Source organism: Macaca mulatta, chromosome 14, assembly GCF_049350105.2.
Source record: "Macaca mulatta isolate MMU2019108-1 chromosome 14, T2T-MMU8v2.0, whole genome shotgun sequence".
Taxonomy (NCBI): Eukaryota; Metazoa; Chordata; class Mammalia; order Primates; family Cercopithecidae; genus Macaca; species Macaca mulatta.
Window position 1 is genome coordinate 102,758,628 of NC_133419.1, and position 144,179 is coordinate 102,902,806.

A 144,179-nucleotide genomic window follows, 5' to 3' on the forward strand; every position below is an offset into this window, starting at 1 on the left:
GAGTTCTAATTTGATTGTGTAAACTTTTTGAAATGTAATAACACTTAGCTTTAAACACAATTTAAACACAAATATATGATACAGGTGTACAGAAATACATCCTTTATATCCTTATTCCATAAGCCTTTTTAATTTTTTATGTATGTATTTATTTTTGAGATGGAGTCTCTCTCTGTCACCCAGGCTGGAGTGTGCCATGGAGTGATCTTGGCTCACTACAACCTCCACCTCCCGGGTTCAAACAACCCTCCCACCTCAGCCTCCCGAGTAGCTAGGATTGCAGGCATGCACCGCCACACCCAGCTAAACATTTTTTGTATTTTTAATAGAGACGGAGTTTCACCATGTTGGCCAGGCTGGCTTCAAACGCCTAACCTCAAGTGATCTGCCTGCCTTGGCCTCCCAAAGCACTAGGATTACAGGCATGAGCTGCCATGCCCAGCCTCATTCTTATTTTCATCTTTTACTTTTTAAGCTTTTTTGTTACAAACTAATACCCCAACACACACATTAGCCTAGCCCCACACACGGTAAGGATTATTAATAGCACTATCTTTTTTTCCTTCACATCTTGCCCCACTGGAAGATCTTCAGTGGGAATAATATACATGAAGCTGTCATCTCCTAGGATAACAATTTTGCCTTCTTCTAGAATATCTCCTGAGTGAGTCCCCGAAGCCTGTCTTACAGTTAACCTTTTTATATATAAGTAGAGGAAATACAATCTAAAATAGCAATAAAAAGTATAGTAGAGTAAATACCTAAACCAATAACAGTCATTTATTATCATTATCAAGTATTATGTACATTTTATAATTATATGTGCTAGACTTACATGACTGGCAGTACAGTAGGTTTGTTTGCATCAACGTCACCATAAACACGTGAATAAGGTACTCTGCCACCATGTTATGATGGCTATGACATTACTAGATGATAGGAAGTCTTCAGCACCATCATAATCTTATAAGACTACCACCATGTATTCAGTCTGTCTTTGACCGAAAGGTCATTATGCGGTGTATGACTATAGTTTAAAGTCACGATGACACAGTAAAGCTTTTGCCAACTAAGACACATTTCACAAATTAGCTCTATATTTGTTGGCCCCTGGTACCCGTGAAATGAAAATATCTTGGGCCCCCAAAATCACTAAGGAAAACTCAAGCTTGCTGCGTAGGGCAAACCTGCCCCCCATTCTATTCAAAGTCACTCCTCTGCTCACTGAGATAGACGCATATCTGATTTGCTTCCTTCTGAAAGGCTAATGGAAACTCAAAAGAGTGTAGCCGTTTGCGTATCACCTATCTGTGAGCTGGAAGCTTCCTCCCCACTTCAAGTCTTCCTGCTTTTGCTTCAGGTTGTCCCCTCTTTCCAGACTGAACAAATGTGCTTCTTACATATGTTGATTGATGTCGCATGTCTCCCTAAATGTATAAAACCAAGCTGTGCCCTAACCACCTTGGGCACATGTCGTCAGGACCTCCTGAGGCTGTGTCACGGGCATGTCGTCAACCTTGGCAAAATAAACCTTCTAAATTAACTGAGACCTGTCTCAAATTTTCAGGATTCACAGACCCTGAGAGGAAAATGTATCCTTACGGATACAGAGAGGACAGAGCTTGGTAACTATTAATTCTTTTGGTCTGCCTCCAAAAGAGCCTGGATATTTTTCAAACTCTATGTAATCCATGCTTATGTACATGATTACATTACATATGATTATATGTAATCTGCCCTGAGGCAGACCCACCCTCCTGAGGGACTTACAGACAGGACCATTATGTGGTTCATGTTTCTTCAAGAAGGAAGTTTATCTGGTACCAAGTTTTTCTAAACTGCCAGAGGTAATTGCAGTTGAGACCCCACACACTCCCTTAAAAAGGCGCTAAAGTTACTGACACATAAAAGAACATCTGGCAACAAGAAGGGGCTTCTCCTGGACCTCCATCATCTGTGTCAGTAGATATCTAATGAAGCTCCCACTGAATCCCATTCCCACGTCCTGCACCATGAATCACATCGTTTTCCTCTCGGATAGCCCATCCACCTCCTACCTTGGTCCAGAACAAGAACCTGAGCTTAGAAACTGAGCCTACCTATGCCTGCTCCCTTAACGTGCAAATCAAAAAAAAAAAAAAAACCGAAATAGTTGTGAATCTTTGAACATCAGTTATAACTGAATAATTCTTCAGACCAAAACTCAAATACAAAAAGACTAATAGCTAACATGCTGGTAATTAGCTAGTAGGACATTTTTAATTAAGTCTAGCCACTTAAAGAGGTTTGGGTGTAAGAGTACATCTGGTTATAGATTGCTAAAGGACATTTGGTTATTGATTGTAGAAGCATAATCATTAACCCTGTTAGGTGTCATTTTATGTACAGAAAAAGGCAAGGACTAGGATCATTTTAAGGAGTGTAGTGACTTAGGTAAGAGACTTGGAGCCTGTTCTTGTTTCCAAAGCATCTTTTTGGAGAACTGCAGGTCATCACACAGAGTCAGGGACTTTGTGAAATTATGCTGGCAAACAGAAATGAGCAACGTGGCTTCTTACATTTGCTTCTTTGTCTCATAAGCTCCCCCTTTTGGTCACAAATCAATCACCTGGTTGTATTTATAGACCAATGCTAATTGTCCCCCATAGTTAGGAAGGCTCTTTTCCAGGAAGGTTGATAGTCTTCAGTTGCAGTTGTAAGGAATGAACATTAGGCCCAGTGTGTATACTTGCCTATTTGTTGAAAAACATGCTTCACATCGCATCTCATCTTATTTAGCATGAGTCAGGTTTCCTGACATCGCCTTTTCTTGTACCCAACACAACACCTCAACAGGAATATTATGAAGATACTACAGATAATATATAGCAGTACATACTTAAGTCAGTTGAAGCATTAAAGTAAGTTAAAGATTGGGAGAAAAACATGATAATCATTTTTAAAAAACTGTAACATACACTTGTTCATTTGTTTATTTATTTATTTAGAGACAGGGTCTCACTTTGTTGCCCAGCCTGGAGTGCAGTGGCATGAACACGGCTCCCTGCAGCCTCGACCTTCCAGGCTCAAGCAATCCCCCCACCTCAGACTTAATTATTTATTTTTATTATAGATTCAGGGGGTACCCGTGGAGGTTTGTTACATGGATATATTGCATAATGATGAGGTTTGTCCTTCAAGTGTACTCATCACCCAAATAGCTAACACTGTACCAAAGGTGGAATTTTTCAACCCTCATCTCCTTTGGTAAATGCCGCCCATCTAGGGAGTTATTTGGCAGTATAGTTTCCATGTGTGTTATACATGCAGCCATTTCTTCCTAGTATCTTTCAACTAGGAAAATTTCCCTTCTGGAGCAACAAAATGTCTCAAGGAAGAACTTACCTCTTTGTCAAGGAGTCAAAACAACTAGATGAACAAAACTCAGGACCAGAAACCAAGTAGGAGATCTGACATTCAAGGGAGAGTCACCCAGTTGTCTCCAACCATGAAGAAGTTGGAGGGACTCAAAGGGCGGATGCTGGCCTCAAGGTACTGGATCCCCACAAGGTTCCAGACAACCCTAGGCAGTCCACTGTGAGTTCCTTTGTGGTTGTCATGATTGTTCACTAAACAAAAAAGAAATCAAGCTTTTAAAGCATTAAAGTTAGTTTTATTCAGAAGTCTTACTGAGGGCTACAGACCAAAGGTTACAGGCCAGGTGCAGTTCTATCACACTGCTATGATGCAGTATTTTAGTTCAAAGCTTATATACAGATGGTAAAGATTCAGTACATGCAAAATTACGTCAAAGTTTGGGAGTAAGAGTATATCTGGTTATAGTTTACTAAAGTACGTTTGGTTATAGATTGTACACATATAATCACTAATCCTGTTGGATGTTATGTGTAAGAAAAGCCAAGGACTAGAATCACGTATCTTTTAAGGGATGTAGTGATTCAGTCCATAGACATGGGCAGCTGCGTGCTCTCTCTTGTTTTGCCTTCCAAGCATGTTTAGAGAGAGCTGCATGTCATCACAGAGTCCTGGCTTTGTAAAATTATTCAAGCAGAAATGAGCACACGTGGCTTCTTACATTTGCTACTTTGTCTCCCAGGAGTCAGAGAGAACAGATCAAATGACTACCTCATAGATCTAGATGTTTAAGTGCTTCAAGGCTGATTCGGTAGTTCCATCATTGTGTTGAGAATGATTTTAATAATAACCCATCAGTGTAACCATCCATATAAGTTCAGTGGGCTGAGAACAGTGGAACCTCTCTGTTCACCATACCAAATATTAGTAGCAAAGAAAAAAAGCTACCTGAGAATGAACCAATACTAGAGCAGAAGGACTTTCACAAATAGTCCTTATCAATCCATGCAGCATGAGATTGGCTTGCTGCTATCACAATAGGTCTTCAAATCCTGGAAAAAGATATAAGGACACAAAGATAAGGACTGAAAAGAGCAACTAAAATCTACATGTGTGGTACTCAGGACAAGTGATGAACACCACCATCCAAATTCATTTGGTTCAACTCTTCTTTCCAGCTTTGCTGCCCATGAGCCCAAACATCATGCCACATTCCTCAAGTCTCCAAGGCTCATTGCTTTCTTTTCAGGAAAGGGAAGGAACAAGAATGAGTGGGTTACCTCCATCAGCAAGGCCATTTTTTCCAATAAGAAGAGTAAAGGCCAGCCATCTCCAGACTTTTTCCATCTAGGTCACTTCTGGTCAATGACGAAAGGCAAATATCATTCTTTGTGGAAGAGGAAAACTTGAGGTGAATATCTATATAAGGATCAAGAAAGACCATCAGTCATGAGCCATTTATAGGTAAAACCTAAGTGTCTGATCACTGAAACTTGTAGCTGAAGCCAAGAGGTTTCCAGGAGACTTCTCATGTAAAGGTCATCAAGAATCAGTAATAAAGAAGAAGAACCCTTACAGAGCTAACTTTGTTCTCTGGAATATAAGATTTGCCTGAAGACATTAATAAGTTAGGGAAGGGACTAGTCCCAAAAGAAGTCAAAACCGAGGAACTGCCAATCCAAGCAGAGTTCTGTTACCCCTCAGAACCAGTTCAGAGACACAGCAGCACAGCATTAGGGTGACCTACCTCCTCTCAACAGCCTGAGCACCTCAAGTTCAAAGCAGAACATAGTCAAGGGTTAGTATTCAATGAAATTCAGAGAAGCTCGTCCTTATTTGTACTTACAGAGATACAATATACTACCTACTTGAGGAAAGAATACTTGAAAATAGATGAATATGTTGAATTTTTGCAGAGACCCAAGAACTTGAGGCCAAATCTATTAGGGTTTGAAAAGAATTAGACATTTACAACATCCTAGTGAAATCATTTGCCATACTCTAGGAGCATCCTCTAGGGAACCAAGGGCAATTCCCTGGAATGATCCATTGCATCTTTGTTGGGGAAAAACCCTTCCCAAAGACACAGAAAGCTTTATCAACTAGTGTAACTGCTTCCTGATCCCTGAAAACAGTCCTGAATATTTGTTCTCTGCCAGAGAAAGCTAAAGATATTCCTACTGACTATTCATCAGGGAACAGAAGCCCACCGCCTGACCCCCACTTATTCTTATAGATAAAGAGAAGGATGGGGTTAGAGAAATTTTGGTATGGAGTAAGACACAGATTCTGGCCTGAGATTGGGAAGTCCCTTTAGTATAACCTAGTGTTCTCCATCAGGCACATATCTCTCCCTGTAAACTGATCATTGTTCTCCTCCAGAATAATGGGGCCTGAAAGCCCTAGTATATAGAAAGGGGCAGAATACCTATAAATAGGGGAATTTAATGGGACTGCAAACAGTCCTTATGAGGGTATGTTGGGAGGGAAAGCTGTAGAAGGGTAGTGACTCCCTAACTGGGAAGGTAGGCCTTTCCCCCAGATGCCCTGTTGATAAGTTCAGAAGCCTCCCAAAGAATTCCTTTCAGTTTTCCTCAAGGAATGTTGACCTATTCTGGGATAAAGGGTCATAAACAGCAGGTCTTTTTAGATTCCAGAGATTTTGAGGCTTTGTTTGGGTGCGCTTTACCCAGTCTGATACCTCTCTCAAGGAGATTGGAAACTTATGACCAGAAATTAAGCCTTGCCAGCACCAGTCCTGTAATCCGTATCCCCTTAGATGAGCCACATAGGCCACAGCACCAAGTACCTCTCTGGTTTCTTTTCTGCCCAGTGAGCTTGATCTCTCACAGATCCTCTTCCAATTTCCCATCTCGAATATAATCCAGGATTCAGCAAACTTTTTATGTAAAGGACAAGATAGTAAGTATGTTCACTTTTACAGACCGTACAGTCTCAGTGGGAACTTCTCAACTCTACCCTTACAGCATGAAAGAAGGCATAAACAATATTCAAACGAATGCATATATCTGTGTTCCATTAATACTTTATTGGACAAAAAAAAATCACAAATATGGGCCATATTTGGCTTGTGGGCCACACTTTACCAACTGCTGATTTTAAGCATTCTCACATCTGGACTCAAAAGTGTCTGGGGAAATAAACACTAAGTCTAGTGTGGGCAGGCCTGAATGCGCCCACATGGGAGAGTCTAGAAGCCTTTTAAGCCCAAGTTGTCAGGAAATGAAAAGAATGAAGGCAGATTATCAGAGAGTTATCAACTTCTCTAGCCCTGCCACAAGACTTAACTTCTAGCTAAGATGCTTGGGAATCTTAGGACAAGATTTTGTTCCCCCAGTCTCAGACATCCTGCTGCCCTGTATATGAGCTCATTTCTGAGACTATGCAGTGAAAACAACCATCTAACTCAGACCAATGGGTCGCCTAGTCAACCTGATAAGGTAACAATTCTTGAACTCTGATGTATGGATGTCAGACAACATAGTGAAAATGTCGTATTTGTTATCTCTCTTAGTTTGGGTTTATCTAAAAGTAAACCCCAAAACAAGAATTTGAGTCCAGGTGACTTACTTAGATGCAAAAAGATTGATAATCCTTAGAAATGAGCTCTTAAATCATGCCATTAACTTATAAGATTGTCTCCTGCAGAGAGAGACAATAGTCTAGCAAATAGCAAGACAATTTCTTGTACATCAAGAAAGAACCAACCCTTGCCATCAACTTAAAATGAACTCCCAGGCCGACCTATGCTAGTTGGCTAACTGCCTGGCCACCCAACTTTATTCATTAAAGGATTGACCACGTAGCTCAGTTTTCCTCTCCATGCTAAGACCTTCCTTCCCTCTAGGAGGTTTCAACACACAGACTGTGGTGCCTCAAGTATCTGGCCTCCTCACTTCCCAAGACTAAAAACTGTCCTGTATTTGTCACTCACTCTCATGGCCAAATTCTAGAGCTCACCACCTAGAGTCACATAGCTCTCTGAGTCCTGCGTTCAGACAGCACCCCAGCCCCAGCAGCCAGTCCTTCCCACTTGCTCAGGTGAAAGGAGAGGCCACCATGGACCACAAGAGCCTTAGGGCAGGGATTCCTTCTGGAGAATACTCAGAGACTACAAAAACCTCTTCTGATCCATGGATTCACGTTTCCTCTTTAAAATACCTTTGGATATTTCTTTGAAACCTGACAATACGGGGAAATAAATTTGTACAACTTGGGAGAAATCAAAGTTTTCATTATTCCATTTGTTTCACTTTCAGAAGACTAGCCTTGCTGGAATATAAAATGTCTCAGGCATTAGTGGAAAATGAAACATCTTGTTTTATTCCCAGCTGCTTAATGCTGTTAAGTTCTTAAGCACAATGTAACGAGTATCTGACCTTACACTCTGCTTTTATAGAAAACAAAAAGAATGAATACATTTGATTTATAATGCTCTGAACAATGAAATGAAAATAGCCTTTTATATGCTTTCATATTACCAACTTTTCTCATTTCTATTTCTCAAAGCTTTTCTAGTCTTGTTTATCTGAATTGAAAGCACATGTCCTGTGAGCCTCTTATATAATTCCTTGGATAGTGAGCAATAACGATGAGTCTGATGGCAAGCCTGGTTTAGGCTAATTTTAACAGACAATCAAGTTTTGGTTTTGTTTTCACAAAACCTGTCTCCTACTATTTATTACACATACCTAGACACCTAACTACCTATTTCCTGCTGTTACATCACCACACGACTTTGCAAACTCTTTCTTTATGACATCACTGAAAACCTATTTCAGAACTAACATAAGGATTCAGTTGTCCTTAACTTACAAGAACATTCACTGCATAAGAGCACAATAGGGACTAGTGGTTAGAAGCAGCCGGAGCAGGGCCAGCCGTATGGGGGCCGCCACACTGCCTCACACACCTGGCTGTGTCAGCACAGTAGATGGAGTCGAAAAGACCTGAGTTCAGACTCCAGTTCAGCTACACCTAAGTGGGATTGCTGTGGTTATAAATTGGATTCAGTTGTCTTCATCAGAAAAGTGAGAATAATACCTAACTTATAGGATTTTCTAAGGACTAAATGAGATCCATGCATAATATTTAGCACAGTGTCAGGCACAAAGTAAACACTAAATGTTAACTCTGATAGAATATTCATAATCAAGTGTATGTGGCTATGTTATATAAAATTGGGATAAGCTGTTTTCTCCTGACTATTCCTCAGACCTAGACAGTATCAAATGTACCCTTCAACAAGGTTGTATCAATTTACATGGCAATAAAACTATGAGTAAGCCCACTTATTGGCTTCTGTACAAACACTGAGTGTTACCTCATGTAAATGCTAACATTAGGTCTTAATTTTTATGATAACTCATGAGATAATTTTATGTATATTGACCATTTATATTATGGCAATTGCTTTTCATGTCATTTGCCTATTTTATAAGGATGTTCTTTTCTTATATTTTAGGATGCATCATATATAAGAAACAGAATCTGTCATTTGTTCAAATACTTTTTCTAGTTTCTCCCTTGTCTGTAATTTTCCTTACAATGTTTGGGGTATATGGAGCCTTCAAATATTCAAGTAATCAAATGAAATCTTTCTGCCTTTGAAATAAAAAGATTAACTCATATGTTTGCCTAACATTAATTTTGTTTTTTAGTGTATTTAATTGATCTGTAATCAATTTCTATGCAATACAGCATTCCTTTTTATTTTCAAGTTTTTAACCATTTTCCCAATTACCATTTATCCATTTTTCTCTTTTCCCACTAACATAAAACTCTACTTTTTCTGTATTCTACATAACATATTTCTATCAAGTTATAGACATAGTCAAGTATTTTACTGACCTTTCTGTTTTCCTCATTACACATATTTTAATTTTGTAGTTTTATTGTGGTAGGCAGAATTCTAAGATGGCCTCCAATATTTCTCGCACATGCACACACCTTCTCCCAGTTATTCAATTAAACACCAATCCATATACTGCCTTGGAGGAATATCCAAATGCAATTAAGTTTCCAAACCAGTTAACCTTAAGCTAGGATTATGCAGGTGGCTTGGCCTAACCACATGAGCCCTTTAAAAGCAGCTAGTTTTCTCTGGCTGGTCTGGCTGGCAGCAGAGGTAGTAGATAGAGAGATGTGCTCTGGTTGACCTGGAAGAAAGCAAATATTCATCCTGTAAACTGGAGGTCCCATGTTAAGGAACAACAGGCCACCTCTAGAAGCTGAGAGCAGTCCCACACACAGCTAGATAAACAACAAGGTCCTGAATCTTATAACCACAAGGAAATGAGTTCTGCCAACAAATGAGCAGGGAAGAGGACCCCGAACCCAGATGAGAACTCAACCTGGATGACGCCTTGATTTAGCCCCATCATTCTCTGAGCAGAGAACCCACACAGCCTTTGCCAGGCTTCTGAGCTTCAAAACTGTAAGCTAGTAGTTGAGAGTCCTTTTAAGCCACTAAATTTGTGGTAATCTGTCGCATAGCAATAAAAAACTTACGTGTTTATAGTATACTTTCACAACCGGTATATCAGAACACCATCAATTCCTATTCCATCATATTATTTGCTCTTGGTAATCACACTTACAGTGCTTTAAATTTTCTCAAAATTAAAAAAGAAAAAGTTCTATTGATCTTTCATGTTAAGTGTATGGATTACATTGGAGACAGATCTGAATGGTCCGGGAGGCTCATTATCCCTCTTCCGTGGTGGCTAGACAGAAAGAGCAGCCTGGTGCCAGCCACTGCACTTCAGTGAGTTCTTCTTTCAAACCAGGCCACCCCCTCAACCACAAAGCCCATACTGTTACAAAACTGCCTTCCCAGAGCATACTGCTCATTAAGATTAGTGGGCTCCGTCAATGATAGACTGGATAAAGAAAACATGGTACATATATCCCATGGAATACTATGCAGTCATAAAAAAGAATAAAATTGTGTCCTTTGCAGGGACAAGCATGGAGCTGGAGGCCATTATCCTTAGCAAACTAATGCAGGAACAGAAAACTGAATACTGCATGTTCTCACTAACAAGTGGGAGCTAACTGATGAGAACACACTGACACATAGAGGGGAACAACACACCCTGGGGCCTATTGGAGGGTGAAAAGTAGGAGGAGGAAGATAAGCAGGAAAAATAACTAATGGATATCAGGCTTAATACCTGGGTAGTTAAATAATCTGTACAACCAACCCTCATGATACACATTTACCTACGTAAAAACCTGGACATCCTGCACATGTACCCCCTGAACTTAAAATTTAAGTTAAAAAAGTAAAGTTTAGTGGACTCTCCTACCTGCAAGCCAGTCATTTACACACACACACACACACACACACACACACACACACACACACACAAATCTATTTCCTGTATACCTAGGATGTTGCTGGGGTGCATCAGCAAGCTCCTAAGTAATACCCAAATCGTCCTTACGCATTGTTCCTGCATCTCCAAACCACCCTTGGTTCTCACACCCACTGCTCAACTTCACACATTCGGGGCCCTTTGCATCAAGTCTTCCATTTGAAGACTATGATGTGTGTTGCTACTTCGAGTGGTTTATGTTTTTCTGCCATGTTTTAGAAATATTTTTAAATAGATCATTACTTGCCTTTAGCCTACCTCTGAGTATTATAGCTCTCAAAGCTATTATGAGTAAGTTAACTTTTTTGTTTATAATTAATCTATGCTGGCATAAAGAGAAGCTATTGGATCTATATATTTCTGGGGTTTTTTTTCCAACTGGACACAGAGTGTTTACTGACCATTGAAGCGTAAGTGGATGAAAGAATAAAGCATTCATATTTTTAAACAGGACCAGTTAGCCAGAGAAGTCGTCAGAATCTGAAAGAATGACTCTATAATGATGCTATTCAGACAATGAGCATGTGGCTGCTACCTATTATGCCTACTTCTGAGGCACATGTGCATGCTACTGGGGGAGTAGATACAAAAAGAAAGAAAAAGAAGAAAAAGAAAGAAAGAAAGAAAGAAAGAAAGAAAGAAAGAAAGAAAGAAAGAAAGAAAGAAAGAAAGAAAGAAAGAAAGAAAGAAAGAGAGAGAGAGAGAGAAAGGAAGGAAGGAAGGAAGGAAGGAAGGAAGGAAGGAAGGAAGGAAGGAAGGAAGGAGAGAGAGAGAGAAAGAAAGAAAGAAAGAAAGAGGGAGGGAGGGAGGGAGGGAGGGAGGGAGGGAGGAAAAGAAAGAAAGAAGAAAGTAAAGCGAGAAAGAAAGAAGAAGAGGAAGAAGAAGAAGGAGGAGGAGGAGGAGGGGGAGGAGGAGGAGGAGGAGAGAGAGAGAGAAGAAAGAAAGAAAGAAAGAAAGAAAGAAAGAAAGAAAGAAAGAGAGAGAGAGAGAGAGAAAGAAAGAAGGAAGGAAGGAAGGAAAGAAAGAAAGAAAGAAAGAAAGAAAGAAAGAAAGAAAGAAAGAAAGAAAGAAAGAAAGAAAGAAAGAAAGAAGGAAAGAAAGAAAGAAAAGAAAGTTGTCCTTATCCCTTAACATCTCCTAAGAGTCAGGCCTAAGTGTCTGAGGCTCAGGATTATGACCTGAAATACACCTCCTCATTTGCAATAGGGTTTGAGACCTCTTCATACTTTTATAGCTTCTCACCCAAGAATCAGGCCTAAGTGTCTGAGGCTCAGGATTATGACCTGAAATACACCTTCTCATTTGCAATAGGGTTTGAGACCTCTTAATACTTTTATAGCTTCTCACAAGGCATCCTGGAAGTAATGTTGTCCATGGTTAGTCAATTACAACTCAAATGTATCTTCCCACTCCAAAGCCCCCAAAATTAAAATTTCTCACTGCTCCCTGGGTCCATCTTTTCCTTTAATATTCCATTGATTCCCATTCTGCTTTCATCCTCAATTTTTCCATCATTTCCATAGCCTTTAGATGGGATAAAAATGTGAAGCCCCTATCTCTTGCAGTACCATAAGGGAGATTGCCTCAGTCCCAGCTCAGCAGAGATTTCAAGGCCCAGATCTGAAACAACAGATTGGCTTGCTAAGTAACAAAATTATTGCCTTGATTTGCAGGGGAATTTGCCTTGTGGTGCTCATATCATTACAGATGTAAAAGTCAGCTCTGTGCTTCTCCAGTCTGGCAGGCATCTTACTCCACTGCCAAGACACAACCTCAGTTGTGCCTCTGTGATATGCATTGGAGACCATGGGAATCCATGTGCACCCTCCTGCAATCTTATCTCATGTAATCCTGTTCATGATTTATTCACTGCTTTCAGAGGATATCAAAGTGAAAGCACTTTAATTGATGACCTTATTATCATTTTTGTCCATCCCTGAACCCAAATCAGATTCTGTGTTCTATTCTGGGCTTAGCTATGTCACCCTGACATCTATATCCTCAAACCTACTTTTAATTCAATCCTCTTCCCACTTAATTTTTCAGCCACTTTTCCCCTCCCTTGAGTATTATGTAACCCTAACTCTGGACAAAGTACTTCCTATTAAAAACTAATTCTTGATCATTTCCCTTGTCTCTCTTATCAGTAACTGATACTTGCCCCTGCATATTCCCTGCTGTCCTCCCCTATGGAATCCTTACCATTCAGTTCCCTCCACCTTAGTAGAAAAAGTAGAGAGGACCAGCTTATTCCTAGAGTATATCTGGAATTGATTCATCACTGTTTTATCCACCATCCTTCACATAAAGTTCATACCATTCCTGCTGGTTTAAAAAGAGTTCAGATAAAGACGTATTTTAGAATGCAACTGATCAGGATATAAAAGTACAGTATATTTATTACAAACATTAACAAAATAATTAACCATGATTAGATATGAAAACAAGAAAAATTATTTGGGCAGCAAACTCTTACTACTTTTAAAATGGTATGGCATCACCTAGAAATAGTAAAGTTTTAAAATCATGTGTAGTTTATATATTAATCTGCATAAAAGTTACTTATTGTAACTGTCTTCAGTAGAAATTATCTGTAGATTATATAATCATATAAAGTAAATATAAAAATAAGTAAAATACTCTCTTCAATTTTCCTAACAACATATTATGGTTTAGAAATGCTTCAAAGAAAAGGCAAAATCCTTTAAAAGCACTCTAAATTTTAGGAAGACAAGTTGTAATTCACTTGAAACAAATTTCATTGTATATTGTTAACATAGTCAGAAGTAAAAAAATACAATGAGGCATGTTTTCTTTTACAGAATACTACAAAATTGAAGTTTTCTAATTAAACTCATAATATCTAAATGCTATCTACAGTTAAATTTTGCCTAATATGTTTGAAAGACTAAGTAAAAAGATAAACTTTTAAAAATCTTTAATATATTATCACAAATCACTGTAGAACTTGCATTACAATGTTAAATGAGATTATTTAAAATATGGATTGTACATTCTTCTAATTTTCATTGAAACAGATTTAATCTTGACAGGTGAGTTGTTTTTGGTCCATGTGCCCCACTGAATTCCAGTTGCAAGCAATTTTCCAGGGAAGTGATGAATGCCATTTAGATTTGCTAGACCGCACTGGTTAAACCACCAGCCGGTCTTGTTATGGAGGTGACTGCAGCTCTTCACAGACTGACCATTGAGCAGGCATTCAGGGCGACACCCATCATTATCAACATCTGATGTGCTAAAAGGCATTGCATTTTGATTATCTTCTTTTTTGAGGCCTCGGAATGCATCACCTGGGAAAAAAAATTTAATGATTGAATTTAAAGGAAATTTCTATTATTTTAATTAATCATTACCAGCATATTAGGCAAGAGCATCATATCTGGAAATAAGGTTTAAATGATTTTTCTACTGTTTATCATGTTAAAATTCTCCTACTCGAAGATTCAACATGCCACAATCTGGTGATGAGTTCCTCAACATGACAGGCATCTTTAAATGAATATTTCATATACAAGTCACAGTCCAAAATGGAAGTTTTGCTGTGTAGACAAAACCAGATATTTAGGCCAAAAATTACAGCATACAGAGCTGTCATAATTTGGACAGACCAATATGATAATTGATAATTTAGGAAAAGAAAATAATTTACACAGGGTAGGTTTTCATACCACTACCATTGACATCACTTTAGCTAGAGAAACTTTTACCTTTAAGAAATGTAGATTTACAATTTAAAAAGTTGGGGGGTTTTCTGGGTTTCTTTTCTGTATATTATACAGAATACCAAATGCCCTCAAGAAAAATTCAGGTGTACTTTTGAGGTGTACCTTTTCTTCATGGCTCTTCACATGATTTATGGACCAATTGAATAGTAGTTAAGACAAAACCATTTTTAAAGGGCTTCTACTGAACATTGTTTTATTTTGTTTTGTTTTGTTTTTGAGACAGAGTTTTGCTCTTGTCCCCCAGTCTGGAGTGCAATTGCATGATCTTGGCTCACTGCAACCTTCACCTCCCGGGTTCAAGCGATTCTCCTGCCTCAGCCTACAGTGTAGCTGGGATTATAGGCACAAGCCACCACACCCAGCTAATTTTTTGTGTTTTTAGTAGAGACAGGGTTTCACCATGTTGGCCAGGTTGGTCTTGAACTCCTTTCCTCAAGTGATCCACCCGCCTCGGCCTCCCAAAGTGCTAGGATTACAGGTGCGAGCCACTGCTTCCGGCCTGAACATTGTGTGTATGGCATCTCTCGTATTTACAATATCCCTTCAATGATTAAGTATCCTGTCCAAGATGACCCAGTTAACTCAGTGGTAGAAGCAGGAGTCATATTTTGTTTCATAAAATTCCATAAAGTTAAAGATTCTAAGTAAACCCATAATACCTACATTTCACCTATATGTAAACTTTGGTTAATGTTTGAAACACTAATTAAAAAAGAAGTCATATAAAATCTGTGGAGAAACCAAGCTCTATGTTTGTTTCATTATTTCTGAATGTTTGGCATCTCTTGAGATAAATCTTTTGAAAGAGCCTGGAGAACTTCATTAGCAGTGCTGGTGATTCTGCTGATTATTAAAGTCTCTGACTCTGCACTTCATGGGAAACAAAACACACATATTGTAGGTATTTTCAGAGACGATATAATCTTCAACACCCACACAGTGTAATACCTTTCCAAATCCAGTGAGAGACAACACCCATGGAGCATTGCCTAAACAATGTGATCATTCCACGGATACTCTCCCTAGATAAAGTCCGACCACCAGAAGGACCATACAGCACATAAGCTCAATAGATTTTATTTAATTCATTTAAAATATATATGCATAAGTATATTTCCTTAAAAATAGCCTATTAAAATATACCCATCATGTTTTCTGCGAGAGTATGGTTGGAGAACATAACGCTTTTGTTTTCTGTAAGAATCTAGATAAATTTATCTCAAGTCTTATAATCAGGAATAGTTGTGATTCTCATGGAACAAGTCTACTGCTCAAATATTCAAATTCATATTTCTGTTTTTGCTCCAAGCTCAAAGCCAAATTTGTTATCTGCCTCTACCACACACCTGATTACATTTAACCCACTGGTTGTATCTGTATTTCTATCATTACATCCTGCTGACACCTTTTTCTTTTATTCTTCTGATTCCATTATGTGATCGACAGTTGAAAGTTACTTAACAACCTTGTTGGGAAAATGTAGAGTACATTATGGCAAAGTTTGAGAGTTTTGTAAGGAAAATACTTTTGTCATTATCAATGTTATCCTTTAATTAGATCCTAGTCATCTTTCAGAGAACCCCCACATAAACTTTTCCTAATGTAATATATTCCATCTTTAGATAGTTCTTTACACTTTTAGAGAGGAAGCATTGAAAATCATATATTGTAACTTTTTAAACTTTTCCCTATAGATCATGATTTGAATGTCGGACTTTCACCTAACATCCCAGTGTAAATCCCTCAGGTATCATAGATTCCAACCACGTCAGACAACTCTCTGTGTCCTATAATTTTCCTCCCTCTATGCCTTACCTCAAACTGCTCTGCTTATCAGCCTTCATTTGCCAAAAGCCTATCCATTCTTCCAAGACTAGATCAGTGGTTCTCAACGGCAAGTACGCCAACATATCCATCTGGCTTAAAATAACTGAATCAGATTCTACAGGAATATGTACTTTTAAAAAGCTTCCCAGGTTGAATCTAACATTAAAAGCTCGTTGAAAATTGCTTTTCCATGAATATTTTTGGGTGCAATCAACTGGAATAATTCTCACCCTCTTTCTGACCCCAAAAGTCCTATCAGTATTCTATATTTCCAGGGTTACTTATCTTCTCCTTTATACTGGGATCAGTTAAAGAGCTGGGGACATATATCATTCATTTTTTGATTTCTAACACTAAATATACATAATGAACAAGCACCACAAACAGCAACAAGGGAGTTGAATTTAGTACTTTTTAATTCAAATGCCTTTAAATTGTCAGCATTAAAATGCAAGTTTAACATCAAGTATTTTGAAGTTCTAACAAATTAAATTTATTTGGAAATGAGCAGATGCATCAAAGTATAATGAAAAGAACACTAAACTAGTTTTTCTGTCAGCCTGGATTCTTGCCTTGGCTCAGGTGACATGATCTGGGAATCTTGGGCAAGTCACTTTATCACTCAGGTTTTTTCACCTGTAAAGTGAGAAGACTAGAGATCGTCTTTAACAGTCTGTCACTTGTAAATGTCAGCCTCTCTGAACATGAAAATGAAAATACCTTCACAGCCTCCTCCACAGGCCCTCTATCCAAAGAATTAACTGAAATTACATAAGGCAAATTGTTTTAGAGACTATAAAGCACTTCAGAAGCATGAGGTGGTACAATGATCATAAGGTGGTACAATGATCATAACCAAGTTTCAAAACTCAAGACTTGGCCAGCTTTCTTATTCCTAATCTATTCTGTTATCAGTTAGGTGTAAAACAAATGCATTATTTTTATCTTTGCTTAATAATGAGTCAGTTATAATTTAGATTTGGATACTTTTAGGAATAAAAAAAAACTTACCAGCATTTCCTGAATACCGTCCTAAGTGCATTTTAAAAAATCTTGTTTCATCCTCTAGCCAAAAATTATCATATGATGCATAAGCAAGTGTGTCATCTTCAGATTCCAAAGACACATACAGCATAAAACTGGTATTTTTCTGATTTACTATATAAAAAATCTTTTTTAGTCCTAGCCAAAATTCTCCTGTAAAAAAAAATGCTTTGTTTTAATATATTTTAATACAAATTAGAATAATGCTTTATTCTTGAATGTTTGGTCTTGTTTAGCATTTCAAAAATTCTGAGATGGCTCACATAAGTAATTACAGGCACTGGATGGCCTAGCTCAAATTATCAGTGCTTACCTACTTTATAAAACAAACAAAATGCCTACTTCTACTTCACCAGACTTGAGAAAATCAGACCCTTTTTCTATCTCTCAACTTAAGTAAAATTTGGGGAGAGGAAACAATAATGATCTCCCCAAATTTTATCTCCCAAAATTAACTTAGTCTTCATTTAAAGACTAAAATAAAAAGTCAACTTTTACCTTAAGGCATTTCAACATAAAACCAATTGAAATATTATGGCAGGTAACACAATGTTATCAACCAGTAAATGTAGAAGGTTTAACCTCCAAATCAGCAGCTCCTAAAGAAACATTTCCTAAAAACGCTCAGTCGAAATTATTTTTTGCTGCCTTGTAATACTTTCTTAACAGACACTTCTTTGTTACAATGCATCTAGTTAATTTCCTATGCCTTGAACATCATGTAATAACATTGGAATATCCCCGGGTTTAGGATCAATATTTCCAAGACGATTCTAGATTCAGGATGAAATATAAACTCCCCAGCTCAGACTGCATACTTCTTGCATACATATCCTAGCCAATGGCTTTCTACCTCTGCCTACCCACGTGGCATAGCCCAAATGTGGATACCTCTACTCTGAGATATATGCCTCTACTTGAATCATAAAATTATTAAAGAAAATAAGGGTCCAGTCAAAACAAACTTCAGAGCCGGAGGATGATGTGACAGCATTCAAACTCTTAAAATTATAGCTAAGATATTAAGTCTTTCTTCAGAGCTCACGGGCATGGACATTTTAGCAACACACTTACAAATGAAAAGTAAGGAGAGAAATTGCGCCCAATAAGATAGCTCCATAGGGGTCCACTGAGTCTCACACAGTGTATAACACTTCAGTTTAAGTGCCCCTGCCATCTTTTCCCAGTAGCCCACCCTCAAATTTAAGACTTAAAAATGCATTTTCTGTAATCCCAAATTAATTAATTTATTTATTTTTGTTTCCTTTTTTTTTTTGAGAGAGTCTCACTTTGTCACCCAGGCTAGGGTGCAGTAGTGCAATCTGGGCTCACTGCAACTTCCGCCTCCCCCCAGTTCAACAGATTCTCATGCCTCAGCATCCCAAGTAGCTGGGATTACAGAGGTGTGCACCACCACCCCCAGCTAATTCTTGTATTTATTTTTTATTATACTTAAGTTCTGGGATACATGTGCAGAATGTGCATGTTTGTTACATAGATAGACTTGTGTTATGGTGATTTGCTGCACCCCTGAACTCATCATCTACATTAGGTATTTCTCACAATGCTATCCCTCCTCTAGCCCCCTACCGCCCAACAGGCCCCGGTGTGTGATGTTCCCCTCCCTGTGTCCATGTGTTCTCATTGTTCAACTCCCACTTATGAGTGAGAACATGTGTTTTGTTTTCTGTTCCTGTGTTAGTTTGCTGAGAATGATGGTTTCCAGCTTCATCCATGTCCCTGCAAAGGACATGAATTCATTCTTTTTATGGCTGTATAGTGTTCCATGGTGTATATATGTGCCACATTTTCCTTATCCATTTTATCATTGAAGGGCATTTGAGTTGGTGCCAAGCCTTTGCTGTTGTGAATGGTGCTGCAATACACATATGTGTGCATGTGTCTTTACAGTAGATTTATAATTCTTTGGGTATATACCCAGTAATGGGATTGCTAGGTCAAACGGTATTTCTAGTTCTAGATCCTTGAGGAATCCCCACACTGTCTTCAACAATGGTTGAACTAATTTACACTACCATCAACAGTGTAAAAGCATTCCTATTTCTCCATATCCTCTCCAGCATCTGTTGTTTCCTGACTTTTTACTTATCACCATTCTAACTGGCATGAGATGGTATCTGATTGTGTTTTTGATTTGCATTTCTCTAATGACCAGTGATGACAAGCTTTTCTTCGTATGTGGTTGGCCGTTTAAATGTTGTCTTTTGAAAAGTGTCTGTTCATATTCTTTGCCCACTTTTTGACGGGGTTATTTGTTTTTCCCTTGTAAATTTGTTTAAGTTATTTGTAGATTCTGGATATTAGCCCTTTGCCAGAAGCTTAGATTGCAAAAATTTTCTCCCATTCTGTAGGTTGCCTATTCACTTTGATGATAATTTCTTTTGCTGTCCAGCAGCTCTTTAGTTTAATTAGATCCTATTTGTCATTTTTGGCTTTTGTTGAAATTGCTTTTGGTGTTTCAGTCATGAAGTCTTTGCCCATGCCTATGTCATGAATGGTATTGCCTGGGTTTTCTTCTAGGGTTTTTATGATTTTAAGTCTTATATTTAAATCTTTAATGCATCTTGAATTAATTTTTGCATAAGGTAAAAGGAAGGGGTCCAGTTTCAGTTTTCTGCATATGGCTAGCCAGTTTTCCCAGCACCATTTATTAAATAGGGAATCCTTTCCCCATTGCTTGTTTTTGTAAGTTTTGTCAAAGACCAGATGGTTGTAGATTTGTGGTGTTATTTCTGAGGCCTCTGTTCTATTCCATTGGTCTATATATCTGTTTTGGTTCCAGTACCAAGCTGCTTTGGTTACTGTAGCCTTGTAGTATAGTTTGAAGTCAGGTAGCATGATGTCTCCAGCTTTGTTCTTTTTGCTTAGGATTGTCTTGGCTATACAGGCTCCTTTTTGGTTCCATATGAAATTTAAAGTAGTTTTTTCTAACTATGTGAAGAAAGTCAATGGTAGCTTGATGGGAAGAGCATCGAATCTATAAATTACTTTGGGCAGGCCAGGTACAGTGGCTCACGTCTGTAATCCCAGCACTTTGGGAGGCTGAGGTGGGTGGATCACTTGAGGTCAGAAGTTCAAGACCAGCCTGATCAACATGGTGAAATCCTGTCTCTATTAAATATACAAAAATTAGCCAGGTGTGGTGGCAGGCACCTGTAATCCCAGCTACTCAGGAGCCTGAGGCAGGAGAATCTCTTGAATCCAGGAGGCAGAGGTTGCAGTGAGCCGAGATCATACCATTGCGCTCCAGCCTGGGCAACAAGAGTGAAACTTCGTCTCAAAAAAAAATTACTCTGGGCAGTATGGCCATTTTCATGATATTGATTCCTCCTATCCATGAGCATGGCTTATTTTTCCATTTGTCTGTGTCCTCTCTTATTTCCTTGAGCAGTGGTTTGTAGTTCTTTTTTTCTTTTTTTTTTTTTTTTGGAGACGGAGTCTCGCTCTGTCGCCCAGGCTGGAGTGCAGTGGCCGGATCTCAGCTCACTGCAAGCTCCGCCTCCCTGGTTCACGCCATTCTCCTGCCTCAGCCTCCCGAGTAGCTGGGACTACAGGCGCCCGCCACCTCGCCTGGCTAGTTTTTTGTATTTTTTAGTAGAGACGGGGTTTCACTGTGTTAGCCAGGATGGTCTCGATCTCCTGACCTCGTGATCCGCCCGTCTCGGCCTCCCAAAGTGCTGGGATTACAGGCTTAAGCCACCGCGCCCGGCCTGGTTTGTAGTTCTTGAAGAGGTCCTTCACATCCCTTGTAAGTTGGATTCCTAGGTATTGTATTCTCTTTGTAGCAATTGTGAATGGGAGTTCACTCATGATTTGGCTCTCTGTTTGTCTATTATTGGTGTATAGGAATGCTTGTGATTTTTGCACATTGATGTTGTATCCTGAGACTTTGCTGAAGTTACTTATCAGTTTAAGGAGCTTTGGGACTGAGACGATGGGGTTTTCAAAATATACAATCATGTCATCTGCAAACAGAGACAATTTGACTTCCTCTTTTCCTAATTGAATATCCTTTATTTCTTTCTCCTGCCTGATTGCCCTGGCCAGAACTTCCAATGTTATGTTGAATAGGAGTGGTGAGAGGGCATCCTTGTCTTATGCTGGTTTCCAAAGGGAATGCTTCCAGCTTTTGCCCATTCAATATGATACTGGCTGTGGATTTGTCACAAATAGCTCTTATTATTTTGAGTTACATTCTATCAATACCTATTTTATTGAGAGTTTTTAACATGAAGGGGTGTTGAATTTTATCAAAGGGCTTTTCTGCATTTATTGAGATAATCATGTGGTTGTTGTCATCGATTCTGTTTATATGGTGGATTATGTTTATTGATTTGCATGTGTTGAACCAGCCTTGCATCCCAGGGATGAAGCCCACTTGATCATGGTGGATAAGCTTTTTAATGTGCTGCTGGATTCAGTTTGCCAGTATTTTATTTAGGATTTTCACATCGATATTCATCAGGGACATTGGCCTGAAATTTTCTTTTTTTGTTGTGTCTCTGCCAGGTTTTGGTGTCAGGATGATGCTGACCTCATAAAAACAGTTAGGGAGGATTCCCTCTTTTACTATTGCTTGGAACAGTTTCAGAAAGAATGGCACCAGCTCTTATTTGTACCTCTGGTAAAATTTGGCTGTGAATCCGTCTTTTGCAATTTTATAGAGACATGGTTTCAACATGTTGGCCAGCCTGGTTTTGAACTCCTGGCCTCAAGCAATCCACCTGTCTCGGCCTCCCAAAGTGCTGGGGCTACAGGCATGAGCCACCAGGCCCAGCCCCAAATTTGTTTTCAAAATACACCAGTACAAAGCTGTCTCCGTTTGCATGCACTATACCTGCCTGAAGACCTGGTCAGTCAAAACTCATATTCTTTCCCCATAGAAATAAACTTGAAGTAAGGAAGATGGCAATTCAAAGCCTGTATATGGATCTATAACTACCTAATTCAAGAAGAAGCATCAGCGGAAAAATCATAAGTAATGCTGCGGAAATGCAAGCATATTCACTATACTCCATAGCATGGCAGTTACCTGGGTATAAGCCAAATGGCTTCTAAAATCACTGGCATTCAGTAGCATTTTTAGCACTAGGACTAACACCATTACTTACCAAATCCTTGGATGACATTATTATGAGAGATTAAAGATTTAAAATTATAAAAACAGTAACTGTTAAAATAGCAGAAAAATTAGCAAACTCACTGGCAGAAGTTCCAACTAATGTAAAATTCTGCAAAGTTCAGAAATATTGGTGTTTCTGTTTACCAGCAAAAGTGATGCTGCCATGTGGCAATAATGTAAACAGATTTTTACATTCACCTGGGGTTATAATTTTCAAATTTTGAACATAAAGATGTTTACTGACATTTTAATAATATGATCAGTTTAAATAATTTGAATTTGCACAGACACCTCAATTGGCCATTTCACTGGCTTGTATCGATACTACACACATCTCAAGAATTTTAAGATCTAGGACAATGCTGCCATTCAGTTTTTCGTTCTGCAAACAGTTGGTGAGCACCTGCCAGAATCTGCTGGGTACACAGTAGGCACTTAATACATATCCAATCTAGAATTTTCACTCAAATCACATTTCACCAGATATCTACAAATAAAAATTTCCAGATCTCAACTGAAGACCTACTTATTTTAAATAATCTGGCATATGAAAAGAGGGTGATTTAACTCATATTTTGATATTTGCAAGCATTTGCTATTTTTACTGAAGATCTGACCAATAGAGATTCTATAGATATAATACCAAAAAGAGTAAAAAATGTAGAGTAGAAATACAAAAAATTAACCTAAAAGGTCTCCAAATCCATCCAGATAATCACACCACAACCTTTGGAAATCAATTATCCCATCAATCCTTTTCTGTATCACAGTCCATCCACCTCCTCTGTAATCCATGTCACACATTACCTAAAACAAGCACAGGGAAGCACAAAATAATACACTATTATTTTCATTATTTGATAATATAACACTCACGCTTCATCCTTAGGCCTAGAAAAAGAGACGATACTGCCACTGAGTTTTCAATGCAATCATATGCCATTAATTCATTCAGATTTTTTTATATCTCTAGAAATAATGCTGTTTATTATAAAACAAACCTGTAATTAACCTAAATAATTTTGTTTATTATAAAACAAATTTGTAATTAACTTAATCACGGTCCCCATAACAATCATTTTTTAAAATATGTATTTGCAGCATTTTTTTCTTTCTTTTTTTTTTACTTTTTTGAGACGGAGTCTCCTTCTGTCACCCAGGCTGGAGAGGAGTGGCGCGATCCGGCTCACTGCAAGCTCCGCCTCCCTGGTTCACGCAATTCTCCTGCCTCAGCCTCCTAAGTAGCTGGGACTACAGGCGCCCGCCAGCACACTGGGCTAATTTTTTGTATTTTTTAGTAGAAACGGGGTTTCAACTGTGTTAGCTGGGATGGTCCCGATCTCTTGACCTCGTGATTCGCCCGCCTCGGCCTCCTAGAGTGCTGAGATTACAGGCGTGAGCCACCGCGACTGGCCGTATTTGCAGCAGCATTTTAAGGTTATGCTGTTATTACTCAACTTTACAAATATTCTTCAGTTTGTATAACAGTATTGCTCTGATGTGGCAGAGCAATGTATTTCTCTATAAACTTTTGAATTAAAACACTGGGGTGTGTGTGTGTGTGTGTGTGTGTGTGTGTGTGTGTGTGTGTGTGAAATGTGTTCACGTGCTTGTCTTTGCTCTTTTCTCCCACAAGCCTGGAAGGCCTGTGTTCAGACTGCCATTTTCAGAGAAAGGCATGATCTGTGCCCACTCAGCAGGTGCTCATACACACATCTGTTGATGCTGTGTAAAAGCTCCTAAAAGAACCTCTGTAGGGGACGCATAGAAGCAATCTAGGGAAGAAATCAGAGCAAAATTCTCCCTCAGAAACTTCCCGCATAGAGACAGAGAAAAGGCAGTGTGGGGGAAGTTAAGGAACCAGCACTTTCCCACAGAAGAGGTGATTATGCATCCCACTCTTCACAAAATTAGAAGCCTTCCTTTTCCACGTCTGTTCAGATCTAGTTTTGAATCTGTAGGTGAAGTCACTTAGGTAATTTTAAAATTATTTCCCACCTAATTTCCAATTTTTTGACATCTTGTCAATAGATTTCAAATAAAATAATGGTAGTAACTCTAAGAAGAGAAACCAGTAGTACCTACTTAGAAAAAAAGTGACTTTATTATCCAATAAAGGTTATCAATAAGGTATAAGTATCATAAACTGTCTTCTGCACAAAGAAGTGCCCAGGAAAAAATATATATAATATATATAATTGTATATGTGTGTGTGTGTGTGTATATATATATACACACACAAATATATTCCATCAATATGCATAGTCTCTGGTAGAAATTTCTACTAGATATCCTTGCAGAGAACTACTAAGAATAGACATAAGAGTAATTTATCAATTTCAGAATGAATCAGCTTTTCAGTCTGCCTTGCACTCCACTGAAAGGTTTTTTAATTTTTAATTTCTCATACAATCACATAAAATCATCTATCATCAAAAGAAATTATAAACATATACAGGAAGAGAAGTCAAAAGTATTTTTAGTAAGCTCCAAGGCAAAGCACACCATTATTTTCCAATATCCACAGGCTAATTAAAGCAAGCAAGTATTATATTGCATAGTTCTGCCTGCTATAGTTCTGCCTATTATGAGGATAATATAAGCTTTCACATCAGATGGATTTACTTTAAAGAGTATAACCATGGAAACTCAAATAGAAAAGTGAAAGACAGACTCTAGCTCTTTTATTAATTCATGTTTTGGGCATTAGAATTCTAAAATACCAAAATTTTGAAACTAGAACTTTACCTAATTTATTTAAAATTTTTCAAGGAAAAATTAAATATTAAAACAATTTAAATTTTAACATAAATTAAATTGGTTGGATTTTATCTTAGCCCACGTAATATGGGAAAACTTTACCTCAAATGGGTAGCTAGATCCTTCTGGGTGAATTATGTATAAACCGCTCGGTGTTTTGGTGACAGAACCAATGGTATCCTTAATATCAGTGCAATCTAAACCTAGAAAAGCAAAATTATTTAATTGGGATATTTTCAAGTGTACATTTAAGGCAATCATTTTACTATAGAGAATTGATAGTGCTATTATTATCATAATTTTCATTAATAATATTATTTTAACTCCTGCAAAATGAAAAATGGTCACAATTTTAGAAATAAGAAGAAAATATAAAGGATTAAAGAATTTATGCTGCAAGAAGCCTTCACTTATAATATCACTGTTAGTGATTTGTTTCCTATACTGTTTAAAAGTTTCATTTGGGATCAACACTTATTAAACATATTTTATAATTACACATTCTCTTTCCCAATAAATAATGCCCTTTCAGAAATTTAAGTTTATCTTAGAGGATGTAATGTTTAAAGGAAGTCTACATAAACAGGGAGGAGAACACCGAAACGAATAAGCAAATTAACCACTATAGACACATCTTTCAGTATTCTGTTCCCAACTTCAGCGACTGAGGTGTTTGGGACCACTAATACCAGTAGCCAAAGGAAGAAAGGGGAAATCACTTTCTTAACCAAGAAATTATGCCTGATGTTAGAGCCTACTCTGTTTACAACAGTTAGAATTATAGCCCCCCATAATCACTTTCTCCAGAGCACTCATCTCTAAGGGATTGTAAACATGTGTATGTGGATATGGATATTACATTTTCTGGAAGATACTCTACTCTGTAGCATCTTTTATAAATGAAACAAATTCAACCCCTAGAGTGTCCATTATCCAAATGCCCGTCTTAACATCCTAGTTCTACCCCTAACACTTTACTTCATTGTGTTATCCTAACCATTTATATAGTAAGGTATTACACAAAGCCCTTACCATAGTGCCCAGCACATCCAAATAATGAAGAAAATGCCATCTACAAAAAAGTTAGCTATAAAAAGTCATTTGCTTTCCCCTTCATCTCTAGGAGACATAGATTTGTTGTTGCCTGTGTCCTTAATTGTTAAGAGATATTCTTATAATGACTCTATGCTCAGAGACATGATAGAAGTTCATGCTGAAGGACTGATCTGGGTTGGAGTATCTGCTTTATCATTACCTTTCAAATTAATGTGAACAGATTATTTCGATTTTTCTGGGCTAGATATTTCTTATCTGATGATGATGATCATAGCAAGCCCTTATATTGCTCTCCCTATGATTTGGGCAATTTTTTTTTTCCTTGTGATAAACATTTGATTCGGGCAATATTTTAAGAGACTTTCCTGTATTTATTCATTTAATCCTCACATCAACTATAAGAGGTAGGTACTATCAGTTTACTGATGAGAAAACATATCAAGAGAGCAGCAGGTCAGAAATTTGAAACCAAGGATTCCGACATCAGAGTCCATGCTCCTGACTACCACACCATACGTGCTTTGGGGCAGTTATGAGATATAATAAAATAATTTTACTAACAAAATAACATGAGAAAGTGCCTGTCTTCCTACCTATCACATAGAAGATTTTCAGGCACTGTTTATTCTCTTCTTTTTCGAAGAAGAACATAAAGATCATGTTCTAGGCACTCAATAATATTTATTTGTTTAAACATTTGGAGATAAATTCATATTTATAAGATTTATAGGGTATTTTTCCTAGAAATCCAAGCCTTTAGGAATTAATATGCTGTATTTTAGTATAAAAAGTGCTAACTTTCAGTTTATTCTTGTCTTACATTTCTTTTTCCTTTCAAATTTTATGCCCCAATTTTAAACATTTCAAACATGTCAGAAACATTTTTTACAGGTGGGAGGAACTTTGAAGCTTTCTTTTCTTCTATCTGAAGATGAATTATTAATAAGATGTAAACCAGGAGCCCAGAACAATGCTACAGAAAACAATGTTATTTTCAACAGCTTCAGGATATCTTTATACAGCCATGGCTTTCACATGGTTGAAAAAGTATCCCATTTTAAGAAAGTACCACATTGTCTGTGGTGAAATTTGCTTAATGGCAGGTATTAACCCTCCAGTCTGTTAGAGAACGGTGAGCTGCAGTTTTTAAACAAAACTTTTAAATGGATCGACCTGTCCAGGAAAATTTTAAGCAATAAAAGACAAACATGTAAAGGCTGAAATACCAAAGTTCTCACCATGTGACTGAACTGGTCTGTGAGGAAAAGGATCCAGTTGTTTTCTAAAAACTTCTGTAGTCAAAAGGAGAACTCTATTCATGAGCTCGTTAACCTAAACACATGCATACACATTTAAGTAAATTTATATTTGAAGAAATTGCCATCTTTAAGCCTCTCCTAAACCCAGCTCTGAAATACATAACAGTGCCCATTTCTCTAGATTGAGTTCTTACCACTTTAACAAACAATAAAGACAAAGCTAAATAGCAATCATTGAATTTCGTAGTATCTACCTCTTTAACATTGATTTTATCTGCCCCTATTTCTGCATTTGGCTGCTCTTGCACATCTGTCCTTCATACCTTGTCCAAACCATTGCTGTAGTTTCTTACCTCCTCCCTTGGCTCTTCCTCAAGTCACTGGCCACACAAGTTGATCAGATTGTGGCATTTCCTTGCTTAAACACTACAGTGGCTCTTTGGTGTGGTACGATTTCGTTCTTGCCTATTCCTATAGTCAGTTTTCCTTAAATACTCAGCCTCACCAGCCACTCCACCCTGCATCAACTCCAGGAAGTTTCCCCAGAATGGAATGTCCTCTTCGCCTTACCCAACCTGTATGATTTTTAAAACATTTATTCATCCTTTATGACTGTTCACAGACTTTCTCCTCTGGGAAACTTTTTTGTATCTGAGAGTTCTCTTTTGTGCCATTCTAACAACCACATTTTTGTCAATACATTTTAATGCTCCACTAGACTGTATACCCCTTGAATAATTCAATTGTTTTACTGCTTTTTGTTTGCCTAAAGTTTACTATGGTGCCTCTAACATAGTAGGCACTAAATAGATGTCTGAACATGAAAGCATTTTAAAAAAAGATTATATCTCCAGCTAATTATACATCAACGTGCACATGCAATAAAAACACAATGCTAAAACATCTATACCTGATTAGACAAATAATCCAAGGAAGTTTGTTGCTCATCCATCATATTCCTTAGTAGTTTTTTGGTACTTCTTGTGTAGGAAACAATAGAATTTTGCAAATTTCCTTAACCATAATAAAAAGTGGCTGTTAAGTATTATATTGTTATAGAAAACAATCACAGTGAAAAATAGTGAATTTTACCTGATTTTGGATGTGTATGTTAACTCAATACTATCTCAATTTATCTTAATACTCAGAATTACATATTTTAGTTAGTATATATTTTGTTTAACTCAGGATTAACCCCAGAAATGATTGTGTCAATACTTATTAATGAAACTATGCTTCCTACTAATATAGATTATCCAGAATAATTAATTTGTTATAATTAAGAGACAGTGTTCTGATTATAAATTCTCACTTTATAAGATGAGATATATAGAGGCAGGAGGTATAGGAGTCATCAATTCTTACTGTTTAAGAAAGTTAATGGTAACAATTTTATACCAGGCAAGTTAATTTTTAAAAGTACATCTTGGTTTTTTAATTTTTCTATTAATACTATATTTATATAATTAAATTGCTAGCACATACATATACATACACATAATAAATCTTAGTCAAAGGTTTTGGTTATTTGGTTTCTGACTAAACATTTACCATGCATTTTCCTTTTAAAAATATTTTTATCTTAGGAGAAAATTTCTTATAGTGAAGTTGTGATAACAGTACAAATAACTTTTTTACTAACGCCTTTGAGACCATGTTGCCATAATGTACCATCTTGCCATTTCAGTGTGTATTTCTTACACCAAAGACATTTCTAATAACACAACCATCAAAATTAGGAAATAAACATTGACTATCTATAGTTCTCAGACCCTATGTGAGTTTTACCCAAGATAGCAATAATGATGCCCCCTATAACAAAAGGGCCACACATTATTACATATGTTATTCTTTAAAAATTTATTTTCCAAGTTTCTTTCCACCAGCAGTAGGATCGCATTAATAAATCTTGATAGTTTTAATTCTACCTCACTCAGCTTCCTCTCTCTTTTTTATTTTCAGTCTCTCACTTTCTATTAGCTTTTTCCTGAATTTAGCCATCTGTCTTAATAGGCCTAAAGCTGCACTCATTGGTTTGAGAAGCCTGAGACCCTTTTGTTACACACAGAATTAGCTACATAGAAAAAGGATCCATTCATTTACCAAATATTTATTAAGCACCTATCATGGGCCAAACAATAAAGCTTCTAGCCTAGGATGATCAGGATGTGTAGAAAATGACCCAGACAAAAGCTAAAGTATACTTTTCAATGTCTAGCCTAAAAATAATGAATCATATACCCTTATTATTGTGTTTATTTTTAATACTTACTACACATGAAATGTTTTTCTTCTCGTGTAATTTTAGTTTTAACATCACATGATTCCTCACAGTCTTCCTTACAAACAGTATCATTACTTTTACTTTCATCTTTTGCATTAGATACATCTTCTACAATGTTAACTACTGAAGAGTCCTTTATATTAAAAAAATAGAAATAAGAAAAAATACATTAAACATGTTATATGACATAATACATAATAAGACTATAGGGAAAAGCTTAGGTTTCAGGAAAGACAAGGCTGATCATCAGAGAAAAATATAAGCTATTTAATTCAAACTTCCACAAACAAACCTGATGAGTAAATAAAATCTAATGGACCAATTTCTTAATATCCTAGGTAGTCACTCACAGGACAATATTTGAAATATGAAAGTTTGTGGAACAGCTTTTTTTAAGCAACGTGATTTTTTATTACCTATCAGATATTTCATTGAAAAGTTGTGGGCTAGTTTTTAATCTAGGCCTGAAATGTCTTTAAAATTTTTTCATAAGATATTTGTTGAGTCAATCTTCAGTTTATAGCTTCCTCAGTTTAAAAACAGTAACATTAAAGCAATTTTTCAACATTTCTAAATAAATGTTTTAATTGTTCCATAAATTATATTTGGTAGTTATGATTAATCTTTTCAAAATTCTAATCATGCTTTCCTAGCTAATATAATATTGCTAAAATTCTTACCGTAGAATGATGTACACAGTTACCTTGTACAGCTTCTCCACAAATAAAAATACATACATTTACGAATAAGAGTGAGGCTTGGAATGGAGACATCATATTTTTCTTGGATAGATGAACACTTCTTCAAATATCAGTCAGCTCTCTGTGGAAAGAACTACAGAGCATAGAGTCTTCAGTTTAAAACCTCTGGAAAGCGTACAACAAAAACAGAAGCCAATACTTACTAGTTTCCATGCCCTGGTTTGAAACAACACCCTTCATATGAAAAACAAAGTAGCCTCTAGAGATCCTGACATTTTAAGTTGTACAATTCCTTTTTTATCACTTCATGTCTGTACTATATATCCAAGTTTTTGCAATATAGGCAACAAATAGATAAATAAATAAATAAATAAATGACGGGGATAAATAAAGCATGAATTTATAAATTCATCTAATTTTTGTGAGTCAGCCTTTTCTTGCCTTGGAAAAAAAAATGCATTTGATAAGCTATACAGCAATACTTGCAAACTGCTTGCAAAAAAATAGGAAATAGAAATGACTGAGGGAGTGGTAAAAATATTACCTTGAAACTATTTCTATAAAATGCTAAGTAGAAATTTGATCAAGGTGGACATCCAGAGCAGATAATTCAGACTTAAAATACACTTTTAAAATGCCAAATTTCCAAGGCCGGGCACAGTGGCTCACGCCTGTAATCCCAGCACTTTGGGAGGCCGAGGCAGGTGGATCATCTGAGGTCAGGAGTTCAAGACCAGCCTGGCCAACATAGCGAAACCCTGTCTCTACTAAAAAATACAAAAATTAGCCGGACGTTGTGGTGGATGCCTGTAATCGCAGCTACTTGGGAGGCTGAGGCAGGGAGAATCGCTTGAACCTGGGAGGCGGAGGTTGCAGTGAGCCAAGATCGCACCATTGCACTCCAGCCTGGGCGAAAGAGCGAGACTCCGTCTCAGAAAAAAACAAACAAAAAAAAATTTCAAGACTGTAATTAATCTGTAATTAGTTGTAATCTAATTACAACTATTTTGTCAAAACTGTAAAAATTCTGAACATCAGAGAAATAATGTTGTTGAACATGACCACTCTTTGAAGGTTGATAGATCAATGTCTTCAAATTTTCTCTTTCAATGTCTCCTTCCCTTCATTCTACACACATGCCTAAGTCTTCATTATTCTAAAATTAAGAGGCAAAGCAAAACTTTCCTGCACCTTGCTTCTGGTTCAAGATATCATTTTCTCCATCTCTTTTCCTAAACTGAGAACTGTCATAGTTTTTATGGTACTAGTACAATGACTGATACACAAGAGGCACTCAAATACTTTCTGAATGAAGAAACAGCTTAAAATAATTATCTGTTCTCTGACTTTCCTTCCTCACCACCTACTATTTAAACCCAAACAATCTTATCTCTTATTCGTGGCAATCACTTTCTCAGAGTTTCTCCAGTGAGACAGTGTGAGATGGTTGGGAGTGCCGGCTCCAAGACCAGATTGCCTAATTTAAAGACTAGTTTCAACCTTCCCTTACCGTGGAATCTCGGACAAAGTTACTAATATTGCCACAGCTCAGTTACCTCCTTTGTATTATGGAAATTGTTGTATGAATTAAAAGATTAATATATGTAACATTGAGGACAATATTGATGACTTTTATAATTTATATTAATAGACAAATACACATATTGTAATCTTAAGTTTCAAGTTGAAGTCTTACAAAACTGAAGTGAAAATGGCAGAACTTCAGCAGAAGTTGGCAGAACTTTAAATCAGCCAGATGTTAAAATTCTTTGTTCTTTCACATCTTGCCCAGAGGCCAATTCAGGAAATTCTTATTTGAGCAAGAAAATACTTCAGCAGAAGATGGAGAAAAAAAAAAAAATATATATATATATATAGCCTCAGCCAAGACAAAAGTGAAAGCACAAAAAATTGTCCATCACAGCTGCCACATGGTTATAATACTCGTTAAATTAAATAAGCAGGAGGCCATTGCCTGAGGCTGTCTCTGTACTTTGAGTTCTTCTGTAGCAAACTGCAGCCTGACTTAGGAGTATATTTTTTGTAACAAATAGCGGAGTTTCAGCCAATCATAGGCAGCCAACTAATCAGAGTGTACCCAAATGAGATAAACATCTAGCTGTAGTCAATCACATGATTTCTCTACTTTGTTTCTGTGTCCTATAAATAAAAGCTTGCTGCTCATGCTGCTGGGTGGAGCTCTCTGAACTTCTTGTTCTGGGTGCTGCCCAATTCATAAATCATTCTTTGCTCAAATAAATTCTGTTTAATTTCTGTTCTAAAGATATTAAAAATAATATTCAGGCTGGGTGTGGTGGCTCATGCCTGTAATCCCAGCACTTTGGGAGGCCAAGGCAGGCAGATTACTTGAGGTCGGGAGTTTGAAACCAGCCTGACCAACATGGAGAAACACCGTCTCTACTAAAAATACAAAGTTAGCTGGGCGTGGTGGCACATGACTGTAATCCCAGCTACTTGGGAGCCTGAGGTAGGAGAATCGCTTGAACCCGGGAGGTAGAGGTTGTGCTAAGCCAATATCGTGCCATTGCACTCCAGCCTGGGCAACAAGAGCAAAACTCCATCTCAAAAAAAGAAAAATATATATATATGTGTGTGTGTATATATATATATGTGTGTGTGTGTGTGTGTGTGTATTCAAATTCAAATTAAATAAGTTATGTGAATATGCTTTATAACCATAAAGTGGTTATTATTAGTTTCCTTTGTAAATAAAACATCAACAATTTATGAGACCACATTAATGAAATTGCAAGTCTAATAGACATCTCACATTTAACAGGTTTAAAGCCTAACTCATATTCCTTATTCCACCCATACCGATTCTTTCCCATCTTAGTAATGGTAATACACTTTATTCAATTGTTTGAGCCAAAAATCTGAGAGTCACATTTGACTTTTTTCCTCTCGCTTACTGCAGCCATTCACCAACACATCTTATTGGCTCAAGGTTCAAACTGTAAACATTTCTCGCCACCTCCACTGCTACCATCCTAGTGCAAATCTGCTGTCTCTGATAATCTTTTAACTGTCCTCATTGTTTCTGGTCTTATCTCCTATACTCTGATTTGCCCCACAACAACTAGAGGGTCTCTTTAAAGGTTAAACAAAATTGTGTTACTCTTCCAATCAAAACTCTCCAATGGATTTCCCTCCATTGAAAGTTGGATTTTACATTAAGTCCTTGCATACAACACAAGTCACCACTAAATCTGGGCCATGTACCTCTCCAATCTCATCTGTTAGCACACTTCCCTTATGATATGGTTTGGATCCACGTCCCTGCCCAAATCTTTTTTTTTTTTCGAAACGGAGTCTTGCTCTGTCACCCAGGCTGGAATGCAATTGCACAGTCTCGGCTCACTGCAACCTCTGCATCCCACGTTCAAGCGATTCTCCTTCCTCAACCTCCCAAGTAGCAGAGATTACAGGCCCCCATCACCACGCCCAGTTAATTTTTATGTTTTTAGTAGAGATGGAGTTTCACCGTGTTGGCCTGGCTGGTCTCAAACTCCTGACTTCGGGTGATCCACCCGCCGTGGCCTCCCGAAGTGCTGGGATTACAAACGTGAGCCAGGCCTCCCCACCCAAATTTTATGTCGAACTGTAATCCCCAGTGTTGGAGGTAGGGCCTAATGGAAGGTGATTGGATCATTGGGGCAGATTTCCCCACTGATGCTGTTCTCATGATAGTAAGTGATTTCTCGTGAGATCTGGTCATTTTCAAAGTGTGTGGCACCTCCCCTCTCTCTTTCAGTCCTGCTCCTGCCATGTAAGATGCCTGCTCCCACTTTTCCGTCTACCGTGAGTAAAAAGCTCACTAAAGTCTTCCCATAAGCGGATGTTGCCATGCTTTCTGTACAGCCTGCAGAACCATGAGCCAATTAAACCTCTTTCTTTATAAATTACTGAATCTCAGGTGTTTCTTTATAGCAGTGCAAGAACTGCCTAATACACCCTACCTCACTCTGTTCCAGCCACAGTGGTCTTGTACTGTTCTTTGAGCACAACAGTATGATTCTGTCCTCACAGCCTTTTGTACTCACAGACCGCTGTGCCCTTATTCTTCATCCAGATATTTGAATGGCAATCTCTTTCCTTCATTCAGACCTTTGTCCTAATTTCCCTTCCTTTGGGGCCTTTCCTGAGCACTCCCTCACAGATAGAACTGACATTGGTCTCTATCTCCCTCCACTATCCCACTTTCCACATAGCACTTTTCACTACCCTAACATGTTCTAGTGGGGAAGAAAAATAAATATAAGCTTCATGAACATAAGGACTTTGAAGTTTTATTCACTGTATCCCTAGCATCTAGAAAGTGCTTGGCACATAGTAGGTGCTCAATATATATATTTCCTTAACAAAAGAAGGAATTGTTTTATGGTTTTGAAGTGTGAAAGAATATAACATTATATTTAATTCAGATGCCCCTTCTGATAAAAATAGAGAGATTTTAGGGTAATATTCTTCTTTACTGCTTGAATCACAATTGCCTTTCCTGTCAAGAAATTAAGTTTGTAAAATCCTCAAATTTTTTATTATCCAAATATCTAATCCTAAAGCCTTTTCCATAAATAACATTGACAAAAAAGTCATGACAAAATCAAGAATCATGATGTACAGAGCCCCTCGGGCCCTGCCTTTCTATAAGAATCTAGGATTCTACAACTAAAATAGAATGTGGAAAACCCACTTAACATTTTGAAGAAATAAAGAAAGAATTTAAAGGTAAAAAAAAAAACCTATGATTAAAAAAAAAAAACTGGCAGCAGGGCGTGGTGGCTCACGCCTGTAATCCCAGCACTTTGGGAGGCCGAGGCGGGTGGATCACCTGAGGTCAGGAGTTTGAGACCAGCATGGCTAACCTGGTGAAACCCCGTCTCTACTAAAAATATGAAAATTAGCTGGGCGTGGTGGCGGGCGCCTGTAATCCCAGCTACTCAGGAGGCTGAGGCAGGAGAATCACTTGAACCCGAGAGGCGGAGGTTGCAGTGAGCTGAGATTGCACCACTGTACTCCAGCCTGGGCAACAGAGTGAGACTCTGTCTCAAAAAAGAAAAGAAAAGAAAACTGGCAACATTGTTTGAAATTTATTTTCTTCTTGGTCGTTACCATAAAACAATATTTGAATGAAGAATAATTATATAAGTCTAAACTGAAATAAAATCCTAAGCCCCCACTGACCAAATAGACCCCCTCTTGGCCAAGGGGACCCTGGGAAAACCTTAAAACATTTTTTGGTTTCATGTTTGTTCAATACACATGCATCAGAACTACTTTCATAAATAATCATAACTCCTCCTGTATCCTATAAATTATGTATGTTTAGCCAACTTTTTCAGCATAAATCTCCTGTCTCAACCTCCCCTACTTCAAAGTACCTGCCTCTCTAGGCTTCAGCTAGAAGCACACTTTCCAGCGTGTGGGATGGCCCTCCTTTCAGGCTGTAACCCTTTCCTCTCCTTTCCAGATTCATAAATCACGTGTTTTTTTAAGTTAACATAAGAAAGGATTTGTAGGCAATTGAAAAACCAAATTATGCTTCTTAGTGCTTATTGCAAGCCACAAAGCAGTGAGATGCCTAGGAGTTACGAGATTGCAAACTAATAATATAGCAAAAGCTGGACTTTTGGAAGGCTAACCATGCCTAAATACTCCAAATAGCAACCCTAATATACTCATATTCATCTGTACTTTGCACTGCCCTACTTTGCTCAGATCAGCCAAGGGGAGACAAACTTGTGATGATAGCAGTGGGAATAGAATCAAGGCCATTGCCTGTGGCCAGACCAATTAAAAACTTGCCAAGATAGCCAAGTGTCCAATTGTATCCATTTAGCTTTTCGTGTCAGAATTGTATATTTTATCCTGTTGGTATACTTCTGAAGGAGACTTCATGTGTTTTGTGTCTTAAATCTAAACTGGATTTGTTGTGGCACTTTAAAATCTGTCCCCAGTGTACATTCCAATTTCAGTCATTACAACCAAGTTTGCAAAGATTGTTTTAAATAATTTCAACTGGAAAAGTTTATTATTTGAACTCTTAAAATGAACAAATTAATTCACAAAGGCAGAGACATTTGAATGGTGGGTGAATAATCTTTATTTGGTCTGTACATTCGGCTTCCAATCTGGGAATTTTTCCAAGAAAACACTGACTGAAATACAGTCAGAATATTTATGTGCATTTACATTAGGCTCCAACAATAAGATTGAGGCTTTTTCAAAATTTTCACTTGCATAGCCAATGAACTAGTGGCTCAAAAATCCATTTAATTTTCCATACTTCCCAAAACCATGTCAATGCAATGATCTCTTTTGGCATATGATCCCAAGAGATTGCTAGTTTTGCTGTGATGGTCCATTTCCAGAATCTGGCAGCAAGGCAAGAACCATTAGGAGGCTTTGAAATGTAGACCTTATAAGTAGGGCAAAGGCAAGGAAGACGACTGCAGAGGGAATGCCAGAAGCATTACCGAGTGGATGAGAGAATGCAGGGAAGGAAAATTTCCACTTCACAAAGACATTTTAAAGAGACGGTGTTTGGGGATAGCGATGCCACAGAAAGACTCACAACTCAAAATCTCATAACAGGATTCAGTAGTTTAACAAATTCAACTCCAAATTGTCCCCCAGACAATCACTGCAGAATCCTCCCGGTGGCAATTGCCTGTATCTGAGGATTTTACATCTGTCTTTCGTCACTGTCAGTACTGCCACAAACACACTCTCATAAAAAGGGAGGTAGAACTGCATCAGGCTCTAAAACACCACCCAGCTCACCCCTCGCTCAGCAACGCGGGTCGCTAGGGATGCCTGGGTTGCCACCAGCGGCTCGAAGAGGGCGGGGCTGCCGGAGCCTGCGATTGGCTGCTTCGTGCATATCGTCCCGCCCCGCCCTGTAGCTCCTCCCAGGTTTCCGTTGTCAAGGACGCGGCGTCGGTTGTTATCAAGATGGCGGCTGCGGAGTTGCTGCCGCCCCCTCTGCTATTGCCCGGCGAGGTCGCCGCTGCCTCAGCTGCCATCTGCACTAAAGGCACAAGTGCCGCTGCGCGGGAGCTAGGGCTGTCGCGGCCGACCTTTCGGAGCCCGTGACGCGGGGCCTGAGAGACGGAGTATAGGGAGGGGCCGAGCAGGAGGAGGAGGAAGCCAGAGCTGCCATGAGGGAGGCGCTGGGGGCGAACAGAGAGGCGGCGCTGAAGTGAAGGATGCTGGCGGGGAGGCCCGGAGCCCGGAGCGCGGTCGGGGAACTGGGCACTGAATCATCGGACAACCTCGACAGAGCCCCCCTCGACCCTCGGGAGAGCGGCGGGCATCACCGACCTGGCGCTTACCTGTATCCTTCCCATTCTGTGGCTGCCAGGGTAGCGATGTTGAAAACGGGGCCCATCTTTTTTCCAATTAGATTCCCATTACCTTTGACGCAGGGTGATCAAAACTAGCGAGTCATCTTAGTGCAGATATTTGCTTTAGCAACTCTCGTGGCTCACGTTAGACATGAAATTATACCATTTTATCTAGTTCTGTGGCTGCTTCCTCCACGTCACCCTGTTATCCTACTCCCATTCTTCAACTTTGTAACATTTTTGTGAATTTTGAAACGCATCAACTGCGTATTCTGTGGGGATTATTTTTTACCTTCTAGAATTATGCCATTATGTTCTTCACTTATATATTAACTACTTCCTGATTTATCATTACTACTTGGAGAGAGAAATTACACAAATAAGTAAAATGTTTTGCTATCCCGAAGAGTCCGTTTTAACAGTTATCCTAACACAGCCCTAAATCCATTTACCAGAGCTGCTTAAGGCTACACCGTTTGGTAAGTTGTTTTGTTTTCCATCTCTGCCAGTCTGTTGTCAGAGCAACAGAAGAGAGGAAATGAGAAACAGGGGACCTGGACGCTTCACGATCTGGATTATCTCTGACTTTTCTCGAAGAGTTGGTTAAGCCAACCTTTGATGTTGCTGTTGGTTGCATTGTAGAAAATGGAAAAAGGAGAAGTATTTTGTTATCAAAATCTGTAAATCACGTTTATTCCTTTAGAGACTGTTGTGATGATTAGGATTTAACCTTTGTGTTCCCAAAGGACTTGGTTGACAATGATGGTGTTGTGTAATCATCTTCATTCTTGTCAGAGATGAGTGTCTTCTCTTTGCAAGTTAACCCTGTTTTCTTATCCTCCTTGTCTCCAACTTCTAGGATGTTCTTTGTACTCTGTTACAATTTTAGCAGCAAGTCAACAATGTGTATTGAGTGCCTGCTCTTTGGCTGACTCTGTTCTAGGTTCTAGGGATACAAATCTAGTGAGGAAGACAAATGTGTGTAGAGTTTCACTAAAAATAAAACATCTCTCCTCCGATCATGCTTTCTCCAACCTTCCATCCCTTCAGTCTTTTCTTTCTTTGGGCAAGTTCTCAAAATGGTAGCTTGCAACAGCAGCTTCTAGTTCCTCTCATCTATTCATTATTAACCCCATTCAGTTTGGCTTTTGCCCTTGCTGCTCCCCAAAATTGCCCTCTTAAAGATGTACTCTGAAATGAACACAATCATTTTCTGTATGGATTTAATTCTGGCCTCTTGACATTATATGTTCTTGGACACAACTGCTATTACACTGACCCTGATTTATCTCTAAATCAGAAAATAGGGAAGTATTGTAAATGGCTCACTGAGAGTGTTTTTCTATTATTTTCATTAATAAAATGGTTGTAGGCCTCAGTTTTTAAAAATTATGTGGTATAAATTTTGACACAAATGCCAAAGAAAATATTCATAAATAGAATCCAGCAATACTTTGAATGAATACGACCAAATAGACTCTATTCCAGAATTCAAATGACATTTCCTATAAATACAGCACTAAAAAATATCCTTAAAAGCTAAATATATAGTTAAAATTAGGCAAGTTATAAATGAACATTTTAATAGATGACCAATAGACTTTGATAAAATCCAACAACGTATGTGTGTGTGTGTGTGTGTGTGTGTGTGTGTGTGTGCTGGTTTATATATATTTTTGCTAGTTTGTGTATATATATGTTTAGATAATATATATTTAAATTAGAACAGAGGAATTATTTTTGAACATAAGATTATAACACTAAATCAAGAATATTATGTTTACTAGTTGGAAAAACACTAAAGCACCTTTTATATAAGTTTAATTAGAATATTCTTTGTGTCTGTGTTTTCCATTGGATACCTGGTACAGGGTAGGTGCTCAAATTTACATGACTAAATGAAAAAAAGGAAAGAAAACAAATGAAAGGACCATAGTCTTAAAATAAGCAAGTATGTGGTAACATTTACATTTCGATTTCAAATATGAACATGATACTGAGAGGCCATCTGGCTTTCTGTTGAAGACATTTTCTTACTGGAGTCAGAATTTTCTGACTCTAAAGGTTATAAAACAACAAAACCTTATAAAGTTTATTTAATTAAAATTAGCTAAAGTTCTATCATTTCAATCTCTTTTGAGAGTTCAAATAGAAATAAAGATTTTTTTTAAAAGGAAGGTCTCTCATGTCCCCTTATACCTGCCTTTTTTTCCTCAGAAATATCTCTAGACTTCAACCCTCCCATTTTATCCTAGCACCCATCTTGCCTCTCCTTTCCTCTCCAGTTTATACCCTATTCTTAACTATCTGAACTTTCTCTCACCAACATCTTTGGCTATTTGTACCGCAATCATTCTGCCTCAGTCACTCAGTAACTACTAAAGTCTGCTCTTTACTCCTTCATGCGAATAATAAAAATGCTGTCAAAGAAAAAAATCACAAAACAATACAGATTGTACCACTAAAGATTGATGGTTTCCAGCTTCACCTAAACAGGAACAAGTTTCTTTCTTTTTCCTATTAATGCCCCTGCCAGGTCTCTGTCACCTTCCACCACACTCAATGTACTCTCTTACCACTTGATAAGACACGGATGCCCTGACAGGTCTCTTCCAACAAACAGCACAAACTCACACCCTCCCACCCACCTGTCTTTTTTTTCCTCCAGGCTCACTGATGGGATCTTACTTTTACTGTAGAAAGTGAAGTGAACCCATTCAGCTGGGCTGGGTGGCTCACATCTGTAATTCTAGCACTTTGGGAGGCCGAGGTAGGCAGATTGCTTGAGTCCAGGAGTTCGAAACCAGCGTATCTCTACAAAAAAAAATACAAAAATTAGCTGGCTGTTGTGGTGCATGTTTGAAGTACTACTTAAGAGGCTGGGACAGGAGGATTGCTTGAGACTGGGAGGTGAAGGTTGCAGTGAGCTGAGATTATGGTACTGCACTCCAGCCTAGGCAACAGAGCGAGACCCTGTCAATAAATAAATAAATAAATAAATAAACTATTTTGCTGACACATACATAATAAAACATAGTTTTGTACCTTGTCTTTCTAAAAGGTACTGCCCCACGCTCATGAGATTTTGAAACTTACGTACATAGTACATTTCTAATGGCATATACATTTGTACAACCCTCTTAGGAGCCAAGTTTTCTATAGTGCACTAAAAGATATAAAAATGCATATGCCTTTTTGTCCTCATATCTACCCCAGAGAATTTTCTCCAAGGGAATAATTCAGCTGGTTTTTATTAAGTCATTACTGTATTCTAAGAACCATGCCAGGCATGAGAGTTACAGAAATGTAGCAAAGACACTTACGATGTACTCATGAAGGTGTCATCAAGTCATCTGGTGGAGGTTAGAAAAGGCTTCAAGGGAAGGAACTGCTTGAGATGACCCTGAAAGGATGAGTAGAGTTAGCCAAGTGTGTGCCAAGAGATAATGGTATGATACATCATGGGTTGTTCTGTTTATAATTATCTTAGTGTGTCTGGGCATAAGATTCATACAGGGAAATGTTAAGAAATGAAGTTGAAAAAACAAACTATATTATAGAATGGTTTATATGTAGGTCCAAGAACTTTGGAATTTTTCTTGAAGGTAATAGGGAGTTTTTAGAGAATAACAAAGAGAAACACAATCAGATTTGCATTTAGCTGACTTCGTGTAGGTTCAAATAGAGGATGACCAGTTTTGGAGTAAGATGAGTTAGAGGAGCACTGCAGTAGTTCAAGCAAGGGATTTAGAGCACCTGAGTTAAGGGAGAGGAAGAAGGTACAGTAGAAGAGAAATAGAATCAACATAGTTTTAATAGATTTGGGAAAAAATGGGTTATGTAATACATGGTTACTTGTGATGGCAACATTTTAAACAACCTAACTGGAGAAAAGACTAAGTTGGGAGAGGAGAAGTGAGGATAGAGTGGGGTAGAATAAGCTGTGCTTTAAAATTACATGTTACAATCCATAGTATTCTTGGTTTTGTTTTTTAATGTTAGGTATCTAAAAATTCCCTTCTTTTGGACAGGTATTTAGCAGTGTTTTTTATGGAACTACCTACCTTTACCATACAGCCTGTATAAAAAACAAAATTTAACCAGCCATCTAATTTTTTTAAACTTGAGTACCTTATTTGAAAAGATACAAAAGCAGCAGGATTCTTTATATTAATAATTAATAATTCAGCAGGAAACAAACTATACTATTATACTTATATATAAAGAAAGAAAGACAATCATTTGGTTAAATTGAAGACTATGTAGCTGTCAGAACATTACAAACATTACATTTGTGATTTTCTTTATGCTGTTGTGATGAGACTTCAGACATGTCAAACAGAGAACAGAACTGTCTCCTCCTTGCTTCTCACTGAAGCCGAAGCATCTTCCCTCCCTTCAACCTCATGTTGGCCCTGTGCACCCTGAAAGAAAGTTGCACTTTTCTTTACTGCCAAGTTGTCACTTTTAATACCTAGCCATCTTGTTGAAGTCTGGCTCTTAATAAAGAATTCTATCAGAGAAAAACAGTTTTTCTGTGCTAGCAAAGAACCAAATTTTCTTCCGTTTTGGTTTGATTTTTATAAATCCTTTAAAAGAAATCTTTAAGTAAAAATATGTTTGTGAGTGTGTTTGGGTCTTTGTCTTGAAGTAGTGTAAAATTTTATTTAAAACGAAGGTAAAATGAATTATGGCCTATGGTATAAAGATGGTTAAATAGCAACATGAAACAAATAAGCCCCCATCAGCAAAGGTCTAAACAACAAAATGTTCAAATAAATCTGTTATTCTGAAATATGTAATAATAGAGTTTCTTTATAATATTGATGCTGAAGCACTATAGGATCCTGAAATTAACACATGTTGAATTAACAAATTATGTACCATGTAGTTTATTATTGGGTGTATTTCTTGTCTTGTTTTACCATCAATAATCAATTTATGAAATTTTTACAATCTTGATTAAATGCAGCTTTTAAAGGGAATTTTGCATCTCCATCTTAGAGTAAAAAGTTTTTAAACAAGCTGTTTGTTCTAAAAAAGACAAGTAGATATGCCCTACCATCTATAACTTCAGTGTAATCTTATATATTTCTACATCTAATGATGAGGTACTAAATGTGATTACATGGTAATTGAATGAACTTTTTTTTTTTTTTGAGACAGAGTCTCGCTATGTTGCCCAGGCTGGAGTATAGTGGCGCGTTCTCAGCTTACTGCAGCCTCAACCGCCTCCAAGCTCAAGCGATCTTCCCACATCAGCCTCCCAAGTAGCTGGGGCTACAGGAATGCACTGCCACACCTGGCTGATTTTTGCATTTTTTGTAGAGACGGGGTTTCACCATATTGCCCAGGCTGGTCTCAAACTCCTGGGCTCAAGCAGTCTGCCCACCTTGAGCTCCAAAATTGTTGGGATTACAGGTGTGAGCCACTGCGCCCGGCCAAATGAACTTCTTCTAATTCAGAATCGTTAAAAACAGAAGACTCATGAAAAACAGAAAATTACTCTGACAAATTCGATAAAGATATTTAATAATGTCAATTAAAACACCACTAAATAAATTGGAGAAATTACTCATATTGCTACAACTTATTTAAGGAGAGTTTAATTTTATAAAATAAATTTCAAATGAATAGATGATTAGGATAACCAAAATATTCCCCTTTTTCTCTGACGAGCTTCTGGATACACAGATGACTATGCATGGTTTTCCTAGTGGTTTTTTATAACCACTAAGTGAGTCAGAAACTGTATTCCTAACCGTTCTAGTTATATGGCTATTTGATTGTTTAATATTTGAAAGTGTACTTTCCTACTATAGATTAAGGGATCTGTTGGAACATTTACTTCATCTACTTTCTATTAGTGAAATACAACCTTCTTATTTCATTTTCTTATATTTATGGCTATGAGGGCAACTAGTTGGTAAGTACTCAAATATTTGTGTAATGAGGACATGCTCAGTGGCTCACACCTGTAATCCCAGCACTATGGGAGGCTGAAGCGGGCGGATCACCTGAGGTTAGGAGTTCGAGACCAGGCTGACCAACATGGTGAAACCCCGTCTCTACTGAAAATACAAAAATTAACTAGGGGTGGTGGCACGTGTCTGTAGTCCCAGCCACTTGGGAGGCTGAGGCAGAAGAATCACTTGAACCCAGGAGGCAGAGGTTGCAGTGAGCTAAGATCATGCCACTGCACTCCAGCCTGGGCGACAGAGTGAGACTCCATCTCAAAAAAAAAAAAAAAAAAAAAAAAACCTGTGTAATGAATGAAGAGAGATATATATATATAGTCTTCTTATCTGAGCTCATGACTTTTTTTTTTTTTTTTTTTTTTTTCTGAGATGGAGTTTCGCTCTTGTTGCCCAGGCTAGAGTGCAGTGGCATAATCTTGGCTTTCTGCAACTTCTGCCTCAGAGGTTCAAGAGATTCTCCTGGCTCAGCCTCCTGAGTTGTTGGGATTACAGGTGCCTGCCACCACGCACGGCTAATTTTTGTATTTTTAGTAGAGACGGGGTTTCACCATGTTGGCCAGGCTGGTCTCAAACTTCTGACTTCAGGTGATCCACCCGCCTCGGCCTCCCAAAGTGTTGGGATTGCAGGCGGGAGCCACGGCGCCCAGCCTGACCTCATGATTTCTAAAAGTAGATTTTTTTCTTCAGGAAAAGTGAGCTATATCTTAAATTCTAATACCAAGTCAGAATTTTTTTTTTTTTTTTTTTGTGAGACGGAGTCTTGCTCTTGTTGCCCAGGCTGGAGTGCAATGGCACAATCTCAGCTCATTGCAACCTCCGCCTCCTGGGTTCAAGCGATTCTCCTGCCTCAGCCTCCCAAGTAGCTGGGATTACAGACATGCACCACCAAGCCCTGCTAATTTTTGTATTTTTAGTAGAGACAGTGTTTCGCCACGTTGGCCAGGCTGGTCTTGAACTCCTGACCTTGTGATCCGCCTGTCTCAGCCTCCTAAAGTGATGGATTACAGGTGTGAGCCACCGCGCCCAGCCCAAAAATTTTTTTACATAAAATGTTTGCCAGTCATATGCTAATGTGGGCACATACTAATTATTCCACAAAAACTATCATTACATCATTTGCATGAGGCTGTAGTTATATTTATCCTATAGCACTTGACACTGTTCCACTAAAGATGTAGACCATTGTTCTTAACTTAATGCTATCATTAGAGATATGAAAATCCATCTGGAGAAAAATTTAGAAGAAGAGCGCCAGATATTACTGCAGCAACAAAAAATATGTCGAAATCGAGCACGTAAATATTTTGTGGAGTCAAATCGGAGAAAAAAGTAAGTAATTGCACTTTATTCCGAAGCATAGAAATTCAAAGTCAGTATAAAGTAATAGTTTCTCTACTTTTAAATAGTAAATAGTTGAAATTATTTACTGAAATTTAGAATTTTATTTTGTATGTATCTGTTTCCATTTTTCTCCTACTTTTGGGCTCCTGGCATCTATAAACAGCATGTGACAGGTGTTTGATAAAGATGAATAATCATATGTTGAAAGAGTAGTGGACTTTGGGGTCAGAGATGTAGGACATACTAGCTCTATGAATTAAAGGAAGTCTGTTTAATGTCTTTAAGCCTCAGTTTTCTCATTTATGATTGGAATTAATAACATATGTTTCAATGGGTTTTGGTGTACAGCAGAAAGGGTAGAAATAAAGTGGAGTATTTGAGAATACATGTAAAAATATCAGTGTCTGACATAAAAGACTTCTTATTTTTTTTATTAATGTTTGTCAATTGTTTATTTTACCATAATCGACTTTGTGTAATAGCAAGCCTTATATGGAATTTTATTAATAAATTTTCTATTTGTATTCTCTCATCAAATGTAAGAATTCTGATGTAGAAAATGACAGAAAAGAAATTTTGGTTTAAAATTCTAAGAGGCAGGACATTTTCCAATACAATATTATTGTGTTTTATTTTCTGTTACCCTAAAGTGCAATGTAAAGATACATAAACATTTCTTTTAAAACACTAATCATTTATCTCTATATTTCACCTTTTATAAGGGGGCCAAATTATTTGTGCATATCCCAATTTCAGGAACTGTTTATGATTATGGTCTTCTTAACCATGCCATGATCTATCAATTTATACTTTACGTCATTTAAGTTTATGCTGTCCACTTACATTGTGTTCACAGAGGATTTTTTTGTTTTATTGTGGTTTTGGGTGTGTGTGTGTGTGTTTTTTGTTTGTTTTGTTGTTTTTGAGATGGAGTCTCACTCTGTCTTTCAGGCTGGAATGCAGTGGCACAATCTCAGCTCACTTCAACCTCTGCCTCCCAAGTTCAAACGATTCTCCTGCCTCAGCCCCCCAAATAGCTGGGATTACAGGCACGCACCCCCATGCCCAGCTAATTTTTTTGCATTTTTAGTAGAGACAAGGTTTTGCCATGTTGGCCAGGCTGGTCTCAAACTCCTGACCTCAAGTGATCCTTCCACCTCGGCCTCCCAAAGTGCTGGGATTACAGGCATGAGCCACCATGCCCGGCCATCCATACTATAGTAAAGAAAATTAGAATATTTGGAAGTTATCTTTGACTATTTAAAATGTTGTGATATAAGACAATCATTTATTCACTCAACTAACATTTACTAGGAAACCCCAAGGTTTCATATTCTGAAGGATAAAAAGATACAAAGCATAATTTCTGCCCTCAGATTACTGATAGTGAAATAATAAAAGATGGCAATGCTATGCAGTAGGTACTACAATAGCATCACTTCCGAGATTCTATGGAAGCACATGCCATAGACTTAAAGGACAAGAAAGAATTCCTGGAAGAACAAAGTCTTTTGAATTACTTAACCAAGAGTTAACCAGGGAAGATGAAGAGGAAGGGAGATGTTTTATTTAGAGAGAACAATATGCGGAAAAGTCTAATGTTATGAAATACAGGACAAAAGTTGTATGTAGCTGATGCATGGGAATGTGTGTAAGAGTATCAGGAGATGAAGTTACAGTGTTGATAGTACACATTTTATGAAATAACTTTTATGACAATCTAAAGAAATTAAAGATGCTGTTGAAGGAACAAAATCAGAGGAGTGTCATGATCAGATTTATATTTTAGCTCATTATAGCAAAGGGGTAGAGGATGAATTGAAAACAGGCTGGAGGCAAAGAGTACAGTAGAAAGCTGTTATAATGTTCTAGGCAAGAGGATGGTTATGGAAGTGGAGTTGGATTGAGTAGATAGGGTCAATAGGAGTCAAGGATTAATTATAGGTGAAGCATGATCAGCATTGCCAGAAATGGAATTCTTGTAGATTATGAAAACTTTAACATTTTAACATAAATTTTTCTAAAATACAATGCATATTTCTGTAATCTTTCATATAGTTTATGATAAAAGTGGTTTGATCTTTTCTTCTTGCCCTAGGATCATTATTATGAGCATTAAATATTCTCCATTATGTTATTGTACTGCCTTTGAGCTATTAAGCTTTATTTAGTCTATAATAAGTAGCCTGTAACAGTTAAGCTTAGTGAGTTCTTGCATTGAGGATTATCTATCTTCTTGTAATTTCTCTTTTTAAAATTAAACTCTTGGCTGAGCACAGTGGCTCACACCTTTAATCTCAGCACTTTGGGAGGCCAAGGCGGGTGGATTACTTGAGGTCAGGAGTTCAAGACCAGCCTGGCCAACCTGGTGAAATCCCGTCTCTACTAAAAATACAAAAATTAGCTGGGCATGGTGGTACACTGCTGTAATCCCAGCTACTCAGGAGGCTGAAGCAAGAGAATCTCCTGAACCCGGGAGGCAGAGGTTGCGGTGAGCCAAGATCACTCCACAGCACTCCAGCCTGGGTGATGGAGCAAGGCTCCATTTAAAAATAGTAATAATAAATTAAATTAAACCAAATTATACTCTTTATTTTGAGGTAATTGTAGATTCACAGGCAATTGTAAAAAATAAAACAGAGAGATTCCATATACCTTTTACCCAGTTTCCCCCAGTGATAATATCTTGCAAAACTATAGTACAATATCACAACTAGGATGATAAGATGTTTACAGTCAAGATACAGAACACTTCCATCACCATAAAGATCCCTCAAGTGTTGTCCCTTTATAGCCACACCTACTTCTCTCCCAGTCCCACCCCCTAGAAATCACTAATATGATGTTCTCCATTTCTACAGTTTTTTTCATTTCCAGAGTGTTGTATAAATGGGATCATACCATATATAACCTTTGGGAGTTGGCTCTTCTCACTCAGTACAATTCTTTGGGATTCATTCAAGTTGTAGTGTGTATCACTAGCTTTTTTATTTTTATTGCTGAATATTTATTATTATTTCATGATATGGATGCACCAGAGTTTGACCATCCACCCGTTGAAGGACATGATATCTCAGTCTATTATAAATAAAGTTGATAAAAAAAATTCATGTATAGGTTTTTGTATAAACATAAGCTTTTATTTCTCTGAGATAAGTGACCATGAGTACTCTGGGTAGGTCATATGGTAGTTGCACGTTTAGTGTATTTTTTTTCAGAGTATAAGCATGATCCAGCTTTTCCTCATCCTCACTAGCATTTGGTATTGTCACTTTTTTATTTTAATCATTCTGATAGGTATGTAGTAATATCTCATTGTGGTTTTAATTTGTACTTCCCTAATTGCTAATGATGCAGATTATCTTTTCATATTTTATTTACCATCTCTTCTCTTTTAGTGAAATTTTCTTTACATTTGTATTCATTTTTAATTGGACTGTTCACTCTTTTATTATTGAGTTTTGAGGGCTCTACATATATTCTAGATACTAGTCGTTTGTCAGATATGTTGTTTGTAAACATTTTCTCCTACCTTGGAGATTGTTTGTCCATCTTCTTCATAGAGTCTCTTCCAGAGCAGAAGTTCTGAATTTTGATGAAATTCAGTTTATTGGTTTTTCTTTTTATGGACTGTGCTTTTGGTGTGAAGTCTAGGAACTCTTCGCCTAGTCCTAGGTTCTGAAGATTTTCTGCTGTGTTTTATCCTCAAAGTGTTATAGTTTTATGTTTTACAGTTAAGTCTGTGATCCAGTTTTAGTTAATCTTTGTAAAAGTATCAGATGTGTATCAGAGTTTGGAGGTTTTGTTTGATAGTTTTTTGGGGGATGTGTTTTGTCTCCAGATGTCCAATTGGCCCAGTGTTATTTGTTGAAAAGGCTACCTTTCCTCAATGAATTGTTTTTGCACCCTGTCAAAAATCAGTTGAGCGTACTTGTATGCATCTATTTTGGGGTTCTTTATTCTATTCTACTAATTTTTGTGTCTGTTCCTCTACCAACACTCCACAATTTTGATTACTGTAGCTATATAATAAGTCTTCAAATCATGTAGGCTGATTCTTCCCACTTTGTTCTTCTACAAAATTGTTTTAGGTATTCTAATCTGCCTTTGAATATAAAATTTAGAATAACCTAAACCTGCAAAAATTATTGCTGGGACTTTCATAGGAATTGCATTATATTTGTATATCAGTGTGGGATGGGGAAAATTGACATCTTCTGTTGGTCTAAAATTACCTTTTTTGTGTGTGTCTCTGCCAGGCTTTGGTATCAGGATGATTCTGGCCTCATAAAATGAGGATCTCCTAATAAATCTACTGAGTTTTTTATTTCAGTCATTGCATTTTTTAATTCTAAATTTTTTCATTTGACTCTTCTTTATATTGATTCTTTATGTCTTCTATTTATTTTCTGAGACTATTTTTTCATCTACAGACATGCTCATTGAAGCATTTTTGTCATGGCTGCTTTAAAATTTTGGCAAATAATTCTAACATTCCTGTCATCTTGATGGTGGCATATGTTGATTGTCTTTTTTCACTCAGTTTGAGACCTTCCTGGTTCTTGGAATGACAAGTGATTTTCTATTGAAACCTGAACATTTTCATATTCTATTCTAAGATTCTGTGGCTTATTTAAACCTTCAACTTTAGCTGGCTCTCTCTGACACTGCTCTAGCGGGGGAAGAAGGGATGCAGCCTCACCATGGAAAGATGGAGGTAGAAGCCAAGGTTCATCACTCAGCCTCTGTGGACAGCAGACGAGTAGGAGGGTTCCTTATTACTGCTGAGCAGTAGCAGGAGTTCCAGCTTCTCACATGGTCTCCATTGATACCACAGTGGAGGTGGCCTTATTACCGCTGGATGGTGGTGAAAGTCATGTCTCACTGCAGGCTTCCTCATGTCTCTCTGCAGGCCTCCTCAGATATCACCAACTATGGAGACTCAGGGCATCTCATCCTGCTGGGTAGGTGAAAATCCAGACTCGCCACATAGTCTCTACTAATACCAGGGTGAGGAGAAGACCACATTACCACCAGGTGGAGATGAAAGCCAGGCGTTCTACTCAGCTTCTCTGACAACATCCCTACAGCAGGGTTGAGGGCACATTGTTACAAGGGAGGCAAGGGTAGAAATCTAAGCTCTCCATTCAGTCTTTTCTGGCTGGATGGGAGTGGAACCACAATTTTCTGTGGTGTTCGGATGGAGTAGCAGGATTATTACCAAAGTTTTCTGCCTAGCTATGCTGATCTTTTCCTTATCCTGAGGCTAGAAAGAGCAAGCTTTAGTTCGGGGGGGTGTGTGTGTGTGCGTGTGTGTGTGTGTGTGTGTGTGTGTGTGTGTGTAAGCTTTTTGATGCTTCCATGCTTCCAGCTTTTTTCTGCTCCAAGTCTGGAATATATGAAGCAAAAAGAAAACCCAGAGAACTTAATCACCATGTCCTTCCTCAGGTGCCAAGGTCCCTAGCCTGCTGACCTCCTCTTCTTCACTTCTCAGACTCTTCTTATGGGGTGTGTGTGTGTGTGTGTGTGTGTGTGTGTGTGTGTGTAGTTGTCCCTCGGTATCTGCTGGGGATTGGTTCCAAGACCCCCAGGGATACCAAAATCCACAGATGCTCAAGGCTCTTATATAAAATTGTGGAGTATTTGCATACAATCTATGCATATCCTCTCATATGCTCTAAATCTTTTCTAGATTACTTAGAATAACTAATACTGTGTAAATGTTATGTAAATAGTTGTTACACTATATTTTTATTTGTATTATTTTTATTGCTGTGTTGTTATTTTATTGTTTTTTCCCAAATATTTTCAATCCAGGGTTGGTTGAATCTATAGATATGGAACCCACAGATATGGAGGGCAAACTGTATATATCATGCACAGGAGTTTTAGTTGTACTTAGTGGGAGAAATAGAAAAAGTATGTCTACCTCCATTTTCCCAGAAGCAGAATTTGTTTCTTTTTGACGTCAGTATTTCTCCTTCTAGCAGCTCCTTCACATTTTTTAAATATTTCTAATACATTTTAACCTACTGAATAGAGGGATTTTGTTAGAACTGAAATCTAAGACTAGTGAATGAGGACCTAAGGGATCTCGTTACTGAATTTTTGAGCTTTAGTTAATTGATATGTTTCTTTTCACTGACGCCTTAGCCTTTAGAGAAATGAGGTACTTTTATGTTTTTCCTTTGTGTGATGTATATTACTAATTCTATAAATCTTTATTGTTTGGGTGTTTTGCCCTGTGATAGTGTATTGAAGGTGATTTTCAACCTTTCATTTGTTTTCTTTTACAGTCAAGTGAAAGACAATCTGTTGGAAAGTACGATTTTCGATACATTCTTTTAGGATTTCAAATAATTTTAAGTCTCAGAAAGCACAGGATTATAATCTGGGACACATGTTTCTTTGACAGGCAATGAAAACTCACAGTATATTATTGGGTTTAGTTCTATTTCTTATAGGCTTGTTGTTGGCATTATTGTTTGTTAAAAATGATATTTTTCATTTCTAAAAACTATGTCTCCAACTGCATTTTTTAATTTGCAAGAACTATTTTTCCTTATTTTTAATTTATAATTATCTCAAAATATGTTTAGCTTTACAGTTTAATATTATCATATCTCTAGAAGGTTGTAACAACCTAGATGTAAAATATAATTCCATCCAGAAAAAAGAAATGTATCACAAAAGGCAAGTTCTTCAGTTCTACATTTGTCTCCTGTGACCTCAGGTACTCTAAAGACTACTTCCTAGGTTCTATTGTTAAACTGTTGCCATGATGTTTATTTGCTCACTTCTTAAGAGTATTTCCAACAGAGGAAAATGATACCCGTAGCTGTAGACTCCTGGGAAACTAGAACAAATAGTTTGGCATATAGCTGTCATTTGATGAGATGGCTCACATTTGAGCCAAGGTGCTCTACATGTTTCGTGAGGCAGAACTGCACATGTTAAACAGACCCCTCCAAAGTTGCTAAGGCAGATTCTGTTTCTTCTGTGAAAAAGACTAATTCCAGGGTCAATAGGAAGCAAAAATGTATTTCTCCACTCTGAATTCTACAATGGTAGAGAAGCTTTCTCATTTTTATTGCCAGTTCCTTCTATTCTCACAGCACTTACCAGTGCCTGGCACAGAATAATATAAAAGGAATTCTGTAAATAGTCATTGAGTAATGAAAGAATATAGTAATCATCACTATGATTGCTTATTAAAACTTTTTATTATTGGCCTATCATTGAGTTCAGGAGTAGAAATGTCTGCTTATTGGTCACACTCCATCCCTGGTTTAATGTGGCTCAACTTAACACAGGCTTTATTTTCTCCAGTCCCAGAAAATACTGCATGAAATTATTATTACTTTCTGTATACATTTTAGCCCAGAAAACCTGGCCACCGTGGAACAATATGAAATGATGGTGATGATAATTTGCTATCAAAATGACTTTTGGATAATAACAAGGAAAATACCACCTCTTAGCTTTGGAAATCCATCATTCATCATTGCCAGATATTGCTGAGTTGGTGGTTATTTTCTTAATTTCTCAAACATGCTAAGTTTTTTCCCCTCTCAACTCAGGGCCTTTGCATACTGTTTCTGCCTACAGCACTTTTTCCCCCATTTTTAAAATGATTTTCCCGTGTGTATTTGGAGTTTTTTAGCTTAAGTATCTCCAGAGAAATGGTCTCTGTTTACCTTATTTAAAGTGGGTTCCCCTGGCTCCCTATCTCAAACTAGAGTTTCTTTACTTCCTAGCACTTATGACAATTAGTAAGTCTTTGTTTACTTGGTTTTGTTAGCTTGCCTCGCTAGATAATAAATACCTGCCTGAACCATATCTGTTGTACTTACTGTTATATACTGAACATATCCACTATTACATCAAAATAATAGATAACTGCTTTTAAAAGTGCTCTGATTATATTTGAAGTTGACATACAGTCAAACATTTATTAAACAGTTATTTATTAAGCATGTACCAGATACAAAGCCTTGTGTTAGGAACAGGAATTCCAGAAATTAAAATTTCAGGCTCTGCACTCAATGAACTTGGAGAGTATGATGGGGAAGACAGACAGTTAAAATGCAATTAATTATTTCATTTGACGATGGTATTGCATGCTGCTGTATTCCGAGCCCTATGCTATGTGCTGACACAGACACTGAACTTATGATACTTAGAGTCTGATAAGCAATGCAGAAAAGTAAATAATTACAATATAGTGAGATAAATCCTATGGTAAGGTTAAGCTTAGGGTTCCATGGGAAAACAAATTTCTGTTATGTGTGGAAGTTGGAGATGAAAGTGCTTTGAAGAAAAAAAAATTACGGAAAGGTTGTGACATAGTGTATACTTGTTTAAAACCAGATAGAATCAGGCTGCCTAGTTTAGACTCCCAGTTCTTCCACTTAATAGTTATGTGGCCTTGCACAAGTTACTTAACCTTATTAAGATTCAGGTTTTTTGTCTGTAAAATGCTTACCTCAGAGAACTGCTGTGGGATAAAACAAGGTAATACGTATAAAATACTTAGCATTTACAGTACCTGACCATACTAAGCACTTGTAATGAATGATGATCATCTTCACAGGTCACCTTATATGTAATGACAAACTTTGCTTTGCCAGCAGCCTTCTCCCAAATGTTCTTTCCAAATCAGTCCCTAGCACCCTGATAGTCTCCCTCTATCCAAAATATAAATGCCAATCATGTAAATGCTCACATGCACAGTGCTTTTGGGAAGAAAGTAAACATGGGAAACTTTCACCCCCAAGAACCCCCGAAAACAATTAAGACTTAAAGCAACTGAAGATATGTGATTATATTAGAAATTGTTTCTAGAACCCCAAGTTGAGGAAAACATGGATGAAGTATTTTTTTTTGATACATGATAAGGTCTGTGCTTATAGCTTCTGTTTTCTCTGTGATACAGGATGTGAGAGGGAGGTAGAAAGTGGTATCATGGAAAGTGTGAAGATATTCAAAGATAGATACAAAGGTGTCATCTTTGCTCTTTGTTGTCATTTCTGGCCATTGCTCTCCCTTTTCTCTAAAATCCTCCAGCTGTCTTCAAGCACATGCTGTCAAAATATACTGCTTACCCCTACTTCTCCTTACTGCAGTCATGTATAGATCCTCTGTGTCATTCCTTGAAAATTTTAGCAACTTGGCTCTTTTTGTCTCCCTACCACTATTCTAGTGATCATTCTTTGTGATTTTAGCATCCACATAGACCATTCATCCAGCCTAATGATCTGTCATTTTCTTGAACTTCACTCATTCAGTAGCACATCACCTCAACTATTACCAATTACTACTTCACCTCCAAAATCTCAATTTCAGTCATCTCAATCTCTGATCTATGTCTCCTATTTTTCCATGTCAGTTCCTCTAGTACCCTGAATTCAACAGTTCTAAAACTCCACCAGGTCCTCCAATCCATTTATCTTATTACCCTTTTTCCGTTAATCCCATCCCTCATGTTCTCACTTCTGTTCAAACTGAGCTTCACACTCCATAGTCTGTCTATATCCTCAAACCTCTTGCAGTCAATCTCCACCCTTCATAGCGACCACTGTTATAATTCCTATCATTGGAGTTAATTTTTCTGGTTGAGATTCATCCATATATTAGTTCATTCTTATTGCTGAATGGTATTCCATTGTAAAAATATGTCATAATTTATTTATCCATTCTTCTATTGATAGGCATTGGGTTACTCTAATTTGGGACTAGTAATAAAACTACTGGCAGAAAGATAATTATAGCCAAAATGGTAAAACATGAGAGAATCCATAAGTAGGAAATCTTTTTGTAGATATACATTTTTATTTGTTCTGAGTAAACTAAAAGTAGAATTGCTAAGTCTTAGGGTATATGTATGTTTAACCATATAAGAAGGTGTCAAACAGTTTTCCAAAAGGTCTGACCTTTTTTACACACCCTCCAGCAAAGCATGTGAGTCCCAGTGGCTTTATAACCTTCCCAGTCAGCCTTTTTTAATTTTAGCTATATAGTATATGTAAATTGGGTTTAGTTTGCACTTCCCTGATGTGCCATTCCTAACTTTTTTATGAAATATCTATTCAAATATTTTGTCCATGTTTTAAGTTGGGTTGTCTTCTTGTTGAATTGTAAGATACAGATACATTCTGGGTACAAGTTCTTCGTCACAGATACATATTGCAAGTATTTTCCTCTAATATGTGGCTTGCCTTTTCATTTATTTAATGAAATCTTTCAAAGAGCAGTTTTACATTATGATGACATACAATTATCAATTTTTTGTTCTATGGCTAGTGCTTTTTGTGTCATCTCTAAGACATTTTGTCCACCCCAAGGTCATAAAGCTAGTCTTCTTGATTTCTTCTGGAAAGTTCATACTTATAGATTTTCAGTCTAGTTTTATCATTCATCTCAAATTATATGTGTGTAGTATGATATAAAGGTTGAGTAGTTTTTTCACATAAGTGTATTTAGTTGCTCCAGCACCATTTGTTGGAAAATAATTTCCTTTCATCAGTGGCCTCGATGCCTTTTTTGAAAATCAATTGAGGGTCTACTTCTGTGCTCTGTATTTTGTTCCATTGGTCTATTTACTCTTATACTAATATTACACTGCCTTGATTATTGTAGCATTATAGCAGGAATGCTCAACAGCAGTACTATTGACATTGTGGATGAGATAATTATTTATTATGGGGGGACTACCGTATAGGAATTTTAAGATGAAGTATAGGATGTTTACTAGCACCCTTGCCTGCTGTCCACTAGATACCAGTAGCACACCCCAGTCATGACCATTTAAAATGTCTCTAGACATTGTCAAAGGTCCACTTGAGGGGGAAGGAGCAAAACTTTCCTCAGTTGAGTACCACTTCTTTATAGTGAAATAAGATAGTGTGTAGCCTCCGATTTTGTTTTGATTCAAGATAGTTTTGCTTATTCTAGGTATTTTTACTTTTCCCTATAAATAAATCTGCCTGGTTTTGAGTAGGATTGTGGTGAATTTGTAGATAAATTTAGACAGACTTGATAACAATTCTAATTGCATTAATAAAATTGAGTCTTGCAGTCCATGAAATCCATGAACATAGCTCATCTCTTCTCCTCTTCCCCCCACCCTTTATTTTGGTTGAGTTTTGTTTGTTTGTTTGTTTGTTTGTTTGTTTAATTTCTCTCAGTGGCATTTTCTAGTTTTCAATGCAGAAGTCTCGCATGTCTTTGTTAAATGACTCCTAAGTATTTTGTATTTTGTAATGCTTTATGAATGAATTTATTTAAATTTCATTTTCGATTGTTTGTTGCTTATATGTTGAAATACAAACGACTTTTCTATATTGACCTTGTATTCTAAGAACTTGTTAAATTTTCTCATTAGTTCCAGGAGTTATTTTATATATTCCTTATGATTTTCTAGGTATATAATTATGTCATCTGCAAATAAAGAGAATGTAATGCCTGTCTTTCCAGTCAATATGGCTTTTACTTTTTTGTTGGCTTCAGTGAACTTTCTAGGAGTACTTCCAGTGCAATTGGGGAATAGAAGTAGTATGAGTAACCCTCTTTGCCTTCTACCTTTTGGGGAAGTATTTACTATTTCACCATTAACTATGCTGCTAGCTAGGGAATTCGGGCAGGTGCCCTCTATCAGATTGAAGAAGTTTCCTCTCATTCCTAGTTTGCTGAGAATTTTTATGAATGTGCATAGAATATTGTCAAATAGTTTTTCTAAATCTATTTTGATGATCATATCGCTTTCCTCTTTTTTGTCAATATAGTGAAATTCACTAATTTTGCATTCCATGGATAACCCTCATTTGGTAATGATGTGTTATTTTTATAAATTGCTGGATTTTATTGCTAATACAGATTGAGTGCTCGTTATCTAAAATGCTTGGAACTAGAAGTGTGGTAGATTTTAATTTTTTTTGAACTTTTGGAATATTTGCATATACATAATGAGTTATTGGGATTGGGACTCAAGTTTAAGCATGAAATTCATTTATGTTTGATAAACACCTTATGCACATAGCCTAAAGGTAATTTTAATGTAATATTTTAAAATAATTTTGTGCATGAACAAAGTTTGTGTACACTGAACCATCAAAAAGCAAAAGTGTCATTATCTCAGTCAACTGTGTGGACAATCTATGGTGGTTTGGTCATCACTACCATTCCTGAGTCTGAATTTATATGCTACTCATAAGCAATCATTTTCTTGTACTTATTCACACTTAACTACTTAAAAGTAAAATATATGACAGATAACATTAATACAATGAAAAAGTAATGTGTTTAAGGTAGTGAACCAGTACAGTAGCATCACCAGAATACCTATATCAGCTGTCAGACAACAGCAACAGCAAACAAAGGCAGACATTCAGTCTTCATGTCAGTGCTCAAAAGTTTCCAATTTTGCAGCATTTCAGATTTTGGATTTGTGGATTAGAGATGCTTAACCTGTATTTTGTGAAGGATTTTTGTGTAATGTCGGTGAGAGATACTGGGCTATAAATTTCTTTGCTTGTAATGTGTTGTTGGGTTTTGGAATCATAGTTATGCTGGCCTTATAAAACATGGCGGGGAGTGTTTTCTGCACTTCTATATTTTGAAAAAGGTTGTATATGATTGTTCTTTTTTAAATGTTTGACAAAAAAAATTATATCTGAACCTAGAGTTTTTTGTGGGAAACTTGTTAATTATAAATTACATTTTATTAATGTGTAGAGGTTTTCATATTTTATTGTCTTTTGTGTCAGTTTTGGAAAGTAGTTTCTTTTAAGAAATTGGTCCATTTTACCTAAGTTGTTGAATTTATTAGTATGAAGTTATTTGTAATATTCTCCTGTTATTCTTAAGGCCTGTGGTATTTGTAATGATATCCTGTTTTGCATTCATGATATTATTAATTTTTGTTTTCCCGTTTTTTCTTCATTGTTCTTGCTAGGAGCTTATCAGTTTTCTTAACATTTTCCAAAGCAACTTGTCTGTGTTTTCTCTAATTTTTTTGCTTACTATTTCATCAGTTTATTTTCTTTTTATTAGATTCTTCTTCAGGATAAATTTGCTCATCTTCTATCTTGTTAAGGTGGAAACTGAAGTCATTGATTTTAAACCTTTCCCCTTTTCTGATATAGCATTTAAAATTATAAATTGGCCGAGCATGGTGGTTCACTGCCTGTAATCCCAGAACTTTGGGAAGCCAAAGTAGGAGGATTTCTTGAGGCCAGGAGTCAAGACCAGCCTGGGCAACAAATCAAGACCCCCCATCTCTACAAAAAAAAAAATTAAAATGAAATAAAATTATAAATTGTCTTCCAAACGCTCTTTTAACTGCATTTAACAAATTCAGTATGCTGTATTTTCATTTTGATGTCATTCAAAAAAATTTTTTTTTAACTTCTCTTTAGATTTTTTTCTTTGATCTGTGGTTTATTTAGTACAGTGTTTTCATTTTTTCTTTAATTTTCAGTTATTTGGAGCTTTTCTAGATATTGTAATTGATTTCTAATGTAAATGTGTTTTGGTCAGAGAACATACTCTGTACGATTTAAATCTTATGAAATTCATTAACACTTCTTTTATGGCTCAGCATAAGATTTTTATGGTGTACTTGGGGAAAGACTGTATTATTATTGTTGGATTTAAATTATTACTGTTCTATAAATATCAACTAGATTGATGTAGCTGATAGCATTGTTCAAATATTCTGTACTCTTACTGATACTTCTTTTCTTTTCTTTTCTTTTCTTTTTTTTTTTTTTTCTGAGACAGAGTCTCACTCTGTCTTCCAGGCTGGAGTGCAGTGGTGCGATCTCGGCTCACTGCAAGCGCCGCCTCCCCAGTTCACGCCATTCTCCTGCCTCAGCCTCCAGAGTAGCTGGGACTACAGGCGCCAGCCACCACGCCCGGCTAATTTTTTATATTTTTTTAGTAGAGACGGGGTTTCGCGGTGTTAGCCAGGATGGTCTCGATCTCCTGACCTCGTGATCCACCCGCTTCGGCCTCCCAAAGTGCTGGGCTTACAGGCATGAGCCACCGCATTTGGCCTCTTACTGACACTTTTGTCCAGTTGTTCTGTTACTAAGAAAGGATGTTACAATATGCAGCTAGGATTGTGGATTTGTCTGTTTCTATCTTTAGTTCTGTGTTTGCCTTATGTATTTTGAAGGTCTGTTATTAGGTTCATACATCTATATAATTTTTGTGCCTTCCTGATGAATTGGCCTATCATTATGAAATGTTGTATTTTATCTCTAGTAATACTCCATTTCTTAAAGTCCAATATTAATAGCACCTAATAAATTTGTCTGATATTAATATACATAGTCAAAAACTTCATCTGATATTAATGTAGTCAAATAAATTTCTCAAGCTTTTCCATTCTTAGGTCTTCAGCCCGTGTATATTTGCAGTTGGGTCTTACTTAGTATCCATTCCAGCAAGTGCTAAGTCAGAAACTGTGAAGGGTCTGAGATTTTGCCCTACTTGCAAGCTAATAATTTAGTTTACCATGATTTCACTCAGTACCAATGAGATAGTTGTTAATTCATGTTGCCTGTTTTGAAATATTAAACAACAAATAACTTTTGTTTCCTTGTTTTCATGAGTGTCTGCCATATGACATAAATGTTTAGTGTCTTTTTTGATAACTCAGATACAAGATATTACCGAACGACTTCAAATACTTTAATTAGAGGAAGGCTTATATACTTATGATTTAACAAATTCCCCTGAGCATCTAGGCAGCCATGGACTTCTCAAACCAACTCTCAGATATACAATTTTGTCTAGAGTTAGCTCCATATCAGCCATATTAAAGGACAGACCATCAAAGCATTTGCCCAGGATACAAATCTGTAAGGATCACTGAAATATCACTAACATAAATCAGTTATACATACCAGCTGACTAAGATTCCTTCCTTACCTAACTAGATAAATGTAAATTGTTCTCATTACCAGTGAAGTAGATAGTGCTCTAAAAGAAAAATACAATAGTACAAAAAAAATCCCTGGAACAGACATCTCTGTTTTAAATAATGTCATAGGTATAAGTTGTTTTATGCAGTTACATGCCGCAACATCAGCCATGAGACATAAAGACGAGTTGCCTAAGTTGGCAGTTGCAGTGCACTGATACTCAGAAACTGAATAATGCATGACGTAGTGCTATTTACTAGGAAGATTTTAATATCATAAAACTAATTTCTAAAATCAAAAAAAGTTTTATTCTTCAGAAAAGCATACATAATAAATGGACATAATCCTTTTAAAATAACATAAAGAAGAAAGTAAACAATTTTTGTTAATAAACATTTCTCCCCATCGCTACTAAATAAATGTTAACTGGTTTTTAATATACTGACTTAAAGTTATTATTCTGGTCATTTGCTTCTCTATAACAAACCACCCTAAAATTTAGTAGCTTAAAACAGTTTATTAAAAATCTGTGTTGAATGGCTGAGCTGGTTTATTCTCCCTTGGAAGTCTCATGCTATTGCACTCAGATTTGTGCTGTGGTTGGTGTTATCTGAAGATTCCACTTCGCTGGACATCCAAGATAGTTTCTTCAGTCACATGTCTTGTGCTAGGCTGAGAAGGCTAGAACAGTTGGAACCAAGCTAGTTATCTCTCTCCAATGCTGTCTTGCCTATTAGCTAGCTTGGGCTTCTTTTCAGCATGGTGACCTCAAAGGCACTAAAATTCTTACATGGGGTTGGGCTTTTCTTGGAGTGAGCATTCCAGAAGTCCAAGTTGTAAGCTGCAAAATTCTAGCATGGTAAGTCACACAGTATCACTTCCATAACATTCTGTTGGTAATAAGAAAGTCACAGGGCCACACTGATTAAAGGGGAGGGGACTACATAATCCTGCTTCATTGGACATTATGTTTGGAGACTGACTATGACTACCACAGGAGTGCTTGACATGTGATTTTATCTGCTTGACACATTATTTTAATCTCAAGAGCATATGAATGTAGAATTTGGAACTTTTTAAGTTGACTCTGTCAGCTTCTGCTAAGCAAGCTGTGCCTCCTTCCTCCCAACAGAAAGTAGAATACTTTATTATGACTCTCTATTTAATCTCTTTTGTTGTCTCTGTCTTCAAAGACTACATTAAGTACATTCACATTGTTGTGTAACCATCATCATTATCCATCTCTGAAACTTCATCTTGCCCAACTGAAATTCTGTACCCATTAAGCACTAACTCCCCATCCTTCCCTCCCCACCAGCTGGTAACCCCCATTCTACTGTCTCTATGAATTTGAATACTGCAGGTACCTCATTTAAAGTGAAATCTTACAACATTTGTCCTTTTGAGACTGGCTTATTTCACTTAGCAGAATGTTTTCAAGGTTCATTTATGTGTAGCACGTGCCAGAATTTTCTTCCTTTTTAGACTGAAAAAAATTCCATTGTATGTCTATGCCACATTTTGTTTATCCATTCATCCATTTATGAGCACTTGGATTGCTTCCACCTTTTGGCTATTATGAATAATGTTACTATGAAAATGGATATAAAAATATCTGTTTGAGTCCCTGTTTTCACTTCTTTGGGATATAGTCCTCAAAGTGAAACTCTTTTATCATATGGTAATTCTATGTTTAATTTTTTGAAGAATCAGCATACCAATTTCCACAGCTGCTGCACCATGTTACATTTCTACTAGCAATGCATAAGAGTTCCAGTTTCTCTACATCCTTACCAACAGTTTCTATTTTTTATTTTGTTTTGTTTTTTAAATAATAGTCATCCTAATTGGGTGTGGTGTGGCATTTCATTGTGGTTTTAATTTGCATTTTCTTAATGATTAATGAGCATCTTTTCATGTGTTTGTTTGTATTTGTATATCTTCTTTAGAGAAATTTCTATTCAAGTCTTTTGCCCATATTTTTAAATCAGGTTGTTTTGTTGTTGTTGAGTTGTTGAAGTTCTTGATATCAATCCTTATCAGATATGTAATAGGAAATATTTTCTCTCATTTCCTGTGTGGCCATTTTACTCTGTCGATAGTGTCCTTGGATCCACAAAAGTTTTTAATTTTGATGAAGTTCAACTTATCTATTTTTCCTTTTGTTTGTGCTTTTAGTGTGATATCAAGAAATTATTGTCAAACCTAATGTCATGAAGCTTTTTCTGTATGTTCTCTTCTGAGTTTTTAGTTCTTCTATTTGGATATTTGATCCACTTTGGGGTAATTTTTATATGTGCTGTAAGGGTAAGAGTCCAACTATATTGTTTTGCAGTATCCAACACCATTTCCTATAAAGATTGTCCTTTTCTCATTAGATGGTTTTGGCATCCTTGTGGAAAATCATTTGACCATATATAAGAGGGTTTATTTATGGGCTCTCTATTCATTCCATTAGTCTGTGTGTCCATCTTTATGCCAGTACCACACTGCTTTGATTACCATAAATTTGTAGTAAGTTTTGAAATCAGGAAGGGTGAAACATTCCGTTTTGGGTTTTTTTTTTTTTCCCAATATTATTTTGGCTATTCAGGGTTCCTTGACATTGTATGTAAATTTTAAAGTGGATTTTTCTATTTCTGCAAAGAAAAAAAAAGTCATTGGGATTTGAGGGATTGAATAGATTGAAGGTAGCTTTGAGTAGTGTTGTCTTCTTAACGATATCTTCTTTGAATTCATGAGCATGGTAGGTCTTTACATTTATTTGCATCTTTTTAAAATTATTTCAGTCATGTTTTACAGTTTTTGGTGTATAAGTCTTTTGCCTCCTTGGTTAAGTTTATTCCTAAGCATTTCTGTGCTATTGTAAATTGAGATTGTTTATTTCCTTTCTGGATTGTTCATTGTTAAGTGTATAGAAATGCAACTGGTTTATATGTGTTGATTTTGTATCCTGCAACTTTGCTGAATTCATTTATTAGTGATGGTTTTAGGTGGAATCTTTAGGGTTTTCTAAATATAAGATTATGTCATCTGGACTAGAGTTAATTTTACTTTTTCCTTTCTAGTCCGATGCCTCTTTTTTTTTCTTGCCTACTTGCTCTGGCTACAACGTCTAATATTATGTTGAATCAAATGGTAAAAGCAACTTCTTACCTTGACCTGGGGAGATTCTTGAAGGAGATTGTTTTGGGAGCTAAAAATCTTCTCCCCCACCTCTGGTGCTACATCACTACATTCTACCTATCTCATATGTTGGACCACTTGGAGATCTATAGTCCTCTATCACCTGAAAGTAAATATAGTTCCCTTAATCGGAGCTATTTAGAGTAGAATAATGTTCTAGCCAGGAGAGGTCTTTAGAAAGATGGTTAATAGTAACCTATGGCACTAAAAATTCTTAAAGAGTTCTTACCAACCATCTCCTAACCCCATGCATTCTAAGGAGTTCCCTTTGGAGGTTTCTCTACCAGTGATTCGTAGGCTCATCTTTTTTTTTTTTTTTTTTCATTTTCCAGCAAATAATTATTGAATCATACACACATACATGCGCGAACACACACACACACACACACACACAGAGTCTTCCAAGGACAAAATCAATTTTTGAGACAGTACAGCTTAAACTAGAGAACATAAATTTCAAGTGTCTGGGGGCAATCAGAAATAAATGAAATAAGAAAGTTAAGAAAAATAGGGAATGGCAGGGATTGGGGCAGGTGTTTGGAGCTATGTGTGATTAAGAATCCAGATTTGCCAGATCTTCCAAATTTTGAAGAGAAACTGGAAATTCACATTTTTATGTAAATTTCCTGAATTTTTAGCACAGTTCCAACTTAAAATGACAGCCAATTTTAAACTTGTGGTCCAAAAGAAAAATAAAAATGTACAGATTTTATTGAATGCCTCATAATTTTCAAAGCTACTTCTTTCACTAATGAATTCATTCTTCATATTACAGAAAATGGCATAGCTTTCTTAGAAAAGGTTTTTTCCACAGGACAGTTTGCGAGTGGGAATAGGTATGCGGACCTGTCAGAAATTAGAAAGGGACGCATTAGAGAATCTTCTCTTAGTTGCAAGAGACCTGGGTAAAGTTCTGAAATTACCATTTACAAAGCAAAAAGTCTTTGGCAAACACCTGTTTTAAAAAAATTTAAAATGTGTTGTTTTTAAGTAAAATTTTGAAATACGAAAACACTGTTATACAATAAATGCATCATTTTGAAACTATTTTCTAAACTTACCACCTCTTTCTGTTGCCTACTTTGTGTTTTAAATATAGAGCTTTTGAGGAAAAACGAAAAGAACAAGAAGAAAAAGAACACCAAATTAGAGAACAAATACTTCAACAAAGAAAACAGAGGTTTGAAGAAGTTACTGAAAAATTCCAGCGTGCCCATATTCCTCTTTCACAGCGGAGGAAAGCAGGTGCCTTAATTTCTAGAACAATATGAGAACAAAAATTGAAGTTTTAATCTCATTTGACTTGGGTAGACAATAAACTCATAAATGAAGAAATGAAGTGGAAACAAACTAAAATGACCAATATGACTTTTGAGTAAAAGCACTTTAACCAAATGAAAAATAGTCATTTGATTTAGGTTTAATTCAGAGAATACTGTTGGCTGTATTACTAAATTCTGAAACTCACGGTTTGAATTGACTTCCAACTGGTTACAATGTTTTGTCTTTTTAAAATTGATTTGGTAAGTAGCTTAGTACAAAGAAAATTTAACGTTTGGGTTCAGAAAATTAGTGTCACATTTATTCTAGTATTTTTTAATGGTTTGGTTCAAATTCATATTTGAGAGACTGGCAGAACAAAAAGAAAGTCTACAGAGTAATATAATCCAACAAGATAAAGACTTGGAACCATTTAAGAATTTAAATAAGATTATGGTTGGTTCTTTTGTATTATATCTACATTTTAGTACCTTAAATAGTAAGACAATTAACAATATGTCAAAACTTCATAAAGAAAAGTGATAAGCAAAACCTTTATGTATTCAGCAAACATATGGTGTACTGTGTTGTACTTAGCCTTAGGCTAAGCTGAGATATAGAAAAATCTAATTGCATTCTACCATTAAAGATCTCACAACCTATTTTGGAGATGAGAGTGGTATAAGCAATGTCAATAATGTAATGATAATTGCTATGGTAGCAGAGTGTGTAAAGTGCCATGAGAGCACAGAGGAAAGAACACTAAACCTATGTCAGGACCTCAAGGACATCATTCTTGGAAAAATGACTTAAGTCAGATCTTAACAAATGAGCATATTGCGAAGCAAACAGAAAATAAAAGGACATCCCAGGCAAAAGAACAGCTTGTGCAAATAAATTATGTATTTCAGTGTATCTGAAGCATAGGATGGGGAAAAAAAGAAGAAAATGGATATGAAGCTAGAAAAAATAAAGGTAGCCAGTTCTCATAGAACTTTATATGCCATGCCAGGAATTTCATCTTTATGCAAAATACAGTCCACTTACAGTTTTTTTAACGAGAAAGCAAGCCATTGCTGTGTTAGTAATATTACTGTTAATAAGGGCAGCTAGTAAAACTGTGCAAAATAACAATAGCTTCAACATGATAGGAGTTTATTTTTCTCCCGTATAATATGGAGTCCTGTGGTAGGCAGTCATGAGCTGGTTTGTTGATTATACTGAGTTGAGAGACAGAAGGATCATCTATCACTCGGCTCAACAGTCTTTAGTATCTGGTTTTTATCCTCACTGTCATGGTCACATGGTAGCTGCCAGAGCTCAACCATCATAGCAGTGTTCTAGGCAAGAACAAAGGACAGGAAAAAAGGGTGCACCTCTGAGATCTCTGCTTGGCAACTTTATTTGCAAGGGAGTCTGAAAAAAATAGTTTCTTTTAATGTAGGTATATTGCTACCCCTAACTATATAGGGTCTGTAAGGGAGTTTAAAAAAAAGTTTTTTTAATGTGGGTGTATTGCTACCCCTAACTATATAGGGTCTATAAGGAAAAAAGAGAAAATGCATATTAGGTGGGGAACTTGGGGTCTCTGTTATATAATTAGATTTGTTAGAAAGATAATTACAGTTACAAGATGGAATATCGATTGAAGAAGAGACTTACTAAAGTAAGTAGACTAGTAGGATACTATTTAAATAATTATGGTAAGAGATGTTAAGCTCCTAAATTAAAGCAGTGCATTGAGTGTAAGAGATAAGAGTTACCATATTCATCCTTTTTTTTCTTTTTCTTTTTCTTTTTTTTTTTGAGACGGAGTCTTGCTCTTCTCACCTAGACTGGAATGCAGTGGTACGATCTCGGCTCACTGCAACCTCCACCTCCCGGGTTCAAGAGATTCTTCTGCCTCAGCCTCCCAAGTATGTGGGATTACAGGTGCCCTCCACCATGCCCAGTCACCTTTTGTATTTTCAGTAGAGATGGGGTTTCAACATGCTGGCAAAGCTGGTCTTGAACTCCTGACCTCAGGTGATCTGCCCTCCTTGGCTTCCCAAAGTACTGGGATTACAGGCGTGAGCTACTGTGCCCAACCAGAGATACTATATTCAAGAGATATAATCACAGCCAGCTGAGGTGGCTTATGCCTGTAATCCCAGCCCTTTGGGAAGCCGAGGCAGGCGGATGGCTTGAGAGCTCACGAGTTCAACACCATCCTGGGCAACATGATGAAACTCAATCTCTACAAACAATACAAAAATTAACCAGGCATGGTGGTGCATGCCTGTAGTCCCAGCTACTCGGGAGGCTGAAGTGGGAGGATCACTTGAGCCCAGGAAGCGGAGGTTGTAGTGAGCCAAGATCACACCACGGCACTCCAGCCTGGGAAACAGAGTCAGACCTTATCTCAAAAAAATAAAAAAATAGACATAATCAATAGGATTCAGTTACTAATTCGATTGTGGTGAAAGAGGCTGAGCACAGTGGCTCACACCTGTAATCCCAGCACTTTGGGAGGCCGAGGCGGGTGGACCACCTGAGGTTGGGAGTTCGAGACCAGCCTGGCCAAAACGGTAAAACCCCATCTCTAATAAAAATACAAACGTTAGCCAGGCATCGAGGCGGGTGCCTGTAATCCCAACTACTAGGGAGGCTGAGGCAGGAGAATTGCTTAAAAACCCAGGAGGCGAAGGTCATAGTAAGCTGAGGTCGCACCACTGCATTCCAGCCTGAGTGACAGAGCAAGACTCCATCAAAAAAAAACAAAAAGTGGTGGAAGAGAGGCTAGAAGGAGAACAGTACCTCTATAAATTAGCAGAAAACCTTATTTTAAACATTCAATAAATACTTTTTAAATTAATTGATTACTTTCATAGATGCATCCTTTATGATGCAAAATATCAGCAGACTATCCTATAGCTTTGCGTTCTTCATGTAATCACCAGTTGATTAGGGAAATGGATTGTCTCTAGAGTTCAAGTTTGAACTAAACCTTACATAATAACATACTGTTTTTGTTTAAACATTCTAAATAAATTACAAACATTGTAATAATTAAAAAGTCTGATGACATATTGGTGTTTTAAAGGAGAAAAGAGGAAGATAGTTTGGAAGTACTCACAAAGAGCTAAAGCCAGAAATTCACTCACCCTATTTCTAGGCCTTGAGTTATTTATAGTATATGATACACTACAGATACCATGTATAGATAGTATAGTATATTTATGGTCTATGATGGGAGGAAAATAATGTCTCCATTTGAGGGGGTTGTAGGACAATTAATGTCCTTAAAAGACAGCTATGCTTCAACTTGAACAAGAAAGAGAAGACAGTATTTAGAGGGAAGTAGGGGAAAATAGAGTATGTTGAGTACCAAAGTGCACAATGGAAGGCTTTGAGAAAGTGGATATATATAGGACATAGGGTTATATTTAACGTTGTACAGGACAGTATATGGATGAGTGTCCATAATAATGTATGACCTTGAGCAAGTTACTTTGCTTCTGTATGCTTTAGTTTCCTCAGTTGTAAAATTCAAATATACCTCATAGGCCATAGCGAGGGTTAAATAGTTTATGTGCATTAAGTGCTTAAAAATAAGGTCTGTAACTTAAGTGCTCAGTAAATGTTAGTTGGTGTTTTTGTATGTTCCCCTTTTCTTCATAGGAATATTTATAAATAGTGTCAGAAATTTATACCACTATGAGATCAAATATAGGGGAGTTTGCATGCGAGGATGAAGAGCCTGGACATTTCTCAGAGTCTCTTTTTTCCTGATAAATATTCTTAAAATTGGTGATGAAAACTTTGAGGTAACACATTCTCTTTTGGGAATTGAATGTCAAAATTTAAAGTATTTACACTATTCTGAAAATATTTTCTTTTTACAAAAGTTTTAAAGTAATATTTTATCATTAGCCAATTAAATTATATGTAAAGAGACCATTGAAGATAAAGTGATTCTGCACTATTTGGTCTTTATTATCTCTTTAGTTTTCAGAAAACCAGTTCCTCCATTAGAAGAGGCCCTCAAACAAATTCAGGAATCCAACTTAAAATCAGAAGTAAACCTTCCCTTTTCCCATAGACCAACAATAAACTGGAGGTAAGTAATTTATGATTATTGTATACAATTATTACAATAATTGTATAACTATCCAGTTGCTGTGCTTGTCAGCCTTTTCATCAGCTACTCCTCACCTCTGTTTTAGAGTTTATTTTATTTTTACAGTTTAAATTGAGGTAGAGTAGAATGTAAATTGCTCCAAGAATAGGTCAGAATTCCAATTTGTTGTCTTAAAGTCTTTGGTGTTACAAAATACTATGTATGTTAAATAATTTTTTGTGGAACATATCAAAACACTTTAAATATTGATATTGATATTTTGATTAAAATTGTAATATCTTTACTGAGAAGAGAAAAATTATGTTGAATTGTAATAAATTTAGGTAAAAAGAGTAACTTTATGGTAGAAATGGGTTTTTCCTCACTGAAAATCTATCTTGAATGTCTTGAAAAGATTACAGAGTCTCCTGGTTCTTCTACAGGATGGCATAAGTGAATCATCTAGAAGTAATAGGATAGACCAATCAACCAGTGGGTACCCTCGGACATCCTGTATCTTCCATTTATTTATTCCAAACATTTCTTAACGCTACTACATGTAAAGAAGTAGATCAGGCATTATAAGGGGATATGGAGAAGTATATACTATTGTAAAATATAATCCCCAGTGTATAATCTAAAAGATAAGTGAAATCGTGCTTCAGAAATATAGAATAGTGCCAAATGAGTAATTACAATAATATATAAAATTCATTTATATAAATAACATCTGCAATTCAGACAAATTATGTTAATATTTTACCTGTGCATAATGTTATTCCATTTTTAGAATATTTGTGGTCAATAGTTCCCTTGATTAGGACTAAGAACAAGTAAATGTATCCTCTTGATCCTAATTAGAGTTCAGGAAAGACCTCATGGGACAGAGAATTCTTCAGCAAAGCTTTGAAGAAAATAGTAGTTATTTGGAACAAGTGAGTGGATGGCATTTTAGACAGAGAGATGAGCTGTGCAAAAGCCAAGGACAATCGAAGCCATGATATACTCTAGGAGTAAGAGCATGTGTACATCATAGAATGCAAAATACAGATGGCTTTGCCAGATACAAGATTGGAGAGATAAGTGCATCTGTATGCCAAGAAATATAAACTTTACCTTGAGAGTTTAAGAGGAGTCAATGAATAATTTTAGACAAATTAGTGATAAGGTAAAATTTTCTTTTTAAACATATTATTCCAATCCATTGTGAACAATTGTGGATAATGGATTGAAAGGTGGGGATATTTCAATAAATGTAGAAATTATATAGCCTAGAGCTCAAGAGAAACTTAGGCTAAAGGCATTTGAAGCCATGGTAATGCATATGGTCAACTATGGAGAGTATGTGTGTGATGAGCACTGAAGAACAGCAACATTTAAGCAAGTGGAAAAAAAAGAGATGCTTGCAAACAGAATGGCTAGAATGGCTCATATAGGACTAGGAGAGGTCAGTACTATGAAAACTAAGGAAGGATAAATGTTCATGGGAAAAAAAATAGTTTACAGAGATCAAATAACTTCTAAAGAATCAGACACATAATGTCTGTCAGTCAGGATCCTGGCAGGAAACAGGAGGCACACTTAAAAGAGGTGACTGAGAGGTTAAGTAAGGAACTATAAAACCAACAAAGGATGGTAAAGCACCCCCAGAACTGACACAAAGTCAATATTACCAACACAGACCTGAACTGAAAAGAGCTGGACTGTAGAAGAAGGAGGCTGGACAGGTCCTGTGGTCTTAGGGAGAGGAATGTAAGCCACTGCTAAACCAAGCCCAGCAGGGAGGAAGTCAGAGGAATAATTATCAAAAACCACTTTGTTCTGTCACCCTCGTTTCTCCTTCTAGTCCCTTCCACTGGCCAAACTCAGCCATAAATCAAAGAGCAAGGGACGATTCAGTCTCTTGGAGCAGAGTCAAGTAGAGAAATGTGGCAAATGAATCTGGAGAGGCAAAGAGAGAATGTCCAACATACAATGTGTCCACTGTATTTCACAACAAAAAAAGTTACTGGCGGCCGGGCGCAGTGGCTCAAGCCTGTAATCCCAGCACTTTGGGAGGCCGAGACGGGCGGATCACGAGGTCAGGAGATCGAGACCATCCTGGCTAACACAGTGAAACCCCGTCTCTACTAAAAATTACAAAAAACTAGCCGGGCGACATGGCGGGCGCCTGTAGTCCCAGCTACTTGGGAGGCTGAGGCAGGAGAATGGCGTGAACCCGGGAGGCGGAGCTTACAGTGAGCTGGGATCCGGCCACTGCACTCCAGCCTGGGCGGCAGAGCGAGACTCCGTCTCAAAAAAAAATCTACTGTAGGTCAGGCAGGGTGATTCACACCAGTAATTCCAGCAGTTTGGAAGGCCGAGGTGGAAGCATCACTTGAGCTCAGGAGTTCAAGACCAGACTGGGAAACATGGCACAACCCCATCCCTACAATTTTTGTCAGACCAATTTTAGTGCAGTGGTGGGGGCAGAAAATAAATTGCGATGAGTTGAAGAGAAATGGAGAGCGAAAAGGATAACAAGTTTAGTTTGACTGTGAAAGTTAGAGAGTGATAGGACAATAGCCAGAGGAGATGTACGGCCAATATATGGCTTTTCCCTTAAGAGAGATCTTATGATATTTAAATATGAATATTAAAGTGATAAGCAACAGAATTATAGTCTAGAAAGGTAGAGTAGAATTTGAGTAAGTACTTATCCTGTGTTGGACATTGATTAGCATGGATTACACATGTGAATGAGATATGGTCCTCTGCCTAGCAAGGGTTTGCAATTACATTATAATACTGTTTGTTGGTCTTTACAACATAATACACATGTAATACTGCATAATGGGGATTGTTACAGAAATACTAGCAAAGTAACAAAGAAGTACAGCATTGAAGGTAGAAGGTAGTCTTAGAGAATGAGTTAAGATTTATCAGAGAAGCATGTGTTGGGTTTTAGGCATGTGCAGTGCTACAGTGTTGTGAAAGGCATAGACCCCCGAGGAAATAGAACTTATTCAGAGTGGCAGGGCTATAGGATGTGTTGCTGATGGGACAGGGGATGATCTAGAAATGTTGATTGTGATCAGATGTAAAATGTTTGTATGTCTAGCAAGTGAGTGTGAACTTTATCCTGTAACCAGTGGGGAGCCAATGGAGGTTTCTCAGCAGGGAGTGATAGCATCCTCTTTATTATTTTAGAAAGATAAATGGTGCAAATGTTGGAGAATAGAGAAGATAGAGACAAATTGGAGGCAAGGAGACCAGAGAAGAAATTATTGGAATAACCCAAGGGATAGATCCTTACTGCCTAAACCATAACAGTGCTATTTTGTATAGTGAAGAAAGGATGGATCTGATAGTAAAAAGTTTTGAGTAGTGAGAGTATGAGAAAGAAGAATGAAGATAATGTGCTTTCACAGTGCAGAGAAGTAACATAAAGAAATAAGAGTTTAAGGATATTGGTCAACTAGAAGTATAAGAATTGAAGTATAGGCTGGGCATAGTGACCCATACCTGTAATTTCAGTGCTTTGGGAGGCTGAGGAAGGAGAATCGATTAAGACCAGGAGTTCAAGATCAACCTGGACAATATAGCATCTCTACACACACATAAAATGTAAAAATTAGCTGGGCATGCTGGCACACACCTGTAGTTCTAGCTACTCGAGGAGATGAGATAAAAGGATCACTTGAGCCCAGGAGTTGGAGTCGCAATGAGCTATAATCACACCACCGCACTCCAGCCTAGGTAAGAGAGTAAAATCCTGTCTCAAAAGAAAAAGGAGAAGGAGAAGGAAAAAGAAAAGAACAAGAAGATGAGGAAGAGGAGGAGGAAGCAGAATTGGAGAATAGACAGAATAGAAGCAGAAAGAAAAGATACTTTATTAAAAGAATAGATGAGTTTGGTATAGGACAGAGGAAATAGAAAAAAGCAAAAAAAAAATCAAAAGCAACTGATATTTTGAGTCTTGATGATTAAGAGAATATGATTAACTTTTTTAAAATTCCCTTTGAGCCTTCTGAATTTTTTTTTTCTATCCATTGTTATACTTCATGCTAATTGGATATTTTAGTCTCACTCTGTCGCCAGGCTGGAGTGCAGTGGTGCGATCTCAGCTCACTGCAACCTCTGCCTCCTGGGTTCAAGCGATTCTCCTGACTCAGCCTCCCGAGTATCTGGGATTACAGGCACGTACCATACCCAGCTAAGTTTTGTATTTTTAGTAGAGATTGGGTTTTACCATTTTGGCCAGGAGGGTCTCGATTTCTTGACCTGGTGATCCACCCACCTCGGCCTCCCAAAGTGCTGGGAATACAGGCCTGAGCCACCGTGCTCGGCCAGATATTTTCAGTTTTGAAAAACTCTTGTAGAATGAAGAAAAGCATAGGCATTTTTCTTGTTCAAGAGTGTGCAGTTGCTTGAAGTCTTAGAAGAGTTAAACTGTCAGAACAACTTTGTTTTCCCTGTAGCAAACATGTAGATATGATTACAGCAAGTCTATGCTAGGATCATTAAATAACACACATCATCTTTGTTTTATGAGAAATGATCTTCATTGTGCATTAGAATACCTAGTTTTCGTGTTATTTTAATATGCTATTTTGACTTTGACTTCATGATATCTATGTGTGCATGTTTATATATGTATCACATAAATTCTATGTATTTGGAAAACAAGTATATACAATGTATAGTGAGAACACTATGATTTACTTATTAAAAAGTTAGACTTCTCTCCACAGATACCCAATAGTCTTAAGTAATGTATATGAAAGTGCTTTGTAAACTATGAAATTCTATACAAATATGAGATATTGGAATATTAAGAATCAGGTGTTAGGTTAGTGGGCATATTTTTATTTATTGAAAATTTGATTAAGCTGAAATCATTGATAAACTACTATCATATTAAAAATACATTTTCAGTGGAACGTAAACCTCACTGTATTAAGAAATAAAGTAATGCCATGAAATAAGGGGCTTACAAAGAAGCAGAGGTATATCAGTAAGATTATTCTAATGTGGAAAATGTTAGTGGTAGATAAAAACAAGATGTGGGCGATGTGATCATGTAAATGAGAAAAAAAAAGTACGATAAAGTGCAGGGCATTTAGCGCTTAGGCCCCAAGACAAATCAGAGAATAGGTTCTCATGAACATAGAAGCTGCTTCAGCAAATAGTGAGACGTAAAAATATTAATAAGGGAGTAAAGTTAAAAATATAAGAAGTAATTAGTCTTCTATCACCACCAAATCCTTATCATAAAACTAATGTGCTTGACCATTCTGGAAGGTGTAAGGTAAAAGGGAGATATATTTTCTCCTGTATTAAATGGTTAAACTTCAATAAAATGATACTGCTAGATATCTATCTCCAATATCCATGTATTTGTGTTGTGGCAGTTGATCCTGAACTACGTGCTACACTGAGAAATCTGGCCAGAGCTGAGCAGTTATCTATTGACCTCTATTTGCCCTTTGAACGCATGCTTTAAACCAGATTGTCCAGCCCATATTCCTGTATCTGTATGAGTAAAAGGCTTCTGAGAAGTGAAAATACTCTAAGAGCCAGAAATAAGAAATGGCGAACCTGAATAAGCTATGTACATTTTTCAGTCCATGTGAGAGGACACTGATTGATCAAAGGAAGATCATGCATGGACCCTATGGACAAAAAAAAAAAAAAAAAAAAAAAAACATGAATCAAAAGCCTAGAGGCAGCCCAATAAACCAAAAAAAAAAAAAAATCTTAATAAGGCTATCTCTCTACTTGCCTGTCCAAATGCTTTTCCACCTGTGCAGATCCATTCCTGCCTGTCCAGCTGTCTCCACACCTGACCCCTACTTACCTGATCAACTGTCTCCTCCGCGGGTCCCATTGCGGTCCCACCACTTCCAAATTCTTCCTAGCTACCCAACTGTTTCTCCTACCCACCAGCCCCATATACTGCCTATCCATCCATCTGTACCCTCTACTCTTCCAAAGACCTTTGCACCAGTCCCATTACTGTCTTACCCAATTAAATATCGTCCTCGTCCTCCAACCCCGGCTACTTCCAGCATTTCTAGCAGTTTCCCTCATCTACCAGCACCAATTCCTTCTTGCCTACCTGGCCATCTACCCCATCCACCCCAAAGGTCTCCAGTCATTCCTGACCCTGACTCACAGAACAAGTTATTTTACAAAACTTTCAGACCCAAACATTTCCTTCCAGCACAGCGTTCTACCGCAGCCACTCTAATGCCTGCCCTTGTTCGTCGTTCCCTTCCAGCTCGACTGGTTGTTTCCCCAACCCCTTTGGAACCTCTCCCTGTTTTGAAGCCTTCCTGTTTATCCAGTCACTCCCCTCATCCACCAGTCCCCACTCTTTCTTATGTCACTCCGTTGCCTGCACATCCTGCTAGCTTGGATTCTTTTCAGTCAGTCCAGCGATCTGTTCCACAAGCCACAGCATTGTCAAATCAGCCCAAGGCCTTTGCAGATCATCTACCAGCCTCAGTTCTCTCCCTTGCATCTCCCTGTCATTCTTCATCTTCTTCTTTGCCTTCATCTCCTTCTACTTCGACATCCTTTTCTTCAGCCTGTATACCGTTTTCTTCCTCCTCATCTGTTCTTTCCTCTTCTTCGACTTCCTCTTCTACTTCTCCATCCTTACCTCCTTCATCTATCCCTCTTTTTTCCTCTCCTTTGCATTCATCTTCCTCTCCAGGTTTGCCTCCAACTTATTTAGCTTTTCCCTCTCCAATTTCTCCTGTTTCTTCTTCCTTTATGATTTCCTCTTCCTTTCCCCCTATTCTTCACTCTCCTTCTGTTTCTACCTCCCCATCTCCTTTTATTCCTATCCACCCCTTCAATCCTCCTCACTGGGGGAAGAAAGTAGAGAAGAGAAGAGAAGAAAGTGAAGTAGAGAAGAAAGGAATAGAGAAGAAAAAGTTGACAGACGACAACTTTAAAGGTAAATAAATTGAGTTTATTAGATATTTTGTAGATATAGCAATATTTTGTTTGGGAAGGGCAACTGAAGGGGAAGGATTATGTAAGAGTAGGAAAGTGTAAAAGGAAGAGACAGAAACATACTCTCAATGTTCAGGAACTTGTATTAAATACCTTCTTGCTCTCCCTGATTAAATGTGTGATCACAAAGGGATAGTTAAGAATCTAGTCATCTTTGACCTTGACTACTCCAGTCTGTCCAAATAAAGATATATATGGATATTGGAGATAGGTAATCGGTATATATCACATGTGACCATCGTCACCTTCCAAAACATTTTTATTCTCATTAAAGTGGGAATAATTTAATAATTTAATTGAATTAGGAATAAATGCTCTTGGGATTCATACTGCCAGCCCCAGTGCAGCAGCATTCAGCTATATGATAGTCTCATCCCCATCCTATCCTCCCCCAAAAATCTTCTTTAGTTCTTTGCTTTCACTTTGTATATGTACTGAAATGTAACATGCTATAGCTTTGCAGAAGGTACAAAATTCTAATAGAAAATGATGTCATGCACTGAAAATGTTTGAATGACCCCTTAGCATAGTAAAGGTAGACTCTATATTAAGGGTACACTTATATTAAGGGTACACTTCTGTGTATATTAAGGGTATATTAAGGGTACACTTCTGTGGCATAAAAACCATGCTTATATTCCTATTTATATTCCTGAAATAACTGAAAATAAGTGAGTACTTGGCCTCCATTGAGGAAGATCCAAGTTCCCAAAGCTAGTTAAATAGGGAGGAAATTCCTGCCGACCCCGACAAGCAATGTTTATATTTTCTATCTGCTTGAATCTTCAACCAACACTATTAGGGTTACAGTTTTTTCCTAACCTACCAGCCATGACATCAACTCAGAAAGAAGGGTAATGCAGTATATTATTATCCATATAGGAATGCTCTTAAAGACCTGAGGACTAACTCTACACAGGAATTACTTCTACCCTTGTCCCAGATGATAGAGGGATAGGTTATAATATCCCTCAAAGCCGTTAATTACTGGGCATTCCTATATGAAGGTGGAGTTCTTTACTGGCACTTTAGTCTCACAACTATTTTTATTCTACTATTGATTGCCTTAAATTCTCATTCTAACATGTCTATATATTTCTCCAATATCCTTATATGTGGTTACCTGGACAAACACACACATATTACACAAATGTGTCATGTATATACATATAGAAAGAAGTTAACTTTATTTAAATGTACTAAGCGCTTTCTGTGTCTGGTTCACAGAGCTATAGATTCTGCCTTGCCTTCAGCATTATCAAAAAATGATCACAAACATCAGAAACAACTCTTATCCAGAATCAATTGTGATAAAGAAATGAATGAAAACATGAGGGCAACCTTGGCTACTAGCAAAAATGTGTTCCAGCTTAAACTGGAGGAAACTCAGAAATGCCTAGAAGATCAGCATCTAAGCAATTTGCAAGTATGAAACTATAAAAATGTTGTTAATATTTTAATTCCTTGTACTAATTTTGCTCCACTTTTGCAATGTTCTCCACTAAAGAAATATCTTACTAGCTAAGAGTGGCCTTGAAAGAGTGTGGAGGAATCAGCACAAATTCATCATAGAAACTATAGAAATAATTTTTTAGTTTTTTCCTTACCTTTGAAAGTAAAATGTAATGTATTATTGTTAGAGATTGTATTATAAAAAGCAACCAGAAAAGTATAAAGATGTAGGTATTAGTTTCTTAATGGAAATATGGCAGGATTCACTAGAAATGATGTTTGTAATCTATCCCTAGAAGGGCATATACTTTGTTATTTTTTCCACAACTGAATACAGATATCAGCTGATTTTCCTACATGTCCATCCATGTACTTTATTTTTCATTAATAATTATACACATTTATGAGATTTTTAATAAGCCAATATCAAGATTAAATTCATAACATTGACCTGATTCATCCAACAATCAACAGTGGCAAGGCTAAGAAGGCAAAACAGAAGATTCCTGGCAGCTATCGTGATGTGCCTTCCTACCATAAACAACTATGATTATGAATAAAATATATAAAACAACTGCTTTTAGACATGAGCCAGAGGCAGTGCAGGATGTGATCTTGAAAAGGGGAAACAAATGACGTAAGCCTTATGATCACCTAGGCTTTCTATGTTGGTATATTGCCTGAATAAGCCTTAAAAAGATCCACTAGTAACCCAAGCTACCTATTAAACAAAAAAACTTAACACTTTTTTCTGTTTTTCTTTTCTTTTTTTTTTCTTTTTTTTTTTTTGAGATGGAGTTTCACTCTGTCACCAGGCTGGAGTGCAGTGGTGCAATCTCAGCTCACTGCAACCTCTGCCTCCCGGGTTCAAGCAATTCTCCTGCCTCAGCCTCCCGAGTAGCTGGGACTACAGGTGCCTGCCACCACGCCCAGCTAATTTTTGTACTTTTAGTAGAGACGGGGTTTCACCACGTTGGCCAGGATGGTCTCAATCTCTGGACCCCATGATCCGACCGCCTCGGCCTCCCAAAGTGCTGGGATTACAGGTGTGAACCACCATGCCTGGCCAACACTTTCTTAAAGAAGACTATGAAATCTAAATATTCAATAACATGATGCTCACAATGTCAGCATTCAATCAAAACTTACTAGACATATGAAGAATCAGGAAAATATGACCCATAACCAGGAGAAGAGTAGTCAGTATAATCAGACAGAAATAACAGAGATGATGGAATTAACCAACAAGGAATTTTAACGTATTTTTATAAATATTTTCAAGGAATTAAAGTAAAAATGCACATAAGAAAAACAGTTTAAAAAAGAAATAAACAGACCTTCTAAATCTGAAAAACATACTGTCAGAAATGAAAAATTGACTGGATGGGCTTAACTTTGCAGTAATTGCAGAACAAAAGATTAGTGGACTTGAAAACATAGCAATAGAAATTATCCAAGCTGAAGCTTTAGGAGAAAAAGGCTGGAAAAAAAATGAACAGATTGTTAGTGATCTGTGAGTCCATATAAAGCCATCAACACATTTAATTAAAATTTAAATTTAAATAAAATTTCACAAAGTGGGAATGGAAATGTTTAAAGAAACCATCACTGGAAATGCTAGAAATTTGATGAAAATTGTAAATCCACAGACTCAAGAAGCTCAACAAACTCCAAGAAGGATAAGTGTATGCACACACACATACCACAGAAAGGCACGTAACAATCAGATTAAAGCCAGAGGGAAAAAAGATATGTTACATGCAGGGCAATAAAGATAAGATGGACCGCTCATGTAACTTATAAGCAAAACTTGAAGTTGATCATGTTTCATTATTTAATGGTGGAAAAAAATCTGAAAAAAAAAAAGAGTATTGTTTATGAAATCAGAAATTGCCAAACTTCTTTTGAGGTGATTTGGGAGATGAAGCAATTACAGACCTATGCAAACTGAAATCTTAGAGCCATGGATGTCATACTTATATCTAGAAGGATCTTCTAATGCAAATTTCTGTGTCTCTCTAGATGTAACCTCAAAGGATGCCTTCCAGGCCTGATTTCATCATCATTATCAGTTAAAACAACTTAGTTCCAAGAACAGGCATTGAAGTAGCTGTGCTTTGTTTTATTCCCTGTTTGGCTGAGTGACTATCACTTTAAGAAGTATGCCAAAGGATGTGATAAATAGGGACTAAATGCTAAAACTATAAAACTCTCATGAATAATTTTTAAAACTTACTCCATAATACTAAATCAATAAGAACTAACTATGTAAATTAAAATATTTGTATTCTGTAATTTGTTTACTTTAGTTCTTAGTTTACTTACTAGGCTAAAAAAAGAATGTAATTTCGTCTGATACCATAGTATGTAAATTTTTAAAATTTTCATATTTTAGATAAATCTAAAATGTACAATAAATCTTAAGGGATATCAATTTTCTCTCCATTCAGCATTTTGACTAGATATACAATTTAATGTCTTCTTAAAATTTATTTCTGTGTATGTGATATAGATTAAAGCATTCTAGATATGTGTGAGAAAATAGAAATATTTTTAAACATTTACCATACGTTGAAGTAATTTTGAAATTTTATTAAAGACTGATAAATTTCATGTAAATTTCACTGAAATAGTGATGAAAATGTCTGTGGAATTTATGGAAATTACTGCTATGCTAAACCTCCAAAAGGAGTCATTAAAGTCAATAGTTTTTGAGTCTAAACCCATATGAAAATTACCTGGGGAATTTAAATTATACCAATATATGGACCCCATCCAAGTGTTAAATCAGCAGGACCCAGGTATAGATATTTTACACAGTTCTTTATGTGATTTTAACATGTAGCCAGAGTTAAAAGCCTTACTACAATCCACAAAATTAAGTTTTGTAAAAAGATGTAGCCCCTACTAACAGGAGGCTCACATTAGGATCGCAGAGCTTTTAGGAGCCTCATTCAAGTCCAGTGAATGTTTTAGGAAAAAATACAATTTGTAAATAATTATTTTTCAGAATCTCACTTGCTATTACTAAGCCTTCAAGAAACTTCATACTCTAAATGGAATAGCAGTAACAAAAATATTTTCTAAGTTATAACTGTGGCTAGAATAAGCAGGTATTACTTTAGGAGTTGAAATCAAAGCAAGCATACTATATTATAAGTCTTTGTTACCTCCCTATTTTTTACCTTGAGGATTGCTGCAGCGATAAGAATTATTTATATACCCACGATATTTATAGTCATATTACTCTATATGCAAGGAGATTTGGGCTCAGTAACAATGGTATGTTGAATCATTAATCTTGGCATTTAAAAGTTTATAAGCTATAAAACAGTGTTCTTTTTTTTCCAGAAATTTTGTGATGAAGTTAATCAGATAACCAATTCTGAAACCCTCTCAAGTATAGACAGTCTTGAGCCTACAGAGCATGAAGAAATATATTTAACACTTAATAAGGAGCATTCCACATCCATCCAGTGGAATACCATTTCCCTCAAACCAGCAAATATGCAATCAACTAAACTCAGCTGCTTTGATGAAGATAAACTGGCATTCTCTAAAACTCAACATATAAATAATTGGCTTACAAATGTAGATGCTTCAAATACTCAGGATGTCACACCTTTCTCAGATATTTTAAGTAAATCTAATGTTCTACCTTCATGGGAATATTTTAATAGTAAAGAACAAAATCCGTCTTCTTTGAATGGAACAGTGGAAAGAGCCAAAAATACTGCTAATAATTCAGTACCCTTTGTACCTAGCCCACCTATATTTGTACTAGATAAAAAATGTGAAAAGACCTCTGAAACTAGCACTATAAAGATAACTGACTCCACTTCTGGAGTATTCAAAAGAGAGAGGCCGTTAGTTACTGAGAGCCCAACATTTAAATTTAGCAAATCCCAAAGCACTTCAGATTCTCCAACCCAGGAAGTGGCTACATTTCCAGACCAAGAGAAATATTCTGAATTAAATCAAGAAAATGGAACTACTTCAATTCCTACTTCATGTGTACCAGTGGCAACGCCTTTAGTTTTGCCATCTAATAAACAGTCAGCTAGACCTTCAGCAAAGAACAGTATACACATAAAAGAAATTGATGCAGTGCAGTGTTCTGGTAAGTTTGATGAATTGAAAGATGGTGAAGAAGAAAAGATAAAATATTTTAATTGCAATAAGGGAGAGTTGCCTTTATTTTCAGACAGTTTTCAAGATGCCTATATACCTCACAATCCGGATTCAAAAGATGAAAAACAAAAATTCGCTGAAACATCATCCTTGTCTAATGTAACTTCTAATTATGACTTTGTTGGCCAGCACAAGAAAATGAAATACAACATCCATGAGAGAAATGGTGTGAGGTTTCTTAAAAGTATTTTAAAGAAAGAATCTAAATATGAACATGGTTATCTTAAGGCATTAATCATAAATCAGAGCTTTAAGTTTGGAAATCAAAAAGCAGCAGCTATCAAAGATAGTATTGAATTAACAAAGGAAAGGGAAAAAGGTGCAGAAATTCCAAAGACTATTAAAAAACTGAGGTGGTTTGATGAAACTAGCAGTATAGAAGACAATGCTGAACACAGTCATTCACTGAAGAATAAAACAGGAATAACTCAACAGCATTCTCAAAAATTCTGCATTCAAAGTGGTGCTGGAAGCAACATAATTAGTGTTTCTGCTTGTGCTGTAAATTCTGCTGCTAGAAAGAAGTCCAGGGAGGATTCTATCTCTGAAAATGTTACGACTGGAGCAGACCATACGCCTTTGAACTGTTTTATACCTTCAGGTTATAATTTTGCTAAACATGCCTGGCCACCCTCAAAAAAAGAGGAAAGTAAAATCCCTGTACATGATGATTCTAAAACTAAGCAAGGTAAGCCACAAAGAGGTGGAGCAAAAATAATTAGAAAACCAGGATCTGCAAAAGTCCATTCAGGCTTTATATGTACAAACAGAAAAGGCACTGTCATTGAACCACAATCTGCAAGCAAAGTCAACATATTTACACAAGCTCAGGGAAAATTAATTATACCTCGTCCTCCTCCCCAATCTACATCAAATATTAGAAGTGGTAAAAATATACAGGTGTCTCAGTGTCAATCAGTAACTCCTGAAAAGCCTCAAAACATTATTACACATAACGGTTTTAATTCAAAACATGTGCTTCCAACAGAACACAATTTGAATCAGTGGAATCAGGAAAGTAGTTCTCCACTGTCAAATGCTTGTTCTGATCTAGTCACTGTGATACCATCACTGCCATCATATTGTTCTTCAGACTGCCAAACTTTTGCAAAAATAAATTATTCAAATGGCACTCAAGCAGTTGCCCAGCAAGATGGGACATTATATTGCACCCAAAGAAGTCCTGTTTGTGAAGAAAGTTATCCATCTGTGACTCCAAGAACTGCTGAAGAAGAATCGGTTCCCTTGTGGAAAAGAGGGCATAATGTCCTGCATCAAAATAAGAGGGCTACGGGTAAGAATAAATTTATAGCTTTTTATTGATAAAATGTACACCTTTGTTAAAGTCATGTGAAATTGTTCCTATTTATGTATGGACATACATACTATGTAAATATTAGTATTAAACAATAGCTGTATAGAAATAACTTACCTCCAGGCCGAGCACAGTGGCTTACACCTGTAATCCCAGCACTTTGGGAGGCCCAGGTGGGTGGATCACTTAAGGCCAGGAGTTCAAGACCAGCCTGGCCAACATAGCAAAATCCCATCTCTACTAATACAAAAGTTAGTCCGGCATGGTGGCACATGCCTATAGTCCCAGCTACTTGGGAGGCAAAGGAAGGAGAATTGCTTGAACCTGGGAGGCAGAGGTTGCAGTGAGCCGAGATCGCATCACTTGCACTCCAGCCTGATGACAGAGCAAGACTCTGTCTCCAAAAAAAAAAAAAAAAAAAAAAGAAGTAACTTACCTCCTGTAATACTGTGATTTTTGGCCAGGCACAGTGGCTCATGTCTGTAATCCCAGCACTTTGGGAGGCCAAGGTTCGCGAATTTACTTGAGATTGGAAGTTCGAGACCAGCCTGGCCAACATGGCGAAACCCTGTCTCTACAAAAATACAAAAATTAGCTGGGCATGGTGGCGCATGCCTATAATCCCAGTTGCATGGGAGGAGGCAGGAGAATCGTTTGAACCTAGAGCCCAAGAGGCGGAGGTTGCAGTGAGCCGAGATTGTGCACCACTGCACTCCAGCCTGGGTGACAGAGCCAGACTCCATCTCAAAAAGAAAAAAAAACATTGTGACATTAGTAGCTGAAGTTTTTAAGAGAATGAGCCAACCTGTGCTCAACTGAAATTAGAAACTTTTGCCAGCCTCCATTTTTTTCCATGACTTTTCCTGTTAGTTTAAGAGGAAGGACAAGGAATAGGATCTGATTCTTGTCCCATATTATTCTGTCATTACTATTGTAGTCAAATTTTCCATCAAAGAAAGCACAGTGAAAAATATTGTTTAAATTATTATAAACAAGTGAATACATGTAATTATATTCATTTTTCTTTAAAATGTTTGTTAAATTGAGTTGCTATAAACTAATATTAATTAGATATACCTGATTCTCCCATTCCCTTTCCCAAAGTGTGGTAGCTCCGCTTTTATCTGCTCTATTGGTTTTTGTGAGAGCAAAAAAATGATATCATTGCCTTGAAATATTTTTGAAAATTAATCTCTATAGAATGCCATTGCCCTTACTAGCTAGTTGACTCTCATAAAACTTCTTTCCTCCTATGAGGGAATAAACTAGAAAGCAATACATTTTCCTGCCAATAGGAAACAGTTGCCTATTGAGAAATAGGACTGGAGTCTGGAGGCCATCAGAAAAACAACTCTTGTTTTTCCAAAGGTATGAATAAATATTGATATATAATGAGAGTTTAAAATTTAATATTCAAAGTCATCTTCAATTAAACCATGAGTTTTTAAGGACAAGGGACATTTATGTAATTCATCACAGTATCCCCAGATCCTAACAAGTGTCTGGCACTTAGTAATCACCCAGACTCTACTTGAATTGAATGGATACAAGCCACATTAGCGGAAGGGAAGCTAAATGCAGACACTATAATCTAATAATCTTCATTACTTGTCTACAAAAATCTAGATTTTAAAAAACTGTTTCTGTCACTAAAATTACGATTTTTTTAATCCAGTCATTTCAAAATGTAACTTTAGTTTTCACAACACTTCAAAAAATGAAGGTATCATACAGATTAAGTATTCTAAAATAAATAATGATGGTTACCCTTTTTGAGTTTCTACCTTGTACCAGTCACAGTACTAAGTGTTTTATACTTATTATCTGATTTAAACCTTCTAATAATACTGAGAAATAAATATTTTTAAGACACTGTTTTGCAAAGAAGTAAGCAGAATTATCCAAGGTCAAGAGCTAGTAAATAGCAGAATTGGTATTTTGATCCAGATCTCTGTGGTTCCAAGTCCTGTGCTTTTTGTACTAAAACCGTATAGTAAATATAGTTATTAAGCAAATATCATATATCGCACTCTGCTAATTAAGAAAAATATTAGGAAACTTACAGTTTCCCAATATATGTACAAAAGGGTAGCATATTAAAATTATCTGATTCCCTGATAAAGGAATGGGATACATTTTATCTGGAGAAACCAATATTTTCCCGACATTTAATCAAAGGAGGTACTTCTCTCTCGGACCTTCATATAAGGGACATTGGAAAATATAATGAATTTTAACATTCTTAAATGTTCTTAAATATTCACACTGTTGTAAATATCTATACATATTAATACAGTGATTACTTCAAAAATATAACAATATTAACAATACTGAATATTTTGTATGTTCAGTCATTTAAGCTTTTTTCCCAAAACTGTTTAAATATAAAATGCTTCATGTGAACTCTTTGTTAATACTGGATTATAGTACAGTGAGCATTTGTGGGATTTCTTTTCCTACACTTTTATTTGCCAGTTCATTTTATTTTTATACCCTTATGCATCCAGAGTTGACAGTTGTAGAGAGCATCTTGTTCTCAATTAGCATTTCCAGAACACTCTAGCATAACTCTCTAGGAAAACCTCTTCCAATTAGATCCAAGCCATTCAACTATACCACCTCCTGATGTCTCAAGTTATTTCCCCCCTAAACGATGGCTTTGATATTTGGTTCACAGTCTTCATTTCCATACAAAGTCTTTGCCATCATACTGGATAGTTCAGCTTTTATATGGATGAGCAAACACCCTGATCGTCCTCACTCCTTTTTCATCTCTAATAACTTTCTATACAATTCTGCCTCAAGTACCCATTCCCTTTGCTATATTCTGGACCTCGTCAACATTTATAACTTCTCTACTTCTTTTTTTTATTTCAGCTTTTATTTTAGATACAGAGGGTACATGTGCATGTTTGTCACATGGGGATATTGCATGATGCTGAGGTTTGGGGTATGGATCCTGTTACCCAGATAGTAAGCAAACTCACTCACTCCTCTACTTAAGCACATTCTCCTCTCTTTTCCCTACTCTTACTCCTCCCATTCTTCTACCCTACCGGGCTTCTTCAGTCCAGTATTTTCTCTACTTTCTCATTCCAATTCATCATCTCTTTCTTTCCAATTCATCAGCTCTTTATTTTCTATTCCTTACCCAGCTTAAATTTAATGGTCCATTTCTTTTTCTTTTTATTATTTTTTTCTTTTTTTGAGATGGGGGTCTCACTTTGTGCCCCAGGCTAGGGCAAAGTGGCATGATCATGGCTCAGTGCAGCCTGGGACTCCTGGGCTCAAGCAGTGCTCCCACCTCAACCTTTCAGGCACTACAGGTACACACCCCCATGCCCAACTAATTTTTTTATATAGATACAGGGTCTGCCTATGATACCCCGGCTGGTCTTGAACTCCTGGGCTCAAGCCATCTTCCCACTCGGTCTCCCAAAGTGCTAGGATTATAGGCATGAGCCGCTGCGCCTGGCCAGGTTCATCATTTCAATAGTTCTTTTACCAATATCCTAAGCTCTTTGCCTCTTGGTCTTTTTTGTCACAGGAATCAAACAACCCTCCCCCACCCAGGGGAAAAAATTATTTACTTTTTCTCTGCCTCCTTCTAAGTAGCAGAGAAAATTCATACCAATGTGCCAGGCATATTGGCTATACTGTAGATTTATGATCCACATTTTCTGATGAGCAACCTTACTGAGTATTCCTACTGTTTCTCTCGTAAATTCACTGTCCTTCCTTTGAAATAATTATTTCAAACATCCTTCCCAAACCTCTAATTTCCCCACTTCTCTTTCCTCATCAAATACTTTCACTGCTCATTTTTCTTAAAATGAGAGACTATTTTCATCCAAAAAACCATTACCAGATTGAAAAGGCAAACCACAGAGTGGGAGAATATTTGTAATGCATATTACTGACAAAGGGCTTATATCCAGAAGATATAAAGAACTCAAAATGCTCTTCAATAGTATAATATATAAATAGAGTTAAATTCCATTATTCATTTAATGAAATACTCTAATATAAATGAGCTATTGCTGAAAAACAGCAGTGTGGGTATACCTTACACCTTAATATTGTGCAAAAGAACCATATTGCACAATAAAAATGCATATTCTGCTCCATTTATATCAAAAACAGGTAAAATTATGGCAGGGGAGTATATAGAAACAGGTAATGAGGGGAGCATTTTTGGTGCTAGTAATATTCAGTTTCTTGACATGAGTGGCTGTGAAATCTGGGTTTGGATATATAATCTGTTTATTTTCAATTCGTGCACTTTTCTATACATAGATTCTACTTCCATTTTTTTGAAAGCCAAATGATGTTGACACATTATTTAAATCTGATTTCAAAAAGAATACATTTTTCTTTTCCAATAATTATTAAGAATATCTTCACAGAATCAAAAATTTGATTACTAGAAAGGACCAATGTGACAATTTCCTTTAAACTGTCACATTTTATAGATGAGGAAATATCCTAGGCAAAAATTAGGTAACATTTATTATGTTCCAATCACTAAGCACTTTAAATATTGAAACAAAGTTAATCCTCCCAATAAATCTGTGAGGTGAGTAATATTCTTACACCCATTTTATAGATGAGGAAACTGGGTCACATAGAGGATAACTGACTGTATAAATTGCATAGCTAGTGTAAGTGGCATACTCAAAATTAAGGCATTATGAATCTATGTTCCTAAATATTGAGCTACTTTGTTTATTTTTTTCTGAGACAGGGATCTCACTGTCACCCGCGCTGGAGTGCAATGGCACGATCTTGGTGCAACCTCTGCCTCCCAAGGTCAAGCGATCCTCCCACCTCAGCCCTCTCAGTACCTGAGACCACAGGCACGCACCGCCACACCTGGCTAATTTTTTGTATTTTTGGTACAGATGAAGTCTCACCATGTTGCCCAGGCTGGTCTCAAACTCCTGAGCTCAGGCTCAGGTGCTCTGCCTCCCTAGGCCTCCCAAGTACTGGGATTATAGGTGTGAGCCACCGTGCCCAGCCTTACTTTGTTTTTTTTTAAACTCTTAATAACAACAATTTTTTCAGTAATATACATGGAAAAAAATAGTACATTAATCTATACAATTTGTGGATAGTGCAGAGTATCAAAGGAAGTTACTGATGAAATCGAGGCTGGAAGCAAGCTTCAGAATCATCCTGGCTAACTGAACTGGCAAATCAAAACCAGTAAAATTCAGTTTAGCAGAAATAGCTATTAAGTCATACATTTATTTGCATTCAGTTTACTGTTTACAGTTTGGGGGGGGTGCCTTTATTTTTTTTTTAAGGTGGGGACTCACTGCATTGCCCAGGCTGATCTTGAATTCCTGAGCTGAGGAGCTCCTCCTGCTTCAGCCTCCCAAGTAGCTGGGGTTACAGTTGTGAGCCATGGTGCCTGGCATGCTTTTTAAAGTTTTAATTGTGAAATATATCTGACATAGAAAAGAATGTATGTGGCATATAAGAACAAGTTAAGACTAATCATAAGAGAACCCTGTACCCATTGCTCACTTTTAGAAATAGAAAATCACCAATAGTGGCCAGGTGCCATGGCTCACACCTGTCATCCCAGCACTTTGGGTTGCCAAAGCAGGTGGATCACTTGATCCCAGGAGTTTGAGACCAGCTTGGCCAACATGGTGAAACCCTGTCTCTACTAAAAATATAAAAACTAGCTGTGCGTGGTGGTGGGCGCCTGTAATCCCAGCTACTCAGGAGGCTGAGGCAGGAGAATCACTTCAATCCCAAGGCAGAGGTTGCAGTGTGTCAAGAACATGTCACTGCACTCCAGCCTGGGCAACAGAGCGAGACTCAGTCTCCAAAAAACATAAAATAAGAAAGAAAAGAAAAATCCCAATACCTACGAAGCCCTATATGCTTCTTCCCAACTGCATCCCCTTCCTCTGTTACAGACGTGAACACCATGAAGAATTTCACGTTAAGCTGGGCACGGTGGCTCACACCTGTAATCCCAACACTTTGGGAGGCCGAGGCGGGTGAATCACAAGGTCAGGAGTTCAAGACCAGCCTGGCCAACATAGTGAAACCCTGTCTCTACTAAAACTACAAAAATTAGCCGGATGTGCTGGCGCACACCTTTAGTCCCAGCTACTCCGGAGGCTAAGGTGGGAGAATCACCTGAACCTGGGAAGTGGAGGTTGCAGTGAGCCGAGATCGTGCTGTTGCACTCCAGCCTGGGCGACAGAGTGAGACTCCATCTCAAAAAAAAAAAAAAAAAAAAAATCATGTTAATTATTCCATGATTTTCTTGATAATTTTGCCACATATGAATGCATTGCAATCAACTTTGTTTTTTAGATTGATTAGTTGGCTATACTTCATATTCATTGCTACAGTCGCATTCAACTATATGAATGTTCAAACAATGTTTTCATTCTCCTGGCATTGGACATTTGGGTTGCTTCTAGTTTCTTCCTTTTATGAATAATTCTTCCAAGAACAGCTTTGTACATCTACTGATGCACATGTTGCTGAGCCATATGGTATGTGTATTTTCAGCTTTACTAGGTAATCCAAATTGTTTTCCAGAGTAATATATGAAAGTTGCCTTTACTCCATCTTCACCAAAAGTCTGATAAACTTTTTAATGTTTTTCAGTCGTACAGTGTAAAATGGTTTCTAATTATGTGGTACATATACACCATGGAATGCTATGCAGCCATAAAAAGGAACGAGATCATGTCCTTTGCAAGAACATAGACGAAGCTAGAAGCCATTATCCTCAGCAAACTAATACAGGAACACAAAATCAAACACCACATGTTCTCACTTATAAATGGGAACTGAACAATGAGAACACGTGGGCACAGGGAGGGGAACAACACACACTAGAGTCTTGGAGTGGGGAGGGGAGAGCATCAGGATAGCTAATGCATCCGGGGCTTAATACCTAGGTGATGGATAATAATTTTAGGCAGTAACAAGCAGATCTTTAGAAGTACTGCTGTACTTTATGTCATTTTATAATATATATTTTAAGGAATTATAAACAAACTGGATTACCCAGGGCTATGAGAGGAGAGATTCAGTCTAAAAGTCAGTTAAAGAAACACAAGCCTAAGAGACATGACAGCTGTGTACAAATATTTGAAGGCTTATTACAAAGAAGAAGGAGTAAACAGAACTGAAATGAAAGGGTAAAAATTGCAGAGAGGTTTTCAGCTCAGCATAAGGAAGGATTTGAGCTATCCAGCAAAGGAAGAGGATGCCCCCATGAGGTAGTGGCTCCTCATCACTATTCCATTCAAGCAGCAGTTGAACGTCCACCTGTGAGTAATTTAGATCCATAGGTTACAGGTTGAACTAGTTAACTTCTAAGATTTTTTCCAAAACTATAATTCTGAGATTGTCTCCGGTATTTTTTTTGTGTTTACAATTAAGAATACTACAGATTTTAAAAAATATAATGCTTTATTGAAGATTAGTTGCTTTATTTTGAGTTGTGGTGGTGAAACTATCATATCTAGAATTTTCATATGAAACTAGGAATTTGGCCAGAGATACCAGTGCAAGCTACATTATTTTTGCAAAAATAGCAAGATTCTCAGCTATTGTATTAATTGTTAGATAATATTTAAGCACATATATATGAACAGAAAAATACATAAACTGTTTCAGGCATATACTGTGTCTTTAACTGCGATCAATAATTTACAATCCACAAAACCACAAAGAACAATAAAGCACAAAGATAAATAATTCAATCAAGAAAGTACAAAAGTGACTTCAGAAGATTGATGAGCAGACTGAGGGATGAGATAAAACCTTGACACAGCAGTTACATGAACAAGGGAATTTTTATGCAAGGTGTTTAAAGCTTTTTAGATAAAGATGAGGACTTCTCAAGATTTAGAGGAAGAAAATTCCAAGAATAGAAAACAACATAGAAACTATATTGCTGCCGAAATAATCTCAGTGGAAACTATAATATTTTGCATATGTAGCATTTAGCATATTGATACAGGTGGAAATAAGCATAATACAGTGCTTTTTAAACTGTGGGATATGACTCGTTCGTCAATTGTGAAATCAACGACTGGTAACCAGTATTTTTTTAATGAAGTCTAATTTTAGAATTAGAATATTCTAGAATGGAAACTACCAGAAAGTATCATATGTTGTGAGGATAAATATATTTTATAAAACTATGTATGTATCCAAGGTCACAATGCAAAATACATTTATTTCTGTGAGACACAGTCAAATCAGAATGAAAATTACTAGCATATGTGTAGGAGCTAGAAGTTTAGATTTTAGAACCCAACTAATTGGAGCTGAATCCCAGCTTTGCCCCTTACTGGCTCCATGGCCTTGGGCAAGTTATTTATCTTCCCCCCTCCTTCATTTATTTTTTTGTTGTTGTTTCTTTTTTAACTTTTAGGTTCAGGAGTACATGTGCACTTTGTTATATAGGTAAATTGCATGTCACTAGGTTTTGGTGTACAGATTATTTTGTCACCTAGGAAGTAAGCATAGTACCCAAGGGTGGTTTTCCAGTCCTTGCTCTCCTCCCACCCTGCACTCTGAAGTAGGCCCCAGTGTCTGTTGTTCCCTTCTTTATGACCGTGTGTATTCAAAGTTTAGCTCCCACTTATAAGTGAGAACATGGAGTATTTGATTTCCTTATGATCAAGACCATCGTGGCCAACATGGTGAAACCCCATCTCTACTAAAAATACAAAAATTAGTTTGGCGTGGTGGCATGCACCTGTAGTCTCAGCTACTCGGGAGGCTGAGGCAGGAGAATCACTTGAACCCGGGAGGCAGAGGTTGCAGTGAGCCAAGATTGCACCACTGCACTCCAGCCTGGGCGACAGAGCAAGACTGTCTCAAAAAAAAAAAAAAAAAAAAAAAAAGCAAAGAAAAATAGTATAGTAAGCATTCATGTACCTACAACTCACTTTAATAATAAATACCAAAGATATAGTAGAAGCCCTACAAAAGTTATTTTAGCCACTTTGTTATTTTGTGAGGGCTTGTTAAGATACTGTAAGATACGCATAAGTTCACTTACCTGGGTACACATAATTTTTAGTACATTGCAGGAAGCTTACGAGAGCTAATGAATCATGACACCACTGTCAACCTCTCACACTTGGAATTTTGACTCTTAAGATAACTGAGTTTACTTCATGCATTACATGAGCATCCACCTTGCAAAATAACCAGGGTGCCAGTGTCAATCGTATATTACATGAGTGAAGTTTTACTTCTAATTTTTAGATAATAAATATGAATTGGAATTCTAATATGTTCTTCCAGCACACCAGTGGATTATGTCACACAGTCTTCTGGTGTTCTGCATCATGCTCTGGAGGTTACTGCTCTAAACTATAAACCCCTCAGAAGCAAGGATTTTGTTAAATTCAACATTTTAACTGTGCCATGCATAGAACATATAAGAGGAGCTCAATAAAGTATGCCAACTGAATAAATTAAACTTACAGAGTTTTCTTGATGTTTGAAAGTAACTTGAAAGTTTGTAGTGGATATATATTGGCTACTCAACTTGCATATTTTTGATATTGTGCTGGCATTTGTTCAAGGGTCTACTTTTACGAGAAGAAAACGAATTGTTGAAACTAAGCGAAGAAATATTTTAGAGCAGAAAAGACAAAACCCTGGATCTGTAGGACAGAAGGACAGTGAGCAAATTAATGTAAGTACAATATTAATCAAAATCTCTATTCAATATTAAAAAATTGCTTGGAAAACAGAGGTTCTTAAAGACTGTATACCATAATATAAATATAGCCAAAGCCCTTTGTGAAGCAGTCTTGGAATCTTTATGCTAGGAAATTATTCCACTATACCTACTTGCTGCATTCTAGTTAGCCTATATAATCAGTTACCAATGAAAGCTTTAAACCAACTCTAAATCATTATTATTTTATTTGTTATTATTGATAGCCAATGCTGGAAAAAATGAGGTCATTCACAACAAAATTCAACAAAGCTATTTAAATATGCACTTAAAAAAGAAAGAAAGGTAAATTAGAGACCTGGATAGAAGAAACAAGTATGCTAGGCCAGGCACGGTGGCTCACACCTGTAATCCCAGCACTTTGGGAGGCCAAGGCGGGTGGATCACCTGAGGTCAGGAGTTCAAGACCAGCCTGACCAACATGGTGAAACCCTGTCTCTACTAGAAATATGAAAAATTAGCCAGGAGTGGTGGCAGATGCCTGTAATCCCAGCAACTGGGAGGCTGAGGCAGGATAGTTGCTTGAACCTAGCAGGCGGAGGTTACGGTGAGCTGAGATCACACCATTGCACTCCAGCTGGGGCAACAAAAGCAAGACTCCATCTCAAAAAGAAAAACGCAAGCATGCTAATCATAAAGACAACTATAGTTTCATGTGATTGAATATCCTATTTGTGTCTAAGCTTCCTGGAAGACGTGGCAAAAAGGAAAATTAGATGAGTTATATACTTCTCAAGGGATATTGATGATGATGTTGTTGGTTGTTTGGGATACAATTTTAAAAAACATTTCCCACTGAGGACCTTTCATAGGGAACTTTGAAATACATAATGAATATGCTCCTAACAACAGTTCCACAACAAATAAATAAAGAGTTTAATATGACTATTTGAGATAGAGATCTTCAAAAAAAGTAAACAGCATAATAGCAATTTTTAAATAATGGCCAGGCATGGTGGCTCATGCCTGTAGTCCCAGCAGTTTGGGAGGCCAAGGCAGGAGGATTACTTGAGCCCAGGAGTTCAAGACCAGCACGGGTAACATAGCAAGACCTCATCTCCACAAAAATAAAAATAAAAAAATTAGCCAGGCATGCTAGTGCATGCCTGTAGTCCCAGCTACCTGGGAGGCTGAGGTGGGAGGATGCATGAGCCCAGGAGTTTGAGGCTGCAGTAAACTATAATTGTGCCAGTGTACTCCAGCCCAGGTGACAGAGCAAGACCCTGTCTCTCAAAAAAATGAAATAAAATTAAAATAAATGGAGGTAATTCTGTAAGAGCTAAGTAAATGAAGTCAAATATGGCATTTTCTAGAGGTCTAACTTGATCCAGGGATTGACTTTAGAATATTAAAAGTCTAGATAGATAAGTAAATAGCATTTCACTTGGGAGTTTCCACTTTAAATGTCACTCTGACTTTTTAAAATAAAACTGGAATATTTATAATAAAATGCCTTATGAAGAATTTATATTCCAAGTTACTGGTTGAAGGTGCTATGATTTGTATATTATAGGAAGTACTGATTTTTATATGGATAAGATTATTATATGGAGAATAATCAACAATGATGTAATCTTATCAGCAAAACAAGTCATTTAGTTGAATATTTATGTAAAAAAAGTTAATCCTATTACCCATATATTTTTATTGCTTAATAGTGTAATGGTTAATTACAGATATAACTTCCTGATTACAAATACAATAATGCCTAATAAGTCCTTCCATTTCAACTGCTGTGTTCCCATCCAACATCTCAAAATGCACAATGCAAAAAATCTTTACCCTTATTTTTTCCTTATTTTCATTAATATATTATAAATTTAAAAGTAATATGTAATTATAACCAAGAAAACGAACTAACAAAATTTTAAATGCCTGTTATTAGTGCCCTCTGTAAACTCATTTTTATTTTACTAGGTCTTATTCTATTCTTCTGTCTCTTGCTCTTTCGCATTCTTAATATGTTTAGAGCCCATTTTTGTCCTTTTCAGAAGCCTCCCTTCCACTTTCACATACAGATCTTCACCCATCCACTTACATACCTTCCAAACACTTGTTAGCCTAAGAATAGGTCAGTGTTCCTGAATCAAATTTTTTCATCCTTATTATTTTGACTTGTTTTCGTTTTTGTTTTTTGTTCCAGAGCCTAAGCAAGGGTTCAGTTACTAAGCAGTGGCCCTTGTCACCTTGTATTAGGAAATGCATGTTATCATACCGGATTTTCTCCAGCCCATGACATCTATATGGAGAAAATCTCAAAGAGATAAGTGAAAGGTAGAAAGGGTAGAAAAGGTTTGCACCAGGATTTCAGTCCAAGGTTTCTCAAGTCTATAATGGAGATCAAACAAGACTGTGAGATCTACTGAAGGAGAGCTGTTGCAAAAATCTGCAGTTTCTCATCAGATCAGACTGAACAAAAGTTACATATAGTCATAGCCAGGCAGTTTTATCTGACAGAAAACAATTATTTCTTAAAGTGAAACAGAATGGTAATAAAGAAGGAGGTAGACCATATTCAGGGAAGGGAAGTTGGTATCTCTCAGAAAGTGTTGGATGCGTACACTTTTTGCCAGTGTTCTGAGACTTCCATTTTCAAGGTTCTGTGCAGCATTGGGGCAGCTATTTGTGTTTTAAGTTTTGTCATATAAGATAATTACCTATCCTTGGCATTAGCTGTAGTCAGATGCTTTTGGCTAATAGTTGTGATTCACGCTTACAATGATAAACCAACTAGGTTATAAACTTTAAGGTAATTTCTTACCTTTTCTTTAATTAGCACTTCTTTTATATTTCAGACAGAGTCTCGATCTGTCGCCCAGGCTGGAGTGCAGTGGCGCAATCTCAGATCACTGCAACCTCCACCTCCTGGGTTCAAGTGATTCTCCTGCCTCAGCCTCCCAAGTAGCTGGGACCACAAGTGTGTGCCACCTCTCCCGGCTAATTTTTTGTATTTTTTAGTAGAGACGGGGTTTCACCAGGTTAGCCAGGATGGTCTCGATCTCCTGACCTTGTGATCCGCCCACCTCGGCCTCCCTAAGTGTTGGGATTATAAGCATGAGCCACTGTGCTGGCCTAATTAGCACTTTTGATTACCATCCTACTCACTTTACCTCTTCCAAATATCCAGGACAATATGATAACCTGAAAATTTTTTAGTGGACATAAAACATTATTCATAATATTCTGTTACCATAGAAATTCTTTATTATAATAATTCTTGAATTCAGCTCTAAAAAATGTAATATACAAGTTATGTGAACAATTATAGCTGAAAATATATATAGCAATTAAATGTTTTTTAAAAGTTCATGTACATATGAATTTTAAATATGGAAATATGTTTTAATTCAATATTCTATTTTTGTAGAATTGTGGACAAAGTGCCCAGCTAAGTTCAAGTGAGCCAAAACAAACTACAAGGGGTACTTCTTATGTTGAAGAAGGTACGTTTTAGTTTAAACATTTTCCTCTGATCTTTGTTCCCAGTGATTTTTTTTTTCTTGTATGCCTATTCTCAGATGCTAATGTATTATGTAATTGTTAAACCACCATTTAGAACCTGAACTCTCCTCACCTCTGCACATCTAGGTCATTGTCAGTGTTTCTTTATTCTAAATAATAATGTATTGAACATCTTTCTACATCAAGTTATTTTGTGATTTTTACTTATTTCTGTAGGTTAGATTTCCAGAATTAAAATTACAGTAACTGACATGTAAATGCCACCCAGTAAATATTTATTGAATTAAACTCTGTGTATTAAATGAATAGTGGATCAAAAGAAATAAGCATTGATATGGCTTTTCATATATATTACTAAAGTATTTTCCAGAAAAGTATTATTCAAAATTGTTCTAGTAGTATATGTCCAGTGTTGTATGTCAACTTGAGGTAGAATCTTTTCATATTTGCTATAGACAAAAAAAATAGTATTATGTTAGTTTTGATTTCTATACCTTTCATTAATATTATGCTTAATTGCTTTTCTGTGTATTTTTTGGTGAACTGTCTCTTTGTACTCTTTTTTCTTAGCTTAGATATTAGAGTTTGAAATTTTCTTACTAATGTCTGCAAATTCTTTAGCTATCAAGGATTCTAATTCTTATATTAGTTGAAGATGTTTTCACTACTTTACTATTTGCATGTTATTCTACTTATATTGTATTTTCACATAAGTTTTAATTTTTATTTGTTCATTCAATAAATGATTATTGAGAGCTAATCTTCTGCTTGTAAGTAGGTATTGGATGTACATGTTGAATATCCCTAATCCAAATATTTCCCAATCAAAAATGCTCCAAAGTCCAAAGTTTTTTGACCCCTGATATTATACCACAAATGGAAAATTTTACACCTGACTTCATGTGATAGGTAACAGCTAAAACACAGGCTCATGCCACACAGTTTATTTAGCATCCCCAAGGGGAAAAAAGATCCTCTCAACCCTCTTCAGCTGCACTATATCTGTTCCATGCACACCCGGATTCCCCCATATAAGCATCCTCACAGGGAGTAATAAAATGGTATATGTACCAATGGCAGATTCCCCACAAGGCCCCACATGGGGCCAAGACCTACATGCATTACTCACTATATATATATATATATTTTTTTGCTTTTTCTCTGCTTTGTGGTGTAAAGATATTGTTGAAAATATAAAAAAGACCTGAAGATACCCCTGTGGGTAGCAGTGATTAAAAAAAAAGGAAACATTTCTGTTTATCAATAGCACAGAAAGTCAAACTGTTGGAGAAACTAGACGAGCAACATAGTGTAAAATGTCATATAGAAAAGGATGGTGTTGGAAAGACCACAATATATGACGTGAAGAAACAGAAGGATAAACTGTTGAAGTTCTGTTTTGGAAGAGATGAACAGAAGTTAATGCAAAATATAAAAACTCTGCATAGGATTTCAACCATGAAGTCAAAGAGTGGATCCCTCAGCGTCGCAGTGAACATGTGCCACTTAATGATATGCTGATCATGAAACAAGCAAAGATCTATCATGATGAACTGAAAATTGAAGAGAACTATGAATATGCAACAGGCTGGTTATAGACACAGCATTTAAGACACAGCATTATTTTTAAAGATTTATGGTGATCAGGCAGCACAATTTTCTCTACAAAGCAGCAGAGAAATTAATTGAAGAGTTTGCCAAGGTCATCACTGATGAAAATCTGACACCAGAACAAGTATATGTTGCTGATGAAATATCACTGTCTTGGTGTTGTTACTCAAGAAAGACATTGACTGCAGCTGATGAGACAGCCCCTATAAGAATTAAGAATAACAGAATAACTGCTGGGGTGTGCTAATGACTCAGTCATGCCTAAGTGTAAACTTGCTATGATAGACAAAATCTTGTGTCCTCACTGTTTTCAAGGAGTGAATTTCTTACCAGTCCATTAATATGCTAACAAAAGGACATGGATCACCAGGGACATCTTTTCTGATTGGTTTCACAAACTTTTTTTTTTTTTTTTTTTAAGACGGAGTCTCACTCTGTCACCCAGGCTGGAGTGCAGTGGCCAGATCTCAGCTCACTGCAAGCTCCGCCTCCCGGGTTTACGCCATTCTCCTGCCTCAGCCTCCTGAGTAGCTGGGACTACAGGCGCCTGCCACCTCGCCAGGCTAGTTTTTTTTTTTTTTTTTTGTATTTTTTTAGTAGAGACAGGGTTTCACCGTGTTAGCCAGGATGGTCTTGATCTCCTGACCTCGTGATCTGCCCGTCTCGGCCTCCCAACGTGCTGGGATTACAGGCTTGAGCCACCGCGCCCAGCCATGGTTTCACAAACATTTTATATCAGGGAAGCTGGATCGAATGATGACTGCAAGATTTTGTTATTCTTTGACAACTGTTCTGTTCATCCTCCATCTGAAATTCTCATCAAAAATAATGTTTTTGCCATGTGTTTTCCCCCAAATATTACTTCATTAATTCAGCCGTGTGACCAGAGTATCCTTAGATAGATGAAGAGTAAATGTATATAAACACTTTCTTGAACAGCATGCCAGCAACAGTGAACAGAGGTGTGGATGTAGAAGGTTTTCAAAATGAGTTTAGCATGAAGGATGCCATACATGCTGTTGCAAACACTTGAAACACAGGGACTGAAGACACAATTGTGCATTCCTGGCACAACCTCTGGCCTGCAACTATATTCAGTGATGATGATGAACAAGGTAGTGACTGAAGGATTCCATATGTCAAGTGAGAAAAAAATGATGTCTGACATCATTACATAAGCAAAAAATATACCTTGAGAGTCTATCAGTAAGCTGGAAGAACTGGATATCAAAGAGGTTATTAACATCGATAATAAGACTCCAGGTGTTTTCATTGACCAATGGTGAAATAGCCAAAAGAGCTCTGAATTAAGATGATTGTGATAATAGTGATGATAATGACATTGTTAACACTGCAAAAAAAAAAAAAAAGTGCCAATTGACAATATGATGAAAATGTGTGATGGGTTTATTGAACGACTAGAGCAGTATGCACTCATAACAAGAAGAAATTATGCCGGTTTATAAAATCAAAGACCAAAAAAAAAAAAAAAAAAACCATTGTAAATGTTAAGGCAAAAGACTCTGGAAGAAACAGTTTTTAAGGTCATCTAGCAGAATATTTCCTCATCCCTAGAGGACCCACTTCCTTGTGCCTCAGCTGCTTCTGATGTTTCTTCTCACCTAAAAAAAGAAAATACAGTGTACAGTAACCATTTGATCAAAATGTAACATAATACCTAAGGTTGGAAGCCTGCCATTGTTCCTTGTTGCTGTTGCTGAACAGCTGACACAGGAATTCTGGTGATGTTACTGTGGTGCTTAGTTGCTCTGAACACATTATTTTCTCAGGGTATGAAGGATGCATCTTATTTTTTACTGTTAAGTACTTATGTGTGAATAGGTGTAAGAACATCATTGCTTTTCAGTAGATATAAATTCGGAGTCAGGAATAACAGTGATGCCAGACAACCACAGATCATCCACATAGATTGCTGATACAGTGATAGCTTTGCTTTCTGATGGTTCAATATACACCAACTTCGTTTCATGGACAAAATTATTTAAAATGTTACATAAAATTACCTCAGGTGTGTGTATAAGGTATATACGAAACATAAATGAGTTTCTTTTTTTTTTTTTTTTTTTTTGAAACAGAGTCTCACTCTGTCACCTAGGATAGAGTGCAGTGGTGCAATCTCAGCTCATTGCAACCTCCACCTCTCAAGTTCAAGCAATTCTCCTGCATCAGCCTCCCAAGTAGCTGGGATGGCAGGCGTATGCCACCACACCTGGGTAATTTTTGTATTTTTAGTTGAGACGAGGCTTTACCATGTTGGCCAGGCTGGTCTTGAACTCCTGACTTCAGGTGATCCACCCACTTCAGCCTCCCAAAGTGCCAGGATTACAGGCATGAGCCACCACACCCAGCCGAGTTTCATGTTTAAACCTAGGTCTCATCACCAACATGTCTCATGTATGTGCAAATATCCAAAATTCTAAAAAAATCCAAAACCTGAAACACATCTAGTCCCAAGCATTTTTGGATAAGTAATACTTAACATTTATAATAATGAACAAAACATACAAAAGTATTGCTCTTCAGAAATTTAAAGTATATTAGAGAAGACTGGCTTTAAATAAACATGTTTTAGTCTTTTTTTTTTTTTTACTGATTTCTCCATTACTTTTAAGCTTTGTCGAAGAACCTTCCTAATATAGAAATTCAGAAACATTTGTTTCATTTTCTTCAGGGTTGCTTTAATTAATGGGTTGATTCCTTAAGTTTGTCTTTAATGTCTTTGGAATTTGTTTTAACAAACAGTGGGAAATAAAACTACGAATTGATTTTTTTTTTTTTTTTTTTTTTTTTGAGACAGAGTCTGTCACCGAGGCTGGAGCACAGTAGCGTAATCTCAGCTCACTGCAACCTCCACCTCCCAGGTTCAAGTGCTTCTCCTGCCTCAGCCTACCAAGTAGCTGGGATTATAAGCACCCACAATAACACCTGGCTAATTTTTGTATTTTTAGTAGAGACGAGGTTTCACCACATTGGCCAGGCTGCTCTCGAACTCCTGACCTCAAGTGAACTACCCGCCTCAGCCTTCCAAGGTGCTGGGATTAGAGGCATGAGCCACTGCACCCAGCCCAAATTGATTCTTTTATAAGCAACAACTAATTTATAAAATCATCTTTCCCTTCTGTCAAGTCTTTGATGCTTCTTTGATCACATGTTCTTATATCTAACTGGATCTGTTTCTAGGCTGTCAGTTCTGTTCAGCTGATCATCAAAGTTTCTAATGTTTCCTTAAGCTTTTTTGTGTCTTACTTTTTTATAATTCATTATAACTACTATTATAAAAACGGTCTCTGTCATCTTTTTTGTACGACCAATGAATAATAAACATATTACAAAAACTATCTACATTAAATATTTTTTTCTTTAGTTAAGTCATACTCTGGGAATTTTTATTAACTCACTGCTTTCATTTTCAATATCCTTTTTTTAAAAATGAAGGATGGGAAAATGCTAGATAGAGAATCCTGATAGATGAAATCAAAGTAGCAGATATTTACTAGGTTTCTGTTTGTAATATGAATACATACAGACAGTTAAGTATGTGTAAGTATGTATAAGGGCTGATCTCAAAGACAAAAGGGGATCAAAGAATAACTGATGTAAGTTTCTGTAGTTTCAGATAGTACTTCTGAGTTTTTGATGGCTGAAAACTTAGTGAAAGCATCAGTGCCGGAGGATGAGATTCTGACTGTCTTGAATAGCAAACAGATACAGAAATCAAATCTACCTTTAAGTAAAACTCAACAATTCAACATCTGCACACTATCAGCTGAAGAACAGAAGATCCTAGAGTCCCTTAATGATCTCAATGAAAGACTACATTGTAAGTATGGAAGAACACCTCTTATAAGAAATACTGCATTTTTCACTTAGATAATTTTAATTTAAACTTTAATTTAAAAATTGAAAGGAAAAATACAAAATGTATCCATATGACTTAATTGAGTGTATAACCATTCAGAACATATTTGAATACTAGTTCAAGTATGCCATATCATTTGTGATGATGTCAACTTATTTGGCAGACTTACCCGTCTTTTTGGAATATATGAATAGACTTCTGTTTCAGCAATGGACAGGCTACGTACCTATACTGACCATCCATCAAAACAACCATAAATGCTTGATTAAGTATTTTTTAAATCTGCAATATAGTGATGATCTAGTAAGAATGTAAGAAATGCTTAAGACCAAGAACTAAATGTAGACAAGAACTCAAAAAATAAGAAGAGTGCTGCAGCTAGCTCTTGTCCTGAGGATATTTAACTCATGGAGTGAAATTGAACTTTGCTTTCCATGGCCTCATAGGAAAAAGGGAACAGGCCTACTCAAGATGAGTAGTCTCATAGAAGATCTTTTCATCATAAAGCTGGGCCACCCAACGAGCTCTGCACCACACATGCACACACAGAGGAGGCAGCACCACACATGCACACACACAGGAGGCAGCACCACACATGCACACACACAGGAGGCAGCACCACACATGCACACACAGAGGAGGCAGCACCACACATGCACACACACAGGAGGCAGCACAGGAAGAGGGAATTTTTCCTAAAAAAAAAAAAAAAGCTTTCGGCCGGGCGCGGTGGCTCAAGCCTGTAATCCCAGCACTTTGGGAGGCCGAGGCGGGCGGATCACAAGGTCAGGAGATCGAGACCACAGTGAAACCCCGTCTCTACTAAAAATACAAAAAAAAATTAGCCAGGCGCGGTGGCGGGCGCCTGTAGTCCCAGCTACTCAGGAAGCTGAGGCAGGAGAATGGCGGGAACCCGGGAGGCGGAGCTTGCAGTGAGCCGAGATCGCGCCACTGCACTCCAGCCTGGGCAACAGCGTGAGACTCCGTCTCAAAAAAAAAAAAAAAAAAAATGCAAAAATGCAGTCATTTTTAAACTTAAACATGCAGGGAATAAGAAACTATAAAGAAAGAACAAACAGATTTGAAAAAGGGCCCAAATAGAATGCCTGGAAATTGAAAATATAATAATTGAAACATAAAATTTAGTAGATGGGTTAACCACCAGATTACAGACATCCGAAGAGAGAATTAGTAAACTAGAACACGAATCAAAGAAATTTATCCACAATATATCTTAGAGAGACAAAGAGATGGAAAATATGATATAGAGCTTAAGAGACACAAAAGAGTAAATTAAAAAGCCTGAAAGGCCAGAAACAATATCTAAAGTGATAATGGTTGACAACTTTTCCAATTTGATGAACAATACCAACCTACAAGTTCAACAACCCAACGTATTTCAGAATAAATAAAAAGAAATTACCACAAGATACATCACAGTTAATTTTAATCAGCAACAAAAAAGGCAGAAAACAATGAAAAAAACTCAGAAGATATTGATAACATGTCTAATGTGCTGAGAGAAAGTAACTTTCAAATTTAATACCTTCTTTTTTTTGAGATGGAGTCTCGCTCTGTCGCCCAGGCTGGAGTGCAATGGTTCCATCTCAGCTCACTGTAAGCTCCACCTCCCAGGTTCATGCCATTCTCCTGCCTCAGCCTCCCGAGTAGCTGGGACTACAGGCGCCCGCTGCCACGCCTGGCTAATTTTTTGTATTTTTTAGTAGAGAGGGGGTTTCACCGTGTTAGCCAGGATGGTCTCGATCTCTTGACCTCATGATCCACTCTCCTCAGCCTCCCAAAGTGCTGGGATTATAGGCGTGAGCCACCACGCCCAGCCATTTAATACCTTCTTAACATGAAAATGTCTCTCAAGAAGAGGGGTGAATTAAAAATATGTTCAGACAAAAACCAAGAGACTTTGTTAACAGCAGACTTGCTAAAGAAAATTCTCACCGCACTTCACCAGGCAGAAAGTGCAGTTAACCTCAGATGGACAGTCTGAGAGAGTAAATTTCAACAAACACTGCATAAAACAATAAATATAATAAAGTAGTATATGTTTCAGAGATAAAAAGGTTAGAATTAAAATACCTATCAATAATAGTACATAAGTTGAGAGGGCATAAATGGAGTTAAAGTATAGTAGGATGTTTATATTGTTAGGGAATTGGGTAAAGTCCTAGATTAAAGTTAGATATTGATAACTGAAGTATGCCTGTGATAATTACTAGAGTCACAACTAAAGAACTAGAAATGTAATATACAACTTCCAATCTGGTAGAGAAGGAAAAGTGGCACATAAAAGCTGACAAATCAATCTGAAATAAAGCAACAAAGGAGAGAAAAATAAACATAGAAGAAATACTGTAAGATTATATGTAGGAGTATATTTACAATAATTGTAAATGTAGTAAGTGGTACAGTTGAAAGAGGTTGTTAAATGGAACTTTACGTTGAAACTATATTCTGTTTATAAACAATATATTTAAAACATAAGGATATTAAAAAACTGAAAGCAAAAAAAGATGGAAAAGGTATGCCAAGCAAGTTTTAACCAAAGGAAAGCTGGTTTTGATTCACTTTTAAATAGAAAGCATTATTAGACATAAAAAGTATCACTTTGGGCCAGGTGCAGTGGCTCACTCCTGTAATCCCAGCACTTTGGGAGGCCGAAGCAGGCAGATCACAAGGTCAAGAGATCGAGACCATCCTGGCCAACACGGTGAAAGCCCGTTTCTACTAAAAATACAATAATTATCTGAGTGTGTTGGTGCGTGCCTGTAGTCCCAGCTACTCAGGAGGCTGAGGCAGGAGAATCGCTTGAACCTGGGAGGTGGAGGTTGCAGTGAGCCGAGATCGCGCTACTGCACTCCAAGTGGGCAACAGAGCGAGACTCCGTCTCAAAAAAAAAAAAAATCACTTTATGATGAGCAAAGTCTTACTTCAGAAGAAATACATAAGATTTTTATATGCACTTAAGAACACAGCCTCAAAATATATAAAATAATTTTAACCATCGTAGGTGATTTTAACATACCATTGTTAGTAATTGATAGAACAAATAGATTTTAAAAATCAAATAGATGTATAAAAATTAAATATGATTAACAAAACTGATCAAAGGGACATGTTCTTTGTAAGTGAACATACAATCTTTATAAAATGAATCATATATAAGACCATGAAACAAGCCTTAACACGTTTCAAAGGATCGGAGTCACACAGCCCACATCCTCTAACCACAATGCAATTTACCTAAAATCTACTAACTAAAAGATAACCATTAAGAAACAAGTTTCTAAATAAATCATGATTCTGAAGAAAAAAAAATAATAGGAATTTCTAAATATTTAGATCTGAACAACAATAGAAATACTTTGTGTATCTATCAGGTTTTCTCTACCTCAGCACCGTTGACATTTTGAGCTGGATAATGCTTTATTGTGGGAGACTGTCTAGTGCATTGTAACATGTTTAGCAGCATCTCTGGCCTCTACCCACTAGATGCCATAGCACTTCCCTATCATGACAAGTGCTCCTAGACTTTACCAAATATCCCCTGGGTGGCAAAAATCACCTATGGTTCAGAACCACACACATATTTCCTCCTAAAATGCAGAAGGCCAGAATGTATCAATCCCATTCGAAGAACAATAAAAGATAAATGGCAAAAGTATAACTTTTCTTGAGCCAATTAGAGAGCTGAGGTCGCCTCACAACCAAGTAGCCTAGCATCCAAGAAAACACATAAACATCTAAAGAGAGACAGGTCGTGAACATTTTCTCACCCATGGGAGAATATGAGAGAGGGAAATGTCGGGTTCCATCAAGCTGATCTTAGAAATTCTGTTTAAATTTTCAACAGATTGCTAAAAGATGAATGTGGACTACTGTGAGGATGTAGAACCTCTGGGAGCCATAGGCACAAGGGAACTTCACACCTACTCAGATTCTTCTCCATGGATCTACATTGAGTGTTCATGAGGAAAATAGGAGGCAGAACAGGGGACAAGAGAAACCCTTCCTCAGTAGTGCAGGCCTGACAAAGGGCAGCAGCCACTGCTGTAGGAAAGGCATGAAGCGCCCCCCATACAGAACCTTGCCCCCTGCAGAATAAAGGCCATCTGGGACAGAGGCCGCATACCTTCTTGATTGCTCTCAAGGCACAGGTGAAGACGTACTGGGGATAGGGAAAAAGTAAAGGGAAAAAAGCCTCTACCCCTGGGAGAGGAGCAAGAAACATTCCTGGGCCAAAACCATTAGAGGTATCCTACTGTTAGAGGAGGGGTCTAAAATTCTCTTACACAAAATCTGCCAAAGATACAAGGCAAAGTTAACTGTCATGGGAAGGAGGAGCAGGAGAAAGAGGGGGCACACAGGGTCTGCTTAAGACTGAGCCTGGACCAGGGCAACAGAAAAATTACCCTACTTCCCCACCACCAGACCAGCAAGTACCAAGTAACAACTAAATCTACTACTGGGAGACAGGCAAGGGCATAGAGAGAGATCCCTTCTCCTGTACACACATATAGGAAGGCCAAAACATGAGGGCAGAACAGGAACATTTCAAGAGGTGGGGGGACTCTCCAAGACCCCTGCATAAGTACAGAGTAACACTAATGGAATTTGAAATTAGTAATGTTAGTAATGCACTGTAGTTGGCTACAGCAACAACAAAACCCAAACCCACTCAGGGAGGCTGAGGCAGGCAGATCGCTTGAGCCCAGGAGTTTGAGACCAGCTGGGCAACATGGTGAAACCCTGTATCTACAAAAAATTCAAAAAAAATTAGTCAGGCATGGTGGCACAGGCCTGTGGTCCCAGCTACTCCAGAGGCTGAAGTGGGAGGATAACCTGAGCCCAAGGAGGTCAAGGCTGCAATGAGCCGTGATCACAGCACTGCACTCCAGCTTGGGCAACAGAGGGAGACCCTGTCTCAAAAAAAAAAGCTCAAATTCCCTACTAAGGTTTTAAACATCTACACATACACACTGCACACACCTACACACACACATACCCTCCAGTGACCTAGCAGAAGTGGCAGAAGTGCATATACTCATTTCAAGACACAAATACTATCTACCTCGGTTCCTAGTATTCCAAAAATCATGTCCAGCATTCAGTCAAAAATTATGAGACATACCAAAAGAACAACAGAAAAAAACACTATCAAGGGACAAAGCAATCAATGAATAAGATGCAAAGATGACCAAGATGTTGGAACTATCAAGTAACTTAAATTAACTATGACTAATATGCTAAAGGTTATAGTGGGAAAGATGAACAACACGAGAGAGATAGACAACGTGCGTGAACAGATGGAGAATTTCAGCAGAGAGGTGAAAACTATGAGAGACAGATGTGTGAGAAAGAAAAGTAACAGAAATGGAAAATGTTTTATATGTGTTCATCATTAGACTCAAGACACCACTGACGAATCAGTGAACTTGAATATAGGTCAACAAAAAATTTTCCAAACTGAAACAGCAACAGAAAAAACAAAAAGAAAATAAACAAACTACAGCTACACACATCATCATTGATGAATCTAAAAATTTATAATTTGGGGCAAAAAAGGTAAATCACAGGAGAATAAAGACAGTACAATTCTATTTGTATGAAGTCTAAAAACAGATAAAACTAAACGATATTATTTTGCATGCTTGCAATTAATATGTGCTAAAATCACAAAGAAACCAGTATAGTCAGTTGGTTACCTCTTTGAGTGAGGGAAGGAAATGAAATCCATAGGGCATTGTGTAGGCAGGAAGTGACAGGAAGCTTCCAAGGTAGTGATAATGTTCAAATTTCTTAATCTAGGTGGTTACACAGACATTAGCTTTATAAGTATTAATTAAAATATGCATATATGTTTTATATACTCTGTATTTTTAAATTAAAACTAAATTTTAAAATAATATGTTAATAAAAAGGGAGCTACAATCATGAACTAAGGCTATGAGTTTAAGATGTAAAATTATGCAGATAAAGAAAAAAATTTAAGTCAATAATTGGAGAATTTTTAAATTTTTATTTGATACTTCCACATATTTAAATGTTTCCTGTAAAAGATTCTGCATGAATTATTTTTCTTTTGCTCAGATGCTTGCTGTTATATAGACAAAAATCTAAAAATTGAAAAGGGAACCAAGTTACTCAATTTTTTATGCCTCAATAACTAAATAAACATCTCTTTTTTTCTGAGAAGCTCCAAGGATGAAATTAATATTTTTATTTTTATTTCTTTTTTTGAGACGGAGTCTCGCTCTGTTGCCCAGGCTGGAGTGCAGTGGCCGGATCTCAGCTCACTGCAAGCTCCACCTCCCGGGTTCATGCCATTCTCCTGCCTCAGCATCCCAAGTAGCTGGGACTACAGGTGCCCGCCACCTCGCCCGGCTAGTTTTTTGTATTTTTTAATAGAGACGGGGTTTCACCGTGTTAGCCAGGATGGTCTCGATCTCCTGACCTCGTGATCCGCCTGTCTCGGCCTCCCAAAGTGCTGGGATTACAGGCTTGAGCCACCGCGCCCGGCCAAAATTAATATTTTTGATTAAAAAAAAAAAAGAAAAAAAACATAATATTTGAATGAAGATTGTTATATAATAGTAAAAGTATTAGGAATTCTCTTTTATCAACATAAGCTTTATATAATTGTTTATAATCAAATTACTTCCATTTTTGGACCTAATATAAGTATAAAGACTATTTCTAGGGGGCGATAGAAAAAAGTTTCTTACTCAATTTTGAATATTTGGATACATCAGAATTTAATAATTGATTCTTTAGTCATTCTTCTATTTCTGTATATGTAACTAAATTATTTTGGTATTGTGGTATAATTATTTCAGATATACAAGAATCCATTTGCAAAAACTCATCCATCAAAAAAAATACTTTACAAATAATACCACTTCTGGTAAGTATTTGAAGAAGCTCTTTTTTTCTTTTTCTAGGAAACTTCTGATTTTATGTACATATCAATACAGGTAAGAACCCTGTATTAATATTAATATTTCTTGGGATTGGTTTATAGAGGTTTTCTCCTCAATCAGCTTTTTATTATAAGACTGTTTGTTAGAATTATGCAAATATCCTCTCATTTTAAAAAAATGTGGGCCAGGCGCGGTGGCTCAAGCCTGTAATCCCAGCACTTTGGGAGGCTGAGACGGGCGGATCACGAGGTCAGGAGATCGAGACCATCCTGGCTAACCCGGTGAAACCCCGTCTCTACTAAAAAATACAAAAAACTAGCCGGGCGAGGTGGCGGGCGCCTGTAGTCCCAGCTACTCGGGAGGCTGAGGCAGGAGAATGGCATAAACCCGGGAGGTGGAGCTTGCAGTGAGCTGAGATCCAGCCACTGCACTCCAGGCTGGGTGACAGAGCGAGACTCTATCTCAAAAAAAAAAAAAAAAAAAAGTGAAAGGTCAAAATATGACGATTTTTTTTTAACGTTTAGGCTCAGGGGTACATGTGCAGGTTTGTTAAATAGGTAAATTGTGTATCGCAGGGGTTTCATTTATAGATTATTTCATCACCCAGGTAATAAGCAGAGTACCTGATAGGTAGTTTTTCAGTCCTCTCCTTCCTCCCATCCTCCATGGCCTCAATTGGGCCCCAGTGTCTGTTGTTCCTGTTTTTGTGTTCATGTGTACTCAATGTTTAGCTCCCACGTATAAGTGAGAACGTGTGGTATTTGGTTTTCTGTTCGTGTATTAGTTTACTTAGGATTATGGCCTCCAGCTCTATCCATGTTGCTGCCAAGGACATGATCTTGGTCTTTTTTATGGCTGCATAGTATTCTATGGTTTACATATACCACATTTTTCTCTATCCAGTCTACGATTGATGGGCATTTAAGTTGATTCCATGTTTTTGTGAATAGTGCTGCAATGAACATACCCCTGCATGTCTTTAAGATAGAATGATTTGCATTCCTTCAGTGTGTATACCCAATAATAGGACTGCTGGGTTGAATGGTACTTCTGTTTTAAGTTCTTTAAGAAATCGCCACACTGCTTTCCACGATAACTGAAGTAATTTACATTCCCACGAACAGTGTATAAGCATTCCCTTTTCTCCGCAGCCTCACCAGGATCTGCTATTTTTTTACTTTTTAATAATAGCCATTCTCACTGGTGTGAGATGCTGTCTCATTGTGGTTTTGATTTGCATTTTTCAAATGATTAGTGATGTTGAATTTTTTTCATATGCTTGTTGGCCACATGTATGTCGTCCTTTGAAAAATGTCTGTTCATGTTCTTTGCCCACGTTTTAATGGGGTTGTTTTTTGCTTGTTAATTTGTTTTAGGTTCCTTATAGATTCTCAATATTAGACCAGGCACGGTGGCTCACGCCTGTAATCCCAGCACTTTGGGAGGCTGAGGCTGGTGGATCACCTGAGGTCAGTAGATTGAGACCAGCCTGGCCAACATGGTGAAACCCTGTCTCTACTAAAAATACAAAAAATTAGCCGGGCGTGGTGGTGTGCACCTGTATTCTCAAATACTCAGGAGGCTGAGGCAGGAGAATCGCTTGAACCTGGGAGGTGGAGGTTGCAGTGAGCCGAGATTACGCCATTGCACTCCAGCCTGGGTGACAAGAGCAAAACTCTATCTCAAAAAGATTTTTTAAAAAGATTCTGGATGTTAGAACTTTGTCAGATGTGTAGTTTGCAAATATTGTCTCCCATTCTGTAGGTTGTGTGTTTACTCTGTTGATGGTTTATTTTGCTGTGCAGAAGCTCTTTAGTTAGGTTCCATTTGTCAATGTTTGCTTTTCTTGCGATTGCGTTTGGTGTCTTCATCATGAAATCTTTACTGGGGCCTATGTCCAGAATGGGGTTTCCTAGGTTATCTTCCAGGGTTTTTATAGTTTTAGGCTTTATTTAAGTATGTAATCCATCTTGAGTTGATTTTTGTATATGGCATAAGGAAGGGGTCCGGCTTCAGTCTTCTGCACATGGCTAGCCACTTATCCCGGCACCATTAATTGAATAGGGAATCCTTTCCCCATTGCTTGTTTTTGTCAACTTTGTTGAAGATCAGATGGTTATAGGAGTGCAGCATTATTTCTGGGCTGTCTACAGAATATGAACATTTTTATATTCAGAGTATTTTCATCAGTCCTGGGAGCAGAAACAGGTATTAATGTACCAATCTTCAAATAATTTTAGATGTGTATCCTAATTGAAAAACTGCTAAGAAGTGTACATCATTAAGGATCCATATCTCTTCTGTCTTGAGAGTTTTTTTTTTTTTTTAAATTATATGTTAAGTTCTGGGATACATGTACAGAACATGCAGGTTTGTTACATAGGTATACACGTGCCATGGTGGGTTGCTGCACCCATCAACCTGTCAACTACATTAGGTATTTCCGCTAATGCTCTCCCTCCCCTAGCTCCCCACCCCTTGACAGGCCCTGGTATGTGATGTTCCCCTCCCTGTGTCCATGTGTTCTCATTGTTCAACTCCCACTTATGAGTGAGAACATGCAGTGTTAAAACTAGACGTTACTGAATCTTTTTTTTATTTTTTGCCTTGGCACTGGGTTCTGGTAAAAATGGTCTGAAACAGCACTTTTTAAACTTTAGTGTACTTTGTACCACCTACAGATCTTGGTAAATACATTTTCTAATGTAGTAGGTCTGGGATGTGAGTAGGTAATACCAATGCTGCTAGCTAACTGTGAAACACAAGTTAGTTGTATGCGAAGCACTAACTTCACATAGAAACATAAACGTGGATACACATTGGAATCACATGGAGAACTTTAAAAAATATTGATGCCTGGGTCGCACCTGAGAGCAGCTTCAGCATTTAGATATTTCTAAGCTCGCTGAAGAATTCGAATGGGAAGCAAAGGATGAGAAACACTGGTCTAGAAACAGTGATGACAAACAAGAAAGTCACCTACCTTCTTGTTCCCCTGTCCTTTGTCCATCTGGGAGTTCTTGGGGAAGGGGATCAAAGTGTAGCCTGCACTGATGAGGAAAGCCAGTGAAGGAGTCAATCCGAGTACCCTCTCCCATTGACAGTACTGGACATACAGTGACAAATTCTTCTTTTGCTGGACTTCTCTTAGTCACCAATCTATCAATAAAACAGCAGTACTACATAAATGTTGAATTAACTGTTATAGTCAAGAAAGAGATTTATGAAACACTTTCATGTCTCAGTGACAAATTTTGCTTTGCTTCTCATTTGCAGCGTATAAATGGTCTTCCATTTCTTCTTTCGTTTATTAAATATTAAGTGCTGTCTATGTGCCAGAAACTTTGCTACATTCTAAGAATACATCATGAGCACAAGATAGCCAACTTTGCTAAGGCTAGGATTCACATTTCTAGGTTAGAAATTTTGGCCACAAAAGAAGGCAAAAGTGACCAGAAGCCATTATTGTTGGAAGATCTTGATCATGGTTAGTCAGTGATGGACAAATACAAAGGTGCCCAGCAGCTCACTCCTCTCTACTCTATAGCATCTTCATGACTACAGGCCCTGCTGGCCAACAGCAGCCCCAGGCCCACCACCAGGCACTGGGCTGCGGACCTGAAGACAGTAGCTTCAGAAAAGCAGAGTCGTTCCACATTCGGCAGTTTCCGTAGATTTCCCCAGCAAGCTCCCCGTCATAGTTCCACTTCAGCAGCTTGGGCATGCTCGGGTTATCAGATTTCCCTGCACGCTTCCATTTGTTTCCCACACCAGTGTTTCAAACAGCCTGCTTAGTCATCCTTTCTCCGATCCTGACTGGCACGCCACAGTAGAGCAGGCTACATTTTTATCCCTTGCCCCATATACTCTGATCCTTCAATTTTCCTTTTCCAGACCCTCATTTTCCCAGCTCCTATATTTGGCAAATGTAATTCCTGTAATAAATACCTTAGTCCTACAATTCTTATAATGGCTTTGTTTTCCTGATGGGTACAGTCTGATAAAGGAAACATAAAAATAAGCGGCCTCTTATAAATCAGTGTAAAAAGTGCTAACTTCACAGGCATATGAACATATAGGAGATGAACCACATTCTGAATTCTGAGAAAAGCTTCAGAGTTAGCCAAATGAATATTATTTCAGAGACTGAAAAGGAGAAAATAACTTCCCGGGACTAAATGAAACAGATTCCTTACAAAGGGAGAGAGACAACTGGACAGGGACGCAGGGCTAACGTGCCCACAGGTTTCCTTCTGACGTGCCTAACTATGTGGGTTCCAGGCCCTTTCATCATTAGTTCCGTTGGACATTGTTTTCACAAGAACTCCCGTTTCTGCTATACAACACTATAGAGATTTATTGGTAACAGAATTTATCTAGAAGAAAATTTTAAATAAAGAGCTTTAAATGCAGGTGCAAATAAATTAGAATTTATCATTTCACTTTGAACCCTGAATTTTTTTATTTTATTTTATTATTATTATTATTATTTTGAGACAGAATCTTGCTCTGTCACCCAGGCTGGAGTACAGTGGAGCGATCTGGACTCACTGCAACCTCTGCCTCCCAGGTTCAAGTGATTCTCCTGCCTCAGCCTCCCGAGCAGCTGGGATTACAGGCACATGCCACCACACCCAGCTAATTTTTGTATTTTCAGTAGAGACAGGGTTTTACCATATTGGCCAGGCTGGTCTTGAACTCCTGACTTCGTGATCTGCCCACCTCAGCCTCCCAAAGTGCTGGGATTACAAGCGTGAGCCACTGCGCCCAGCCTGAACCCTGAATTTTTAATGAAATTGTAAAATTGGACATTTTCAAAATGGGAATTTTATCTTTTAGAGTAGAAAGGTACTGATGAAAATAACATAAGGGTTGAGGTAAATAATCTGTAAAGTCCTCTCCAACCTTAAAACCATTACCTGAGAGAATGATGTGAGGATGTATTGAATATGCCACTATTTGACATAGCAGCCTAGTTTGTGGCTGCACCGTTTCAGCATGTGTTTGCATGCTTGTTTCTTCTTTCTGATTTCCAGGAGAAGAGAGAAGATAGAACCAGCAGCTGCAGAGACAAGAGATAAATTCCAGCAGAATCCGTCTAAGAAGACCTTTCATGTACTTCTCTAGGACTAGATGCATACTATTTTGTCAAAACCAGCCATAGGAAAACATGTGAGCAACAACCCCTGTGAACATTTGTCCTAACTCAGATTTTGTGAGCAGTGAAGTTTAACAGAGCTGTGAACATTTAACAAAGCAGTGAAGTTTAACAAAGTTCTGAGAATACCATGAAAGACATTATGCCTGCCTGAACAAAAAGCAGGACATAACCTAGCTCTGAATACATGCCACAAGGATGAAGCTTGTGAGTAGAGCAAACAAACATTTTTCCGCAGAATTCACAGTGCTCCTTTGTAATTTATAGATTCCATGTTGAAATATATGTTAAATAAAATTTCTGTTTATTAAACCTCTTTATTAAACCTCTAACTTACTGATAAGATGTTTATAAAGTATGGCATATTTTGATTTTTTAATTGCCCATTTCAGTGTAATAAATATTCCTAAAGTTATCACATCCCACAAAATGGCCCTTGGTGGCAGCAATAGAGCAAAGGTTACCTTTTTGTATGGTGAAGGGAGGCCTTCCTATGGCTGTACAATTACATCGATTCTTCCAAATTTCATACATGGCATTTTGGCATACAGAAAAAACATGAAATTTTTCATTAAAATGTCATGAATCAAGCCAGGGCCGTTGGCTCATGCCTGTAATCCCAGCACTTTGCAGGCCGAGGTGGGCAGATGGCTTGAGCTCAGGAGTTCGTGACCAGCCTGGGCAACCCTGTCTCTACAAAAAATACAAAAGTTAACCAGGCATGGTGGCATGCACCTGTAGTCCCAGCTCCTTGGGGCCTGAGGCAAGAGGATTACTTAAACCCAGGAGGATTACTTGAACCTGGGAGGTTGAGGCTGCGGTGAGCTGTGTGTCGCCACTGCACACCAGCCTGGGTGACAGTGTGAGACCCGGCCTCAAAATTTAAAAAAAATTTTAAAAAGGTAATGAATCAAAATTAGAAATTAACAGTTTTAAGAAAACATGTTATGTGGTCTTTTATTAATAACACTACTAAATTTTGGTTCCTCCCCATAATTAGTTTTGAAACACTTGATGCAGTGAGAAATGCATTAACATGTTGAATGCCTACCATGTACCAGATTTTGTGAATATGTTTTTTTATTTAATCTGACCAGTCACCCAAACCATGGGTATTTTTGTCTCCATTTTACAGATGAGAAACTGGAGGCTTAAAGAAGTTAAACTTACCCAAGGCCACATAGCTACCTACAGTGAGAGAATCAAGATTCAAACTCAGGTTTATCTGGTTCCAAAACCCATGTTCTTTCTGCCACACCTTGTTGGTAGAAATGGAAACTATTGGATGAAATGAGGGAAAACAGAAAATGAATTCACTTTTTCAATGAAGAAAATTAGTGAAAAAATTGACCTAATGAAGGAAACATTTGTGCTTTCCTATATTTTGAATTATAAGAGTAGGCTTTAGGAAGGCAACAGAAAATTTAGTGCTTAGACTTTTAAATAGAAAGTTGTGTGCCCTTTTAGAAAATACTTGAGAATTTTTATACTATCAAGAAAAAATTATGTGAATTAAGATGTAATTTATAAAATAAAATTTCAATGGGGGTAAGCAGGCCAGAAGAGTGTGCCAAGTTGTTTCTGAATCATTCTAAGCACCTCAGATGAAAACTCACTTTTATTTAAAAAAAAAAAAAAAAAAAAGACAAGGGTTTATATTCATGTACACTAGTAGTATATATGTACACAGCAGCGTCCTGCATGCCAAACTAGCTTCACCGTTAATAATCCCTCACTTTAACACCTCTTAGGAACCAAAGAATGCCTCTACAAGCAAAAGCTAGTTGAAAATAATTAAAATCCAAAGTCGGAATAGGCCAAAAAAAAGCCTAAATAGTAAGCTGGTGAAACAAGATAAGATTTGCATTTTATTAGAACTTGCACATTATGACATTGTCCTTTTATGAAACTGTGGTATGATCAGAATTCTTATGCAATTCTGCCCATGGCTACTCCAGAATTTTAGTAGATACAGGGTGGGTTCATTGAAAGTGACAAAAGTGGGAAGACAAAGAGTAAAGATCCCTTGTGAAATTAAAGTGGAAGAGAATAGCACTTTGCATGCTATAAAAGTGAAAAGTGGAAATGTAATAAAAATAAAATTTTTTGGCCAGACACAGTGGCTCATGCCTGTAATTCCAGCACTTTGGAAGGTCGAGGCAGGATTGCTTCATCCCAGGAGTTTGAAACCAACCTGGGCAATGTAGCAAGACCCCATCTCTATATAAAATATTAAAATGTCGACTGGACATGGTGGCTCACACCTGTAATCCCAGCACTTTGGGAGGCTGAGGCAGGTGGATCGTTTGAGCTCAGGAATTCAAGACCCGCCTGGGTAACAAAGCAAGACCCCGTCTCTACTAAAAATACAAAAAAAAAAAAAAAAAAAAAAAAAAAAAAAAAGCTGGGCTTGGTGATGTGTGCCTGTGGTCTAAGCTACTGGAGAGGCTGAGGTGGGAGGATCACTTGAGCCCAGGGGGCAGAGGTTGCAGTGATCAGGCATCATGCCACTGCACTCCAGCCTAAATGATAGAGCGAGACCCTGTCTCAAAAAAAAAAAAAAAAAAGAGATAGTAATCTCTTGGGCAAAAGGTATCAAATAATCAAAAGAAAAGTTTAAACACATTTGGGAGAGGCAGGGCGTCTAATAACTGGTCAGAAAAATTTAGAGAGTCTTCATTTTAAAATTGGCATCAGGGAGGATTACCATGGCCTTATTTTAAATCCATGTTGCACCAGAATAACTATGTCTGTGTTTCTTATGAATGTTGAAGCTTTTTGCGAAAACTGTACTGTTAACATATATAAATATACACACACTTACATGTATGTATTTTGATAGATATTACATGTACTAAATTTTGTCAATTTCATGTAATTTACCCTTTACAATAAAAATGATCAATTAAATGTATAACTAAATGTGATTTAGTTTTTATATCTCTGTAAATTTTTAATATAAAAATTCTCAAAATGTTTTAATCTTCTTTGACATTGAGAAAACTGACACTCATGAGCCACAATGCATGCACTAATTTAACTCTAGTATACATGAAAATTCGCTTCAGAATTGCTAATCCACATATTTAGGAGAAATAAATTTGCCAACTAAAGTACAGCATTTTTATCATTCTTTTCATGCCCAATCTTACTTATTCAGTCAACACACAGTTTTCCAAAGTTACTAAGGCCAGTTCCTTCCTTTCTACCACCTTCACTGTGGTGGGTTTTTGTTTTGTTTTTAAGAGTTGAGGGTCTCACTTCATCACCCAGGCTGGGGTGCAGTGGCACAATCATAGCTCAGTGCAGCCTCCAACTCCTGGGCTCAAGAGATCCTCCCACCTCAGTCTCCCAGTATCTGGGACTAAAGGCATGCACCACAATGCCCAGCTTTTTTTTTTTTTTTTTTTTTCCTTTTTCTTTTTTAGAGAGGGGATCTCACTGTGTTGCCCAGGCTAGACTGGAACCACTGGCCTCAAACCACTTTCCCATCTCAGCCTCCTGAGTCGCTAAGATTACAGGAGTGATAGTTTACCAAGTTTACTCATTTTAATACGGTTAGATTCATTTGTCACAATCTGTATCCCACGTTGGATTCTTCCAACATCCTGGATGTTTTTCTTACTTGCATACAGTAAATTCACTCTTTGTAGAATTGTGTAGGTGTTGACATATGCATAGCATTGTATACCCACCACTACTGTACCATGCAGAACAGCCCTATCATGCCAAAAATTCCTTCATACAGCCCTGAGCAACCACTCCTCTGGGTTTTGTTTCTATTATTTTGCCTTTCCCAGAAAGGGGGAATACTAGAATAAAACTTGTGGTGCTGGATTGATGTTGGAGATATATAGAGAATTCCTATAATTTTATGTTGCTCAGCATCCATTTTGAATGTAAGTTTAACTTTCTCATGCCAAAAGCAGGGCTCAGTCATCTTTGGCACAATTTCCAGTTCTACATTACACCTAGATGGCTCAAGCTGGTGGCCAGCGACAAGAACTTAGATGGATCTCTCCTGCCTAGCAGACTGGGCTCCCTGCTCTCCTGCCGCTCTTTAAATGGACCATTTAGACATTTGCTTGTTAAAGTGGCCCATACTCCATTCCCTTAGACATGCTGCTAGACACACTTTCTCTCTGGCTCTTCCTTTCTGCCTTATATGACCCGGGGACAGAGGACTGCCCTCCTGACTCATTATACCCTCCTTGCCCAGGATCTGTATGTGAAAATCATTGAACTTACTTCCTGTTGTGGTGATGTACTGAATTTGTGCTTTCCATCTGAAGAACCAGGGGACACCAGGGAGAGCACAAGGTTGAACTCCCGGTGCCAAAGTGATGATCAGGCAGGCATAAACTGGACACAGATCAGATAAGAGCCACAAGGGCACCTGCCAGTATTCCCATGTGAGAGACCCCCAGTCAGGTCAGGCAACTAGGCCTTAGGCCATCCTCCGGGTAAAAGAAGTATCCCATGAAAGGCACACTGTAAACACCCACATCCATCTCCCCTTCATATCCTGTTGGGGTAGGGTTGCTAGCGACTCTGGCGCTGGAACCCCAGTTTAGCTAGGGGCTCTCAAAATAAGGTACCAAGGCCAGGCACGATGGTTCACCCCTATGATCCCAACATTTTAGGAGGCTGAGAAAGGAGGATTGCTTGAGGCCAAAAGTTTGAAACAAACTTGTGCAACACAGCAAGACTCAGTCTCTATAAAAACTGAAATAAAATAGCCAGGCATGGTGGCATGTACCTGTAATCCTAGCTACTTCGGAGACTGAGGCAGGAGGATCACCTGAGCCCAGAAGTTCGAGGCTGCAGTGAGCCATGATTGCACCACAGCACTCCAACCTGGACGACAAAGCGAGACCGTGTCTCTAAACAAATAATTTTTAAAATTTTAAAAACAACATATGAGCATAAATTCATGCTTTTAAAACTATACATACAGATACACGGATACAGAAATATAGATATGTGTGTCTACATAGGTTAGTACATATGCATATATATGTCTTTGCTGACAGGATCTGACACACAGAAGACTGCGCACCCAGATCTTGGTTTCTAAATACCATTCTCTAATAAAAGGATCCAGGGCTTTTAGAGAAGTGATTGAATCCAGGGCTAGGGCAGGCAAAATACAAGATACAGAGTAAGGATGTACTAAATTAAATATAAATAAAAATGGGCTGGGCGCAGGTGGCTCACGCCTGTAATCCCAGCACTTTGGGAGGCCGAGGCAGGCAGATCACCTGAGGTCAGGAGTTTGAGACCAGTCTGACCAACATGGAGAAACCCCATCTCTACTAAAAATAGAAAAAATTAGCCAGACGTGGTGGCAGGCACCTAATATCCCAGCTACTCGGGGAGGCTGAGGCAAGAGAATCGCTTTAACCCAGGAGGCAGAGGTTGCGGTGAGCCGAGATGATGCCATTGTACCCTGGCCTGGGCAACAAGAGTAAAGCTCTGTCTCTAAATAAATAAATAAATAAATAAAATGGGGACATTCCAAAAAGACACAGGAGCCAACCTGACAGAGCTCTGGCCTGGGCAACAACAGTAAAGCTCTGTCTCAAAATAAATAAATAAATAAATAAATAAATAAATAAATAAATAAATAAAATGGGGACATTCCAAAAAGACACAGGAGCCAACCTGACAGAGCTCGCCATGCCAAAGCTGGAACAATTTGAGCAACAAAATAAATAATGATAATATTCTGTTATAACCAAAAGAATAAAACAAATTACACCTGCCTACACTGATAATGAATAAATGATTGAATAAATAGATGAGGAAGAAGGAATGACTCTACAGTAGAATTCCAATTAATAAATGTAGACGACATTAGAGAAATATAAAAATCACCATTAGAAAACCACAATTAATTGTTGCAAGCAAGATCCACAAATGACTGCTAACATTTGTTAAAAATTTTAAGAAGAGGCTGGGCACGGTGGCTCACGCCTGTAATCCCAGCACTTTGGGAGGCTGAGGTGGGCAGATCACGAGGTCAGGAGATCGAGACCATCCTGGCTAACACGGTGAAACCCCATCTGTAGTAAAAATACAAAAACTTAGCCAGGCGTGGTGGCGGGCGCCTGTAGTCCCAGCTACTTGGGAGGCTGAGGCAGGAGAATGGCATGAACCCAGGAGGCGGAGCTTGCAGTGAACTGAGATCGTGCCACTGCACTACAGCCTGGGTGACAGAGTAAGACTCCATCTCAAAAAAAAACTTTAAGAAGAAACAGGGTATTTATGGAGCCTCAAAGTATCTCCCACAAAATATGTATTAAATACAAAGAGGCAGAAAAAAAAAGTAATTTTACAGTACAGAAATCTAGTTGATATCACCTGAACCAAATGATCAAGGTTAAAATTACTAAAAGACCTGTCAATATCATGTTGTACCTCCTGATATAATGTGATATGATGCACTGAGAAGATTACATCGCCTCTGCTGTATTCTTCCCAGAACTCAGTTTAATCAAGAGAGAAACATCACACAAACTCAAACTGAGGGACGTTCCAAACATGTCAATGTCATGAAAGAGAAGGAAAGATGGAGACTGTTACAGATCTGAGGAGACAAAAGCACATGACCACAAAATGTTTCATAACATCTTTGATTGGACCCTGAAACAGAATAAGGATATTCATTTAAAAAAGAATGGTAGAATTCTAATAATGTCTGTCACTTGTTAATAGTGTTATATACAAATATTAGTTTCTTAGTTTCGATAACTGTACCTGGTTATGCAGGATGTTAACATTAGAGAAAGCTGGGTAACAGAAACTCTTTGTGTCATTATGGTCACTCTTCTGTAAGCCTAAAGTTATTTCAAAATAACAAGTTAAATTTTTTTTAATTCTCAAAATTTTTTAAATCTTTTGTTATACTACGTGTCCCAATTTGGGGTTTGGAGCAAATATCACTATAATTATATAAAACATTAAAACAGACATTGAATAGTTTTAAATGTATTAAATATATATATATATATTACTTGATATAGATTATACAGGGTAATGTTCTTGCCCACAGGAGTTAATAATTTAGACAGTCTGTTTCAAAACCCCATTCCAAGCCCAATATCAATGATACTGAAGAAAAGAAATTTCCATCTCATCAAAGTAGTAAAAGAGCCTCAAGGTGCTTGCTGCTGCAGCAATATTTCCTACTGCTTCTGCGGTGGCTGCAAAGATTATGAACTCTGTGGATGGATGGGTGGATTCGCTTGTTCTCACCCTGCTATAAGGAAATACCTGAAACTGGGTAGTTTATAAAGAAAAAAGGTTTAATTGGCTCGTGTTTCCACAGGCTGCACAGAAGCATGATCTGGCATCTGCTTGGCTTCTGGGGAGGCCTCAGAGAACTTTCAATCGTGGCAGAAGGCAAAGGGGAAGCAGGCACATCTTATGTGGTAGGAGCAGGAGAGAGAGGACAAAGGTGCCACACACTTTTAAACAGCCAGATGTCACGATAACTCACTATCGTGAAGACAGCACCAAGGGAGGGTGGTGTTAAACCATGAGAAACCGCCTCCGTGATCCAATTGCCTCCCACCAGGCCCCACCTCCAGCACTGGGGATTACAATTCAACACGAGATTTGGATGGGGACACAGATCCAAACCCTATCAATGGGGAAACCGTCTGGGAGACTTTTTGAGACCCATCCAGTTGTCCCTGACCTGCAGCATCCCACAGGGGGAGGCTTCACTGCCAAGGTTTTTACAGTCACAAGCACTTGTTTGCTTATGGTATATATCTTATCAAAATGACAAAAAGACTCCTTTTTATTGCCACGGTGGAAGGAAAAAAACCGTTAAGAGCTGTTTATTTGAAATGGAAAAATGTCTACATGCCAAGAAAAAAAAAGATTTTATCTTGCAATAAAGACCTTTTCCTGTAACAACAGCTAACGTTTGTGGAAGGCTTATAATATGCCAAGTCTTGTGCAAAGCTCTTTATATGCAGGATTTCATCTAATCCCCCTAGGAACCCAAAGAAGTATTATTATTATGTCCATATTCAAATAAGGGAACTGAGGTGTTGCAAGGTTAAGTAATGTGCCCCAAGGTTGCAAAGGTGGGGAAAGATATATCCAAGAATCAAACCAAAGTCTATCTGTCTTTACAAGTGACTTAACCTCTATCATGTACAACCAGCTTTCTTTTTTGAGACAGAGTCTCACTCTGTCATCCAGGCTGGAGTGCCAGAGCACCATCTTGGCTCACTGCAACCTCCACTGCCCAAGTTCAAGTGATTCTCCTGCCTCAGCCTTCCGAGTAGCTGGAATTACAGGCACCCACTACCATGTCTGGCTAATTTTTGTATTTTTAGTAGAGACAGGGTTTCACTATGTTGGCCAGGCTGGTCTCAAACTCCTGACCTCAAGTGATCCGCCCACCTCGGCCTCCCAAAGTGCTAGGATTACAGATGTGAGCCACTGCGCCCAGCCAAGGTTTCTTTTCAGAGCAGAATTTTCCAGATGAGTATGACTATAGGCTTATTTACAAGATTTAGAATTAGCTAAAAATATTTTTTCAACTTTTTACAAACATGACTAAGGTGAACATATAACGAAAATTTTATGAACAAATGCATATACCAATTGGGTGGAGAATTGTTTAATTTGCCATATGAGCACTTAGGACATACTGAAACTTCAAATCTTTTAAGCTTTTATAGACTACCAGTGGAATGTACTAGGAACCCTGTCTATTTTTTTTTTTTTTTTTTTTTTTTGAGACAGAGTTTCACTCTTATCTCCCAGGCTGGAGTGCAATGGTGCGATCTTGGCTCACTGCAACCTCCACCTCCCAGTTTCAAGCAATTCTCCTGCCTCAGCCTCCATAGTAGCTAGGATTACAGGCATGCACCGCCACACCTGGCTAATTTTGTATTTTTAGTAGAGATGGGGTGTCACCCTGTTGGCCAGGCTGGTCTCAAACTCCTGCCCTCAGGTGATCTGTCCACCTTGGCCTCCCTAAGTGCTGGGATTACAGGTGTGAGCCACTGCACCCGGCTGGCACCCTGTCTTCTTAATACCAAAGGTGTCAGCAGCATCATTAGCTGCTAGCCAAATGGCAAACAAAACTGCTTTACCTACTTGGCCAAGTAAATATTGCAAAAGTAAGGAAGGGATGGAATAATAAAAGTTAGTCTTAGCTATTGTATTCCTAATGTAAATATCATCTTGCAAGTCATCATGGGGGAAATAACTAGAGAAACCTAAATCTTCCTGCAGAATTCCCCTCCCCTTTCATATTCAGTAAAGCCTAACCCTCCCTCACCATCAATGAGTCAAACAGTCTGTCTTTGGTTTGCTTTGGCAGTTGAACAGCTGCTATGTTAGTGGCATATACAAAATGAGAGGGTAGAAGATCAATTGAGAGATTACATAACAAAGAAATTCATTACAGTATCTCTTTATAGCATTTCTATTTGCTCATTGACTAAATATTTATGTTAAGCACTGTCTATGTGCCAGGCACTATACCCCAGCTACAGAAAAAAAATGAATGATATATTCCCTGCCCTCCAGTAGTTCAGTTTCCTGGGGGAATGAGACATAAGCAATCAACTGTAATAGGGCTGAACTTGACCCAGAAGGAGTCAAGTGGAGAAAGCACATATTTTTTCTGTCTGGGAAAGTCAAGATATTGGGGCTTAGAGTGTAAGTGGCGGTTCACCAGGCGAAGAGGGACACAAAAAATATTCCAGGAAGACAGAACAGTGTGTTCAAGGTGACTACAAGTAGCTCAGCATGATTGCAGTTCAGGTTGCAAGTTGGGGAGTGGCAGGATATGAGGCTGGAAAGGCAAACATAAGCCCAAACGCCATGCATAACTGCCTTGTAATATCACACTTACCTTCTCACTGCATTCTAGAACATGGCTTATTCATCAATGTCTCCCTAACTCAATGTGTGCCATGTAATAGGTCCTCAAATAACAGTACATTAACAGCCCGACAATCTTTTTAAATGTAATGTGGTGTCTATCATAATCAGTTGTAAAACTAGGTCAACTTGTATTAAGCTGTTAGTTGGCCTTTTTTTAAACTAATGTAATGACTGCCCTCTAGTGGTTATAAAACAATAAACTTTTCTATTGGTCAATGCCAGTAGCTTTCACTCTTTCGAATAAGAAAACTAAGGGATGCCCTTTGATATTTTTATATTGTATTGTATTGTATTTTAAAAACAATGTTGGTTACAAGGAATAATATATCTTCACCCACTAATAGCTTGCCATCCAGTTTGACAACCAGTGGTCTCTGACAACACTTGGTTTAATATATTAACTATGTCACATAGACTATGGTTTATGATTTAATTTATTCTGAAAGTAGATATGATTTAACTTTTTCTGAAATGGTAGGCTGCTTAAGTTTAACAATACAGATAATACAAATAAGACAAATAAAATTACCCATACACTAATACTAATCATACCTACCAAATATATTACCTTTTCTATTAATAATTTATGTACATTTCACATGTATTATCTCAAAAAAGTCTCTACAACAAAACCTGTATTTACTTTCATTCTTCAGAGTTACAGAATGAATTTCCTCAGGCATAACAAGACTTACAATAAAGTTATGAACTATAGCTTATTACTGTAATAGGACAAATAAGAAAACACTCTGTAAGATGATAAACAGGGAAACTGTTAAATTATGGTACATTTATATGATGACTATTACACAACTATTAAAATTATATATTCAAAGAATATTTAATGAATTAAAGAAATAGCAATAATTCGTTGCTAAGTGGAAATAGAGGGACCTGGAGCTATACTTAAGAGTGTCTCAACCATGGGAGGAAATAAACACATCAAGAAAGAAAAACTAGGAAATTAATGCAATCGAATATCAGGAGTGGTTTCACTGAAGTAGGATTCCAGGTGATTTTCATTTTTCCTTAATTTTTTTTTTATATTTTTCACACTATCTACATTGTGTATGTGTAACTTTAGAGAAGTCCAAAAAAATTAAAAGCAAATGAAATTGTCTCCTTTGTTAAAAGTGTACACATGAAAGAGAAAGAATGACCCTCAAAGTCTGCCTTTCCGGATGTCCTATGTAGCTGAATTATAGACCCTGTAATAGGTTTTCTATACTGGAGGATGAGTTTGCTTGTCACAAAAGCATCTTCCAGGCTATTCCTTATCTACAAATATTCTTAGTAGGGGCCCCTGGACCTTCAGAATCAGAAGATGAGTAAGTATAATTTTGCGTTATCTCCTATATATAAATAGCAGTCAAACAAACTCTCCAAGAACTTTCCCTTGGGAAGGTTACATCAGTCTGAGTTTTGTTCCATTGGATGGCCCTTTCTTTTTTTTTTTTTAAGAGATGGGGTCTTGCCATGTTGCCCAGGCTAGTCTCAAACTCCTGGGCTCAAGCAATCTTCCTGCCATCCAGGCCAGGCACAGTGGCACTTTTGACTGCAAAGTATGACAGCACTAAGAGTATTGCACTACAGAATGGCAAATATGATATGCAATTTTATATTAATTTATATTAAAAGGTTGCCAGTTACCAATGTTGCTTTTATTTCCTAAAATGGATTATGACGTAAACAATATTTACGAACACCTAAAACACCCATTAAAAATCTCTTCCGTTTTTAATATTTTATCCTCATATTTTATTGTATATGCAGTAGTTGTCATAATGCCTTTCTTCTAGAGATTTTTTACAATGCCTTTTTTTAAAGATTAAGTAGAAAACTTTCCAAGAATTTCAAATAATTTTAAAGGAAGAAATTTATACATCATCCACTCCATCTAACTCTTCATATTAAAGATGAAATCCAAGTACTTTTTAAATGGCATTGGTTAAAGTTTCCAATGTCCATGGAAATAAAACTAGTATTTTGCCTTTTTGGTTTCTCCAGCTCAGCAAAGAAAGAACAAAAAAAATTTTGCAGAAAGTGAGAACTTTGTAAGCGACTGCATTGATCAGAAATCAATCCAAAGCTATGTAATACATATTCACTCAATACAACTTTATTGAGTACCTCTTAAATCATCTCTATGCTTGGGACTAGGGACTCCAACAGAGATCAAATAGAATCCCACTAATCAAAACATTTAGCCTATGAGATCTTAAAGACTGTTAAACAGGTAATTACTGCAAAGTGTGACAAGGAGTGAACACAGATTATAATGAGATTGTCTAGAAGGGCCATCTAATCCAGGACTTGGGCTGTGAAGGCAGGCTTTCTGGAAAATGTGACTACAAAGTGAGGGCTGAAGGATGGGTTAGACAAGCAAGGATGGAAGTGGATGTAATTTCAGGCATTAGAACCAGCATGTGTCAAACTCAGCCTGCTTTGCCCTTACTTCATAAATCTTCCAAATCAAGCAGGGCTTTCAGGCAAGAGAGCAATTGGAAGCACGCTTTTATTATACCTCTGCTCTTTCCTGAAGCCCTACTTAAATCACAATTAAGGATGAAAAAGGAGAGATACAGGCCAGGAAGAGACACCAGCCAGGCGCGGTGGGTCATGCCTGTAATCTCAGCACTTTCGGAGGTTGAGGTAGACGGATCACCTGAGGTCAGGAGTTTGAGACCAGCCTGGCCAACATGGTGAAACCCCGTCTCTACTGAAAATACAAAAAAATTATCCAGACGTGGTGGCGGGCACCTGTAATCCCAGCTACTCGGGGGTCTGAGGCAGGAGACTCGCTTGGATCCGGGAGGCAGAGGTTGCAATGAGCCGAGATCGCGCAACTGCACTCCAGCCTGGGCGACAGAGTGAGACTCCGTCTCAAAACAAAAAAAAAAAGAGAGATACCCTAGATGTCTCAATTGTTGTAAATAAAATAAAAGGAGGGAGTACAAAACAAAGAGAAAAGAAGGGAAGACAGCGCCAAAACTCGGAAGGTTAGAAAGCAGGTGATGAAGTGGTAACTGATTTAGATAATCAAAGAACGCTAAAACCTATGCTGGCAGTAGGAGAAGCCTAAAGCAAGCCAATCTTTCCTGCAAAACCAGAAAGGCCCAGGCTTGAAAGACATCCGGTAGTTCTGAAAACTGGGGGTAAAGGTAAGACTGAAACACGATTAGTTGGAAGTCTATTAGACAAACAGTTAAACCCCAGATCCAAATGTCATACAATACAGCTGGACCACTCTGCTTCTTTTGCCAAAACAGGAACATTTAACTTTAAAACTATGAATAAACGAGAATTTCTTTAACCCGTTAGAAGGCATTTAGTGCTGAGGGCTTGCTGCTGAGATAGCCCGGTCAGGACCTGAGGAGCCTTTCCCCAGCTGACGGGAATGTCGGCGGCTGACAGCTCTCAGCTGAGTCACTCTCCAGGCATTTCCCGCAGGCCAAGAGGCTCCTCACACGGGGCCACGCCCAGTCCCTGAGGGCCGCCCTTATCCAATGCCTGGTTGATGTGGGGCATAAAGTCCTGGTCCCTTTGCCTCAAGGTAGGTCCGTTTTGAAAGGCATGACTGCACACCAGCAAGAAACGACCAAAAAATGTTTTGTAACATTTTAAAAGATACCATTTACAAAAATAACAAAATTTAAAATGCCAGCTATGAATCTTTAAAAAGATATGCAAGCCTTTTCTGGAAAAAAGATTAAAATATTGAAAGACATTTTAAAAGACTTAAATAAATGGATATATATACCATATCCTTGGATTTGAAAACTCAATATCATGTCAGTTCTTCCCATTGATATTAAACATTCAATGCAATTCCAACTAAAACACTAAAGGGCTGTTTGTGGAACTTGACATGATCTAAAAATTTATGTGAAAGAGGAAAGAACAAGAATAGCCCAGATACACCTGTGTCCGAAGACTAACGTGGAGGTACTTGCCCTATCAAACAAGACTTTTTGTTTTTCTCTTTTTTTTTTTTTTTTTTTTTTTGAGACAGAGTTTTGCTCTGTCGCCCGGGCTGGAGTGCAGTGGCACCATCTCGGCTCACTACAACCTCCACCTCCCGGGTTCAAGTGATTTTTCTGCCTCAGCCACCCAAGTAGCTGGGATTACAGGCATGCAACATCACGCCAGGTAATTTTTGTATTTTTAGTAGAAACAGCATTTTGCCATGTTGGTCAGGCTGGTCTCAAACTCCTGGCCTCAAGTGATCCATCAACCTCAGCCTCCCAAAGTGTTGGGATTACAGGCATGAGCCATGGCACCCGGCAAAGCTCTTATAATTAAGATAATGTGGTACTGGCACAGGATGCATATAAAAATCAATAAAATACATATTAAAAACCAAAATATATATAAAAATCAATAAAAACTCTTGCAAATAAACCTGATTTACAGCAAAGCAGGCATTGCAAACTATCAAGCAACAATAGCTATGGTAGCTATGAACACGCACCACTCAGATTTCCTTTCAAGAGATAACCTGCGCCAAAGAGACTGTTGGCTGACAGCCCCTACCTGCTGTACCTTCTGCATCTACCATGGTGTTCACATCAATGCCTTTCTCCCCGCAGAGTGTTCCCAGTGACTGAACACTGTGGGTGTACCAGAAACAGACAATTCTTAACCAGTGAGGGACTTCTCTGGTGGACAGTCTTTACTTATGGGTGCCTCAATAGCCCTGGGCAAGACTCCCTTTTTCAGAGCTACTTCTTCCTTCCCATGCTCTTTTCACATGTGTCAGACACACATCATAACATCATGACCTTTATCCTTCACAGGTGTTTCTTCCCAATAAATCTCACACACCTCTCATTCCATCTTGATATCTGCTTTTCAGAGGAACTGAACTGACATAGTTGGTACCAGGAACAGTCCAAGAAAGCAGGCTGTAAGGTGGAGATTGGGGATGGAATCACTGACTGGCAAGGAAAACCCCATGCTGAGTGGAGAGTGAGTCACAGATTGTCCCTGGCTCAAGGTAGTGGCTCGATTGCCACTATTTCACGGGTGATGACCTGAGGAAACATCCCCTGAGAAAAACAGGCTTGCCAATGCAAGAATCCAGGCATTTCAAAGATGCAGTGGGGACAACACCTGCAAAGACAGTAGCTAGTTATTACTAAGTTGAATTGAAACCCTTCAGAGTGATGAGAAACTGAGAGCAGTTAACAACTAAAGGTTAAGTATGAGAGCCAGGATGCACTTGTGCTGGTATTGCTTACAAAGAGATCCTTATCACCCTGCAGTGGAAGAGAGCTCAGCTGCGGGGCAATCATAGGACTTAGAATAAGGAACTGCAGAGGCATTTATCAGGCAAGGCAGATCTGTCACAAAAACACCAGAGCCCTGAAACATCTGGGTGGGTAGCCCCAAGAATTCTGGGTCACCAGATTCCCAAATCTGTGCCCATCTCTCCTACCTTTAGGAGACTGCAGGAACCAACAAGGTCTCAGTGATGCTGCTGCCTCTCCCTGCAGATCCTTCAGACCTAGAACTTCCCCAGCTGTATTGGGCTGGGATTTAACACTAGTTATCTGCTTGTCAGCAGACAGGGGGTTAACTGTGAGGATTTTCTGGCTGCCTTGTGGTGGAAAGGCCTCAGTAGGGTCTTCTCACGTGTCGTAAATGCTAACTCTTAACAAGGAGTAGTGAGAGAGGGGCACTGATGTCACTAAACTTCAGTGGTGGCTCTGCTCTGTAGGCCAGGACTGAAGATATGAGAGGAGATCAAGCCTCCTCTCTTAAAGAGCTGAGCTCCTTAATTGTAGTGAGCATGATGAGCCCCCAGAGTAAGAGAGACCAGGCAACTGCCAGAAGCTGGGGGCCACAGTTACCCTAACAACCAGCAAGGTTAAAGCAGCGGCAGAGGGGGCTTGGTTGTCAGGCAGTTGTAGAAATGATGAACACAATTTGGAGTTTCTAGGGTCCAAACAAGTTGGCACCCTACAAGGGTACTACTTAACATCTACAGTCAAAACAAGTAAAGAATGGAGGAGTAGGTAGCTTAGGACAGTGGTTCCAATAAAAATGATAATATCTTGCTCCGTTTCCAGACCTGAGCCTTTTTTTTTTTTTTTAAGACAGAGTCTTGCTGTGTTGCCCAGGCTGGAATGCAGTGGCACAATCTCGGCTCACTGCAGCCTCCACCTCCCGGGTTCAAGCAATTCTCTGGCCTCAGCCTCCTGTGTAGCTGGGACTGCAGGCACATGCCACCACACCTGGCTAATTTTTTATATTTTTGATAGATACAAGGTTTCACCATATTGGCCAGGCTGGTATCAAACTCCTGACCTCAAGTGATCCGCCCATCTCAGCCTCCCAAAGTGCTGGGATTACAGGCATGAGCCATCACACCCGGCCTGAGCCTATTTTTAAACTGAAACCCGTTAAGTGATAAGATGGCTGGGTCTCCAGGAAGGACCCTGCAATTCCTCCAAGAAATATATACTGCAAAGATTCCCTCAGTCGTCTAAAGGGACCTATGGTCATTTCAGTGGGAATACACTGAGAAAAGGGAATAACCAAATATTCGAGGACTACTGAAGCGGGATCTTGGGCCATAATGTTCTTAAGCTACTAGACGATAGGATCTACTAAACCAAGGGAGTAAACCAAGAAAACAAAGATAAGAAATCTGAGAGGCAACAAAGCTGCAGTGGCCATGAGAATGTACTTTGCAGCCCTCCAGCTACGGAGCATAACTGATCAAAGACCTTAGCTAAAGTGCTCCGAAACCCATCCCAGCCCAGAGGATAGATTCTCAAAGGATGCAGAGGAACAAGGAAAAGGCAAAACACAAACAGAAATCCCCAGGGTGACAGTAAAGGAAAAATTCAGCTGTGCGGCAAGCCTAGAAAGCAACCAGTCAAGACAAGTACAGAAGGAATGGCCGCAAGAAGATAAAATTGACAGGAAATCTACTAAGTTTGAGTTACTAAGAGGATGTTTGCAATCTGGAAGAGAAAGAATTAGTGATAAATTACATAGAAAACTAAAAAAAAATCATAATTTGTATGACAGCCCAAACAAAAATATGAACAAGGAATAATAAATATTCATAGTATACCAGATGACAACAGCAAAAATTATATTTAGTCATAATAATGCAAGTGTTAAATATTGATCTAACAAAAATTAGTAAGAATTTTAGTAGGCTGGGAGAATGGGAAGTGTGAGGGAGACAGGTGGAGAATATAGTAAGAGGTTAACAGGCCATATATGAAACAAATACCAAGAATGACAGGATAAGCAAGTTATTTAGAAATATGGAAGTAAATACTATAAGAAAAAGCTAAAAGAATTAATATTATCTAGGGAGAAGAAATGGAGAGGGATACTGCTAATTATTCCATAATAATAAGACTTGTATTTTATGTTTAAGCTATCTTTAACTTTGTAAACTTTAAATTCAAAATAATTATTGGGCAATACATTTTTTGTTTTTGTTTTTGTTTTTTAAATAGAGATGGGGTCTTGCTATGTTGCTTAGGCTGGATTTGAACTTCTGTCCTCTAGGAATCTTCCCATCTCAGCCTCCCAAAGTGCTAGATTACAGGAATGAGCTACCACACTGGGTCAAAAAACAATTAAAATGCTTTTTTTAAAGCAATGAAATTGCAACAATTTGACAATAATATGTGAATATATAGAGTTTTAAGAAATTAATAAAAGTCAAACACCACAATTAAACAAATGACTCATAAAATAACTAAAACTGTGAATAACTATGTATTGTTGAAATTTTATCTCGGATTTTAAAAAATGAAAGTGAAAAAAAAAAGGAGACCGTTTCTAGATACACACATATTCAAGAGAATTGAAAACATATATCTACACCTAAACTTGTAAATAAATATTCATAGCAGCATTATTTATAATAACTAAAAAGAAGAAATAACCCAAATGTGCATCAACTGATGAATGGATAAACAAAATGTGGTATATCCACACAGTGGAATACTATTCAGCAATAAAGAATAAAGTAGGCCGGGCGCCGTGGCTCAAGCCTGTAATCCTAGCACTTTGGGAGGCCGAGACGGGCGGATCACTAGGTCAGGAGATCGAGACCATCCTGGCTAACACAGTGAAACCCCGTCTCTACTAAAAAATACAAAAAATTAGCCGGGCGAGGTGGCAGGCGCCTGTAGTCCCAGCTACTCGGGAGGCTGAGGCAGGAGAATGGCCTGAACCCGGGGGGGCGGAGCTTGCAGTGAGCCGAGATCGCGCCACTGCACTCCAGCCTGGGGCACAGAGCAAGACTCCGTCTCAAAAAAAAAAAAAAAAAAAAAAAAAAAAAAAGAATAAAGTACTGATACATGCTACAGTACAGACGCATCTTGAAAACATTAACATTATGCTAAGTGAAAGATACCAGTCACATATTGTATGATTCCATTTATATAAAATGTCCAAAATAGGCAAATCAACAGAAGCAGAAAATAGATGAGTGGTTGCCGGCAGCTAGGAAGAGGAAATAGGGCATAACTGCTAATGAGTATAGAGTCTACGTGAGGTTATGAAAGTACTCTAAAATTAGTGGTGATGGTTGCACAACTCTACAAATGCGTTAAAAGCCACTGAGTTTTATATACTTTATAAGGGTAAATATTATGGTATGTGAATTATGTCTCACTACAGCTGTTGTAAAAAAAAACACAAAAAATTAAAAATACAAAAACAAAGAAATGAGAAAGGCAGAAGAAAATAGTAAGATTTAAAAAGAAAGAAACAAAAGAAAAAAACAATTCAAGCAAATGCATGTCATGGTTAAATAAGTCAAAAAAGTATAGAGATTTTTGTTTATGGGAGGGCCACACACTGAAATTCATGTCTCCAATTTGAACACAGTAAGTATAAGAGTCATATTCCTTTTGTTGTGAAATTTCTGTATACAAAATATTCTATTTGGCAGAATAATTGCCGCCAAAAATAAGTGCAAACAGCTCAAGATAGTGGATATACATATACATATATTTTAAGGGCTAGGGTTTGGAATAAAAACCTGTTACAAAATCTATTTCATCATCATAGAGAAGTAGGACTGTTTTCTCCTTGGCTTGAGAAAAAAACAAAGAATAAATGGGTTTTGTTTTGTCTTTTTTAAGGAAAAAAGCTATTAAAGCCACTGGCTTAGCAAGTGAATACCGTATTTCTAGGAGAATCTAGCTGATCTACCCTAATGCAAAATATTTAAATTGCTTTCTACATGTATGTACTATTTGAAGTGAGTAAGGTTTTCAAACAGCTTTTTGCCAAATGAATTGGGAAGGCAAAAATAGCATCAAAGACCCAAAGATGCTTTAAGAGCATTGCAAGAAAAAACTTGGAAGGTGTGCACAGCTAGGAAGCCAAGAGGAACTTTCATCCAAATAAATCATGAGCCAAAAGTATCATTTTAAATGGGAGAGAATGAAATCAGCCTCTTCCATAAAGCTAACTCATCGCTTTCCAGTTTATTTCCATGACAAACCAGCTAAAAATTTCATGAGATTTCATTGACCACGTTAGTTTTTAAATTATTTTTTAGTCAGTTTTATAAGTCAGAAATAAACAAAAGGTAATCTCCTCCCAGAAGCAACTGCTAAAGTATTGATCCTACATAGTGGTTTCATTGACACATATTTGTTCTTTAATAGTTCTCAAATTGTTCTTAAATAGTTCATGTAACTTTTAAATAATTTGTATAACTTCATCTTTCAGCATGGATACCTAAAGAAACATCAAATAAAACATTATTCATTTTTGAGACAGCGTCTCATTCTGTCACTCAGGCTGGAGTGTAGTAGTATGATCTCAATTCACTGCAGCCCTGACCTCCCCAGCTCAGGTAATCCTCCCACCTCAGCCTCCCAAGTAGCTGGGACTACAGATGCCCGCCATCACACCTGGCTAATTTTTATATTTTTTGTAGAGATGGGGTTTTGCCATGTTGCCCAGGCTGGTCTCGAACTCCCAAGCTCAAGTGGTCCACCTGCCTTGACCTCCCAAAGTGCTGGGATTACAGGCATGAGCCACGGCACCCAGCCAGAATACATTAAGTTTTGGGATAAAATTCAAGCTTCCTAGTAATGAATTTTGTTGATACGCCTTTTTTCCCCCCTATTAAAACAATCCAACAAAAACAACTTCAGTGAAGGTTGGATTAATGTATATAATCCAACAGTGAATTTTCCCCTAAAGGGAAAGGTGAGAAAGCTTCAGTTTGATCTTCAGTCAGTTTTTATTGAGGGCCCACTTTATGTCAGGTCCTCATAAATTAAGATACTGCAGATAATTTTTCAGAAGTAAACGGTAGTGTGCAACATGAGCAGCTTTTGAACAAATTACGGTAATAATAACCATGAATGACTGAGTACTTACCACATGCCAGGCACTCTGTGAGGCACAGTACACGACAATCCCATTTCATGCCCTCAAAGCCTTATAATGTAGATGGAATATTTTCCTCTTTTAAAAGATGAGAACAGGCCAAGTGCGGTCGCTCACGCCTGTAATCCCAGCACTTTGGGAGGCCGAGGCAGGCAGATCACTTGAGGTCAGGAATTCAAGACCAGCCTGGCCAACATGGTGAAACCCATCTCTACTAAAAATATAAAAATTAGCTGGGTGTGATGGCAGGCCCCGGTAGTCCCAGCTGCTTGGGAAGCTGAGGCAGGAGAATCCCTTGAACTCAAGAGGTAGGCTGAGATCACGCCACTGCACTCTAGCCTGGGCAACAAAGCGAGACTCTTTCTCAGAAAAAAAAAAAAAAATGAGAAGAATGAAACAGAGAGAGGTCAAGAAACTTGCCCAAAGCCACACAGAAAGTATGGCAGGCTGAAGTTCAAAACCAGGAAATTTGACCTCAGAACACACACTCTTTCTTAACTCCTTAATGCTGCTTCTTGAAACTCAGAATGAATTTTCCTGTGGAATCACATTGTAACTGTAATTAATTTCACAAGATAGTCCACAAAAGCCTGGAAACATGTCTAGACAATAGTCTATAAGTCCACAACTGAACTGTAATGACGAATGACCCAGTTCAGACACAGAAGGAACTGGTAGCATAAGGGGTGTTTTGTCTCCTTTAGCAGCAGCCATTCACCTGGAAAAAATGGTTTTCAAACATTATAAAGCCAAATAATTATCTAGGCCAATGAAATCTGACCTAAAATAGACAAGAGTAGAGCTTCTCTGACTTGTTCTGATTGAAGAGGGAGAGGAAAAGCCTCTTCTCTCCATTCCACAAAATAGACCCTGAGACACTTCCAAAAAATGCTGGATTTCAAGGAAGACAGCCTGAAAACCATTGAAGCAGACAGAAGGATTGTTATGGGCCCATTGGATCTTATTTTCCAAAAATCACAGAACAAAATATTTTACAATGTTCTTGTAGACAAAATAGAAGAATACAGGTTGCAATACAGTACAGTTATGTGTAACAATAGACATGTCCATCTAATGGAAGGTGTTTAGTATCATGCCAGAGGACTTTGTATCGGGTCCAATTCCATTAAGCATTTTTTGTCAATAAATTGGATGAAGTCCTAGAAGCTATGCCTAGGAAACAAAAAGGAAAATGGTATAAAATCATCACCAAACATAGTCAAAGAGTGAACTGCAAGCACTTCAGAAGTATACATTTTTTTAGTGCTGAATATTTTCCACAGAAATCCTTTTTGGTGAGACCTAGAGTGCAAAATTAGACCCTTGAAGGAGTAAGGCATTCAAGACCTCATCTTATCCTTAATAAACCCAAAAGTTAACTCACCTCCATCTTTGCACAGTTAACTTTCCAGGTATGACTCCCCCACCCACTCACCTACACACACAAGACAGTAGAAATGGATTGCTCACAAGATCACAAAGAATGATAAAACCAAAAGAACAGAAAAAAGTCAAAGTGGGCCAGGCATGGTGGCTCATGCCTATAATCCCAGCACTTTGGGAGGCCAAGCTGGGTAAATCACTTGAGGCCAGGAGTTCAAGACCAGCCTGGGCAACATGGCAAAAACCCATCTCTACTAAAAATACAAAAATTAGCCAGGCGTGGTGGTGTGTGCCTGTAGTCTCAGCTACTCAAGAGGCTGAGGCACGAGAATCGCTGGAACCCAGGAGGCGGAGGTTGCAGTGAGTCCAGATGATACCACGTGGCACTCCAGCCTGGGCAACAGAGCAAGACTGTGTCAAAAAAAAAAAGAAGAAAGAAAGAAAGAGGCCGGGCGCGGTGGGTCACACCTCTAATCCTAGCACTTTGGGAGGCCGAGGCGGGTGAATCACGAGGTCAGGAGATCGAGACCATCCTGGCTAGCATGGTGAAACCCCTTCTCTACTAAAAAATACAAAAAATTAGCCAGGCGTGGTGGCAGGTACCTATGGTCCCAGCTACTTGGGAGGCTGAGGCAAGAGAACGGCATGAACCCGGGAGGTAGAGCTTGCAGTGAAACGAGATCGCACCACTGCACTCCAGCCTGGGTGACAGAGCAAGCCTCCATCAAAAAAAAAAGAAAAAGAAAGAAAAAGAAAAAAGAAAAAAGAAAGAAAAGGCCAAAGTGAACTCTAAACTAAATGTTCTAGAAACAGATATTAAAACCAGTGTGAAGAGCCAAGGTGTAAAAACCAGGGAGACAGGTGATAAATGATTCATGGGTCACAATAGTATGGGCCAGATCTTCTTTTGTTTTGCTTATATAAACTTTGCTGGGTCAGCCAAGTTTAAACATCCAACTCTGGAGTTGAAATAGACACAATTATTTCCAAGATATAGTAAAGTGAGTATTTTCCTGGTTAACCCAATGGGAAATTGTAATAAGTCCCAGGCTATCCTTGAAGTGAAGATATAGTCACATGACTGCTCTTTCAACCCCTAAGCACTCTTCCCAGTACATTGATTACCAACTGACATTGGTGTCTAAAGCAATCTAATGCTTTTCTTTTTTTTTTTTTTCTGGAGACGGAGTCTCGCTCTGTCGCCCAGGCTGGAGTGCAGTGGCCGGATCTCGGCTCACTGCAAGCTCCGTCTCCCGGGTTCACGCCATTCTCCTGCCTCAGCCTCCCGAGTAGCTGGGACTACAGGCGCCCGCCACCTCGCCCGGCTAGTTTTTTGTATTTTTTAGTAGAGACGGGGTTTCACTGTGTTAGCCAGGATGGTCTCGATCTCCTGACCTCGTGATCCGCCCGTCTCGGCCTCCCAAAGTGCTGGGATTACAGGCTTGAGCCACCGCGCCCGGCCAATGCTTTTCTAATCTATTTAGTTTTCCATCTCAGATTAACAGAGCCAGATATGGGTGTGGTGTCCAAGGCATGGCTTTAGCCAGCTAGTTTGTGATGCCAAGAAGTGGTGGAAGATGGGGAGATAGCCATGGAAGAGAGTACTATAGTGGAAACATGCGATGGTTTGGATGTGTCCCCTAAAGTTCATGTGTTGTAACTTAACCCCCAATGCAACAGTACTGAGGGGGTGGGATTTTTAAGAGGTGATTAGCTCATGGGCCCAGAGCAATGGCTCATGCCCATAATCCGAACACTTTGGGAGGCTGAGGCAGGCAGATCACCTGAGGTCAAGAGTTCCAGACCAGCCTGGCCAACATGATGAAACCCCTTCTCTACTAAAAATACAAAAAAGTCAGCTGGGTGTGGTGGCAGGCACCTGTAGCCCCAGCTACTTGGGAGGCTGAGACAGGGGAATCGTTTAAACCCAAGAAGTGGAAGTTGCAATGAGCTGAGATCCCACCCAGGCACTCCAGCGTGGGTGACAGAGCAAGACTCTTGTCTCAAAAAAAAAGAAAAAACAAAGATGTGATTAGGTCATGATGGCTTTGCTCTCATGAGTGGATTAATGCTGTTATCTCAGGAACAGGATCCTGTTAAAAGGATATGTTTGGCCCCTTTTCCCCTTTCTCTCCCATGTGTGCTTTTTAGATCTTCCTCCCTTCTACTATGAGATAATGCAGCAAGAAGGCCCTTACCAGATTCCAGTGCCTTGATATTAGATTTCCCGGTCACCAGAACTGTGAGAAATACATTTCTTTTCTTTATAAATTATCCAGATGGTGATATTCTGTTATATCAAGTCATGGACTAAGAATATCATAGAGTTAGTGAATCCCACAAAAATTAACTATCCAGTTGTTGTCGTTTTATGGGAAGGCAATGCTTGCATGTTGGAAAGAAAGACGAATGGCATCTCCCTCATTGCCCAGTAACAGTAATTCTTATTTTATTTAATTTTTTTTAATTTTTTTTTGTGGGGGACGGAGTCTTGCTCTGTTGCTCCCAGGTTGTAGTGCAGTGACGCCATCTCAGCTCACTGCAACCTCCACCTCCCGGGTTCAAGCGATTCTCCTGCCTCAGCCTCTTGAGTAGCTGGGATTACAGGCACCCACCACCACGCCCGGCTAATTTTTTTTATCTTTTTTTTTTTTTTTTTTTTTTTTTTAGTAGAGATGGGGTTTCACCATGTTGGTCAGGCTGATCTCAAATACCTGACCTCAGGTAATCCGCCTGCCTTGGCCCCACAAAGTGCTGGGATTGTGGGCGTGAACCACCACGCCTGGCCAGTAACAGTCATTTTATTTTGACCTTAAACTGTAAATAAAATAGAGAAGTCGGGTGAGGTAGCTCAAGCCTGTAATCCTAACACTTCAGAAGGCCAAGGCAGGAGGATTGCTTGAGCCCAGGAGGTTAAAACCAGCATGGACAACATAGTAAGACCTCATTTCTATTCTTTATTAAAAAATAAAAAAAAAAATAAGTACCTAAATAAAATGGAGAACTAATGACTAAGATAAAAAAGACTAGAAAGTGATGGAAGAAACAGAAGTGAGAGATAGCCTGTTTTGGCCATATTAAGTGGGTGCTGGTTAGACAACCATGCAAGATGTTAAGGAGGCATTTGGAAATAGAAGTTTGGAAATTCAGAAAGGGGCCAAAGCCAGGGATTTTATTTTATGTTTTGGAGACAAGGTCTCATGCTGTCCCCTAGGCTGGAGTGCAGCAGCGCAATCCTAGCTCACTGTAACCTCAAACTCCTGGGCTCAAACGATCTTCCCATCTCACCCTCCTGAGTAGCTGGAACTACAAGCACATGCCACCACACCTGGCTCATTTTTTTTATTTTTATTTTTATTTTTAGTAGAGACGAAGTTTCGCTATGTTGCTGAGGCTGGTCTCAAGCTCCTGAGCTCAAACAATCCTCCCACCTCAGCCTCCCAAAATGCTGGGATTACAAGTGTGAGCCACTGCTCCTGGCCTAAAGCCAGAGATTTTTTAAATTGGCATGTAGATGATATTTACATTTCTCTAGTAATTGTGTGGTTTATGTATATGTATGTCTTTAATCCACCGGAAATTGTAATACAATATGTGGTAGAGATTTTATTTTTCCCAAATGGGAAAAATAACTGCCTCAGTGCAATCCTTACATTATTCCATTAATTCAATACTATCAGTACTCTCCTTATCCTCCTACCCCCCGACCTCCAGAATAATGTCTAGATTTCCTGTTCTGGCATTCAAAGCACTCAATTGCTTGGTCTTATTTTTTTTTCCTGATCTATTTCACTGACATTATGATTTTCCTACTGGTTTTCAAACTGTGAATAAGCCCTAGGGGCTGTGTAAAGCCCTCTCAGAGCCATCTTGGCGTGAGATAACAGAGCAAACAGTTAAGGATCCTGCCACTCATCCCACTTCAAACACTAGAACTCTCCCTTCTCCTGATTTACATGTTGATGCCTCCAAATGAGAATTTTACTGAAGAGGCCGTGCAAGGTGGCTCATGCCTGTAATCCCAGCACTTTGGGAGGCCAGGGTGGGCGGATCACTTAAGGTCAGGAGTTTGAGAGCAGCCTGGTCCAACATGGTGAAACACCATCTCTACTAAAAATACAAAAAGTAGCCGGGTTTGGTGGTGGGCACCTGTAACCCCAGCTACTCAGGAGGCTGAGGCAGGAAAATCACTTGAACCTAGGAGGCAGAGGTTGCAGTGAGCCAAAACTGTGCCACTGCACTCCAGCCTGGGTGACAGAGCCAGAGTCTCAAAAAAGGAATTTTACTGAAGAGATTCAGCTGCTTCTTTATTTATTTATTGAGACAGAGTATGGCTTTGTCGCCCAGGCTGGAGTGCAGTGGCACAGTCTCGGTTCACTTCTACCTCTGCCTCACAGATTCAAGTGATTCTCCTGCCTCAGCCTCCCGAGTAGCTGGGATTACAGGCATGTGCCACCACGCCTGGCTAATTTTTTTTGTATTTTTAGTAGAGACGGGGTTTCATCATGTTGGTCAGGCTGGTCTCAAACTCCTGACCTCAGGTGATCTGCCTGCCTCCCCCTCCCAAAATGCTGGGATTACAGGCATGAGCCACTATGCCTGGCTAGATTCGGTTGCTTTAGGGAAAAAAAAAAAACCCTCCTCTCTAGACTAAATGATCCTCTTGTGCAAGTTTTATACTGCCTATTTGTCATTGATTGGGTTCTATAGGAAATAGACTTTGAGACAGAGATCTGTGCACAAGAAGTTTATGGAGGCATGCTCTCCTGTAAAGAAATGAAGGAAGTAGGGTTATATAGAGGGAGATGTTGGAACTATGAAACTTACAACAGAGATTCCAGTCAATCCTAGATGTCCCAGATTGAGGCAAGGGGGCAGCGCTGTCCAGTCAATGTATTCTGATTGACCTGGGGAGGTAGTAGCATCAATTTAGGTGAAGGAGCTCACTTTGTTTGTGCACAGTTCCTGGAAAGGGACTTAACCTTAAGCCATCCACAGACCAGGATTCCATCAGTTGAGCGAATGAGAGCCTTAGCTCTGAAGAGGGTTCCTGGTGGCACACCACAGCATCTACACCACTTCTTTGAATTTACTCAGGCTACTGATTTTTCTCAAGGACATTTCCTACCACCTCCGATTCCTACGACCTCCAATTAAGCCCAGCTCAAATGCTATATCCTCCATTAAACATTCTTTGACTCTTGTCATTGTAAATAGTATTTTTCACCTTAAATGTTGAGTACTTTATATTCCTCTCATGGCATTATGACACTTATCTTGTTCTACCTTCCATAAGAGCTATTTTTTACTTCAATAAATTGAGAACTTTCAGTTACTCAGGCAATAAACTAGGACCCAAGGATATAAAGTGATTAAAACAGATATGACCCTCTTCATGCTTTAAACAAATAGAAGTGTAAAAAGTTCACAGTAGTAAAAGAGTACATAGATGGAAATTTAATTCAAATGAAGGTGTCAGGAAATGATCCTCTAAAGAAGTGATATGAAACCCAGTAGTAGAGAGCAGCTCAGTGAAGGGTGGTGGTAGGGATGAGTGTGATGTGTTCAAGTAAGAGCAACCAAGGCCAGGTGTGGGGGCTCACGCCTGTAATCCCAACACTTTGGGAGGCCAAGGCAGACAGATCACTTGAGGTCAGGAGTTCAAGACCAGCCTGGCCAACATGGCGAAACCCCATCTCTACTAAAAATACAAAAATTAGCTGGGCATTGTGGCACACACATGTAATCCCAACTACTCGGGAGGCTGAAGAGGGGAATTTCTTGAACCAGGAAGTCAGAGGTTGCAGTGAGCCGGGATCATGCCACTGCACTCCAGCCTGGGCGACAGAGCGAGACTCTGTGTCAAAAAAAAAAAAAAAAAAAGCAAGAGAGAGCAGCAAATGCTAAACCTGACATATGTTGATCTCTTCCTATATGGCAGACACCATCTCAGGTGCAAGGACTCCATTACTAAACAAAAGCAGAATAAAAGTCCTTCTTCCTTAGAGCTTCCATCCTAGGAAATAAAAGAACTTAATATAACTAGAATTTAGAGAATAAAGTGAGGGTGGTGCAAGATGGGGCTGAAGGGTTAGGTAGAGGCCAGACCACTAATGGCCCAGTCAGGATTTAAGGATTTTAATGCCGGCCAGGCGCCGTGGCTCAAGCGTGTAATCCCAGCACTTTGGGAGGCCAAGATGGGCGGATCACGAGGTCAGGAGATCGAGACCATCCTGGCTAACACAGTGAAACCCCATCTCTACTAAAAAAAATTCAAAAAACTAGTGGGGCGAGGTGGTGGGTGCCTGTAGTCCCAGCTACTCGGGAGGCTGAGGCAGGAGAATGGCGTGAACCCGGGAGGCGGAGCTTGCAGTGAGCTGAGATCCGGCCACTGCACTCCAGCCTGGGCGACAGAGCGAGACTCCGTCTCAACAACAACAACAAAAAAAAAAAAAAAAAAAAAAAAAAAGGCTTTTAATGCCATAGGCATGATCAGATTGTTTTTTCAACAAGTTCTCTGGCTGTAGTGTACCTGTCCTGTCTCCCCTTCTGTATTTCTAGCTATTGGAAGACTCCTCTTTTCCTAATTTGCCTTTCAGAATATAAGGTCCCTTTGCAAATAATGGACATCCAAAAAATAACAGTAACTAACATTTGAGTGTTTTCTATGTGCAGGCGACTGGTCTAAGCATGTTCCATGTATCAACTCATTAATCCTTACAACCCACCATGTCAGTTGGCTGGCCAAATGGAAGGAGGTATGTTTACTTGGAGCATAGGAACCTGGACACACCTGAGAGTCTACAGATAGAGACTATGTGTACAGTAAGGGGGAAGGAGTAAGCAGTGGGTGAGAAAAAAAAATCAAAATGCCACACACACAGCTCCATATGCCTCTGAATCTGATTCAAACCAATTTTTTAACGAACATTCACAATGAGCTGCAAAGCTAAGAAATACGTAGACAGGAAAACTGCGTGATCCTATTGCCCAAAAAAGATTGGTGTACACATTTTCATGTCTCTCTTATCCTATCATCTGTGTTGATAATTATTAAAGCATATGCCTAAAGAACATGACGAGCCTATTTAGCAAAATCACTGGGCTTTCTGAGGAACTGTTCATCATAATAACCTCTTAAGGCATCAATAATAGCCCATCTCTCTCTCTCTGAAAAAATTAAAAACAAAAAAAAAACCTTGGGAATGTGTTATCTGGGATCTCCAAAGAGACCTATCTGATTGAGGGACACTCCCCACACCCAGCCCCCTGATATTGCAACACACAAATGAAAAAAGACTCACCTGCAGACTGAAAGTGGCTATGTCTCCCTGAATGAGAAGCTAGATAAACATTACACTTAAAAGAGACACTAAGGAACACTGACTGAGCCTTACAAGTATGTGCAGAGTTCCAAATGAGACACAACATAATGAGCTGTGGCATCTTAGATGAGGAAAGGCAGATAAAGGTGTGAGGACACGATGTGCTCGCTCGTTCCTGTTAATATGGAACTTTGATCTGAATTCCATTTTATTACATGAGTGGGAAGCAGCTTAATGGTTCTTTTCTCCAAGCACTCCCAGTTCTTGGACTAAGTAAGCATAGATGTATCTATAGGTTTACCCATGATTTGAAAAAACATGTAATTAATAATCAGGAGCTATCCGCTTCCCATTAGAGTAGTAGTTCTGCTTCTCAGTTTCTCTAACTAGACCCTCTACTTTGTCTCTTTAGCATTTTCCTCCATCTCAGGCAATAGTTACAGCCCCTCACTGGGTCTTAGCCACCCGCCAATGTCCACTCCAACCCCTTGGTGCTGGTGGCGTGCCAGATTGATTTGAGCAGGAAGTTGGGGTACCTTGCTTTGTAACTTTTCATAAACTTTGTTTAAACGAGAGTAAACCAAAAACAGGATTTTGCAATAAAAAGTATTTTTGCAGAAACCAAACAAAGACTAACATAAGTTGTACCCAGCCATTAGGAAGGCAAAGAAAGTGCTTTTCTTGACAGCCCTAGAAAGCTTTAAATTAATGTCAAAGAAGGAGTCCTGTCACAGAACAGAAAGACACGTTCCAGCCCCTACTTGTTTATGTCTTCCTGGGGCCATAACTGCACCCCCACCCTATCCCCCTCTGCCCCAGCCCCACACTAGCTGTCTTCCAGAAACAAAAGACAGGCCAGTTTAACCCTTTCCTTCACCACGGGGCCTTTTAACTGCCAGCAGATATATTAATTGCATCTCGAACCACAGGCTGCTGCTGTGCCAAACAAAGTACAAGTTAAAAAGGAAATAATAATGATATTCATTTAGTCAGCACATACCAGGCACTGTGATAAGCACATACAGACGTTTCCTCAACACTTCTTGCAACAACCCAGATGAGGAAACTATGACAAGAAAGGTAACTAGTCAGTTACCTTTATACAACTGGTAAGTGACAAGGTAAAGAGCAGATCTGCTTCCCCATAAAATCGAAGCTTTAACTACACCTAAAAGCTGTAAGTTAAATTTATACATCTCTATAAATTTATCTAAATTAAAATTAATTTACTATAATTTATCAATTTATTTATAAATAAATTACCTATAAATTAATTTTATAAAATGTTATTTATTTAAAGGTAATCCTTAAAACTTGTATTTTTTTTTTTTTTGAGATGGAGTCTCGCTCTGTTGCCCAGGCTGGAATGCAGTGGCCGGATCTCAGCTCACTGCAAGCTCCACCTCCTGGGTTTACGCCATTCTCCTGCCTCAGCCTCCTGAGTAGCTGGGACTACAGGCGCCCGCCACCTCGCCCGGCTAGTTTTTTGTATTTTTCAGTAGAGACGGGGTTTCACCATGTTCGCCAGGATGGTCTCGATCTCCTGACCTCGTGATCCGCCCGCCTCGGCCTCCCAAAGTGCTGGGATTACAGGCTTGAGCCACCGCGCCCAGCCAAAACTTGTATTGTTTTAAATTAAATATATCTGGGGAGCAAGTGTGCCTGTGGCTAATCTTAATGCTTA

The 144,179-nt window shown here is 38.0% G+C and overlaps 2 protein-coding genes across 4 annotated transcripts; one reads left to right on the plus strand and one right to left on the minus strand.

The window, feature by feature from the left end:
- Nucleotides 1-13,130: 13,130 nt before the first annotated feature.
- Nucleotides 13,131-38,052, minus strand: ANGPTL5 (angiopoietin like 5). The gene is made up of 9 exons (XM_015115536.3): nt 37,930-38,052; nt 30,554-30,707; nt 29,862-30,006; nt 28,500-28,603; nt 27,569-27,662; nt 25,377-25,477; nt 23,201-23,321; nt 17,339-17,524; nt 13,131-14,065 (listed from the first exon to the last, which is right to left on the minus strand). The coding sequence occupies exons 2-9, from the start codon at nt 30,647-30,649 to the stop codon at nt 13,746-13,748; spliced, it is 1,167 nt and encodes a 388-aa protein (XP_014971022.2). The 5' UTR covers nt 30,650-30,707; nt 37,930-38,052; the 3' UTR covers nt 13,131-13,745.
- On the plus strand, nt 37,529-114,193 carry CEP126 (centrosomal protein 126). 3 transcript variants are annotated; one of them, XM_015115538.3, is made up of 12 exons: nt 37,529-37,931; nt 45,129-45,248; nt 64,473-64,618; nt 68,621-68,732; nt 74,995-75,678; nt 76,965-77,163; nt 80,541-82,674; nt 92,280-92,392; nt 95,805-95,880; nt 101,142-101,351; nt 108,242-108,309; nt 113,362-114,193. In XM_015115538.3, the coding sequence occupies exons 6-12, from the start codon at nt 77,056-77,058 to the stop codon at nt 113,404-113,406; spliced, it is 2,754 nt and encodes a 917-aa protein (XP_014971024.3). In that variant the 5' UTR covers nt 37,529-37,931; nt 45,129-45,248; nt 64,473-64,618; nt 68,621-68,732; nt 74,995-75,678; nt 76,965-77,055; the 3' UTR covers nt 113,407-114,193. The 3 variants fall into 3 exon arrangements, with proteins under 3 accessions (XP_014971024.3, XP_001095649.5, XP_014971023.3); XM_001095649.5 differs by lacking the exon at nt 74,995-75,678; XM_015115537.3 differs by lacking the exons at nt 74,995-75,678; nt 108,242-108,309 and adding an exon at nt 108,347-108,379.
- The last annotated feature ends 29,986 nt before the right edge of the window (nt 114,194-144,179 follow it).

Bases quoted from the DNA above. Each gene is read 5' to 3' on its own strand.
- ANGPTL5 (XM_015115536.3), bottom strand. From the start codon at position 30,649: ATGATGTCTCCATTCCAAGCCTCACTCTTATTCGTAAATGTATGTATT. The intron at 28,604-29,861 runs GTAAGTATTAAA...ATTATGGTTAAG, and splicing joins AGAAAAACATTTCATGTGTA to GAAATTTGCAAAATTCTATT. The intron at 14,066-17,338 runs GTAAGTTTTTTT...TTTTTTTCCCAG, and splicing joins ACGGTATTCAGGAAATGCTG to GTGATGCATTCCGAGGCCTC.
- CEP126 (XM_001095649.5), top strand. From the start codon at position 37,804: ATGCTGGCGGGGAGGCCCGGAGCCCGGAGCGCGGTCGGGGAACTGGGC. The intron at 45,249-64,472 runs GTAAGTAATTGC...TTTTAAATATAG, and splicing joins GAGTCAAATCGGAGAAAAAA to AGCTTTTGAGGAAAAACGAA. The intron at 68,733-76,964 runs GTAAGTAATTTA...TCTGGTTCACAG, and splicing joins AGACCAACAATAAACTGGAG to AGCTATAGATTCTGCCTTGC.